The 144,179-nt window shown below is 43.0% G+C and overlaps 1 long non-coding RNA gene across 1 annotated transcript; it reads left to right on the forward strand.

The window, feature by feature from the left end:
- The first annotated feature begins 42,466 nt into the window (after nt 1-42,466).
- Nucleotides 42,467-118,752, forward strand: LOC310713527. The gene is made up of 2 exons (XR_014529307.1): nt 42,467-42,588; nt 118,573-118,752. It is a non-coding gene; the product is annotated as an uncharacterized lncRNA (long non-coding RNA).
- Nucleotides 118,753-144,179: the final 25,427 nt, after the last annotated feature.

Below are 144,179 nucleotides of genomic sequence, written 5' to 3' on the forward strand. Positions count from 1 at the left end.
CCAAACAGTGTCATGTGGCACCTTAAAAAAGTAACAGTTATATTGTGGCATAGGTTTTTGTGGACTATGGTCCATTTTATCCAATCTTCTATCCTCAGATGGCAGGTATGAGAGTGCCCCAAGATTCTTCCTCTATGTGTGCATTAAAAAGAAGAAGAAGAATAATTCTGATCTGTTTCTGGCTCTGATTCACTCTGTGTCTTCCCTAGGGATGGTGGGGAATCTAATTCAACTAACATTAAAACAACCCTGTCTAACTTGCATCTCCCCAAAAATATTCAAACTTTGAAATTTGCACTTCTCTGAATTTTGTAGTGCAGCTCTTCATCTGTTGGTATTAAAGGGTTAAGAAGCTCTAATCAAGACGCTCTAGTCACTGAGCAGCTGAAGGTCGTTAGGCTTCCAGGAATGTGAGTTTGTATAAATAGTCAACTCACTCCTGTGTTTGCCTTTTCCTTCCCCCTTCCCCTTTCTTTTGGGGCATGTTTGCTGTAATGTGTGATTCTTCACCAGGGTTTTTTGTTTTTGTGTAAATAAACCTTTTATTTGAGTTCCAAACCGCTTGCTCCAAGATTCCTTTATTGAAAAGATGCTGACTCTCCAGCCCTTCTTGAGCCGCTGTGCGAAAAGCTCTGCTGTAATGGGACATTGTGGCATCGGAAGCGCACTGGACATTTGATTAGCATTAAACTAATTAAAGTTTAATGGGACAGGTTATGGCTGTTTGTACGTCAAGAAGGAGATAAGGAGTGCAGTTCAGAGTGGTTTATGAAAGGACTGGAGCGAAGACAGAAGCGGTTGCCGACAACGAAAGCCTTCAAAGCAGCTTGAGTCCTGCAACGTGCCTAGGAAAAGTTTTAAAGAGGCACTGCGCAGTTTGTACTCGCTGGAAGACGTCTTATTCCTCGAGGAGCCACCTCAGCAGCTGGGAGACGGTCTACAGGTCTGTGAGTATCGTTCCTAAGCCCCAGGGAGGATGGCAGAGTCCCAGGAAAGTTTTACTGTCCCCTTTATGCGACTCAATGGGAAAAATTGGCAAGATTGGAAGGCTAGAGTGAGGGTTTGGTTGCAAGCAAAAGAGTTGTGGAGTTGTACTGAAGCACCGCCTTTACAGGCAGCTGCAGACGCGTCTGCAGAAGATAAAGCAGCAGCGGCAGCTTCACAGAAACGCGACAGGAAAGCCCAAGGTCTACTAGTTTTGGCAGTGGGACCAGAGCAAATGCCTTATGTTTCTGAGTTAAAGAACACGCATGAGGTCTGGACGGTTCTGCAGCGGCTAAATTCCAGAAACACTGCGGGGGCCAAGATCCATGCTACAAGATGTTTGTTTGATTTACATCTCCAACCGGGAGCGTGTGTGAAAGAACATATTGCCAAAATGGTGTCTGCCTTTAATCAACTAAGGCAGCTGGGCATTCCTTTCTCTATGGAGCAGCAGTCATACATATTGTTGTCTTCTCTTGATAAAAGCTATGAGACTCTAGCTTTAACTTTGGAAGCTATGCCTTCAACTGAATTAACCCTTGAATACATTTCTTCTCGACTTGCTGATGAACAGGATAAAAGGCAAAGAGAAAGAGGTTTGTCTTCAAAGGGGAGTTATGCTGTGCCTAAGAGTGGGGATGCTGAGTTTGAGAACACAGTAAATGCTTTTGCAGCTAGACACTGTTTTCGCTGTGGTTCCTCTTCCCATTTAATCAGGAATTGTACACGTGAACCTGGTCAAGACAGCACCAAGGCCGTTACCCCTAGTTACCAGACAAGGAGTTCCAGGGGACATCGAAGAAGAGGAGGAGGTCGTGGCTACTCCCACAGCACACAGCACATGGCTTCAGCAATGGCGTTGATGCAAGGGCGTGGCCAAGGCAGCAATCTACGCTGGTTGATCGACAGTGGTGCATCTCACCACCTGGTGGCGCCATCTAGTGTCCGTTTGCAGAATTGCAGACATTTGCAAACCCTTAAAGTTGTGACAATGGCAGATTCAACTAAACGTTCCTTAGAGACCGTAGGCACAGTGTTTTTGAAGTGTTTGCAAACAGAAATTGATGCCTACGTGCTAAAGGGAATGAAGGGGTGTATTTTGTCTGTGTCAGAACTTGATAGAAATGGGTTTAAAACTGTGTTTGAAAATGGGGTTTGCACTATTTCAAAGAATAACGTATCTCTTTTGCAGGTGGAATGCAGAGATGGGTTATATTATTTTGAGACAAGTCCAGATGAAGTTGAACAGGTTCATGCTGGTTGTGTGAACTCGCCTACCCACAATTCTTGTGTTCATTTATGGCATCGCCGTTTGGGACATATTAATTTTCAGTATGTTAAAAGACAACCTGAATTATCAGAAGGGTGCAAATTGAACAAATGTACTAAGTATTTGGATTGTACTGCATGCAAAAGGGCGAAGGTTCATAGATGCAGCTATCCCAGTTCAAATAGGAAATCTGACAAAGTATTCCAACTTGTGCATATGGACCTATGTGGCCCAATGCCTGTTGCTAGCATGGGAGGTTCGAGGTATGCACTGTGTCTTTCAGATGACAAAACAAAGGTTACATGGTTTTTTCCTCTCAAAACAAAAGCAGATACTGCAGAAACAGTTAAAAATTGGGTTCATGCAGTAGAACTTGAATTCGGTACTAGAGTTCTTGCTTTTCAGACAGACAGAGGGTCAGAATTTACCGGGTCTGTGTTGCAGAATTTCTTTAAGAAAAAGGGAATTAAGCATCGTCTGTCTACACCTTATTCCCCCCAAGAAGGAGGCGTGGCCGAACGTAAAAACAGGGTTCTGCAAGAGTTGGCAAACTCTATGTTGTTTGATGCTAAACTTCCTCAAAGTTACTGGGCGGAAGCCTGGAAGACGGCTACTCATGTTCTGAACCGAGTATATAATTCAGTAATTGATACTACGCCATATTTTGCTTTATATGGGAAGAAGCCCAAAGTTAATTACTTTCGGGTGTTTGGATCTCAAGCCTATGTACTTATCCCAAAAGCGTTAAGGAAAAAGGGAGGTCCAAGGGCTAGGAAACTCATCTTTTGTGGGTACGAACCACACGCCAAATCTTGGAGGTTTGTGAACCCAGAAGGGGATACTACAAGAGTGGTCCTCAGTAGGAGCGCTGAATTTTGTGAGCAATCCGGATGGACTCACTTACATGCTAACCCTGACATTTTGAGAGATGATTTAGGCATTTATGCTGAGAATGAAAGTCCAGAGGGTGTTGAGCCAGAAGGGGGTGGTGCACATGGTTCAGATGCAGATTCTGACCAGGCACAAGGTTCTTCTCCTAAGGTAGAAAAGCCAGAATCTAAGAGTGTTCCAACATCGCCAGTCAGTAGGCCTAGCAGACAGCAAAAGCGAAGCAGGTCGCCTGCAACACCAAGCCCAAGGGAGGTATCAAAACGGAGGTCTTTATCCCTAGGGGCACGTCCAGACATAAAGTCTGAGACAGATTCTGACAGCCAATGGTCAGAGGGGGCACAAGAGGAGCAATTGCGCAGGTCAAAACGTGCCACAAAGGGCAAGCCACCAGAGCGTTTTAAGGTGACAAGTGTATACATAAATATGGCACAGTGTGAGCCAGATAGCTATGTAGAGGTACAACAGCTTCCAAGCTCAGAAGCCGTAAAGTGGCAGGAAGCAATGGAAAAAGAGATGGCTTCAATGAAGTCTCTCGGTGTGTTTACAAGTACAGAGCTTCCAAAAGGCCAACAAGCTGTAGGTTGTCGATGGGTATATCGTTTAAAGCCCACAACTACTGAGGAGTTGCAATATAAAGCCCGACTAGTTGCAAAAGGGTTTTCGCAGCGCAAAGGAGTTCACTATTCTCAAATCTATGCCCCTACTTCAAGATCGGAGTCATTAAGAATGCTTTTAGCCTCTTCAGCTAAGAAGGGAAATAAGCTGTTTCATTTTGATGTCAATGTGGCTTATTTAAATGCAGACTTACAGGAGGAAGTCTATATGACGCCACCACCAGGTTTTGAAGGAGACAAGCCAAACCAGGTCTGGCGCCTACACAAATCCATTTATGGGTTGAAACAGTCCGCCCGTAATTGGAATTCCTGCTTAAACGATGCTCTAGAGAGCATGGGGTTCAGAAAGAGCGCAGCAGATGCGTGTCTTTATCTAAAAGGCTCGGGATGTGAACAAGAAGCAGTCTTGATATTTGTTGACGATTTATTATACAGTGGAAAGGACGATAAACTTGCACAACAATTTGCCACAAAGCTTGGAGAAAAGGTTTCAGATAAAATCACTAGGCAATGTATCTGTTTATCTAGGAGTTAAAATTCAGCAAGATGAAGATGGGAACTATTGGCTCAGCCAAGAAGCTAAGATCCAGCAGTTGCTGGAAAGGTTTAAAATGGACAACTGTGCTGGTGTTAAAACCCCAATGGAGTTAAGTTACACAAAGGATGCTCAAACTGAGCAACAGGCAGAGTTCTGTAATCCCGGGGTTTACCAGTCAGCGATAGGCAGTCTACTCCACATTGCACAGTGGACTCGGCCCGATATAACATATGCTGTCAACATGCTGTGTAGACAAGCTGAAAAACCATCAATGCATGCTTGGCAAGGAGTAAAAAGAGTTTTAAGATATCTCCAAGCTACCAAAAGGTTTCGCTTAAAACTATCAGCAGAGGGCAGCACACAACTTGAATGTTGGGCCAACAGCAGTTGGGCTGATGCTGGACCAGATAGAAAATCAGTGTCAGGAATGGCGATAAAATTTGGAAATGCACTAATTGGTTGGAGATCAAGAAAACAATCACTTATAGCTTTAAGTTCAACTGAATCTGAGTTCAATGCATTATCAGATGTATGTAGAGAACTGGAATTTTATAAGCAACTGGTACAAGAATTGTTTGGAGAATGTTCCCTACCTATCAGAGTGTGGGAAGACAATCAACCTTGTATTAAACTAGCTAAATCAGGTCAATTCAAGGCACACACAAAACACTTGGATATCCGTTATCAAAATGTATGCCAAAGTGTAAAACAAGGTTTAATTGAACTAAAGTATTGTCCAAGCCAAGAAAATCTCGCAGACGGTTTTACAAAAGCTTTGAGTCCGCAGTCTCATAAATGTTTCTGTTCAGGTTTAAATTTGAATTAAGGTTGGTACAGCTCAGTGTTACGAGCGAGAGGGGGTGTTGGTATTAAAGGGTTAAGAAGCTCTAATCAAGACGCTCTAGTCACTGAGCAGCTGAAGGTCGTTAGGCTTCCAGGAATGTGAGTTTGTATAAATAGTCAACTCACTCCTGTGTTTGCCTTTTCCTTCCCCCTTCCCCTTTCTTTTGGGGCATGTTTGCTGTAATGTGTGATTCTTCACCAGGGTTTTTTGTTTTTGTGTAAATAAACCTTTTATTTGAGTTCCAAACCGCTTGCTCCAAGATTCCTTTATTGAAAAGATGCTGACTCTCCAGCCCTTCTTGAGCCGCTGTGCGAAAAGCTCTGCTGTAATGGGACATTGTGGCATCGGAAGCGCACTGGACATTTGATTAGCATTAAACTAATTAAAGTTTAATGGGACACATCCAAGAAATGTGTGCAAATGTGCATATGCTAGGGGAAAGTGTGAATAAAAGTGAAAATATTAATGCAAATAACACAGAGAAATGAATCATATTAAGGAATACTTTTTTGAAAAAAAATATGTATAATAGGCAAAACAACATAGTTAGGAGAAATTAAAATTAAAATGCTTATCAATTTTCCTGAAGACTTTTTTTTTTAAAGCAAACTGAGGTAAAAGTGCAGAGAACTGAATTTAAGATGGAGAAAACGAGAAACTGGGAGAAACCAAAATGGACAGATCCACCCATCCCTAGCTCTCTCTTTGCTTTGATCTGTGCTCTGCCTTCTGAGCAGATCTGTAGAAAACAAAGCTCTGTATTCCCCAGCACTATAATGTGGAATCTAAAAAGGACTGTGGCTTCCCACCCCCTTTTCGCAGAAGCAGATGAAATTTCCAGGCACAGGGCCCCATCCAGAGTAGATTAAGGATGCCAAATTGTTGGCAGATATATCTAGGAGGTTTTATGTAGGGTGTTTTAAAAGTCTGGCTTTAAAAAAAAGAAGAAGAAGAAGAAAGGAAAAGTCTATAACTTTTTGATTTTCTGCCATGATTGGATGCAAGTTGCTGGCATGGCAATCTCTTCTGATGGGGTGAAGCCACCCAAGTTTCAGAATGATAGCTGCAGTGATTTTTCTGCAAAAAGGGGGGGGGGGAGAGGGGAATACAACACGAATGATTAGCTGGTGATGGAATAAAATAATGTCTCCTCAGGACAGACAGGGGTGTGGACAGTGTTACTCCCCCCAAAAATAATAATAAGAACTCTGTTACCTGTAAGGGTCATTGTTGGAGACTAGGATTCTTTCCACCACCCCAACAAATTTTTAGGGACCCATCCTCTTCTCCCTGGGATGGTGAGAACTCCTCCTCTCTCACCTGCTCTCTGTCTCACACACACACACACACACACACACACACACAGAGTAGTAGTAGATAAGCTTTCCTGAACTAGCCAGAGGCCATGACAAAACTATACAGACGCTGTCAAAGAAATATCTGTAAATCTATATATCTCTATATATGCGCACACATACAGAGAGAGAGAGAGAGAGAGAGCAAGGATCATTAGATGGAAGGGGGGATAGAGGCAGAACCAATGCACACTCCTAGTTATGTGATACAGTGGTACCTCGGGTTACATACGCTTCAGCTTACAGTCGCTTCAGGTTACAGATTTGCTAACCCAGAAATAGTGCTTCAGGTTAAGAACTTTGCTTCAGGATCAGGGGCGCCGACTTATAAAAAATATTGGGGGAGCCCGCGAAAGCTCATGAATAATGAATAAGCTCATGAATATGCAGATAAAGTGGCGCCGCCTCCTCGTGAGCGAATAGGGGAGAGCGTGCTGCGCCTATTAATCAGCTCCAAAGGAAATTGGGTGGAGCTTTTGCTCGGGAGGGAGGGCAGGAAGCATGCAGCCCGACCCTGTGCATTTTGGGCTGGGGGAGGGGTGGCGGTGGCGCTCTGCTGGAGGGGCGCCCGAGATTATTGGGGGGCAGAGCCCCCCCAAACGAATTTTTGAGGGGGCTCGGGCCCCCTCAGGCCCCATGGAGTCGGCGCCTATGTTCAGGATGAGAACAGAAATTGTGCTCCGGCAACGCGGCAGCAGTAGGAGGCCCCATTAGCTAAAGTGGTGCTTCAGGTTAAGAACAGTTTCAGATTAAGAACAGACCTCCGGAACGAATTAAGTACTTAACCTGAGGTACCACTGTATATGTATCTGGTTGGCCACTGTGGCATGATTCTTTCTCTGAGAAGAGGGATCTTGTGAACAGACAAGGGCACACCTCTTTTTATCTGGGGATACCTGAAGAGTCCAATATTAATTTATGTGGGCTTTTAAATTCAATTCTTGTCACTTCTATAGAAATTTGCAGGCATGTGAAGTTGATAGGATGATCCTCACCACCAGGAGAGTTATCTTATTTGCTATGATTTTTCTACTTTAGGGCAGAAGATTACAACAAAAATTATAATGGAGCTTGCAGCTACCTTTATATGGCCAGAATAAGCACATGGCTGGAACAATGGGAGAATTAGCTGTGCTCCTTAATTTCAATTTTGCCCAGAACCAGTTTGAAGAAACCAATATTGAGCTGTAGAACCAGCAGAACAGTATTGGATTTCTCTCGTACCTGCGGACATATAGAAAATTTGTCTGTCTCATCACTACTTAACCTACAGCCATTTTCCTTCCAGGATTAAGAAGCCTGGCTTCCAAGCTGGTTTGAGGCCCAGAATCTCTTGTTTCAGAAATTAAGCTATCTATATGAGTTTCTTTCAGTGCTTTCTAAAATACTAGAAACCTTGTTTTTTTTAAAAAAAGAAAGGGCTTTAAAAAAAGTTTACTGTGTTTTTTTCTGGAAGACAAACACTCAGGGTTTTTTTGGGGGGTGATTAAAAGCTGTCTTGCAGATCTTTATTCAGTGTTGCCATCTCTCAGTTTAAATATAGATGGTGGAATTTAAACAGATACCATCGAGTATAAGTTAGAAGCATCTATGTATGACGGTGGTTAACTTTTATAGCACAGAACTGTTTTCTACAACATAATGATAATTCTTTATTGGTTCCTTAATTTTTTAGGCGTTGTTGCTTGTAGCAGTTCTTTAAGGGGAGGTAAAATAGTTCAGGAATGTTTCAGCACTGAATCTTGGATGTGTGTCAGACTTCCAGCAATCACTTCTAAGTGTGATGAGGTGAAAGGTGGGAGGAGGTGGGGAAAGTAGAGAGATTTTTTCTGGCAGTTCCTGAGAGTGCTGGAGTGAAATCTGGAATATGTCATTAGCTGCTTCTTTAAAAATGTGCAGTATAAAACCCTCTCCTCAGCCTCACTACTTTTAAGAAGCTGATTTTGCCTTCCATTTTATTAAGGCATCTTGTCATGGCTTTCACTTTAGTAACCCAATCACCCCTGCCAGCATTTGCCAATGTTTTCGGCTTCAAATTTCACCAGCCCCCAACCTGCCTTCAAACATCTGAAGAGCACTAGGTTGGCAAAGGCTGATATATGGTGCATAAAAATGCCAGAAAGTAAAGTTAGCAAAAACATAAATAGTCACAGGCTGGCACCAACCTTGTCATTGTTTCAGCATGAGGCAAAGACATTTTGGATTTCCTGAGTGTCAGGGAACTGACATCAGAGCGAGAGGCAAAGGGAAGGCTCCCAGATGATGCTGGTGAAGGACCCAGCAGCAGGGGGAGAAACAGCTCGGTGGAGGGGGAAGCCAATCAGCGCAACACCAGGGATAAAGGGGGGCAGACGGGGGAATTGGAGAGAGGGCTCCAGGACTCTTCACTGGACATCAGTGAGGAGAGCCCAGGTCCTCCGCTACCCACACCTTCCCTGCGCAGAAGACTCCTGTGCAGTGAGAGGAGGAGGAGACTGGGTGTCAAACAACTTTTATGTTGGAAGAGGTTCAAGAAACGCCCACTGACGGATTCTGCCAGTGACTGAGGCAGCCCCTATGAGAAGGGGCTGTGCAGTCAGAAAGGTTTAACAAGGCAAATTAACCGAGAAAGGCACCAGTTTACGCATGAGTAACTCATACCTATTACACTGGGCATGTGAGCATCACCATTGATATGGTACTGTTAAATCTGCTTTTAATGATGCTTGTGATTTTATTATTGTATTCTTCACTTTGGCTGTAAATTGGTTTGGGCCTTTTTTTAAAGGGGGAAGCAATGTATAATTTGAGCAAATATAATTTAGAAACAAAATCTCTGAGAGGGGAAACATTAGACTTCAGTTTGTTTCCACGTGGATGGGTAGAGCCACCAGATCTCGTCTCTCTTGTCTCTTGCAAGCCACCATTGTCCCCTGTGGAATGACATGTCCAAATCCTTCTACCAGGGCTTTTTCAGCTGTGGCTCCGATCTGGTGGAACGCTCTGTCACAAGAGACTAGGGCCCTGCGGGACTTGACATCTTTCTGCAGAGCCTGCAAGACAGAGCTGTTCCACCAGGCCTTTGGCCAGGGCACAGCCTGACTCCCTCCTTTGGCAATCTTCACAGAACTCTAGCCCAATGGTTACCATCAATTTGATTTGAATTAATTTTATAATGAAATGATTTTAGAATGTTGTATTATTTTATTGTTGTTAGCCGCCCTGAGCCCAGCTTTGGCTGGGGAGGGCGGGATATAAAACGTTTTATTATTTATTATTATTACCAGTAAGAGGATGCATGATTTTATTCTAGAAGTTTACTCCTCTGTCCTCCTTCCCTAGACTGCTTGATCAGGCTCCTCCCAGTATGGCTCCACACCAGTGGCGTAGCGTGGGGGGTGCAGGGGGGGCCGGCCGCACCGGGCGCAACATCTGGGGGTTAGGGTTAGGGGGCGCAAATCCACGGGTTAGGGGGCGCAAATTGCTTGCCTTGCCCCGGGTGCTGACAAACCACGCTACGCCACTGCTCCACACTGCTTCCTCACTGCAGGGATGTGCAGCTATTGGGAAGTTCATTTTGTTGGTGGTGTCTTAAAGGCAACTTCAACCTTCTGCTCCTTTGGCTGGAATGGTGCGGACAGTGTCATGTGAACCATATCAGTCACTGGCTAACTACACATCCAAACAATAAACACAATCCACTTGGGATGCTATGCTTCTTCAAAGAGCAATTATCCTCATCTGAAAAAGCGATGCTGTAAAAATACCTTGATTTATTTTCCCTCTGAGACTTCCTTATCATCTTTGCTCCATTTCAGATATCTTTCTTTTTTTCTCTTCAAATCCCCAGAAAGACAGTTCAGCATCTTATCTCAAAATCCAGCAAAATTCTTTGCACACTGTCTCCAGCTATGAGGATCCTGAGTTTCTAACATAGATACTGTTTTGTCTGATCCTTCTTGTGGCGAGATATGTCATCTTGATTTCCATGGCATTTCTGAGTGCAGCAAATCTCTTCATTTACAAACAAATCCAGAGACAGACATCAGATGGATGTCATGTGAAATGTAGATACTGAAATATTTTTACACAAAAGTTTTAGCTGTGCTTCAACAGTAGTAGGTCAGAAATAGGGATGGAGAAGAATTTTTACTAAGTTCACATTTAAAGGGAAATTTACTTAATTCTCACTTTCTAAAACACCATGTGAACCAAATGCCATCCATCAAAATTCATACTTCACAAATTTTGCAGTGCAGTTCTCCATCCAAGTGATGCATACAACAATTCATGTACAGTGGTACCTCGGGTTAAGAACTTAATTCGTTCCAGAGGTCTGTTCTTAACCTGAAACTGTTCTTTACCTGAGGTACCATTTTAGCTAATGGAGCCTCCCGCTGCCGCCGTGCCGCTGCCATGCGATTTCTGTTCTCACCCTGAAGCAAAGTTCTTAACCCAAGGTACTATTTCTGGGTTAGCGGAGTCTGTAACCTGAAGCGTCTGTAAACTGAAGCATCTGTAAACTGAGGTACCACTGTACTAAGTTAATGTCAATGCATATATTAGTGAAAATAATACACAAAATACAAAAATACACAAAAATACATGATATTAGGGGGAAATTGTGCTTTTTATGTTAAGCAAAATTGCATTTGAAAATGTGTGTATTAGGAGAAATTTGCACTGATGAATTTTCATGCAGACTTTTTAAAAAATCACAAAATGGTGTAGGAATGCAGAAAACTGAATTTAAGATTAGAAAAATGAGAAACTGAGAGAAAATGAAAATGAAAAATTTTACCCATCCCTACTCAGAGATCATCCTGGTTTTGATTGCTAATAAATTTTAAATAATATATCTACAAAGCTCTAACTAGATGACCAGATGCACATTTAAATCCACATTTAAAATCTACACAAAAGCACTGGGAGTGATCATAATTTCAGAATGAAGTATCATTCATATGCTGTTGACACTCGGCACTATGTTTTGTCTACTAAACATCTGGATGCTACTATCTTCATTTTCTGTGATCTGGTGGGTGAGGATTAATGATTAAAAGTGAAAGTTTTACTTGAAATATTCACACATAACATTCTTGAATCTGAAGAAATAGAGTTGATTTACCATTTTTATAACATGCACCTCTGCTTACACAGGGGGAAGAGCTTCATATGCAGAATGTCCCAGGTAGATCTCAGGCTAGGATGACATGGAGAAGCTGCTGCCAGTCTATGTAGACAATAATGAAGTCTTGTGGACAAATACATCTGCTGAAGTAGATGGAGCAATGATTCCTATGTTCCCTATGGAACACTTTTCTATCCTGATGTTTCCTCTTTTGCTCCACTTTTTTAAAATGAACATTTGATTTGGCTAGTGTAAGAACAAGAATAGCAGGCTTTCCAATGAGACAACATGATTTGGCGGTGAAATGGGAATTTCACTTGTGAATATGAGAGTATTTGCATTAGGGCAATATTTGTCGTACAATACTAATTAAAATTGCAGTTGTTAACTGTAGTGAGTTAGGTTTTAGAATCCTAAGCTGTGGTCCAGGATCCCTGTTCACAATTTGGGGGCCCTGTGTGCATGCATTCGTTGCCTGCCCCCTTCACTCAGATGTCACTCAGGTGTCAGTTACACAGCTATTGGGTTTGTGGGTGTAGACACCAAACATATCACTGTGCAGGAAGTGTGGCTAGTGTTGAGAATTCAATTCCTTCCATGTGGCAGATATGTGGGATTGTTACATGTCACATGTCTGTTTACATTCCAGCACTGATTATTGGAGTCTTGTGAGCGGAAAGGGAGAGACGCTGTTTCCGCTCTCTATAGCTATTGTTTTTTGCAGTTCTCTCTCTGAGGAAGAAAGACAGAGAGAGAAGCCATGTTTTCTTTGTTGTGTTACATTTGATTTTGTGCACAATAAATTAGGCTTAGATGTTACTCCTCAAGGCTGAGCTTCTACTAGTCATGTGCTCATGTCCTTGGATATGGGTCACATCAGCGTTATGGGAGACCGGAGTGATGAATCCCAGGCGACGCTGCATTGGGGAGGAGGCACTGGCCTCCGTTTTATCACCCAACAGCTAGTGGGTGTGATCCTAATTCTCCCCACTCTGGTCATGAACCCTCCTAGCATCATGGTGTAGCTTGGGGCACACTTTTGCATCATCATCTGCTAAGGAGTAAATTGTTGCTTTCCAAGTACAGAATCTCCCTTGCTAGACAGTGGCATCAGTTTATTTCGTCAATCAGTAATCCATGTGTTTGACTGCTTCAATAACTGCATGTCATTTCTCAATGACTTTAAAGAGATCATTGTCCAGGCTATCTCTGATAACCAATTGTTTGGGAAATAACTGGGGTTCCATATTAAACAGCAATCTGCAGGCTTCCTTTGAAACCTCAATTAAAGAGGAGTAATCACACACACACACAAAAGCAGCAGCAGCAGCAACCCACCACCCTAAATATGATAAATGGTAATGTTTTACTTGAGGTGTCTCAGGGCTGATATATCGGTTTTAACTTTTTTGCTTTCTAAAGCGGTAAAGAAAGTGCAGTGTTCAAACGCTTGTGTCTGTGTTGGGGAATAATGGTGTCCCGTTTTGATGAATCCTCTGTCTCTTCTCTTATCTTACTGTCTGAACTCTGAATGTTATCTAACATAACTTTTTTTATAATGCCTGTTCTTTGGAGTACAGCATTACAATGAAGCCGGTGGTGCTGAGTGAAGTTAATCTTCACTCAGACTTGAATTCCAGCTTGCCTAGCCTTTTCTAAGGAGCCAAAGTAACTTGGGACATTTTGACCCGCAGGCATTTTAAGGCTTAGGGAGTCAAAGAAAGTGAGGTTTGGTGGCAAACAGACACACCGAGCTAGGCATTCTTATTCTTATTTTAGTAACTGGTGATCAGAGACTTAACTGCCTCTGAAAACAAGGGTGCAACATGGCCATCCTGGTTAGAGGTTTAGACTAGGAACTGAGAGACCAGTTTTCTAATCCTAACTCAGTCATGCAGCCCACTTGGGTGACCTCGAGCCAGTCTCTATCTCTCAGCCTATCCTATCTCACAGGATTGCTGTGTGGATAAACTGGAGGGGGAGAAGCATGTACACCACCTTGAGCTCCTTGGAAGAGCGATTTCATATACATGTAATAATCAGTCAATCTGCAGAGTGGCCGGACAGTTTATAAAGCAGTCTCAAGCCTTCTTCTGCTTTAACAGTCCCACGTGACTGTCATGCATGTTGACAAATTACTGTTCACTTACTACCGTTTATCACTATTGTCAGGGAACTCCCATTGGAGCTAGAGGCGGAGGGAAGGCTCCAGAGGGATGCAGGAGAGGGTCCCAGTAGGGAGAGAGGCAGCCCATCTGCTGGGGAAGGAAATCAGCGTAACGCCAGTGGAGAAGGGGGGCAGATGGGGGGATCGGAGAGGAGGCTCCAAGACTCCTCGCCGGAGACCAGCGGAGAGAGTACGGGTACTCCGCTGCCCACACCCTCCCTGCGCAGAACACTTCCGCGCAGGGAGAGTAGGAGGAGACTTGGCGTCAAACAACTTTTATGCTGGAAAAGGTTCAAGAAACGCCCACTGACAGATTCTGCCAGCGACTGAGACAGTCACGATGCTGGAGGCTGTTCAGTCAGAAAGGGTTTAACCAGGTAACCTTGCCAGCAGTGGAGGCAACTTACGCACGAGCAACCCCTAAATCCATTACAACTACATATGGGATTTATAAACTCTTTCATGGCCTATCCTAAGTTACTTCGACTACACAAGCAATTGGAGGAGGCAAATGAGGTAGATATGGAGAACCAAGGTGGTTCACAGTTCAACAAAGTATCACAATGCGGACATGTGAAAACTGCAGACATTTCTAGACAGGGGGAAGCCCAGGGGACCTGCACAACTGATGACTCGCCAAGCCAAGCATGGCCTACCGGGTATCCAAGTTAGGCTTCCTAATACAAATGTGCTCTTTTTTCCACTTGCTCAATTGGACTGGATAAACAAGCAGGCAATCCATGGTGTCAGCCTACCATGGATGACTGATGGGCTGAGCTTGGCTTAGTGGACCACCAGTTTGAAAGACCTGCTGCTGCTCTCTCCTCCCTTGGGTCTGCTACATCATACAACAATGTGCAATGACTCTTCCACCACCACATGCCTCACTTGCTGTTGTCATGGCTCTCTTTTCAAAAGGATTGTCTGCTTTGCTTCCTTCCTGCCTGCCTGCCTATGGCTTTTCCCCATTAGAGGAACCCAGCACCGTGGCTCTGAAAACAGATGCCAAAACACACACACACACACAAAGCCTTTGCTGTGTGTCATTGCCTTTGCTTTGTCTCTTCCTGCCCTTTCCCTCTCACTAACCTACCCTATGCTTTTGTGTCCATTCTCTAAATAAACCAGACAGACAGAGACATGTACCAACACCCGGGCTGCTCAAAATAAACTGCTGCTGCAAGCATCATTAGGTGCTACATTTCATGTCATGAAATAACAGTTCGGATGTGTTGCCGTTGCTTCCTGCAATAAATCCTCTGAAAAGAAGCAATGACTTTGCAGCATTCTTTTGACCCTCACTGATTCATATCCTAGTGCTGGAGTTCCTACTGTCTGCCCCCATCCCACCCTTCACCCTAATTTAACTACAGAGGATAAGAGCTGCACACACAAAGGCCTGGGCTGTGTGAGTCAGAGAGCGCAAGTGAATTTCCCCACTAAAGGCTGTAGCTGATTCATTCCATGTCTCCCAAGTTGACTGCAGAGATGAGAGTGGTTCTCCATGCATAATGTATCGATTTTGTATAAATGTCCAAGTCCTGAGAATTGTATAAATGTATAAATTTAAGAATGAAAGGATGAATTTCAGGCATACTGTGTGGCATATTATATAAAAAGTCTTCAAAAAAGACCTTATTTAAAACCTTCTCATTGTAAGCAGGCATGCAGCTAGAAGTTGAGTCCTGCGCAGCACAGAAAGGAATTCAGATCTTGCTCCCACAGAATGCACTACATGGGCTGGGTAAAGAGGAACGGAATTAAATAAAATAGAAAGCTTTTTTTGCAAATTTCACAGCATATCAATATAAAGTCCAAAAATTCTCCAAAGCAAACTCAAACAAGTGGCATGCAGTCAGTGGACCGGACGAACTAGGCTAGTCACCTAAATGTTCCCCTGGTGCTTCTTTCCCAAACCCCGGGAAGCTTCTGCCCATCTTAGGGATGGAGGTGCGATGCTCTAACAGGTCCAAAAGCCCTCCCACCACCTTCCCAAAGCCCTCCCAGCTTTCAGAAGGAGGTAGGAGGGCTCCAGCATCTTCTCAGAGTCCTGGCACCTCCTTCCCCAAATCCCAGAAGCTTCTGTCCAGCTTAGAGAGGGAGGCGCAATTCTCACACATGTGATGTCAGGATGTTGCGAAGTCACACATACACTGTCACCCCACCCACCCCCAATCTCCCTCGCAAGCTAGGGCTTCTGGTCCTAACTGTTTCCATATGAAAAATTTCACTGCACGCCAGTGACTCAGATCTTTTGTGCATGTAGAGACCAGCTTGTAAAAGAGCTGGGAGCTGTATCGTCAATCTCAATCCTTCCCCAAGTTCCAAAAACCAGAATCGGACATTTAGTTGAACATTTTGAGTGTGTGTGTGTGTAGGGATCTAGTATTCTTCACAGTAGTGTGGGGCAGGTCTACAAGGCAATCCTCTCTACACTGGGATGGGTAGTGCCACACCATAGTCAGGGACAGGCATGCACATTGAAGCAAGAAAGGAATTTCCCTGCTGGTTTGCCCATTCAACACTGACTTCACTGATGCCCCTCCCCAGCCCAGCTTGGGTAAGCTGCAGCAATGCAAGTATCAGGAAGGCAGCTCCGCTCTACCATAGATGCTTGTCCTTGTTTGGTTGAAGGCTGCTGCTTAGGGTAATTCAATTTTACTAGATATCTCCTCTTTTGCTATGAGTTGATTTGGGCTAGGCATCTTATTGTTAGGTCTTTTGAAATCAACAGTTGAACGAACGGCTCAACGTGGATAGCGGGTAGTATCTACCTAAACAGTCATGCCAGAGCAGCAACTTGTAACTTCCACATCTTCTCCCTGCATGGCCCTGTGCTCCCCTAAATCTGCAGTGAAAGGTTGGAGGAATCCCTGGAACAGATTTAGAGGTGTTTCAGTGGCAGGGCAGCTACACCACATAGCTAAAAAGTCATTGTGCTAGCATAATTGTTTAGCTGGATATGAGGTAGATTTATGGGAGCACAAGCAGTTTGGTTGCACTGGGTTGCTCAGGGGTGCCACAGAAGAGGCCACAATTCTTCTTTAGAGTGGTATGAGAGATGCAAATGTTTGCATCACACTGAGCACCACTGAAATTTGAGACCCCAACATCCACAACTGGCTGGATACAGCCCATACCATTGACATTGTTGGTACTGGACATTGTAATTTTACTGTCATTATGTTTATGTTTAAAACATAATAGGTTAATTGACAGTGTGATAATGGGCATTGTTAATTAATCCATTATGTTTTATGCCCAAACTTTTAATCAATCGTTAACTGTCCAATTGTCAATATTATATTGCAGTGGTATTATAATTCTTACTACGTATTGTGGCCATTGTGCTGTTATTTTGTTTATTTTCTGTGAACCACTTTGATCAGAAAGTCTCTGTGGCAAATGCAGTCTAATAAACAGACAAACTATGGCTTCCGTTTTATTGTGTTAACTCAGGAGACTTAGATTCTCTATTTTGATACCTCCAAATCAGCTTCTCTTTTCACTTTCCGATCAAAGCATCTATGAAAAGCAAACAGTCAGAAGAATGAGAAATGCCTAATGTAAAAGGATTATATTCCCAAACAAATACAAGCAATGGACATCATTCAAAAAGAGATGTTCAGATCTCTTGTCACCAGGTTAAACTTCTATTGAAGGATGTTGACCTCTTGTTGCTAGGGATTTTCCTTCCGCTTCAGTAGCTTTGAATTGCTAATTAATAATCCACTTAAGCTGGTTATATGTCAGAATACTCCGCTCTAATTTTTTTCTGTGCTTTTGATGCTCCTCAATTCACATTCATAGTTTTACATCATAATTTAATGCTGCCAAAGATACAATCAGAAACAGAAGTGGAAATGCTAACAAATCTGGTGTTATTTCTATTACAGCTAGGAACTGTTTCGTTCTATGTTTTAAAAAAATAAATTGCCGAAGGTTGAAATGAGTTGGTTTTGAGAACCTGAGAAAACATCTAACATTGTAACACATTACTGAAACCTGCTCTCAGAAGAATTCTATATTATCTTTGAATTTAAATCTTATTTTTTAAAAATGTGTTGTGAAATCCTAATAAGCATCATATCAAAGCCCTCTATTGCATGAACTGAATGATCTTATATTATAGGATGCACCTATAGCCAGCCACCTGTTATTTCTTTCTGGATCATATGTAAATATTTGGATGCATAGTACATTAGGTCAGTATATCCTCCTCCTCATCAAACCTTTTGTTGGCATCACATACAAACATCCAAAACAAATCAATACAGAATTACCACTTCCTCAGTGGCACAAAACATTTGTTAAAAGAAAGGAGGCAGAGCAGTCTATCGTCACATCTCTTGGTCTCCAGGGAGATCAGACGTCTTGAGTGTATTTCGACAACAAACAACCAAATAGAGATATTGGAAGCTGCCCAGAGTGGCTGGGGAAACCCAGCCAGATGGGCGGGGTATAAATAATAAATTATTATTATTATTATTATTATTATTATTATTATTATTATTATTATTATTAAGCCACTAACTTGGTGAGCTCCTGATCATTCCCCAGTAATAGAAAATGTATGTAGGTCAGAATATTGTGCTCCATACACTGGTATGGGTGTAAAAATTGTGTGTGTGCTTAAAAATTCATTCTGATAAGAGATTCCTTGGAACAGATGTGGGGAAGCATTAGCTCTCCAGATGTTGCTGAACTACAGCTCTTAACATACTTGGCCATTGACCATGCTTGCTGGGGCTGATGTGAGTTGTAGTTCAACAACTTCTGGAGGGTCAAAGGTTATCCACACCTGCTTTACAATAGGAAAGGCAACTTGTGCAGAAGGATAGTTGTGAGGGTGGTAAAGAAGTTCTGATCTAATGTCCTTCTGTCTTTTCCTTTTCCAGATGTATATTCACATTACATTTGCCCTTAAAAGGTGCAAAACTCATGAAGGAAATGCTTTCCTTGTACTAATTAAGTTTTACTTTCTGGTGTTTTAATATGCAACGTGCACAAGGTTTGGGGTATTAACAGATGAAAGCTCAGAGCAACAAGAAGTAAAACAGCAAATTACAAGCATGTACATATATTCCAGCAAAGGTGGGAGGAACTAAGACTAAGTCACTAGCCAAAGGTAACGCAGCATCAATAAAAATGGCTACAAAATCCCTCATCATGTTTCCATTGCAGTTATTGCATGATAGATGTGGTTGTAGAAACCCTAGAAAGAGTGGATTCTGGAATGATGTGCCAGAAGATATTCATTACACACACAGCTAAACTTCCCTTACTGTGGAAAACAACCTCCACAATTAAAAGCACAAAAAGAAAGGTGTAAAAAGAAGCCAGAACTCTCCAGAACAAAGTTCTGGCACCTCTCGGGTGGGCACTATCGTCATTATGAGAGAACAAGGGAGGCGTTCATTGTGAGTTCCGGCAACTCTTTTTCTAGAAAAATAGCACTGCGTGATAATAGGAACCATAATGTATCACTATTCATTTGGGAAATAGTCTTTTCTGAATGGTTGCAGCATAGTGAATCAGCAATCTGCTTTCTTGCTAGGGTGGTCAAAAATACAGCAGATGAAAGTTCACCTAGGTCTAGGTGTTGGGCTTGGCATCCTACAATTTAGTCAGTTTCAAAACCCATGCAAAAGAGAACAATGTGCTGCGCAGGATCAACCATTTGAAAACAGCTGGAGCATTTTTTTCTCTCTCTCTTCTGTTCCTAATGATGTTGCTGCATGCAGCTTGAAATTTTTTTCTTCTTCCTTTCTTAGAAGCTTCAGGATTAATTTGCTATCAAAACAGACAAGCATTCGCACACTGAATAATGATCTTTCTTAAATTCATAATTTATTATGTTCTGTGATGTCATGAATTAAATAAATATGATTTCTGAGTAGATGCATCCTTTCAGAGCATAGCAATTAGACCCCGCATGACTTTGCTCCTTAGCAGGCATGGCAAGAGGTCATGTAGCCCGTCAAGAAATGAGCCGGGCTTCGCAAAAGCTGACTGGTCAAGCATATTAAAGCTAAGAGAAATCTCCTGGGAGAAATGGCTGGATTTGTAAACGTAATGCAATGGCTGTATGAAATGAAATGGAACAATATTGCTAGAGATGTTATTGTGGTTAAAAGCTTTGGGCTAAATCCAAAAGTCAGTTTTCAATCAATACTTTTCATTCAGGCAAAAACTCTTTGTAGTCCATGAAAGATTTGTCTTCATAAAGACAGGATTAAAAAATATATATTAAAAGGGTGGAGTCAGGGATAGCTTGGAGGCAGCATATGTTCAGATCATACTGCAAGGACATATAGAGAGAGACACTATCTTAGTGGCTGCTCCACAGTTGTGAAAATGGAAATTCACAAAATCCTGAGCTGAAGCTTTTTCCCCAGCCTGTCTTGTTTCGACAAACTCAGAGCGGGTGAAATTAAGCTACAACTTTATTGTTTCTAGCTCTCAGCTTGTTGAGGTTGAGCTAGGGATGTGCCAAACCGTCATTTTATTTCCACAGATATTTCTGCCTCCTTGCATGCTGGCATTGCAGGGCTGGGAAAGTTACCAGCAAAAGCAGCAGTGTGGTTTTCACAATGTAGATTCAATTCAGTGTTGTGCTTTGCAAATTTATTGATTATTATGGTAATAGGCTTCTTTGCACATCATATTCTCTATTGAAAGCACAAAACGCCCTCTCAGCAGTGTAATGCGCATCCAATTACTTGTGTGGTATAACTGCAACTAGTGCATCATGTTGATAGTCCATCACTGTGCGCTCTCTCTCTCTCACTGTGTGTGTGTGTGTGTGTGTGTGTGTGTGAGTGAGAGAGAGAATCTGATGATAAAACATTCTCAATCTTGCTGCTTCATGACACCACTTATCAACAACATAAAATACTATTTTCGCACTAGGAGTGGAAGATCACAAATATTTACACTAACCCTCGGCTGAGCACTTGGGATAACATGGGCAAGACCACAGTTGAAATAAATGAATCATCTCAAAAATGATACATTTAAGTTAAGAAATGCACCATACTGGCTATCAGATAAAGACCTTCTCCCTTGGAAATATAACTGAATGAGATTTGGAAAAAAACAAAAATTGTCCTTTGTAATATATGTCTGCTCCAACTATGCATCTCTTAATTTTTGGACTGGTTTAATGTGTTACAATGGCATTATGGGTATCCAGTTAGGCTTCTTCAGTGCATTTCTATTGGGTGGGGAGATCAATTCCATCCCAGAATGGCCTGGAATGACACTATGTCTGGGACAGTCTCAGAAAAATGACAGGTCACAGCTGGCAGCTATCCAGAAGAGCCATCACTAGAGGCAGAAGTAAAAAATATTGTTTTTAGAAAATAAAAATAAAGACTTAACATTGTTGATGCCACCAAGGATACCCCCCCCCAAGTCTGTTAAGAAATCCTGCCACTGAAAAATCGCTGGCAATTCATCACCCACAATAAATTATGCAGAATTTGTCAGAAAGAACAATCAAAGAGAATAAACCAGTTGATGCAAGCACTGTGCCCCACCTAGGGATGTTGGGGAATTCCAACAAAACAAGAAAGTGGAGTGGAAATTTCCAATTTCCACTTATTCATCCCATGTCCAGAAATGAAATCAATCCAGCAAATACAATCAGTGTTCACTGTTGTTTTTCCACCTGTTGCACTGTGCTTTCTTTGCGCTGAAATGAATGAGGTGGAATATTGTAACGGCAATGTATTTCATGTAATTAGTTACGTAAATTCCATAAGTTACATAATTTCTCTGCAGTTGTAAAATGAATGGCATGGTTTTTGACAGAAGATGAACTGCAGTGGAATGGGAACAGTGCTGCATGCAGAATGGAGAAAAATGCCTTCTTATATCGCTTCCCGTTTCCTACCCCACCACAATGGCCAGATACCTTTCTGCCTGAACATAGGGGCAGCATGGCATTCATTTATATATTCTGCACATGCACATTCTTCCTTTCCTTTCTTTGCACATCTTCCAACACCTTTTAAAGAAAATAACTAAAAGCTTCTGCTACTTGAACAAAAAAGTAATGCTAACTTAAAATACTTTTCCCCCAATGAAGGATGATGAAGTCCTTTTGAAGTACTTCTTTGGGAATGTAAATTGCATGCTGCTCTCAGATCTTTATGAAAGAAAAAAATTCTCATAAATTTGAAATTTGAATTCATTTAACTGCCAAAAGCCTTTTAGTTTAGATATTTGATAATTTCTCAAACTTTGGTTCCTAAAAACAGAATTCATTCATACATTATACGTCTTTCTTTCTCTCTGTCTGTCTGTCTCTCCATATATATTTTTGGTCAAAAACAGGATATTGTTCTGGAGACTGAAGTAAGCAATGGAAGAAATCCTGGCCCATGCTGGTCAGAAGTTTCATCAGCAAAATGTAAATTGAATATGCTGAGGTAGCCAGATGACCTATATTATCATCTCTCTCTGGTCTAAGAAACACATATAGAGAAGAAGTTTCCAAATTCCCACAAGCTTTATTTAGATGGTCCATGGTGCATGTGTAAAAGTACGATTAAGACTCATACAACAATTTTCTTCCATGGGAAGAAACGTTTGGGAACTACTGCTACAGAACATACTATTGGCTGTTACCTAGATTCTACCTGTTTCCTGTGTATTTGACTCAACCGTTTGCTTTGCAGCCCTCTGAGAGCCAGTGTGGTGTAGTGGTTAAGAGCGGTAGTCTCGTAATCTGGGGAACTGGGTTCGCGTCTCCGCTCCTCCACATGCAGCTGCTGGGTGACCTTGGGCTAGTCACACTTCTCTGAAGTCTCTCAGCCCCACTCACCTCACAGAGTGTTTGTTGTGGGGGAGGAAGGGAAAGGAGATTGTTAGCCGCTTTGAGACTCCTTAAAGGGAGTGAAAGGCGGGATATCAAATCCAAACTCTTCTTCTTCTTCTCTGTAGACATTCAAGATTTTTGCATATGAACATATGGGGAAATGGGAAAGGATCATACATGCTGGCTCTTCCCCCCCAAAAGCATCTGTTTGGTACTCTGTCAATCTGTGCAGGGGCCCTGTGCATGCACCAGGCCAGCCTTCCTCAGCCTTCCAGTGCCTACCAGATGTTTTGGAGTGCAAATCCCACCATACCTGACATTGGCCATACTGGATGGGACTGATAGATGCTGGAGTCCAGAACACCTGGAGAACAACAGGTTAGGGAAAGCTACACAATGCTCTGAATGCACTACCTGTAATCTGTGAGAATGGAAGATACAGTTTGCACACTGGAGTGATCCTTAGACAGTTGGGAACTTGAATGCATGAGGCTGTAGTCAGAAATGACAGGCCTGATGCTTATCCCTTCAGGACTTTTGTTGTTGTTGCCAAGTTCACTCCTTGGATTTGTGGCTTTGTTGGCATCTGCCAAGAGACAATCAAGTGTGCCTTCAGTAGTGTAGTCAAACAGCTGCATTAGCAGCACCAAAGTGACCTCCCTGGTGACCAAGCCTGGTCAGTGTGTGTGGAGGTCCTGGGCTGCTCAGACAACAAGACCCCTCTCCCCTCTCAGCCTCACTGATATGTACTAAATGAAAGCAGAGCAATACATTTGGCACCAGCTTAGTTGCAGGAGTTGCCAGAAGGAGGTGTATAAGGTGCCTTCTTGACTGTTGGACCCACTACTGGCCTCGTCCACTCAATCCTCCAGAGCCTGTCTTCACATGCAGAGGAAGCTCCTAACTCACTGAGGGTTTGAGACCCATTGGCTACCCTCACCTGGTTTAGTTGGCCAGTCAAAGATGTTCGCAGGGTGTTATCTAGGTAAAGGGACCCCTGACCATTAGGTCCAGTCGTGGCCGACTCTAGGGTTGCAGCGCTCATCTCGCTTTATTGGCCAAGGGAGCCGGCATACAGCTTCCAGGTCATGTGGCCAGCATGACTAAGCCACTTCTGGCGAACCAGAGCAGCGCACGGAAACGCCAGAGCGGTACCTATTTATCTACTTGCACTTTGACATGCTTTTGAACTGCTAGGTGGGCAGGAGCAGGGACCGAGCAGGGACCGTCCCGGGGATTCAAACTGCTGACCTTCTGATCGGCAAGTCCTAGGCTCTGTGGCCACCCGCGTCCCAGGGTGTTATCTACTTTGACAGAATTACTGGCTGTCTACCCTGGATAATGAATCCTGACATGGTTCTAAGTAGGCCTTTGTCCTTAATTATGGTAATCCTAATGTCTATTACTGACCTGAAGGTCCAATCTGTAGTCTCTCCAGATAGGGCTGGAAATAACCTCTTTCTGAAACCCTGAAGAGCTACTTCCAGTCAGTGTAGACAATACTGAGCCTGGTGGATCAATTGTCTGACTCATCACAAGACAACCTCCTATGTTCTTAATGGTTTGGTTTTCAGGTCAACCCCTCCTAGAAAAGAGAACTTTGAAGATGAATGGTTCTGTCCTTCTAATAGTCTGCCCATTTAACAAAAAAAATATTAGTAAAACATTACTGGTTTGTAACAGGAAAAATCCAGATTATTACCAACATTATTAGTCTAGGGCTGCATGTAGACCATACATTCCAAGCACATTGATTTCCCCCAAAGAAAGGTAGGCACTCTCGTGGAAGTTACTTCTCAGGACATCTTTCATCAGCATCCTTCCAGGTGGTTTTTGAAAATAATGCTTGGAAACATCTGTGTTGTAGATATTTATGCTATCACACCTTTCCTCCAAAAAGTGCATACACACATGTATTTAATTCTCACAACAACCCTCTAGAGTAGGTTTTGCTGTGAGAAAGTGGCTAGCCCATTACTACCCAGTGAGAAAGAAGCTTCTTCAAATATTTTAGTCTGACAAAAGCAGCCAAGGCTGTGGTTTTATTTGTGGTATGGGAATCGTTGCAGAGGAGATTGGATATGGAGACCTTTGAAATTTTATTTTGATAGCTGTAAACCAAATCCCAGCTCTCTGTTAGCTCTGTAGAATATAAGGGCTGCCATTTAGAAATATGTTGAATGCAAAGAAAATCTGAGAATGAGCAGCAGAGGCCCCTTTCCCATTCAGATCAGGATACTCCTTCAATCGTGTTATTCACAATGGTGTGATTTAAGAATTAAATGTCATCCCAGTTATTTATTCACTATTCTCAAATCCCTCCCTTTTCTGTGTATAAATTGGTGCTTCAACACTTTTTTATTCAGCAGCAGAATTATATTTATTAATATTTTGCCCTTTCAGTTTAAGGCTATAATTTAAACTGCAATTGCATAAGTCAGGGGCGATAAAACCTATGCCCAAGAGTTCAGGGAAGCCTTGTAAGGAAGTGATTCTTATCAAGTATGGCTTGAAATTATGTCTCTGTGAAATATGTAATAACAGGCAGTGGCTTCTGCGTTGAAAATCAGATAACAAGGGAGAGATCAGGACAGTTAAAAAAGCAGTGTGACATACTGCACTAAATATTCTACTGGAACCTAGGGTGGCCAATTACACATCACTATTTTTTTTAAAAAAGAACAAAAGAGGACACAGATTTGCATGTGTTAATTTATATCTATAGATGCAAATTAAGAAAGAATTGTGAGATTTATTTAAATAGCAATATTGCACAACAAATCTCACCATAGTGGGGAAGACTATGAACGGGCGAGCACCGCAACCCTAGAATTGTTCGCGACTGGACCTAACAGTCAGGGCTCCCTTTACAGGGAAGTGGCTGGCGCTGTGGGTTAAACCACAGAGCCTAGGGCTTGCCGATCAGAAGGTCGGTGATTCGAATCCCTGCGACGGGGTGAGCTCCCATTGTTCGGTCCCTTCTCTTGCCAACCTAGCAGTTCAAAAGCACAAAGTACAAGTAGATAAATAGGTACCGTTCCAGCGGGAAGGTAAACGGCGTTTCACTGTGCTGCTCAGGTTCGCCAGAAGTGGCTTAGTCATGCTGACCACATGACCCAGAAGCTGTATGCCGGCTCCCTCGGCCAGTAAAGCGAGATGAGCACCGCAACCCCAGAGTCGTCTGCGACTGGACCTAACGGTCAGGGGTACCCTTACCATTACCTTTACAATAAATCTCACCATAGTGGGGAAGTCTATGAACGGGTGACCTATGTCTGCTCTGCCTGCTGTTCAGATGCTAACTGTGGATGGACAATTTTAAAGGAGACCCTGGTCTCCATTCTTATGGCGCTTTATCTTTAAACCACACATGGATGAAGAGCCTTTCAAATAAATGACATCTTCAGACAGATGACTGTCCTCTGACAGCCCTTGACCATCCTACTTGGCACATGGCTATCCTACTTGGACCTGAAATACCTGGGTTGAAATCCATGCCCACCATAAGAACCTAAGAAGAGCCCAGGTTGAAGATGCATCTAGTCCAGTGTCCTGGTTCTCCTAGTGGCCAACCAGATGTTTATGAGAAGCATGCGGCCTCTGGAGATAAGAGCATAACCATCAGGGTTAGCAGGCTTATCCTCCATGAATTTGTCCATTCTTCTTTCAAAGCCAGCCAAGTCAGTGGCCATCCCTACATTTTGAGGAGCAAACTTCATAGTTTAATTCTGCACTTTGCAAATAAGTACAGCATGTACATGAAAGCATGTCTGTTCTGAATTTTCATTGGAAGTCCACAAGTTCTAGTGTAAAGAGAGAAGGAGAAAAAAATATTTTCACCTTATGCCATGAATCTGAGTGGGCTTTGACAAGTCACTTAACCTAGAATCATAGAATCATAGAGTTGGAAGAGACCACAAGGGCCATCGAGTCCAACCCCCTGCCAAGCAGGAAACACCATCAGAGCACTCCTGACATATGGTTGTCAAGCCTCTGCTTAAAGACCTCCAAAGAAGGAGACTCCACCACACTCCTTGGCAGCAAATTCCACTGTCAAACAGCTCTTACTGTCAGGAAGTTCTTCCTAATGTTTAGGTGGAATCTTCTTTCTTGTAGTTTGGATCCATTGCTCCGTGTCCGCTTCTCTGGAGCAGCAGAAAACAACCTTTCTCCCTCCTCTATGTGACATCCTTTTATATATTTGAACATGGCTATCATATCACCCCTTAACCTCCTCTTCTCCAGGCTAAACATGCCCAGATCCCTTAGCCGTTCCTCATAAGGCATTGTTTCCAGGCCTTTGACCATTTTGGTTGCCCTCCTCTGGACCTGTTCCAGTTTGTCAGTGTCCTTCTTGAACTGTGGTGCCCAGAACTGGACACAGTACTCCAGGTGAGGTTTGACCAGAGCAGAATACAGTGGCACTATTACTTCCCTTGATCTAGATGCTATACTCCTATTGATGCAGCCCAGAATTGCATTGGCTTTTTTAGCTACCGCGTCACACTGTTGGCTCATGTCAAGTTTGTGGTCAACCAAGACTCCTAGATCCTTTTCACATTTACTGCTCTCAAGCCAGGTGTCACCCATCTTGTATTTGTGCCTCTCATTTTTTTTACCCAAGGAGGGATGGAGGGATTCCATGAAGATAAATCCTCAGAGGGATTCCATGAAGATAAAATGGGAGCTCCTTCCTTGAATGTCCCTGGTAGCCTTACAGCTTTCATGATTCCAGATTATGTTGGTGACTACATTCAGCATGTTATAAAGTGGAGACATATGCTCTGTGGTTATTTACAAATGCTATCGGGACAAAAGGATTTTCCAATTTCTAGACATTCATTAAGTTCTCCAAACCTTCCCTTTGCTAACTATTCTTCTTGCAGACAAGGCAATCAGAATATCTGGATTTCTCAAACTAGAGAACCTCTCAATTTATAGGCTTCACATTAGCACCATAAATCTGCACATTTTGTGATATTGTTTTAGATTCTCCGAATATAGCATGATCCAAACATGTATGTTTTGAAGCTTTGTTCCAATAGGCTCCCCATGTAATTAGAGACATGAGAGACCCAAACTGGCAGGATCTGACCCATTTTCAAACACACGGCAGAACGAAAACAAAAACTGGTTGCATGCATCTTAACTTTGGTTTAATCTTTTAAATGTTCAGATACATTAACTGCAAACATTTTTTTCTATGCTATTTCCCTCACTATCCACAACCATAGATGGAGCCTGTTTCTTGGCAGTAGTTGCTCCACAAGTTTTTAAAATATAGTTCCATGTATTTTATTCTAAAAACAGACCATTAGCAATTCAAGTGGCTTCTCCCAGGTTAACTCCCATCTTGCACAGCATTTGAGCTGCAATCTGCACACTGTTCACTTCAAAATAAGGTCCTTGAAATGTTACTGAAGTCTACAATAATATTCAGGCTCAATTACAGAGGTCCCGCTCATAGTAAAATGGTTGATCTGAAGACAGAAACACCTCTTTGAGGTAAAGCTGTCTCATGTGTAGAATTCCCCCTCTAGTCATTCATAATTACCTCACATAAATCATACATTTAACATTTTGGCTTTGTGGTATTAATGGAAACATTTTGAGCTCTTCTGCAAGTTAGAACTTACGAATCTAACTCCAAATGATTAAGAAAATGAAACCATATTTCTCCTCCCACCTCAAGTTAAGAATCTTGATTGCTTTGAATAGCTTCCCATTGAAGCTAGGGAAACTCTACTCCAGCCTTGTAACCTGATGCAGTCAAGAACACAAAAAGAGCCCTTTCAACACAGATGAGTTTTTCTCTTTGTAGGGGACATACAACATCTATTCTCCACCAACATGTCTACATACCCTAATCCTCAATGTCAGCCACTGACAATGATGATAACACCTATTAGGTAGGATAACCCAGGAACATGGGTAGGCAAACTAAGGCCCGGGAGCCAGGGCCGGTCCAATTGCCTTCTAAATCCGGCCCGCGGATGGTCCGGGAATCAGCATGTTTTTATATGAGTAGAATGTGTGTTTTTATTTAAAATGCATCTCTGGGTTATTTGTGGGGCATAGGAATTGGTTCATTTCCCCCCCAAAAAATATAGTCCGCCCCCCCCCACAAGGTCTGAGGGACAGAGGGCCGGCCCCCTGCTGAAAAAGTTTGCTGACCCCTGCCTAGGAGGTACCCAGGGACACTTCAGCTAGCCATTCTTTATATTTTATCTGCATAACCAGTGGCACTACTCTTTCTGCCCCTGACTCACTCCCTGCCTGTCTTAGTGCAGACCTGACCTTTTATGGGCTGTGTGGTACACAGTGGCATCGCAAGGGGGGCAAGGGGCAGTGCACCCTGGGTGCCATGTCTGGAGGGGTGACAAGAAGGCACCCCACGGGGTGCTCGCCCCGCCACCCTGAGGCGCAGCGGCGTGAGCAGCCATCGCGCTGCCACAGCTGCATATAGAGGATCCTCCATTCGTGGCTGCAGCTGCGAGCAGAGGATCCCACCACCATCCGTACGACATTCGAGTGGTGCCAGCGGCAAACCGCTAAGCACAAAGCATGCACAGTGTTGCACGCATGCGCAGTATGTAGTGACACCGCCCGTGCGCTGTACATAGCGGTTTGCTGCCGGCGCTGACCGAGCACCATACGGACTGCGGTGAGATCCCTCCATCACTGCTACAGCCACAAGCGGAGGATCCCTCTGCTGCCGCTGCAGGTGCGAGCAGAGGATCCCACAACCATCTGTACAATGCTTGGGCGGCGGCAAACCGCTATGTACAATGGATGTGTGGTGTTGCACGCATGCGCTGTACGTAGCGACACCGCACATGCATCCTACATAGCGATGCCACGCATGCGTTGTATGTAGTGGCGCAACGCATGCGCAACCAGTGGTTTGCCCCTCCCTGGGTGTCAGTTAGCGTTCGTTCATCCCTGGTGGTACAGTCCATCCACATCCCCTAATAGATACCACCATGTGTTATCGGGGGGAAACCAGCACTTAAGAACATAGGAGGAGCCTTCCTGCATCAGACCAAAGGGCCATTTAGTCCAGTATCCTGTTCACACAGTGGCGAAACAGATGTTTCTGGGATGCCCACAAACAGGACGTCATTGCAGCTGCGCCCTGTCTACTTATGCTCCCCTGGCACTGCTATTCAGAGGCATACCACCACTGAGCCTAGAAGTAATATAAAGCCATTATGAGGACTAGTAGTCACTAATAACTTTATCCCCCTTGAACTTGTCTAACTCACTATCTACACTGGCAAATGCTCCATCTTGTTGCAATTAATTCTGTAGCTACACTTAGTGAAGTACTTCCTTTTTTCTTGTATGCTTTCTCTTCTAAACTAAAAAGGCCCTAATGTTGTAACCTTTCGTCTTTCTAGAGTTTCTCCACCCCCTTGATCATTTTGGATGCTCTTTTGTGGACCTTTTCTGCAGTAGCATTTGTTTGTTTATTTAAGGTGACCAGAACTGTTCACAGTATTCCAAGTGTGCTCACACCACAGATTTGCATTATGATTTTGGCACTTTTATTTTCAGTTCCATTCCTAATGATCCCAAGATGGCATTTGCCTTCTTCACAGCTGCAATATACTGAGCCGACATCTTTACAAGCTGCTCATTACAACCCCAAGATCTCATTCCAAGTCAATCGTTTTTAGTTCACACCCCATGAGCATATGCATGTGTGTGTGCACGTATGCGTGCGTGCGTGCGTGCGATTTTCTGTCCCAATGTACATCACTTTACACTAGCTTATATTGCATTGCATTTACCATTGTAAAACCCATACACACAGCTTTCAAATTCTTTTGTGGTTCCTCTCAATCCCTTCTTGTTTTAATCTCCCAAATATGTGGCTCTTCTTCTTCATTCTGAGATAGCATCCCTGCTATTCTCCCCATCACACCTTCTGAGCATATGCGTAATATGAAATCTGTTGTTAACGGAGCCAAATCACCTAAGAATCTGCTTTGGTAATGGCGCTTTAAATGTACTTCCATGTGTACTTGAAACTTAATAGAGCTGGGAATGTGGCCAGGTTTACACTTTATACGTTGGTCATTCTCCAGCCTGTGTTAACAGAAATCCACACTTCCTTTGCTGCAAGCATCCACTGCCAGAGGCATTAAGCCTCTTATTTGGGAATCACAAGCCCCATTTCTGTAAAAATAGAGCAGGAGAGGCATGTCAGATGTTGGAAAAATGTCTTTTCTTATGACTAGCCATATATCCTAGACTTTGTCATGGTACCTTTTAAACATTTAACCGGTAGTCTGAGCTGATGCAGAAATAATGTGCTGACTTCATTAAGAAAACTTTGAGGATTACCTGAGCCGGTGTCCAAGGGTGGGAACCAGGAAAGCCATGAACCATCATTTGGGAGGGGCAAATCCAGCCTGCAGGCTGTGGGTTAGCTACCTCTGAGTTAAACGTTACTTGAAATGTTAGTTATTACATTGGCAATGGTGGGGTAGATGGTTTAACCATTTTTAGTGCTGGTTATCAACTTTACTTTCCTGTTTGTATATTTTTCCAAAGCTGACTGAGTTCGTATAACACATTATAATCTCTGTGCGGACTTAAGGAAGTTGAAGGAGGCCAAATCTCTTCAGGAAGCGTGGAAGTTATTTAAAAACCTCTATAATAGAGGTTCAGATAAAATGTATGCTACAGGTCAGTAAGCGGATGAGGAAGCCTTAGAAAATGCCAGTGTGTTTAAATAGCAGTGTCAAGGAAACCATAAAAGGTGAGAAGATTTCCTTTTTTAAAAAGCGGAAGTGTTGCTCAAATGAGAAAATAAATGGAGCATTAGCTTGCACGGAGCAAATATAAATTGATGATAAAGCAAGCAAGGAAGGGATTTCAGAGGGAAAATCAAACAAGCACTTTAAATGCAACAGGAAACTATGCAGGCAAAAACTCTGGAGTGTAGAGGACTGTGCTGGGGAAGGATGCGGAAAGGTAAATGTATTCTGTAAGCAAATTGGGTGTCTTTGGGTGTCACTGTGGGAGATGTTGGGATGAGGTAAAAGGTAAAGGTAAAGGACCCCTTGGTGGTTAAATTTGACCGGCACTAAAGCGGCACTTATCTCCGCTTTAAGGCTGAGGGAGCTGGCGTTTGTCCACAGACAGCTTTTCAGGGTCATGTGGCCAGCATGACTAAACCACTTCTGATGCATGAAACAGCGTGATGAGTGCCAGAGCACATGGAAACACTGTTTACCTTCCTACCACAGCCTTAACTATTTATTCGCATTGGAACTGCTTTGGAACTGCTAGGTTGGCAGGAGCTGGGACAAAGCAACGGGAGCTCACCCTATTGGACGGATTTGAACTGTCAACCTTACGACTGGCAAGCCCAAGAGGCTCAGTGGTTTAGACCATGTTCCCTTACCTTGGGAGGAGACCCAAGTCTAAACCATTGTTTCTTGGAAGTGTAACTGAGGAGGTGTGTCAAAGAGAGTCCTACCAGTCGCAAAAGAGCTCTTACCCCTTCTCCTCCCCACCCTGACATTTTCATTGTATGCCAAGGTTGGGAATAAATCTTTTATTTTTTGCAGACATGTTGCCTTCCCCAACCACTTCAGATGTATCCACTTCAAATCCGGGCACTTCAGAGAGATTTAACCTGAGATTATGGAGCAGAGGGCTATCAGTGGCTAGTAGCCACAATGGCTATGCTCTGCCTCCTCGGTCAGAGGCAACATCACTTCTAAATGCCAGTCACTCAAAGCTACAGGATGATAGAGCACTCTTGTGCTCAGGTACTGCTTGTGAGTTTGCCACAGGCATCTGGTTGGTCACTGTGAGAACAGGATGCTGGACTAGTTACCGGTAAGTCATTGGGCCAATCCAGCAGCACTCTTCAGATGTTCTTATGAGTTCAGACAAGCCCTCTTCAGTTTGAGATTGGTACAAATTTGATGCACACCCCTAGTGACAACTGCCACTTTAAAGAAAGCAATTCAAAATGCAAATAGCATCACTACCCTGTCTTAGGTAGGTGCTTTCAACGTTGAGTTGATGTTTTTAAGGAGCTGCCTCCCAAACCTCTAGGCTGTATTTCCTGACTAATAAGTAACTAGCCCTGAGTCAGAATAAGAGGGATGGGGTCCTATTTTACAAAAGTATTGCCCTCTGCAAAGAGCCTTCATTTCAGTGATTTGTCAGGACAGGCACAATCATGGAGAAAAATGTCCACCACATTTAAACTGGCAGCTAGCATTTTAAAAAGAGCCGGCCTGGAGCACAACCTCCAATTCTGCTCGTCTTTTGGCAAACCGTTTGCCAAGAAAGGGAGAGGAGTAGGATTTCTGCTCCAGGTTCCTTACTTCAAAGTAATGCTTCTTTAAGTGATGCAATCTCTAGTGTGACCCTTGTTTCTCCCCCTGCTATTGGCAAACTATTTGCATTCAGACAACGGACTAATTCACTGTAGAAATCACCTTTTCTAGGGTATGAATAGCTATCATGGTGCCATCCAAGTGGTTTGGACTACAGGTGCCATCATTGCAGGCCATTGGCCATGTTGGCTAGGGTCAATGGGAGCCATAGTCCACAACATCTGATGGACACCACATTGGTGACCCATGTCCTGAAGAAAGGAAACATGAGAAGCTGCCCTGTTTGCAATAGCCTAGAGTGTAAAGTGCAGGGATAATCGTATTTGTCTTCACAATTGCACAAGGCCTGCAGTAGTCCTCTGGCTTTTGTGTTTTCAGCTTGACAGGATTGTTTTCCTAATTTGTTCAGCTGATTTTTCTTTCTTGTTTGTTTAAAAGGAGCACAGTCTGGATGCCTGAACTCTGATGTAAAGAGGATAAGGTCTTTGATGATTCAGGTCAATGGAAGATGTAGAGCCTATGAAGACCTCCCTGCGGAGCGACGTTGCCATTGGTTTAGATCTCATCATCACAAGTCGACACCTTTATTGCTCTGGAGCTTTTTCACAGATGTCAGCGACATTGTTCTCTTTGCTCTTGTTTTAAACGACTGCACTGTAAATAAATAAAAGAAGCTGGATTTTTTAAAATAGAAAACCTGTTAAGCTAAGTTTGTGGAAATTCTCAGTAAAGAGTGAAATATGTCACATGCCCTCTAACTCCTGCACATCATCTGCAAGTGCCTTTTCAACCATGTCAAAATGCCGACTTGTGACCGGATGTCAAAATAGATGGGGCAGACAGATGAGGGTTCCATCTTTAGATGTGCATTTCCTTCGTTTCATTACTTGCCGGCAGAGACTGATATTCTTTCAGTATGGTTTTTGCTGAGAGATATTATACAGATAAATCAGAGGGATATATAACCAATGGCTCTGTGGAAGCCTTACACCAGGATCATTTTTAGTTCAGCAGTGCAAAACCAAATTTAATTAATAGAGCTGAGTTTTTAACCGACTTGCTTTTTATAAGACTTATTAAAAGATAAAAGTGATGTATTGAGAGCCACTGCCTTTGAGTGCGTGCTGCAGCCTCATTTGCATAATAAAGGGGGTTTGGCACATGAGCTTCATAGTAATAATAAATGTGTATTAATGAAGACAATTATAGACACACGAAAATGTATGCCGCATAAAGGGAAGAATCTTGGTTATTAATGTTGACAAATCCAATACAGATGGCATTATGTATGTTAATATTATTATAAATCCTTATTGTTATGCACGGATGTATATTAAAGCTATCATTATGAATCATATTCTGTCAGCTCCCATGAGAAAAGGAAAGTACATGATGGCAATATGTAATGGCAAAATGCTATTGTCATGTTTATATTGATGTCAAGTTCAAATTGAAATTAGTTCTTAAAAGTTGTGACAGCCACATGGTTATCCATTTGAGTAATAATTAACATTCCACATAAATGACAGTAATAAATTAATATCGAGATAATTAGATTATGTAACTGTACTCATGCTCTGAAGTCATCTGATGTCAAAAGGAATTGAAAAGAAATTTTGGGGAGGCTGTCACACCTGGGAATGCGCACTAGATATGCTGAAATGTATACTGGAAATGTGATTCTCAAATCTCTCTAGAATAAAGCACAAGTCATCTTGGTTTGCCTTTTTGATATGTATTCTACTTGGCTATGATTGTCCTGATTCCAAGAGTCACTTTCAATTTACACCTGTTGTCCAGTGGTAACTCGGGTTACAAACACCTCAGGTTACAAACACTTCTGGTTACAGACTCCGCTAACCCAGAAGTAGTACCTCGGGTTAAGAACTTTACCTCAAGATGAGAACAGAAATTGTGCTGTAGCAACAGCAGGAGGCCCTATTAGCTAAAGTGGTACCTCAAGTTGAGAACTGTTTCAGGTTAAGAACGGACCTCCGGAACGAATCAAGTTCATAACCAGAGGTCCCACTGTACTCTAAAGATAACCGGTATCTATCAAAATACAGCTATCCATCATGGCCAAAGAGAGACAGAGAGACCTGCTCAGTATTTAATTTATGTACAAGCTGAGGTTTGCTAAGGAATGGTTTGAGACCTCCCTCACGGAACCATCTGTTCTAGTAGACCTGCCTTTGTGAAACTCTGTAAATTTTCATTTAACACATTTCTTATCAGATGAGTTAGTTTGAGGAATCAGTCAGTGGCTTGGGGACAGAGCTATGACAGTTACTCTATCACAGTTGCATGCTGGACCAAACCTGCAGCAACAGTGAAGCAAAACCCACACTAGGCTCTCAAGGACAAGGTTCCTGGCATCTCTGGCACTGACTCCAACTGCCAAAACTTAATTCAGGAGCCTTTCACCATCTTTGTACTCTCCATTGCAGGCCTGTATCTGGTTGCCAAATACGGAATGCTTTCTAACCTTTCAGGTTCCTGCTACCACATCCCAAAGAAGATCTCGCTTGCCATTCTGGATCTGCCAATTGCTTAAAAAATAAAGCCAAGATAGCATCATGCGAGAAGTGGGGAGGCCAAAATAAGCAGAGAACTTATTAAATAGGAAGAATATCTATGGGTCATATAATAGGTGACAAATGGTTATTATTGCAGGTCTTGGTGAGCTAGCCAAAAAAGAAAGAAAGAAAGAAAGAAAGAAAGAAAGAAAGAGAGAGAGAGAGAGAGAGAGAGAGAGAGAGAGAGAGAGAGAGAGAAAGGTAAGGTTGTCATCTTGAAAATCTCTTATCCTCAAACCTATGGGAAGCTGCAGCACCAAAACATTGGGGGAAAGCCCCACTGCACACATTTATACACCAAAAATACTGTGAAAGCCCCCAGTGTGTAGCAGATACTTTGGGATATGATCATGCTGTCCTTTTTACCACACTGTATGTCTTTTAAGCCAAGGGTGTGGCTGCTGCAAGTGTGGATTTTTGACTGACTTTTTGCAAGCTATGTGACATGCAACTGCCATGTGAGATGCAAAAATCTATGCATGCACACTTGAGCACATGACATCAGCACTCACATGACTTGTTCCACATGTGGCTGTACAGCTAAGGGTTGACCTGGGAACATCTACTGCCAGACACTGAAAAAGAACTGCAATGAAGAGGCTATTGATTAGCGCTGCTTACTCATATGCATTCGCCATTCAGGAGGATGAAGAGTGATACACCCTTTAGTGCATGTGTATATTATGCCAGGGTGACTGTGAGGAAAGGATAGTCCCATTCAAGGCAAGAGCACACATTGTTTTGTAGCCATGTCTGTGAAGCATCCTAGTGATATTCTTGCTTAACCTGACCCCATGGGAAATCTGGAGGGTGGCTATAAGCTGCCCCTTTGCCTTCTACTTGACTGGGGTGTTTGTGTTCCTGAACAATAATAACCATGCTGGTCCTTTGAATCATGTCCGTGTATAGCTAGTTGAGCCTAACTGGTATGGTTACTGGTGGGAGTAGGAAACAGCTCAGGATAGGTGATATATGTGTCTGATCCTTCTTTACCAGTATATCCACTGCTAACTGCAGGATTTGTGGTGGGTAGGGGATTTACACACCCTTTTCTCTTTCCTTTCCCACCAACCAACCACACCTACTGGGAGTAAGGTAGACCCTTCCCATGTAAGTACTTTGTTGCCAGACACCTCACCATATTGGAAGTACTTCAGGTTCTCTGGCTGATTTCTGGCTCTCACTGCAAGGCTATTTGGGAGGTGGGTTTCTGGCAGGAATGATGTCCTCACAGAGGTGAAATTTGAAGGACATGCTCCTGCAGCATGCCAGTTACTGGAATAAAAGGAGTAAGAGATAACAGAAGTGGATGCTTTATATATAGGCATTTGCCACTGGTATAAGAACACTCAGCATTAACCAATGAACACAAAGTTCAAACATTCCAACTGGCATGGAGTTATATCCAGAAATAGATTTTATCTACCTTTGACAGATACCCAAAGAGGCTTTCTTTCTTTCCGACACAGTTTGGCCACACTCATGTAGCTTGTTGTGCCATTGATTTGAGATGAGCATTATGTGTATGTGTTGAAGGAAATAAAATGAGGATAAAACAAACCTTTGACAATCTCTTTTTCTCCCCCCCCCCCTGCTCCTTTGGGAGCTGATCCTTGACCTTTTGAATGCTGTCTTTTGTAAAAAACCTGATAGGCAACTTGAAAAGGAACTAAAGTGCCAGTCATGGAGGCACAGAAGGTTAAATTCTGTTCAAAACCAAGTGGCACTGCTGGGTTGACTCACATGGATCTCCTTTGCTAAGCTATTCTTATTCCTTTCTCTCCACTGCCCTCCATACCTGGATGTTGGCAGACGTGTTGCCAAGAACATGTTCTAACTGCCCTTTAAAGAAAATAAAATGATTATCAACAGAAAAAAGTTAATGGGATTATGCCCTAGTCAGTCAAACCCAGCAATTAGTTTTAGCAAGATAAACAGTTCCACATAGCTTTCTTTAAACTGTTTTTACTGCTGTATTTATATTGCTGTAACCCTCCCTGGCACCTGGGAAAGGAAGTTAATAAATCTAATAATAATAATAGAATACCTGGGGATCAGATTCAAGGGAACATCAAAAAAAGTTCAGTCCCAACAGAAAGCCAGCGTTCGCCATGGTCTCAGATACTTCAGAGAGTAGGAAAGTCTGGAAATGAGACATGTCTGCATCCCTCATTCAGTGCTTCACAGCAGCCAGCATTTCAGATAAGAACAAGCTAAGACATACATGACAGAACTGGGGAGTGTGGAGAAATATCTCTTTTACTTACTATGGGAATGGGAAACTGTGGACCTCCAAATGTTGTTGGACTCTGTCAGCTCCAGCAAGCATGGCCAATGATCAGGGGTGATGGGAGCTGTAGTTCAACAAAATTTGAAGGATCACAAGCCCCAGCCATGGGAATCCTTAGCAAAAGGTGACCAGAAGGCCAGGAGTCTGTGATAAGGCCAAGAAGTGACCATCTGGGGTGAGCTGCATCCAAAATGAGAGGCATTGTACCTTCTGAATCCCATTTGCTGGCAACTGCAGAAGAGGAGAGTGTACTTGTGCACTGGTTGGCCACTGTGAGAACAGGAAGCTGGACTAGATGGGCCCTGGTCCAGCAGAATCTTCTTGTGTTCACTACAATGCGTTATCCTAGAGAACCTTTCACTTTTTCCCATATAAGTGGGAAGTCTTGATGCTTCATGATGATGGGAATCTTGTTAATAGTGCATTAAGAAGAAATGTTAAAATGAGGCAAATGCTGTTATCAATAGGGATTATTATAGTAATACTAATTCAGTGATGCTGACATTTTAGTGGCTGGACAACATTAAGTGTTTGAGAGAACCGGGGAAGGTAAATTACCTTCTGGTCCTATTATGTGATTTGTCAATACTGTCTCTCAACGATTAGCATTTAGTTTTCTTTAATTAAGGAAACCGATGTGGAGGACAGTTCTGAAAAAAAATAGATCACAAACACTGTTAAAAAGTTTGCAGATTACAGACAACTTTACCCTGCCCTCCTTGATCCATAAGTCTAAGCTTTGGACATTGTGTCTGTATTTAAGTGAGCACATAAACCCAGTGGTTCAAAGGACAGACATCTCTGCTTGCCAACCACCAGTTTTTCACTCTTATTATAATTATCACCACTCCCAGGGTCATGTGCAGCATTAATCTAAATTGCCTTGTCATTGGCAGCTAATGCAATCTGATTTGTATTGCTTGCAAGTTTATGCCCTTATCCTTATGGGTCTGCTGTACAGCTATCAAGAAAAGCTTTCCAGGAAAGCACATGCAGAAGCCAGCCCTCTGGACACTCTGTGCACCTCCTGAAAGGCAAGGAACCTGGATAACCTTAGATGATCAGATTGATTGCCCTCCCTGCATTTCCCATCAGTCATTTCTTACCCGATTATGCAGCCAGAGAGGGGTGGGGAGGGATGGAGAGAGATGCATTTATCATTCTGAAACATGAAGAAGAATAAAAAATCAGTTGAGTATCTGCCTGGGGCCACATAAGTCTCCAAGTTCTCTTTCTTGCCAATGTGCTGAAACATTGTTGCACCCAACAATGGAGGTCGGGGCAGACAATAGGAAACACGAGTAAGCAGTTTCACTCCTTACCTTCACGTTGTGGGTGTCACTGTGTTTACAAGGCTAAATGATAACATGGATAAACAGTGAATTCTGAACTCAGCAAGACAGCCAACTTCCCAAGGCAGCGGATATCTTCCTACTTGAATGGTAATTTCCTAACTTATTTAACTATCAGGAATTTGAGCTAACTGTGCTGTTCCGCCACCTGCTTCTTGTTGCTGGGTGTAATTCCCAGAAATGAAGTGACTGGGCTCTTCCTAGAACAAAGAAGCCATCTGTCAATCACCTTTCTTGCATTAGATGCATGAAAAGTGATCCTCAGGTATATATGCACATGGGTCTATAGAGCGGATTCCCCAACTTTGGGATATAGAGGGAAATGTAAACAGTGAGGTCAGATGGAAAGAAATGGGTGTTTGTGTGGAATACACCCTGTGACTATTCTGTTAACAGCTTAAATGTTTGCAAAATAAGCACAGTGGTTTTCTATCCCCCCCCAAAGGTGCTAATTACATTAGCAATGCTAGGATATCTGCGCTATCATCAATTACTGCTGTTGTGAATGGTCACTGTGCTTATTTTGCCCAGAGGAGAGAAATGAAGCCTATGTAATCATCCTAATAGAGCCAAAGGAAATACTTGTAACATTTAAAATGAACACAAGGTCACAAACCGCATCTTCACCACAGAATATAGAAGACACTGAGGGTGTCATTTTAAACTACTGCCAGCTGAAGCACAGTCCTTCCTTTTCCCCCATTTGTCATAAACCCATACATGGCCTTAACTTGCCCTCTGACTTAACAGGGTCCAACAATTACAGCATGGGAAAAAGAACATTTGCTGTTTAAATATGTTTAAGGAACAGTGACCTCCATCTCACAGGTTGGTCAATCATTTGATTTCATTGCAGGGTAATATATGGAACTGTCTTGTGCTGAGTTAAATCACTGGACCATCTAGCCTGGTACTGTCTATCAGTGACAGCTGGTAACATTTTGGACATGGTAGGGCTGTCATTTTTATCATTTTGTCACAATAGGACTTGTACAGCACTGATTTCAGAAAGTGTGTCATTACACATATGCATAGTGATGGCGCTTTGCGCATGTATGGACAGAGGAAGAGCTAGCACGTAAGAGGATCCAATTATGATTTTCTGACAAGATTGACTCCATACCTCTTATTTTGAAATTAAGCCCTGCCACATGACATAAGTTTTGGAATTCATATATTGCTTTATACCTACATATCCCAGGCTAAAAAACTAAACAAACACACATTGAAAAGGAGAAAAAAGCATGCTTCCAGATTTCCTCCCCAAAAAAACATATATTTAACTTTTTATTATCCAAAACACTTTTTTCTCTAAATTAAAAGAACAAAGAATTCTATGGAATTCACAGTCTAACAAACTAAAACACAATACATAAGAAATAAAAGCAGTGATTAAGATACAATTACAAATTGTGCTGCTTCTAGCACAATGCACAACAATTACTACAATAGGCGAAAGAACAAGAATTACGTACGTGATCCACCAGGACCCTCAGCAATTTTCAAGTGGTTGGTGGTGGTGGGAAGAGTTTGGGAACTGTTTCTATCATATATTTGTTAGTCTTTGAAATAAAGTGTACCCAAATAATTCTATGCAACTCAGTGGCTTCCTACATTGTGAATGCTTAGTTGGCCTAATGAAATCATCACTTTCCTTTTACTTGTTCTTTCTTCTTTGTTGCATGTGAATCACATGACTACCAGGACTTTAGCATTGCTTTGTAAGTAAGGACACCATTCACTGGAAAAGTAGCTCTTAGGTCTGACTCATTTCAGACCTAGTGCCAGAAGGATGTCTCGGCAGATTGCACCTGAGTGATCTGAAAGAGCTTGTGAACATAAATAAAGTTTCCAAAGCAGAATTATCATTCGCACCTAGATCACACATTTCTGCTTTCTGTGAGAGCATGGCTACTGGAGGAAATTTTAGGAAATCTTTAGAGGGAATGACTCTCGCATCGATATTTGAAATGGTTCACAGTTCACACCTATGTTTCTCTGCCCCACCCACCTGCCCTGAGAAATAGCTGGTTTGTAAATGCACACAAAAAGTTCAAAAGTGCAAGAGGATCGTGTTTTCAGCAAGCATTTGTTGTTTTTTTCCTTTGGATGCAAGGACAATGGAATCGAAACCCAGACAAATCTGTCTCTTTTGGCCATGAAATCCTAGTACCATGTTATGCTTCACTTCCTGCTTGTGGATATTTAAAAGGCACCGTTGCACAAAGCCATGGGCTTGGCAATAGCTAATCTCTTTAAAGGAGCAGATGGCCAGTGCCCAAATTACGTTTTTTTAAATTATTTTTCTGATCCCTGGAACAACTCATGTCTAAAGTTTGGTTATGAAAGGATCCAAATACCAATTTCCATTTGATGGTTACTCCTAAACTCTAACTGCCCCTTTTTGCTTTCAAGATTCTTTTAGCAATTGTGGTTTTAAGTGGGTCTTTTTTGTCAGATTACTCACCTACTGGGATATAGGATCTCAGCTATATAAGCAACAGGAAAAGGTGGAAGTGATGTTACTGTGTCCTGAGATGGTAGTGTTGACCATACTGCTTTGTAATGCAGGTGGAGATGTTTGTGTCTTGTTGATCTGTACAACTCCAGTATTTGTGTGTACAGGTGCAAACACTGCACACCCATGGAATGTAACATGTAAACACCCAAATGCTCATTCCTGACTTCCCAAACCCATAGGTTAGCAAGTCAGGATTGTTCACATCTGAACCTGCTCTGTAGGAAGATCAGATGCCGAGCCTTATACTGAGTCAGTCCAATGGCTTGTCTGTCACAGTACTACCAGCCCTGAGTGACAGATTTTCTCTGGAGCCTGCGACAGAAATGTTTCACAGCCCTACTACCTCAGAGGCTTGGGATTGAATTTGCAGCTTTTTAAACACAAGCTGGGGATTGAACTTGCAGCTTCCTATATTCAAAGCTGACTTGCTGCTGGGGCCCCTCCCCTGTGGAGCTCTGACCTCTCCCAGTCTCAGTGAAGAAATCCAGTTGGGAATCATTAATCCAAAAACAGCTCTGCTGTAAAACCCAGATACTTTGGGCTTAAACAGAAAAAAGAGTTCTAGGCAGAAGTGAGCTACTTTTATGAGTATGGGGGAAAGAGGGGGACAAGCAAGCCAAAAGAGTCAGAATCCTATGACTTTGGTGTAAAATGGAATTCAGTTTTAACATAGCAGCTGTTGGAATCCATGTGTGTGAAGGCATTTCATTATACAGAACAGTCGATAACATTCTTACGTATAAAATATTTCAACTGGCAGGGGGGGGGGAGCAAAATAGGAGACTTACATGGACCATCAAATCCTGCCAGTGAATTCCAGAACTGCTGAGAACAAAGCACACTTCATTGGGGACCTGCTGGTTGCTATCGTCAAGTGAGCCACTTACAGTAGGAATCTAAATAAATATATGGAACTCGGCCGTTCCTTTCTGTGAAATGTCTTGGCTGCAGTGTGTGGGGGTCAATTTCGGCAGTGTGCTCCTGCTACCTTGCTGTTTCAGTAATGCAAAGCAACTGTAAATCTGCCCTAATTGGGTCAATGGATGTTTTGCACCACTGGAGCAGCATAGAAAGGCCTGGGCATTCTCTCAATCCTGACCATACATCTACCACATCTTGACATGGTTCTTTTGGCTGCCAAGTATTTAAACAGATAAATTCCTACCTCCCCCCTCCCCCCCCCCCCGGGGTTGTTGCCTTTTTAAATAAAAATGTACAATGGGTTAGTAAAATAGCAGCCATTTCTGTTTCTTTCAGTGCTGAATACTCCTCTCCTCTTGGCATCAGACCCTTTTTCAAAGCTATACATACATACCTATTCGACTTGATTGAAACAAAACTGCTCAGCTTGAACTTTCGGTTTCAAAGCTCTGCCTTGAATGGTGCATTGCTAGAAGGTAACTGCTTTCACTTTTTAGAGCTGATGATGAATAAGCTGCACCATTGTTCACTTTCATTATAAACACACACACAAAAGACCACATAGAACAGAGAAACAGTCTATTTTCTAACATCAAACAATGTGACTCAGTACAAGATTGCCTAAATGTTTCACGAGGTATCAAAGCTAAAGTCAGCTTGTTAAGCTACTGATGGGTGAATAAAACATCATTTTCCTTTTCTAATTATCTGACAGGAGAGAGGTTTCTGGGCAATGTTTTCAGATGTATTTGTTATTTGCGGAACCATTTGTTTTCCTTTGGCTAGGTACTCATCAGGGGCACAGTCCAACAAGATGGTCCCCAATTTCAATGAACAGGAGATGCACGGTGTTCAATTCAATGGCATTTGCATAGACAACGTGCTGCAGGATTGCTCAGTTGCTCATTCTATTCACACAAAGAATAAGAAGAGACCTGCTGGATGAGACCAAAGGCTCATTTAGTGTATGGTTACCAGGTTTTTTTCAATGAATCCAGGATACCGGGGGCCTTTTTTTTTTTTTTTTGGAAGCTGAGTAGCAACAGGGAGTCATAGAATCATAGAATCATAGAGTTGGAAGAGACCACAAGGGCCATCGAGTCCAACCCCCTGCCAAGCAGGAAACAGTAGTCAGTAGTGGGGATGGTGAGGCAAAAGACCCTAGGCCCAAGCACACATTCATATTGTATGAAGGTGCAAAGCCCTTCTTTCACACCCTGTGAAACATAAATGTGCAGAGTTTCTTTTAAAATTGGGCAACGGCGCGCCACCCACCCATGATTCCTGAGCCTTCCCTGATCTCCTTCCCCTTTTGTTTTGACAAAACAGAGGAGGCTTGGGAGTCACGGGCGGGTGGCTGTTGCCCAGGAGGAGCCAATCTGGAAGTGCAGTTAGCTCTGGCTGGCTTCAGGTACTGCTTGCTGCTGTGGCACAGGTAAAATGGCGGGCACCATGGCAGTGAGCGGTGAGCGACTCCTGATGCCAGCCAGAGCCAACTGTGCTACCAGGCTGGCTCCAGGCTGCTGAGGCTGCCACTGCCACTTTTCCCGGGGACAGATTTGCAAATCTGGGGACATTTCGGAGACAGAATTTGTCCAGGGACAGATATGCAAATCCGGGGACTGTCCCCGGAAACCAGGGACGTCTGGTAACCTTAATCTAGTACAGCATCCAGTGACCCAACAGTTGTGCATGGGAAGCCCGTGAGCAGGAGACAAGTGTACCTGCATTCTCCCCACTTGTGATTCCTAGTAACTGCTCTTCAGAGGCAGGCTGCCTTTGATCCCCAAGGTAATAGACAGCCACCATCCCTAATAGTCACTGATAGCCTGATCCTTCATAAATTCACCTAAGCCCCATTTAAAGCCAGCCAATTGATGGCCATCATGGCATCTTGTAATTCTATAGTTTCCTTATGTAAAGGTAAAGGGACCCCTGACCATTAGGTCCCGTTGTGACTGACTCTGGGGTTGTGGCGCTCATCTCACTTTATTGGCCTTGGGAGCCAGTGTACAGTTTCCGGGTCATGTGGCCAGCATGACTAAGCCGCTTCTGGCAAACCGGAGCAGCGCACGAAAATGCCGTTTACCTTCCCACCGGAGTGATACCTATTTATCAACTTGCACTTTGTGCTTTCAAACTGCTAGGTGGGCAGGAGCAGGGACTGAGCAACAGGAGCTCACCCCGTCGCGGGGATTCAAACAGCTGACCTTCTGATCGGCAAGCCCTAGGCTCTGTGGTTTAACCCACAGCGCCACCCGTCTCCCTGAGGAACAGCATTGGGAGAAGGCAATTGCACCCATGTCCTGGACTGAGCTTTCAAAAGGCATCTGGTTGCTCACTGTAGGAACTAGGATGATGGTTTAGATAGGCCTTTGGTCTGACTCATCAGGCCTCTGTTTATGTTCTTCCCTATGAGATTTGCCTCATAAATGCACAGCGCCACCCGCGTCCCTTTATGCACTGTTTAAATACATATTTTCTTTTGTCTGTCCTGCTCTCCCAACACGCGCCCTCATTAGATGCCCCCTGGCTTCTAATACTATATAAGAGGGAGAAGAACTTCCCTATATCCACTTTCTCCACACCATACATAATGTTGGACACCACTCTCATATCCCCACTTGCCCATCTTTTTTCCTAAACTAAAATGTCACAAATGGTGCAACCTTTCCCCACAGAGGAGCTGTTCCAGTGCCATAATGATTTTGCATGCCCTTTTCTGAACCTTTTCCAGCACCACAGTATCCTTTTTAAGATGCAGTGGTCAGGCCTGTACACAATATGCCAAGCGCACACCATAATTTGTATAATGGCATTATTATATTGGCAGTTTTATTTTTAATCCCTTTCCTAATGGTTCCTAATATGGAATTCACCTTTTTCAAAGCTGCTGCACACTCAGTTGACATTTTCATTGAACCCATCATGACCCCAAGATTTCTTTTCTGGTCAGTCACTGCCTGTTCACACCCTGTAAATGTCCATGTTTAGATTTATTTATTTTTGTCCCAATGTGCATCACTCGGATTGCGTGCTTCACTTGCCAACACTGAATCTCATTTGCCATCTTGATGCCTATTCGCCCAATTGGGAAAGATCCTTTCATGGCTCCTGGCAATATCTTTTTGTTCTTACCACCCTGAACAATTTATCAGCAATCATGGCCACCTCACTACTCACCCCCTAGCTCCAGAGCATTTATGAATAAGCTAAATAGCACAGGCCCCAGTTCTGATCTTTGGGGGACTCCACTTCTTACATTCTTCTTTTGTGAGAACTGTCCATTTATTGTTATTATCCATTTCTTTCAACAGTTATTGTTCCATAAAAGGTGCCACCTTCTTATCTCATGACTAATTTTTAGTGCAACTGGTAAGTTTGGACCTGTCCATAGCTGTCAACTTTTTCCTTTACTTACGAGGAATCCTATTCAGAATACAGTGGTACCTCGGGTTACATACGCTTCAATGTTACGTATGCTTCAGGTTACAGACTCCATTAACCCAGAAACAGTACCTCTGGTTAAGAACTTTGCTTCAGGATGAGAACAGAAATTGTGCTCCGGCGGCACGGCGGTAGGCCCCATTAGCTAAAGTGGTGCTTCAGGTTAAGAACAGTTTCAGGTTAAGAACGGACCTCCAGAATGAATTAAGTACTTAACCTGAGGTACCACTGTAAGCAAATTTCCCTTAAAAAAGGGAAATGTTGACAGCTATGGACCTGTCTTGGCAAAAATCAGGTGAAGGCAATCATGTTTTGGTCTGCCATCTTGAATAAAAATGACACCCTGCATCAAAACATCAATGAAGTCTGTTGCCCCCACCTCATGAACCCTCATTTAATGTTTGGTGATGATATATTGAGAGGCAGCTAAAGCCATGCCCCAAAATGGGTGGTCACACCAAAGTCATCTAGATTCAAAATGGAACCTGGTACCCAAATGCCAAACATCCTTGCTTGTTGGTTCACATGATGGAAAAAGGCCTTGGTAACCCCTCCTTCCAAGGTAAGGAGTGTGACCTAGCTAAGCTTGGCAGGACAGCTTACTCTATGGTCTTAACCCCTTCATGCATTAATTAGTCTTAAGCATGTTGGCTATATGACGCTGATTTATCCCATGATCTCAAGAGGTAGCTGAACCTATAGAAAGGAAACGAACAAACCATTTCCCAAAATATATGGTAGATCCATACGTGTCTGACACCTGACATCATGTATGGTGTCAAATGTGGGGCAGGTGGCTGTGGTTTCAGGGGAACAGCCTCATGGGGCAAATTGGGTCCCATGCTAGGTCTAATTTGTCCCATGGGCTGGAGGTTACCTACACTAAAGCATCACATGCAAGCCCTGACCAGGTTAGAACAGCATTCAGAATCATTTCCCCCTCCTACCTGGGAAGAAGCTTGTGTAACTACTAAGTAGATGAGTTATTTTTTCCCCTATTTAAAAGGAAGAAAGATGGCATTCCTCTTTAATTCTCTGTCTTTTATGTTGTACAAATAACTAGCATTTATGGGTTACCATGCTATTCAGAAAGGCTTCGTCTTCTACCATTCAGCTCTCATGCAAGCCATCTATTCTTCCCACCCTTGCTTTGGCACACACTTCCCTTCTTAGAAACGGTTTCTTAAATAAAGCACAATCCCTGGCAGACTGTTCAGGAATGACTCTTGTGAGAAAGGCTATGTGAAAAGATAATGTGTGAGTGGAAGCGGTATCTTTGTGGTGAATTCATCAGCTGAAACAACTTGATTAAATGCAGATTTTTATCAAAGTAATCCAAGACCTTGTTCTTAAACATCTATTATTCCATTCCATCACAGATGTGTGCATAATGGCTCTATTTTTTCCCCCCAAGAAAGGTTACTCTATTCACAGCAAGATATATAGCTGAATACCCTTAATTAGGAGATGTGTCTTTTTTTAACGCCCACAATCACCTTTTCCACTCAGAGTGGGAATTGCCCTGTCTTGTAATGTGCGAATGACAGTCTAAAGAGAAGTTAACTTTAAACAAGGAGACAACGCAAATAAAATAAAATAAAAGTTCAGAAAAATAAAAGTTCTGGAGTCCCTTTTCTCCTAGTTTTCTATTGGCCCATGCCAATGTATAAATACTTTGAATCAAAATTTTAGATCTTCATTGATTATATGCTATCTTTGTTATGCCTCCCCCCGCCTTCCTTTTGTGTCCCTAAGTTCTAGGTTCTTAGATGTATGCATCACTTTACACACTGTAGCCACAACTACACTGCGGCCTGCAACACCTTATATCACTCCTTCATTCTCACCATTTCTCCCAGTGACTTCCTCTTTACAGTAACACACCACCACCCACTCCCCAGCCTTTCTGTTAGTTCCTTACAATTACCGTATTTTTTCGCTCTATAAGACGCACCAGACCACAAGACGCACCTAGTTTTTGGAGGAGGAAAACAAGAAAAAAAATATTCTGAATCTCAGAAGTCAGAACAGCAAGAGGGATCGCTGTGCAGTGAAAGCAGCAATCCCTCTTGCTGTTCTGGCTTCTGGGATAGCTGCGCAGCCTGCATTCGCTCCATAAGACGCACACACGTTTCCCCTTACTTTTTAGGAGGGAAAAAGTGAGTCTTATAGAGCAAAAAATATGGTACCTTTGTTGTGAGCCAAGAGGTTCTCCTTGTACACTTATACACTTACACACTTGGTCAGTAAGATGGGTGTCCAGCAGGGAGAAGTCTATCTGTTAAACCCATTCCCACCCTGTCCATCTCCTCTACTCTCCACCCTCTTCCTCTTCCAACTCCCCTCTACTCTCCACCCGCTTTCTCTTGACAAAAAATCCTAACACCTCCCCAATTGTCATGCTATGCTCCTTTCAACTCCTCTCTCCCACTTAGTATTTCCCACCCCAAGCAGTTTCCTTCCTCCTCTCCTCCAAAAACAAATTCCAAATGTGGTTCACCACAGAGCTGTATGAATGGCAGGCTTTATTATTTATTGTTAGATATGCCTAAAATGATGCGACGATCCCTGTGAGAAGAGCATTAAAATAACTATTTTTATGTATATGAGACCTACAATTCACCTAATACAGCTAGTGCAATTTTATATACAAAAGGCTCGGAAAAGATGAAGTGCAAAACTATAGATCTTGACTAGCTCAAACACTGCAAGAAGCAAATTATTTTGCTTTAAATTATCTGCCTGCTATGCTATACTATCTGGCAGGCAGAACTTTCATGTGAGTTTTTAAATAAGAGAATCTGCTTCCCTTTATCTCAGACTATTATCTGTGGTGTATCTAGGGCACTAGTGACAATGGCAGATAAGCTTTACAGTAGTTACACTGAATTTATCAAACAAGACAAAGCCAATGACTAGGGCTGCAATTTTTTTCCACGCTAAATTGCTCTTTTCACCGTAGAATCTTGCATAATTCACAGGACATTGTCCAAATCATAGAAACTTCACATCCCAATGTAAAATATTTATTGTGACGGGGGAAAGGGTTTCTGACAATGTGAAAGGAATTTGTGACAGCTGTCAACAAGGCAGAACATATGATGTGTCAGACCTGCGAAAAGAATATTATTATTTTAAAAAGATAATGTGTTGTAACAAAGATGCTCCCTTCAACTCCTCTGATAAGCCCCCTCACCTGTGCGCTTTTTAAGGGGTATGCTGAGACAAATACAATACCTACATATAAATTTGCTGAACACAACTAAGAGTCTGAGTTACAGCTGGCTATAAACACTCAATAGACTATCACTTTGCAGATGACATAGTGAAAGCATGGGGTGGAGTGCTGAAATGAAAATGCATTTGGATATCTGAAGAGAGCCTAGGCAAATTCATTGGATGATCTGAAGGGTGTGCTGATCACCTGGCTTGTGGGAGTAGCTGGGTGTAGGGATGCCAAAAAAGAATGTCAAAAATGCCAGATTGATCAGCTCTAGTGCTTTATTAAAGAAAGGTGCAGTTTTACAGCAAATCACCTTGCTAGGTCTCCCAGCCTTTACAGCCACAGAATAGACACTGCAGTGAGGAGATGGCTTGCCCACATCCAAGCAAACATTCATACATTATTTTTTACACAAAGCAGCATGCGTCGCTTTGGCCAGGACTTCCCATCACTTCACCTGACCTATGAGGACATAGGTGGCAAGTACCCAAACTTGCAGATAGTTCCCCTTTCTGGGCTCAGAACCCAGCACCCTAAGCTAAGGATAACATCAAAGGTAGCTAATTAGTTTATATCAAAGCGAGTGAATATAAACATATATGAGCTCATTGCTTCCTACCAATTAATTGTGGGGTTATCTTGACTACCAAGACGGTGTCTGCTGAGCTTCCAGAACAGTTCACCTTTGGTTCAACACAACGGGGGACAGTAGCAGTGTATGTGATGGAGTAGAGCCAACACTGGCATCACTGAGGTTTATCTGGATGGGGCAGGGTGGCAGCAAGATTGTGGCTGCATGGGGGCACTGGAGTGAGTGTTAGGTTGGCTCAACCAGCGCACCTGCACAGCCCCCAATTCGCCACCCTGGCCCACCCCAGCCCTATCCAAGTAAGCTGATGTTGAGAGGACAGCTCTGCCCCAACACATGGATCACTCCAGTCCTGGAGAGGGAACATCACACAACTCAAATATGTTCTTGTAGCTTTGGGTGCCATTCTTTTCTCTCAAAAATGTTTACTTATATTGAGCAGAAAGCAGTCTTTGAATCAGACTGAGAAAGGCCCTCAGGGTCTCAGATTCTCCATCATCTAAGACTTTCTAGCAGCCTTAAAGTAGTGGGACATGGCGAGCTGGTTTCATAATGTAATGTTAAGACAAACTAATTAATAATGCAAACCAATGCATATTTACCTGTAGATAAACTGTGAGTCTAGTCCCCCATCCACAATATACAAACACTGAACATTTGAAAAGCTCTTATGTCAATTGAGCAAAAATGTTTATATATCTAGACCTAAATCTCTTCAGCATCTGAGTGATTTACCCATGCTGAAGATATACATTCTGAGTGGAAAGCTTGGCTCTTTCTCTGTCCCTAGCTATAAGCGTGAAAAGAGTATTCTATAAGACTGAAGCCCAGCATATTCCTAAGAGCAGAAGAAAAGCCCTGCTGGATCAAGTCGAAAGCCCATATGGTCCAGCATCTTCTCATATTTGGCCAACCAGATGCCAGTGAGAAGCCTCAACCATGACCTGAGTACAAAGGGGAAGCAATTCCCTGATTGTAAAAGGGAAACATCTAAATATAGCAAAGGAAGTGGCTATGAAGGTTACTGACACCTTCTTTATAGAACTCCAGGAATTACTGTTGAATCTAAAATGCAGATTTTAGGTCTACCCTGACGTCACATCTGCTTTCAGCAACGACCACATGTAACACATTGTTCCCCATAAGGAAACTCCAATGTGTGAGCTCCTGCTCATGTGTAGGTGCTTCCTGCAGTTGGGACACCACCAGCACAACCAGGTGTCCCAGCTGTATAGTACTTCTGCACAGGAACAGGAGATCACATAATCAGGTCTCCATACAGCAGCCAGGTGCAATATGCAGTTGTTGCAAGGAGACGGCATTATGTGGGCAGCCATCTTTTTCTCCATGCATTTCCTCAGGAAGAGTTTGAACGGGGGTAGAGCCTCGCATGTACACTGGTGGCCTCCATCCAGTGCTCTCCTGCACTCCCACTCAACACCACTTCAGCCCCACCCAGGTAAACAGAAGTGATGCCAGTGTTAGGAGGGCAGCTCTGCAACCCCATTGCACCACATGCACAGCTACAGTCAGGTGTGCTCAGTCTGGACCCAAATATAGGGGCATAACACTTGATGCTCAGTATAACTTGCGGCTAACTTGACAAAAGGACCACAGCTTTCCACCTCCGTAGCTAGAATCCAAAGGTGCCAGACAAAGCTTCAAAGCGACGTGATATTTTGGAAGGTTATTTTCTCACACTTTGGGGATTAATTTGGAGCAAGAGAATTCCAGGCGCATGTTGTTCATGCAATAGCATTTAGAAAGGGCCAGAGAAACTCTCAATTGCATCAAAATTGGTCAAAGTACAGTCAGCTACCTTGTGAGCTTTTATCTGCCTCGGGTAATGTCAGGCTGATCGACTGCTGTGTGCATTTTGTAGCCTTGATTGCTGCTGGGAGAAAACTTTGCAGAAGTTCAAAACAAAACTTTTTTTATTTTTTAAAAAATAAGGAAAAGAACAAAAGCTTAAAACAAAAACCTTAACATTTTAAAGTGGGGGCAGATTCTGATTTTATGAGGTGGAAACGGGAAAATTTGAGTTTAAGAAGATCCTGTACAATTTTATAGCTGGAAGCTCTGATTCGTATCCAATAGTGGCTTACCTATCAAGTCATGTTAGGGCATCTCTTTTTATGTCATTCTTTGCTATACATGTAAGCCCCTAGCTACTCCAAAAAGCTGCTCTAGAGGATGGGGAGACCCTTCAGAACAGAATGGGCGTTGCTCAGCTAAAGCTCTTTTTGCCAGGGCAAAGACACTCTATGTACCTATGTACAGTGGTACCTCGGGTTACATACACTTCAGGTTACATACGCTTCAGGATACAGACTCCGCTAACCCAGAAATAGTACCTCGGGTTAAGAACTTTGCTTCAGGATGAGAACAGAAATCGTGCTCTGGCGGCGCAGCAGCAGCAGGAGGCCCCATTAGCTAAAGTGGTGCTTCAGGTTAAGAACAATTTCAGGTTAAGAACGACCTCTGGAACAAATTAAGTACTTAACCCGAGGTACCACTGTAGAGCTCTTCCAGCTCAGGGGGAGCCCCGATTGGGCTAAAGGGCATGGCCACAGCACACAGTGTTGGTGGTGTGACTAGGCCACGCAACCTCATGGAAACCTCCACACATTCTTTCAAAACATGGGGTGATCCTCCAAACTTCTCCATTAATTTCAGAACACTCAGGTTTGGGATGGGGTTGCAAAAAGCAGATGTGACGTAATTAGAAAGAGAACCACCGTCACTGGTTATGTATGCCATTCACAAGACTTTGAGATAATTACTGCCACTCTGCAGCTGACTGGAACTAATGACTGGCACAGATGATACCTGCCCCAGCAGTAGCCCATCCCTGGAGACGCCATTCATAATGGCTTCCCTTTCAGTTGATGAGGCAGTGCTGTGTGCCAGATTACTTAGGATTCAATTCTTGCTATACAGATATGTTTGCCATTCCCCCATTCCAAAGCAGTGTTTTTAATTAACTTGCTGAAAGTTGGTGCTAATGAAAATTGACAGGGAGAGAGATTTATTCCAGACACAGGATGGGTACGTTGAGTTCTAATCTCAACTCTGATATTGACTTCATTTCAACTCATTTAGCCCAAGGTGGATAAAAATCACTTGGGTTTCTTGGTTAATTGATTTTTGAAGAAAAATTAATCAGATTTTTAAAAATTGCTTAACTTCAGTTATAGTGTGTCTTGCAAGTAACTTCTTTTAAATGCATATCTCAGTGTGATATAAAGAAAACATATTCAAGTCTACATGCCTGACCTCTTCAACTGAAACCATGAGGCTCTATCTAAAGCATGTCTCAATCCACACATAGTCCCAAGCCATGATTAAGGAAACTTAACTACTGTTTCCCCTTCATGGATCACTGCTTTGTTGTGGTGAAGAGGCTTGAATAACTCAGAGAAGCTATGAGCTATGCTGTGCAGGGCCACCCAAGACGGACAGGTCATAGTGGAGAGTTTTGACCAAATGTGATCCACCTAGAGAAGGAACTGGCAAACCACTTCAGTATTTTGCCAAGAGAACTCCATGGACATAAAAAAGGAGAAGCTTTGAGAAGGCATGCTCTGGTTCATAGGGTCATGGAGAGTCGAACATGACTAAGACGACTAAACAACAACAGCAACAAACTACTGTTTGGTGCAGAAGTGACTATTCCAGTGGGGTATTTCCATACTATCACCCTCCTGAAAGTGGCATTGCTGTTGCTTACCAGGATAATGAGGGGGCAGAACGGGGTATGGTGAAGTTGAGACTGTGTGGATGCCCTGGCAGGGCCAATCCAGCACTATTCCCAGTGCATCCACATAGTCCTGGTCTCACCACCATTCTGCTCCTCCACAGTCCCACTAAGCTGGCTAGACCTACCATGCCAGCCACTTCTGTTTGGTGAGATTCTGAACTGATAAACCATGACATGATCAGCCAGCAAATCGTAATTGAAAATCAAGGTTTGAAATGCATCTGCAAGCCATGGTTTGTACTAACTATGGCTCCATCTGTGCTATACCTGTAAAGCAGTATCATATCACTTTCAACAGTCATGGTTTTCCCCACAGTATCCTGGTAAGTGTAGTTTTAGGGTGCTAAGAGCTGTTAGGAGACACACACCCTCATAGGGCTATATTTCTAGAGTTCCCTGGGAAAGCCTTTCCTACTCCCAGGAGGAAAGGGGTTGTGAGCGGGAGACGATTCCTGCGTCATGCAGGGGGCGCTCCACCCCCTGCTTCAACTCCAGGGCTGGCGCCACGCCCCTTCCCATTTGGCACCCAATAGGGAAGCTCGACAGGGGCTTGGCTTGCTGCTCAAATGCAGCCGCGCCAGCCATCTCTACCATTGCACACAAATTTTCCCCACCATTGCACACACATTTTCTTCGAGTCACCCACCCTCCACTCCCTTTAGTTTAGCTGTTCCTGAGACTTTGCTATGGACCTCTGGTTGGTCGCCCTGTTTAACCAGGGGGCCTGGTAGGAGTTTTTTCCAATTGGCTAAATTGGCCCGGCCTCTTGGTTTTTTTCGCGTACCTCGTAGCAACCGTCACAACTTTCGTGGTATTTGGCGGTTAGGCACTGGAAAGTGTTGTTGGTGTTTCAGGGGGCAAGGTGTGGCCATCGCCTTCCCCGACAATTTTGGGTATTCCGCTAAAGGAATCCGGCGGGCGTGGATCCTGTCTGATGCCCGTGTGGCGGGGGGCCATGGCACGACCCTTGGTGACATCAGGAAGAGAGCCTATAGTTGGATTAGCATCAACAGGCTTCCCCTACTGGTGGTTAACCCCTCCTCAGACTCACCCCTCTATGAGTGGGTGGAGTCTAATCTTCCGTGGTCCAATGCCTAAGCCAATACCTTCTCACATGCTGTAATCAATAAAGTTGTGGCCTTTAGCTTACCCATTAACCTTACATTCTGTTTCCATGTGTCTTTATTCCCCAAGCGGGGATCGGGTCCTCGAATCACAATAGGGATTGATGGTTAAATGTATAATGTAGGTGGGGCCTGCAATTTGGCAGAATGAGTGACATCTATTAATATCAGATCTTGCTCCTTCTTTAGAGACTGGAGTGCTGAGTAATCAGAAAATCAAAACACAACAACAGTTCTAAATCATAGCTTACATGATTGTTTGGAAGGTCAAAAGTGATTGTTTGGAAGGTCAAAACTAAACTATGGTTAGGCATGAGTGATGGGTTTAGCATTGGGTCTGAATTATACTACTAAGCTAAAGACTGCTTGACTTTGTAAAAGCATGTAAAGAAACAAAAATGTATGGTTCCTTGATGAGCATTATCACACAGTAGAGTGTTTTTTGTTTTTTATTGACAATGAATTATTACATTTATTATCAGCATCCATATTAATATTTAGCAAACATTGCCTCCAGTTCCTCCAGCATCTTCCCTTCCTCATCCTTGGTGATTCCCAATCCATGTTTGAAATGCGCTTCTTTTTTATTTGAGATTCATGACTACTCAAAAGTCTCATTGAGGCCAACAGGTATGTGGGTATAGACTTCAATCTAAGATTATCATCAATTTGTTTTTAATGTTTGATTTTATTGGTATTTTAATGACTATTTTATATTGTCTTATGCAAACTACTTAGAGGTTTCTGTCACTGAAGCAGTTATATGAATCTTCTAAAATAATAAATCAATGAATCATATCTATAGCACTTTGTGACTGTCAGCAAATGCTTTCAAGAAATTTTCTCACTAACAAGAATTTTGTGAAGTAGGTTGTTGATTCCAAACTAAAACCAGAAATGAGTGAAACTTGATTGCTGTTACCTGGATCGTCAGTGCCAGATTTATGTATAAGCTAAACAAGCTGTAGTTTAGGGCCCCACTCTCTTGGGGGGCCCAAAAAAATTAAAGAAAAAAAACCTGGATGTACATTTCCAAAATATAAGATAAAAAACAAAATACAACCTACATACAGCAACAGTGTTTTGTGTTGTGTAGGCTCCTATGATGTAAGTAATGGGCATATATAGCATATACTCAACACACACAAAAGCGGCAATTTGTTGTTGACAAAGGACAGCTGGACATAGAAAGGGCCTCATTACCTTCAGTAGCTTAGGGCCTCATCAAACCTAAATCCAGCCCTGTGGATAGTTTATCACTGAACAAAGAACTGAAACTAAGACTTGCACATCCCCATGGTATTATTATATAATACACTGCATCCACTTACAGCTGTTGCCCAAAATATTTGAGGAAGAACAATATCAGTCATTTCAACCATCTCAAAAGTGGCCAAGAACCTACATAAAACATCCAAATCCATGAGACAGTCAAAAGAAAAATGTGACATGAAAGAAGCAGGTTATACATCCAACTTTTTTGTCCAAATAGTATTTGAGGAAAGATGCAGAGTTGTCTGGACAACCTCATGATTCATCTCCATTGCCATCTCTTAGAGAAATGAGCCATCTTGGCTCATTAACTCATAAACGATCCCATTTTATACAATTGTGATGACCCACTGACCTGTAGCCTAGCCACTCAGATAAAGACACAATGTAGTGATGACAGATGATTTTAATCCCATTTTCTGCTTGCTTGACAGGATTTATGTAAGTATTCCTGCCCTGTTTTCCATGCTATATTTAAAGCAATTAATATTTCAATCCATCCAATAAGCCTGCGTACTAAAGCACACCAGGTTTTCATATGTCCATATATTGTCAGGTAGCCAAAGATAGATACATAACTGAAAGGTGTGTAGGCAGTCTCATGTTCTCCTGAATCTTTGTGTGCAAAAATGTTGAATTAATATCCCACTATTCTGAATATGTATTTCTCAGAGTTCCAAATCAGGGATGCTGGTGTGTTTAGGTATTTGGGGTGTGGGAGAAAAGAGTGGGGAAATATGTGGTATAGCAGCTAGATTGCTGAACTATGATCTGGGAGACGAGTTCGTCTCTGCACTCAACCATTAAGCCCACTGGGTGACCTGGGACCAGGGACCGTCTCTCAGCATAACCATCTTCACAGGATTGCAATAAGAATAAAAAGAAAAGTTTGTGTGTATAGCACCATGTTCTCCTTGGAGAAAACGTGGGATATAAATGTAATAACAAATTAAAGATGAATCAATATGTGGTTCCTTGCTTTAGGGGCCTTCAGGTAAAAAAAAAAGTATATAAATAAACCATAACATAATGCATACCAACTTACCCAGACGTAAGTCCCCTTGAATTCAGTAGGACTTACCTCTGAGTGACATGTATAGGATTGGACTTTTGTGGACTAGGTTTCTGCAGGGCTAGATTAACCATTAAGCAAAATAAGCACGTGCTTAGGGCATCAAGGGAAGAGGAGCACCACATAAATATTTCATTGGCGGATTTTTAACATTAATGATCACAAAATAGCTCAGCTGAGTATTCATTTCCTCAATTGAAGTATGTTTAAAAATTCCCATCTGAACAACTATGCAACAAGGCAGGCTGGATTCCTTACCTCTACAAAGTATGGAAGCAGATGTGTTACATAAGATTAGTTTTGAGGATCTGATCAAAGACTTTGCAATTAGAAAAAGTAGAAGTTTTTTTCAAATACATATAAATAAAGTGGAAGTATTCAAAAATAAACATTATTAATCTTACTGTAGGCTTTGTCTCATTTCAGGGGGGAAATCATTTTGCAGTTTATTATTTCTCATATTCTGAATTAGATATATATGGGGGCACCAACATATTTTACACGCTTAGGGCCTCTAAAGTTCTTAATTCGGCCCTGGCTTTATGTATAGGATTATGCTTTTGTGGACTGACCACATAGGGTGTTATCCTCTGCACAGCTGGCACAAACACAAAGTCACACATGGGGAGGAGAGAGAGAGAGAGAGAGAGAGAGAGAGAGAGAGAGAGAGAGAGAAGGGCTAAAAGGTCAGGAAATGCAGGACTATGTGACACTTCTATGCAAATAAATAAATATATACAAGGTAAGTACAGTAACTATTCACAACACAGTAATGGGAGATAACCCAATCTTCCTAGGTAAGGAAGGAGATAAAGTGTTAATTAAATCTTTATGCGCCCCCTCGCCCAGCTTGTCCGGAGTTTTGGGCTGGGTTGCCATCAGTATGCTGATGACACCCAACTCTATCTGTTGATGGATGGCCATCCTGACTCGGCCCCAGACACGCTGACCAGATGTCTGGAAGCGGTGGCTGGATGGTTACGTGGGAGCCGGTTGAAGTTAAATCCTTCGAAGACAGAGGTCCTCTGGCTGGGGCGGGACGATATGGGATCGAGGGGGCAACTCCCATCTCTTGCGGGGGTGCAATTAGTGCCAGCACCGTCCGTTAAGAGTTTGGGTGTAATCTTCGATACCTCCCTCTCTATGGAGTCGCAGATTACAGCTATAACAAAGGCGGCATTTTTTCATCTCCGCCAAGCTAAGCAGTTGGCCCCTTATCTCTCTCGTCCTGACCTAGCCACTGTGATCCATGCGACGGTCACCTCCAGACTGGATTATTGTAACTCGCTCTACGTGGGGCTGCCCTTGAGACTGACCCAGAAACTCCAGCGGGTGCAGAATGCCGCGGCGAGACTCCTTATGGGGTCTTCGCTGCGAGAGCACATTCATCCGGTATTATACCAGCTGCACTGGCTCCCGGTGGAGTACAGGATCAGGTTTAAGGTGCTGGTTTTAACCTTTAAAGCCCTATACGGCCTAGGACCCTCGTACCTACGGGACCGCCTCTCCTGGTATGCCCCACAGAGAAACCTACGGTCTGCAAATAATAACATCCTCAAGGTCCCAGGCCTCAGAGAGGTTAGGCTGGCCTCAACTAGAGCCAGGGCCTTCTCGGCTGCGGCTCCAAACTGGTGGAATGCTCTGTCACAAGAGACTAGGGCCCTGCGGGACCTGACATCTTTCCGCAGGGCCTGCAAGACAGAGTTGTTCCGCCAGGCTTTTGGTCAGAGCGCAGCCTGACTCCCTCCTCTGGCAACCTGCACAGAATTTTGTTTAATCGGTTGCCATCAATTTGATTTTAACTAATTTTTATAATGAAATATTTTTAGAATGTGTTATTATTTGATTGTTTATTTGATTGTTGTTAGCCGCCCTGAGCCCGGCTTTGGCTGGGGAGGGCGGGATATAAATCAAAATTATTATTATTATTATTATTATTATTATTATTATTATTATTATTATTAAATGCAATTAGCCACTTCCTGATTAACAATGGGCTTGGAGGTAAGTGGTGAAGAAGTTTCATAAACTTGTTTGTTCTTCTTTCAGTGGAGTCTAATAGCACCTTGGATGAGTAGCGTCCAGCATTTAAATACACAAATGGCATCAGGTACCAGAAAAGTATGTAATTATAAAGGTAAAGGGACCCCTGACCTTTAGGTACAGTCGCAAATGACTCTGGGGTTGTGGTGCTCATCTTGCAACTGCAAAATCTGAATCACTGCAGATCCTTATTCTTCTACAAGGAAATACTTCCACATCTAACAACCACCAGTGTTGATTCTTCTTTGTGTAACTAGCTAAGACCATTGCACTATAAATTCCAACTGGAGCAAAAAAAAAATTCTTCTGCTGCTTGAAGTTCATCAGACATTTTCAACTCTTCAGATGCAATTATTTTCCAATGAACAAATTACATGGATTTGGTATCCTACCACATTTTCTAGAGTAAATTTGCATAAAGAATGTGCTAGGCTTTGTGCATTTCTGCATTGGTGCTGTTGGATAAAAATGGAAACTGCTGAATTAAAGTGGACACATTATACATTATATTTTGAACTAATAAACTGGTTCTCAGATACAAAATACACACCAAGGGTACTGGTAATAAATATGTAACCTGTACCCAACTAGGCATTTTAAGCGGCTTGCAGAATTCTGAAAAGCACAATAAAAAAATCAAACCACATTACATATTAAAAATTAAAAAGTGAATAGACGCAACAGCAAAGCATAATAAAAAGCATAATAAAAAACAGCAAAAAAACTAAAAACCAGTGGGGACAGGGGCTGTCACTGAACTACAACTTTCAGCATCCTTGATTATTCATAGAATCATAGAATTGCAGAGTTGGGGAGACCTTAAGGGTCATCTAGTCCCACTCCCTGCAATGCCAGAATCTCAGCTAAAGCTGTAGTCAGGTCTGAAGGGTTCCCCAGACCTGGCCAAAGGGAAAAGGAAAGCCTTAGCAAAGAGACTGACCCTTAGTTTATTAACTCACTGCTTAGTAATTGGCTGCTTTATTTCTGACCCCAATTACAAAAATTTGTTGGAACCTATTGTGCTTCTGGTAAAATAATTGAGGGTGCAGCTGGGTCCATAGCCTTTCTCCGTGAGTGAATGAGTGAGTAAATAAAATGGAAAGGAGATGGAAGTTCTTCTCTAGCTCAGATTGCAATCTAAGCAGGAAAAGAACTATGGGGTTGGAGGTGAGCACTGGTGAAACAGCAGGGGGACTTAAGGGGTTAATTCTGAGCATTACCCAGACATGGCACCACTACTGCAGCAAAGGGCCTGCCCCAAACATTCAAATGCAGATCATCCACCTGCACTTTCTCTGTCATTTTAAAAAAACAACCCACAAAAACCTTTACTCAGCAGTATTATCTGAAACTTTCCAATGCTTGGAATTAAGGAACATATTCCACTGAGGTCAGTAATAGGATTGTGTGTTTTTTTAAGACTAAGTGAGGTCTCCTTGCATAGTACACTCATGTATAACTTTTGATTCTTGCCTCCCCAAAATAAATACAATTTTGAGCAAGAAAGAATTAGTGCCCAACACACATGAGTGTATTCACCCCCGATGAATCCTGCAATTTATAGACATGGACATCATTCATCAATGATGCTCTTTGCTTGTATTTTATAGTCAGGAATCAGTTCCTGCCTGCTGAATGTAACCCATGAAGCAGCCTTAAGTGTGACATGTAATTTAGTGCAATTTATCAAACAGAGTTTGGCTGACAGTCAATTACCACCACACCGAGTTTGCCTCATAAACGGAGACTAGATCTTACATAGGTTTGATTTCTAGAATTAAACCCTTGCAGCTATAGTCAGGAAGATTTCTCAAGTTTTGAGACTATTTGAGGGAGATTTGTTTGCTAGAGTTTTTATGTTTTTGACCTGCTGAATCCAAATTTGTCTGTATCTAAGCAACACACTTTAGTTTTGACCCTGAAACCAAGGATGACAGCAGCCAAGATGGTTGATGCCAATTGTTTTTCATCATAACTATGCCCTTACAGCTAAAAGTTTAACCATTTTTGATGAAATTTTGAGTGCAAGCTAATATTGGCCCTAACATTTATCCCAAACTTTGTAGAAGCCTAGCTTAAAGATTTACAAAATGGTAGCCAACTGCATTTTATTTTTGGCAGTAATGCAAAATAATTGTTAAAACAACTATTCTTGTCATTGAATTTTAAATGATGCATCATTTTGAATATAAACCAGCCGTTTTTGACACTGCAAGGCTAAGGAAATGGAAATTTAAACATACAAAATAGCTTCCAATACTGCCACATCTGAAATATATGTGCCATTTAGTGATCAGAACAACTATTAAGGATTTTAAACAACAGAAATAATTGTTGATATTACCTTACAACAACACTTCTCGTTATTTGTATACCTGCTTTTATACATTGTATTAATCTTTTTGTTGTTCAGCCCAACATCTTTATATTTCCATGGCCTTTTGACAGAATCTAAACCAGCCAGAGGAAAAACTGGAATGCACATAAAGTGGGGGCCAAAATGGTGAAGACTGTACCTCACAAGAATATAATAAAAGCCTGATGGTTCAGGCCAGCAGCCCATCTAGTCCAATATCCTGTTCTCACACTGGCCAGATGCCTATGGGAAACCAATGGGGACACAAGTGTATCAGACACAGAGCACTGGTTTTTCCTTCAATAATACATGTCATTCTAAACATATGAATGCAGTGCATTCCCATTGTGGACAAGCTGACTCTCCACTTTGGGGCTGTGGGACTCATAGGTCAGGGAGCTCCTTATACTACCACCAAAAATAGTGTCCCTAGAAACAGTATTTGCACATATCATAGCATATGTGCAAATATCTGCTACAATCCTGTGCAGAATTATGTTCAAATACGACCCACCAGACAGATGCTTATATCTCAGTGAACATGAATAGGACTGGGCTGAATTTTATATAAGGATTGGCCCTGTGGCATGCACAGCCCTGTCTTGCCCTGGGGACTCAGAAGGAATAGCTGGGAAAGCTGCTGCCTTGGCTGCTGCCCATGCCTCACCGTACCTAATAGCAGGGCCATCCCCAATTTTCCACATATATATAATCTTGCAGTACAAGAATCTAATAAGCACATTTTTCTCATTGCCATTTTTAAAAACAACTGAATCATTCCAGCAATCGTTTCCCAGTTACAAAATGTACCTCATTATTTTAAACTGATAAATAATCAAGTTTGCACATAGTCAATGCGGGATTTTAAATTGCTCATGAAATGAATTAAATCAAGTGCATTATTATTTTTAATAAGGGAACTGTTGAAAGCTGTTCACTTTACTAAGGTCTCTCCTTTATTAAATTCTGTTTTGTTTTTCATTGGAAGGCAAAGAAATCTGCCCTGAACTTTACAGTTATAGATGGTACCCTTCCCTCTCATTACTGGGGATGATGAGCAATTTTCAATCCTTGAAAACAAGAAGAATCAATATAAAGCTCCAGTAAACAGAAAGCCGCTTTGTAGGCACTTTGTAGGCTATGCTGGTGTTTTTGTCTTCATTTCAGTGGATGGAAATCTTGTACATAACTTGTTTTATTTATTTATTTGATGCAGCAATGGCTGATGCCCATGCAGGAGTGGTAGAATAGAAGCCAAGGAGACAGACAAGGAGTCAGTGAATCCGCAGCCAATGACAGGCTGAGCCAATTCATTCTGGTTTTGCCCCCATCTGCCTCCCTATTGAGTTCTGCAATGGAGGGGAAGCAGACAGCCAGTGCCATACCCTGAACTGGTTGTATGAAAGCAGGCAGGTGGGGGATGGCTGAGGGCAGGCTAAGGTTGGTGGGACAGCACCCCATTCATCATAATGGACCAGACTGCACTGATTTAATGGATTAAAAAACAACAGCACCCAGAACTTTCAGGATCAATTATCCTCCCAAGGTGGTCGGCAAATCAATATAATGATTACACAAAAACAATAAAATATCAAAATAACATAGCAAATAAGTAAATCGGACAAATAAAATGGATTAAAAATTTGGCAACAGTGAAAACATTAAAATAGAAGCACTGGATAAAATAAACACACACCATCAGTCATCCCAAAGTGGAAAAAAATTCTTAAAGCCCTGGAGGCCAACAAGGAAGAGACCAAACATGTTTTAAGCTTTAAATTATTAGATGATAGATAATAGATTACATAATTTAAAAATTTAACTTCTTTATATATGCTTCATTGATGTATTTATTGTGATCCACAATGGATGCTTCTATTTAGTTTCTGATCTGACTCATGAAGGCACTTTTAATAGAATGAAGCGATGGCATTTTTTACAGGCAAATAGCACCATGGCATCTTAGAGATGAAATGGTTTGTGAGGGTTATATACACAAAACCCTTGCATTATAATGGGGGCAAGGAAAATCAAATAAATGGCAAATACAACGTACAAAATATGGATTGACGTTCTTTCTAATAGCCAATATATGAAGACAATGTCTCACTAAACCCTGCATTTTTTGCTTCCCTGCTCTAAATGCAATATGATTTGTAAGGTTTCCTATGAGCACAGCGTCCAAACATACCAGGATTTTAAATTTGTTTCTCAGTGATAGTCAGTGCTTATATTTGCAGAGGACCCGAGAAAGAATGGATTTCTGCTTATGTAAGTCTTCTTGGAAGTTCAGTGGAGCTTACTCCCAGGTAATTGCATATAGGATTATAGCCTCTGTGCTATATACTCAAGTTCTGCCAACTAAGGCATAGAGCACTTGACTAAAGCCCCACTGAATGACAGTAACACCTAATGCACAGCCACTATGACAGATATACCAGTGGGACATCTCAGGTTTGCTCGCGAAGAATGTGTCCAGGATACAGGAACACAAGAAACACCTTTACACTGACCATTGGAACAGCCTCACATTGGGCAAAGGATTCCTGCCATGCAGGAGTTTGGACTAGAGGACCCTGGTGGTCTCTTCCAGCTCTACAATCCTATGAATGGGTGCGTGTATGTGTCTGAGTTAGACTATGAATGTAGTCTATCTGATTCAGTATTATCTATTCACACTAGCAAAAGCTCTCCAGGATTTCAGACAGGGGTCACTCTCAGCCCTACATGCAGCTGCCGAGAAGTGAACCTGGGACCTTTCATATGCAAAGCATGTCTCCCCTATGACACAGCCCCTCCCAATAAGATAGGAAGACCTAGCCCCAATAGGGCATAGCAGGCCCAAGTATCATTTCCCCTGTTAGCTGTATCAAAAATAACTTGAGTGGGCCTAAAATAATAATATTTTTTTACAAAGCAATAAGTTCAGGTAATGGATGCATTTGTTTTCAAACAATTGGGTTTAGGGGAGAATGGAGCAAAGTTTCTCTGTCCTCTAGCACATCATCCATGGAGAATATTAACATCTTTAGAGCCCTTGGTTTAATCTCCAGCATTTTAATTGCCTCAAAGACTGAGGTCAGCTGTGTGCATCAACAAAGAGCCATTTCTTTGGTGTTACAGGTTTGCGCTTGAGAGGTAACACTTTGTAGAACTCTAGTCAATGCCTAGTCAGAGGCAGGAGGGGGGGAGAGGAGCATCAAAGCTGGGAAATTCATCTCACCACCAGGTTTATGCAATAAACACGTGCTATAAATTAAAGCAACAAAGCCCAGAATCTAATGCTTCCATTGGACAATAGAGGCTGGTTGCTGGTTGCATCAGAGCTTGGCTGCTGGGCTTACTGTTTCAAGCCCCATGGTGCATTTTTAAAGAAGTGAATGTACAAGTAATACAATCCTATGTTTATTTGGAAATAACTCCTCCTGTATTGCAATAGAATTAACTCCTACAATGCTCAATTGCAGAGAAACCAATGGGAGATGTTCCATGGCTTTCAAGTGTGTCCATGCTCTAAAATGACCTTTACAGACATCTTGCTAAGATTATAGGAACAGAAATGTGCCCATGCTCTTATTATGCTGTCTGTGCAGTCTGCCTGTTTTCCCTGCTCCCCATTCTCAGAGTTCCCCATTCTGAGCTCTAAGTTTGCATGGATCACATGATACTGAGAGATATAGCCCATGCCCTGCCATCTGATCTCCTTATGTATAGGTTTGTATACTGATGGTTGCACGCTGTGATTAGTTACACTATACACATCCTATCAGTCCTGGTATTATAGATGGGGGTGGTTGACCCTGGGATGCCTTTTAAAAAATATAACTTATCTCCATTTAAAGGCAATGGGTTGGAAAGTTTTGCCCCAGACACTAGGCTTGAATCTCTAGTGTCATTGGGGGTGTGGCTGCTTTCTGAAGGAGCATAGATTACGATTTCACTGTGCTACCCATATCCAGCCCATGATTCCTCCACAAGCATATATTCACTGGTGTAACAGCTTCCCCCACTGCTCAGGCCACACGCCTCGTTGACCCTGCTCTGTACCTTCCTTGAATGCTTTTGCCTGGAAGGAATGTCTTCTTGAACTGTAACCATGCTTCTTCCTTGCCTGGGGAATGAAGAAGTGTGGGTGGAACTTGTATAGAAACACCTGTCTTTGGCATGAGTGGAATGTAGACTACCATACAAAGGTAAGATTCACATCCACTGGTCCACCCACTTTTGTCTCTCGCATGTCCATGGGAAGTTGCCCTTGACTCTAGAAAGTTATTCACCCTTGATCTACTCCAGCTGGCAACAGCTTTCCAAGGGCTCAGGCAGTAGTCTTTCCCATCACCTCTCCTTTGTAGCTGGAGATGCCAGGGATTGAATTTGAAGCCTCTGCCATGCAAAATATGATGTTGTACTACCACTGAGATATGGCCCCTCCTGTTGCTGAAAGAGACTAAGCAGAAGGAGAAAGCTGTGTGTTTACTCTGGTACCAAGAAAGAAGATACTTGCTGGCTCATGCTAAAAAGAGTAGGGTGGCTGTCAGAAAAGCTGAGTAATTATTGACAATAAAGGTTCCCAATTTGTACCCTATCATCTCTGACAATGTGCACAGTTTAGAAATGATGGCAGGACATGAAAGAGTGGGTTGTCGTCAAAGAGCTCTGCAGTCTAAAAGGTCTAGGAAGTGCTGAATTAGGTCCTGGGTTGTTCTGTTTCAAAAAGGTGTTTCTTGGCTGGTGGATCAGCTTATGGGAGTTGGGTGTGGAAAGGAAAAGGGAAGGGTTGCAGCATTTGAGGTGAAGACACAAAATGGAGGATGTGGCTTATGTGAGGCCCAGCGGGACTCCCTTTTGCTTAGTCTACTTTCACAACAGCATGTTTCCTGCTCAGTAGGCAAAAACCAAAATAGAACAAAAACAAAACTGAGCTAAAGAACTTGATAGCTGTGCACTTTGAAACAACAGCTTCCTCCAATGATACACAGCATTGTAAACAAAGTTCTAAAGCTCCCGTAGCAAAACACCGCTGACATATAGCTATATATAATCCTGCCCATAAAATCATTCATGTGCTATTGTGCAAAGCAGTGGGCTCCTCAGCAGCTGCCTGTTTAGCAAGCTTGATGAAGAACATTCAGTATGAAAATATGGGAGGGGGACATTTAACATTGTTGAAAAGTAATTAAAAATATATTTCACCATATGCTCCTCTGCCTTTACTTCACTTCAAGAAAACAAATGCCTAGAGCATTTATTGTACCCCATCATTTTTTAAAGAGGACTAATGTTCCCACTTGGCATGGAAGACACACAGATAAAATAATCAGACCTGAAATGAATTGTGTGAAATTCATTTATCTGCATTCAAGAAGCTTCTTCTCTGCAGTCAATAAATGCAAACGGCCTCCTGTGCTCCTAAAATGTGTGGCTCCCAAAACAAGAAAGTTGGCTGCTAGTACCTTAAACAGAACCATCAATAAAGGGCAGTATATTGTTATGTTTATTACAGAATTGCAATAGTCAGTCTTAGTAACTGTGTAATATTAATAAGATCCCAAAGCTGCTGTGGTTTACCTAGCACATACACAGAAGAAACAACACAGTTAAAGAAAAACAACATAAAACTAAGATCTTTTGAAGCACATCTGAAAATGTAACAATTGTTTCATTGCTAATGTAGCTTATTTGTGTTTATATCTACCCTGCACACTCCTCCCAAGGGCCATGTATTTATTTATTTGCTTATTTGAAATATTCATAAACTACACTTTCACATAAAATGTCACAAGACGGTGTACAGACTAAAAATACACTATTACAATAAAAAGATCAAATACATCAGTAAGAGCTGGTTGGGAAAGGACCCCAGGTTTGAAATGCCTGTTGGAATATCAGAGTTTTTAAAAGGAATCTATAAACAAGCAAGGGTGTCATCTGCCAAACATTTATTGGAACGGAGTTCCACTGGGCAGCACCCACACACATGAAAGCCTTGGCCAGCTAAACTTCAGCAGCATTAGCGACCACCAGCAGAGTCCCTTTAGAAGACCTCAGTGACTGAGGAGGAGCATGAAGAATCAGGTGGTCTTTTAGGTATCTTGGGCTCAAGTTACTTAGAGTTTTGTGAATTAAACCTGGCTTGGTAACAGATTGGTAACCAGTTACTTTAGTTCAGTGAGTGAAAGTTGGGAGTCCTCAATAGAGAATTCTCATATTCTTTTCTAAACATTGTTTCCCACAATTCTTTGGGGGTAGCCGTGAAACTATACCAAAAAAGAACTGCAGTACAAATCATCTCCCGGAGCTCCATGTCTGAAGAGAAACTTGGCATCCAGGTTTTGAATAGATAAAAATGACTTTTTCAAAACACAAAGGGATTGAAGCAATTAAAAAAAGCTCAGTATTGTATAAGAAGCATTTTAAACAACAACAACAACAACAACAACTGTCCAAATAATGGTTGATGTGATTGTCTGGAAGAGCATGTGCTATACTAACATAAAGGTAGCCTGATGGAAATAACATCATCAATTGATACTGACAACAACAGCTGTAATTAGTGGGAATCATATATAAACACAGCTGGAGAAGAACATTCATGCTGTGTGTGAGAGGACACCATAATTTATGTAATGATCTCATTTAAATATGAGGCTTTCACCAAGCTTTTGATGGCTGCTCCCAATTATGAGCCAAGACCTCAGATTGCAGGACCTGGCTTGGTGCCATCCAGCTTTGGGGATGGGGGGTGCCTCATGATGAATGCAGCAAGCTCTGGATTCCTTGATAACGGAAAGGTGATAGCACTGCCCAACACTTTGTCTTCTTGTTTTCATCTGTAGTGAATATAAGAATCTGATAACAGCAAATACAGACTTTACATGGAAAGAGCCATTTTTGTGAGGTTTTTTATTGTTGTTATGTGTGTGGCTATGTTGAAAATATAGGTGTCAGATACCACCTATGCTGCATCTTCATAAAATTTTCTCTTAACGTGTAGCATGCTGTGAACCTTATATTTACTTTCCACAGTTGTTCCCATAATATAAAATCAATAGTGTGTCCAACGTCCCTGGCCCAACTTATCATCGAAGACTTTACTGTTTCTTCCATTGTCTCCCACTCAAGTAAAAAATTATACATTTTTAATAATATTTTGACCTTGGATCCTAATAACACCTTTTCAAACTGTGAGTTCTGTTCCGCAAATCTGTAATTTTTGTCTAGCTTAAATGTTGTCTTCAACTGGTAGTACTTGATCTTTTTCTCTCTCCATACTCTTTCAATTTGTAATCCTCCCCAGTAACAGCTGTCTTTTCTAGCTGCACCAAGGGACCACTTTACAGACGTTCGTAGGAGTGAGAATTCCAAAGTAGACCACATCTTATTCACACATTAATCCAGAAGTTGTAGCTCTCACATATTGACCTCATCCCAATCATCCTCAAGCATTTTGCTAAGAGACAAGGTCCATAGTCTACCTCCACTGCTGGAGACAGTGCCCTTCTCAACACCAGTTGCTGGAAACCTCAGAAGGTGAGGGTACTCTACTGCTCAGGTCCTGCTCACAGTCTTCCCAAGGGCATCTAGTCTGCTGGTCTGGTTGGGCCCTTGGCCAGATCCAGCAGGGCTCTTATATTCTTAGTATCCATTAAGATAGTCTGTTGCCCTCAGGTGTGGTGACAGACACTGCCCAGTAATCAGTGTTGAAAAAAGATTCACCTGCCAATCAGGTTGGATTCTATATGTGGTATTTAGGGGAGTAGGCACCATCTTGTCCTTAATTCCTACCAGCAAATGTATTGAGCTGTCTCTGGCCTAGGCATGTGTGAATAAACTTCCTGACATCTATAGACTTTGCTGTAACCTTCCTTCCCCACCCCAGCAACTGCCTATCAATGATAGTAAAAGGAATAACATGCAGGGATCTAGAGAAATCTCTCAATCACATCTGACATTCATTTGTTCATTTTTAAATGGACATATAATTCTTTTACGTGCAAGTTGTTAGAAGATTAATTGATGCTTGTGGAGAGATTTGAAATCCTCTAAGTGCTGTAAGACAAGATCTAACAGATTTTATTCCCATTATCCATTTGTTAATCAGGGCACCCCTTGAGAGTCTTCTAAAGTCAGCCCGTTCCTCAAGACACTCATTATATGGGGCTGGAGGTGGCCATGAAGATCAAGAGAGGAGAGAAAGTGAATTTTAGTTTGTGAAAGACAAATGACAAAAGGAAAACTTTTGGAATATGTGTGCACAGTGAGAAGTCATGTTTAAATTGTGATGAAATTATTGGAGAAAGCAGAAAGGCATTTAGGCATTTGCTATATTCTATATGGAAATTATTCAGTTTATTTTAATGATAATAGGTTGGGGTAACTGCATTCACAAGAGTTAGCTGTCACTCCCAAATGGAAAAGACACAGTTCCAAGAGAAAAATAATATTCATCTACGCTGCTCCTTTTGTGGATTCTTTTATTTTCCTTTTAACTGTATTTAAATATTCCTCCTATAAACAGACTAGGACATGGGAGTCCAGGGTTCAGGCCCCTGCTCAGCCATGAAGCTCACTGAGTGTCCTTGGGCCAGCCACAGTCTCTCTCAGCCTAAGATATTTCACAGGGTTGTTGTGGAGATAAAATAAGGAGGGGGGGGACCCTGTATGCCACCTTGAACTCCTTGGAGGAAAGCTGGGATAGATATGTGATAAATAAATAAATATCTGCTATTTAACCTTTTGTGAATGCTATCAGACTCCTGGCCTCCAAACTGAAAACTAATGATTTGTTTATATTACAATATTACTCCATCAAGGATTATTCCCCAAATCTTTTAAAATGTAAGACTGTATTACTGATTTTGACCAAAAAAAATCCATCTTAAGCTAGCATTTTCTGTTTATTAGTGGCCAGTCAGATCAGTACCGGATTTATGTATAGGCTAAGTAGGCTGAAGCCTATGGCCTCTAAATCTAGGGGGCCTCACCAGCCCCAGTGGGCAGTCTCCCCTCTCCCAAAATTGCAAACCCGTGACTTCATGTGAGGGCAGGGCAACGCAGGCCTCTTAATCTATGGGGCCTCACCAGTCTGCCCTCTCCCCAGTGTTGCACTCTCCCCTCTCCCTAAATTGCAAACCCAATACTTCATGTGAGGGCAGTGGCGTCGCAACAGGGGGACAGGGGGGATGGTGTCCTCCTGGTTCCATGCCTGTGGGAGTGACAAGAAGGTGCCCCACCGCGGTGGCGCGAGCAGCCATCATGCCGCCACAGCCACATGTGGAGGACCCTCCGTTCGCAGCTGCAGCCGTGAGCAGAGGATCCCGGCGCTGGCAGCAAAGTGCTATGTACAGCGCATGTGCCATGTCACTACATATGGTGCATGCGCCGTACGTAGCAATGCCACATATATGTGCTATGTAGTGATGAAATAAGTATTTAATTGCCTCCCCAAGGGCCCCCCTCCTGACCCTGACTCTCTTATGACAGTGACACCCCGCCCCGGGTGTCATGACACCTTCATTCACTCCTGTGTGAGGGCAGGACAATTCGGGCCTCTAAGTCTAGGGGGCCTAGCCAGCCTGCCCACTCCCCAGTGCCGCAGTCTCCCCTCTCCCAACACTGGAAATCCAAGACTTCATGCAACTCAGGCCCAGCAACTATTATACTAAGGGCTAGCCAGTGGGGCCCAATTTGAAGCAGTGGAGTGCAACTTGATTTTTTATTTTATTTTTTTGTAGGGCCTCAGATCACAGCCAAAGTCTGCTGCTTTAGGAGCGGCCTGCAGGGCCCAATTTGGCCCAATTGCTCCAATTGCCTTAAGGTCAGCCCTGATTAGACTGTGCAGCGGTTGAACTTGACAAGCCCTGCACCTTCTAGGTCCCTGGTGTCACTATTCTGAGTACAGACTCAAGGACTTGTTATGGAAATAAAGGGGAGGCACTTATTGGAAATCAGTTTTGTCACCTCTTCCCCCCCAAACCCCATGAGCCCAGCCACCTTTTATTCACAGTCGCATAAGCACTACACTACAGCATGGCCATAAACTTGTAGCTTCAACCACTGAAATATACACCCAATATATAGCAATGGATATTTATGTTACTGCTTTATGAATGAACACTGTGTTTTATGAATGGACGGTTCAAATCCCGTGATGGGGTGAGCTCCCATTGCTCTGTCCTAGCTCCTGCCAACCTAGCGGTTCAAAAGCATGCCAGTGCAAGTAGATAAATAGATACTGCTGCGGCGGGAAGGTAAACTGTGTTTTCATGCGCTCTGGTTTCTGCCACGGTGTTCTGTTGCACCAGAAGTGGTTTAGTCATGCCGGCCACATGACCCAGAAAGCTGTCTGTGGACAAACGCTGGTTCCCTCAGCCTGAAAGCAAGATGAGTGCCACAACCCCATAGTCGCCTTTGACTGGACTTAACCATCCAGGAATCCTTTACCTTTACTTACCAAGTTTCCAGTGAAACTACCTAAGCATGGTAATGAGTTGTGAAATGTTTAACTAACTGATAATGGTTGAATCCAACTCACTTCCCCTTAGATAACCAATGAAAGACACACCAAAACAAAGTCATCAGTTTCTGCTCATCCTTAGAGTAAACTGAAGTAGGAGTAAACTGTGATAGCAGCTAACATGAGTCATACACCAATAAACCTATTCTCTAATCCACAAAAGCTTTCAAGAGTATTATACAGCACTGTTTTGAGGAGAAAGGACAACATTAGAATACTTTAAAAGACATTCTACTTTGTCTACCAGACCGAATATTGGGAAGTGCTGATCTCATGTTACAGGAATTCCAGAGCGATGGTGGTGCGGGGGTGGAGTCCTATGTGATTTATCCTTTGTTCTTGTCGTATCTTTTCAGTTTCTTTGACTGCACACCATTTCCCACAAAGAGCTCACTTCCAAAGCATTACAAAAAATGCAACAACCTGAACTCCACATGCTGCAACAAGATTCGCCTCTGACTCATGGTTTTCTTTGGAAACTCTTGAAGTATTAAGAGATATCCGTAAGAAAAGCATAGACCAGACATTTAAAATTCCAGCTAGAAATACAAAGCGATAGACGTGAGCAAATGTTCCAAGAAGCCAGTTTTATCTTGGAGATTTTCAGTGCTGAAAGCATCTTGCAGGCTTCATGGACTCCTCCAAGGCCTTGCTCAGGAACTAGTGTCCCTGGAGCCATACTGAAAAGAGAGTGAGTGATGGGGAGCCAGTAATTCCAACCTTCATTTTGTAACACTGCCTGCCACTAAGGGCTCATCCAAACTTACATTTGCTCCATGTTTCTAGGCACAAGTCTGGGCTTTTCAGGTCCATGTCTGAGCATTGTTTGTTTGTTTGTTTGTTGTCCTGGCTCATTCCCCAGAAAACCTATGTTTTACCACTGAATCAGAGCAAATGACAATTGGGATTTCTGCAGATTGCTGTTAGCGCCAATTCAGAAGTAAAACATGGGTTTTCCTGGAGAAAGTGCCAGGACAAAAACAAAACAGAACTTGGAAAGCCGGGACCTGAGCCTAGAAACATGGAGCAAAGGTAAATGAGCACCATGCGCTCCCAGCCTTGAGAGCTGAAAACACATTGAATAAATGGACTTTTCATTTCCATTTAGGCCCTTTATTCCATTTCCCCAGCGTTTCCTCAGCAGTTAATTTCTGCATAATATTTTAGCTTTCACACAGCATAAATTCACTTTTGGAAATATAGCAGAATATAGTGCAAGATTAGCACTCATTTCCATGTGATTTGCAAACTGATTTTTCCTAAGTAAGTAATGCAGAAATGAGTGCTAAACTTGTGCTATATTCTGCCATATTTCTGGCAATGGCTTTTATGTCATGTGAAAGCTCAAATATAAGGTGGGAATTAACAGGGAAACATTGTGAAGATGGAATGAAGGGCTGTCTGCAGCCTTAGTTGCAAAAGGTAATGTTTAAATCGGTCAGGCACAATGTACTCCTGAATTCTCTGGCAAGCTGCATTATTTGGTCAGCATCGCATTGCCTACAGCACAGGGACTTCATGATGCCTTGGTCTGGTTTAAATACCTACTGCTGTTTGTGATCTGAGTGCTACTTAAGGAGTTGCATTAAACTGAGTCAAACCATTATTAGTCCACCCAACTCAGTATTTTCTGCAGTGACTGGCAGTGTCTAACCAGGATTTCAGACTGGATCTCTCCCTGCCCCACCAGGAGACACCAGGGCTTGAACTTGGGAACTTCTGCATGCAAAGTAGATGCTGTGTCACTGAGATACGGCCCATTCCCAAGGGTCTTCCCTTGAAAGTCATTGTTTCAGAACAACTAGGATGCCTCTTTTGAAAAACCGTGCACTAATTAAGTAGTGCCTGTGTTGATGGACATTGAAATGTAATGCTAAAATACCCTTCTAAGAACTGCTGAAATGAAATGTTAACACACAGTTGATCTTTTTGACAGCTAAAGTGAGTGGTAAAGTGTGAGCTGAGAAGTCCCTGGTTCAAATTCCCCCTCTCAAGCCATTTCTGAACCTCAAATTCAGAATGTGGGGACAATGTAATATTAACTTTACAAATTTGTTGCAAAAGTTGATATTGTGTATATTAGGTATATTAACATAGCTCTGATGCAGCGGTTTGAATGTTCTACGTTCACTGCAACTGCTATAGCAGAGTGCTTAAATCGGAGTCTACATGACCAACAAAGTTTATGGAATCGCCACAGGGTCTATGAACTCTGCGCAGGTTGCTTTCCATGTTCAGAAAAGGGAAGGGGAAAGAATCTGCCTTTTCCAAGAATACTCTTTGAGCCACAGTGCTGAGTCAGAAGCACAAGTAGCTGCATGTTGGTGATCCCTAACAGACATAAAATGGCAATAGTGATGCTTCAACCACTTTCTGAATGAAGAGAATGCAAGCTTTGACTCACACAGAACTCTTACCCAGGCAGAGCATTACATTAGCACTAAATATTTATTTTTAATTTGGATTTAGTCCCCCCCCTCTGAAATTTCCAGTTAAGTCCTAATCCACACCCTTTGCTGTTTACACCCAGGTGTCTGCATTAGCATCTTAACACCATGGAATCATCCTTAAAAACTCATTCTATTTTTTGGCAGTATACAAGCTTTTGACTCCCTTCTACTTAGCATGATTGCATTTGAGATACTTCAAAGAGAGCTTTTGAACTGTGATAGTGTCAAGAGTCTTTGTTATCATTTCAAAGGACATCCCCACTTTGTAGGGCCTAGGTAAACATCCTTTCTTTGAGGCAAACCTTTCAGCATGCAGATTGACTCCTTTCATTGCAAACTCTTGTTCCTTTACCATCCACCCCCTTCTGACTGATGGTGCTTCTAACTGAGTACACACATTTTATAACAAAGTCAGTGCACATGTTTTAATATGCAATTGCCATAATAGCACATCATTGTCCAGTTTGTATGTCATGAGAGACTATATGCACTGTTGTGGTTTGTGTTTCCCCCCGCTCCACTAGCGCATGTATAAAACAAACCATGATCTCTGACTTAACATTATATGATCAGAAAGCCAAGAAACAGCTTTGGGTACAGACCATGATTTGTTGGGAGTGAAACAAGCCATGAGCTCTGGTTCAGATGTAATGCTGAGCCAGGATTGTGATTTAATTCTTGTGTGTGTAGTGGTTAGGAGTTAAACTGCCCAGAGAGGCAGGAGTACAGGAAACCATTAGCTACAGTTTACCATGACATGTGAATGAGGCTATTCAATAAAAAGCAGAAAAGCAGCACAAGGATCCCATGTTATATGCCAAGAATTATCTACTTTTATTAATACTGATTGAGGTGACCAAACCATGGATGCTTTTGTGGCAGGGGAAGATAAATGAGCCATCACAACAGGCTGAGTTTAAATGGCAGTGGAGAGGGAGGAGTTGAAAAAATGTGGGGAGTTTTTAAAAGGTGAGTATGATGATGTGGATTGAGATGAAAAGGTAAAGCTGGCACATTGGCATATGGGGTAGTATTCTGCTAAATTTTACTCATAGTAGATCCACTAAAATGACTAGGCCTAACTGAAGTCATTTCAGTGAGTCTATGATGAATAAAACCTAGTAGGATACCACTCCTCCTTCACAGATCACTGCCTTGTTGTGGTGAAGGGGCTTGAATAACTCAGAGAAGCTATGAGCTATGCTGTGCAGGGACACCCAAGACGGACAGGTCATAGTGGAGAATTTTGACTAAACACGATCCACCTGGAGCAGGAACCGTCAAGCCACTCCAGTATCCCTGCCAAGAAAACTCCATGGACAGTGTTCCTGAAGGTACTAACATGAGTTTGACCAAACTGCGGGAGGCAATGGAAGACAGGAGTGCCTGGTGTGCTCTGGTCCATGGGGTCACGAAGTCAGACACGATTAAATCACTAAACAACAACAAGATACCACTCATGTTTCTCCTCCCCTCCCCTGCATCTTTATAATGCTTTTGACAATGATTGATCAATTTGAGGCACATAAAACTGGCAAGCATGGTTGTGTGTTAACTCATTCAGCAAGAGCAAAGAAACAAGAAATCTATTTTTTAAGAAAGAGGGGTGTTGTTGCCCCATGCTTTCCATTTATTTCCCTTCAAGCATCTGATCAGAGTTCAATCAAATACAGATGTGTGTGCTTGTGCTTATATATTTCTGTCTATGATTCGACTATATAGTTAACACATCCCAATGCTCTCACTGAGCTTTTCTTTTCCCTTAGGCAGTTTTACTCTAATCGCCCCATAAGCTTTCTCATGATATGCTCAGAAATGTAGTCAACGAGTTTCCTTTTTCCTTTAATTAGTGATCTTGTTATAATGCTATGTGGTGATCTTCCTTTTTGTTGCCTTTATTTTAAACGTAATTTCAATTTAGTTTTCTTTCTTTTTTAAGGGTTAAGCAATGTGAGGGCTTGCTTGTTGTAAAAATAGGCATTCTCTTTCTTACACTGATGCGGGGACCACAAGCTCTGTTCATAAAAGCATGTGAGCTTCAGTTCAGCTAACCACCCTTCAACGCCCGAACACCTTTGGACTGTAAAACAATTTTACACACCTCACAGATTCTCTGGTCACAGTTATGAAGCTGTGTATGAAGTATGAAGAACAGAGTGAGCTATAGGCCTAAGCACCTGAAGCAACCTCTTCTTGTACAGTAAGGTAAAGGGACCCCTGACTATTAGGTCCAGTCGTGGCCGACTCTGGGGTTGCGACGCTCATCTCGCTTTATTTTCCGAGGGAGCCGGCGTACAGCTTCCGGGTCATGTGGCCAGCATGACTAAGCCACTTTTGGCGGACCAGAGCAGCGCACGGAAACGCCATTTACCTTCCCACCGGAGTGGTACCTATTTATCTACTTGCACTTTGATGTGCTTTCGAACTACTAGGTGGGCAGAAGCACGGACCAAGCAACGGGAGCTCACCCCGTCATGGGGATTTGAACCGCCGACCTTCTGATCAGCAAGTCCTAGGCTCTGTGGTTTAACCCACAGCGCCACCCGCATCCCTCTTGTACAGTACGGATGCATTATTTCCATTATAAAAAACTGTGATCTACAATGCAGTTAGGCTAGAATAGTATTTAGATTCAAATGAGTTTGGGCACTTTCAGTCAGTAGGGCTAAAAAATTACATCCTATTTAAATAATTCTAAAACATTTTTTAAACTCCCCTCCTTCAGTTAAGGATATTTCACTTCAGTAGGCACTTTATTCGTTCTGGAACACATTGGCTAAGGAAGAGTGGTAATCAGACACCATAATTGGAGGTGAGGGAACAAATCCTACGTCTTGTGTGAGCTCTCCCCCACTTAATTGAAAGTCATGTTTTTCACCTTGATAACATGTGACGTTCCTAGCTGGATGATGCTTTGAGTGTTCCAAGCTGTATGGTACTTTGATCATCCTGTACCAAAGCATAAGTGAGCTCACATTGGTTCACATTATTTTGTGAACTTGTGCATCTGTCATCCTCATTATCTGAATGTACAGCTTGCGCCATTGGATGGCTGATTAAAAGAATTTGTTACGCACATGATACAGTGATCAGCCGTTCCTGCTCATATCCCTAAATAACAGTGTGTTCTAATAAGTTGATAAGAATGCTTTAGTCAAGGCCAGAGAGCTCTGTGTTCTTTTTAGAACCTCTCAACAGTAGTCTGAGTTTTATGAATCATTTTTGAAAGGCTTTCTTTTGGCAAAGACATCTGGGGCACCCACCAGATTTTGGCTTAACTGCCTTCCACATTTATTTATACACTTGCTTTCATAACATAATAATGAGTCCGTGTTGCCTTATCCATACATGGCTGATAAGTCACAACCAGGAGACCCCCTTCTGACTCCTCAAGCCAACTTGGTGACGTCCAGATGTTGTTCTTGAAAGTACTGGGACAAGAACCATAATTTCCAGAAGCCATTGGGACAGTCGTGGCATTCAAGCAGTTTAATACTGTAGGGTAGATATGTTCAATAGAAGATAGTGATTAATTTGCCCAACTTGTATTGCCCAACTTTGAAATTTTAATGATTACTAGTAAAATCAACTGTTTCTGCTAGATATATCCTTCCTGTTGCTCATTATAAGAGGCTTTGCTGTTGACATAAGATAAGGTGGTTCCTGCCAATCTCCCAGAAGACCTAAAATAAAAAGTGAATTCTTGTAGTTTGGACAGCTGCCTGCTTTCATATGATTTCAGCACAGCAAAGGGAGAGAGATCTCTCTATGCCTAAAGAGACAAATCACTTTCTTTCAGCTGCTCCCCACTCTCGCCTTCATTGGTAGAAATGACATGGCACTGCATCACTAGCCTCCTTTCTCTCATTGGCTGCCCTCGCAATTATGGCTGATTATCCTTGACCTGCACTTAATGGAGGATAGCCAGCCCAGAGCAGAGGTTAGATAGGCTGTTTTGACATCTCTTTTCCCACTAAAAACACTTTTGTCAGTGTCCATATATTTTGTCAAGGTACATATTCTCTTACAGATGAAAGACCTTGCTTGTATTAGGAAAGCAATTCTTTCCTCATAGACATCTTGCCAGTAAATCTATTATCGCCTCTAACTGACTTCGCTCTGAGCCTACTTTCTCTTTGATGGGCAAAAACAGAGATTAAAGGGGGAAGGAACAATGATTAGCTGGGGAAGGAATGTGCTTCATTAATGAAGAAAAATGACTCAACCCTCTTTGGAAGCACACATGCAGATCTTGTTTTATGTAAAGTCCAGGGTGGGTGGGGGCTCACCCTTCTATTTAACAGGGAGACAGGTAGGCTCAGAATTGAGAGGGTCTAGAAAATGAACTCCCAGTATGGAATTCTCACTGCCCTCACTGCAAGCCAAGGCCAAACCCTTCTCCAGAATACAAACCCAACTCATCTAAGTCCACCACTAACCTGATCTCCTCATCATTCCCTCTGCCTTTCCAAATAAAGGTACTCCTGTGAAGGGATGACAACCAGAAACGTGGGCAGGAAACGGTTTGTAGAACTCAGGCTACAAATGCACAGATGCTTTTGCTGTTTGGATGGGCTTTGCTATTTCCTGGGCTTCCCAACTCATACAGCAGTTGGAGGGGACCATACAGGTCATCTAGTCCAACTGTCTGCAGTGCAGGAACCCTTTTGCATAACAACAACAACAACAACAAATTTTATTTATACACCACCCTCCCCATCCAAACATAACAGGAGGGGGGAAACCAATTTAAAATACAGGTTAAAAAGCAATTTAAAATGCAGCCTCATTTTAGAAGAAGTCCATAGGTCAAAACCATAAGGGGAGGGAAACATAAGGGTCAGACTGAGTCCAAACCAAAGGCCAGGCGGAACAGCTCTGTCTTGCAGGCCCTGCGGAAAGATGTCAAGTCCTGCAGGGCCCTAGTCTCTTGTGACAGAGCAGTCCCCCAAGTCAGGGCCAGTACTGAAAAGGCCCTGGCCCTAGTTGAGACCAATCTAACCACCTTGTGACTTGGGACCTCCAAAGTGTTGTCATTTGTGGACCTTAAGGTCCTCAGGAGAGACAGCCCGTAGGTATGTGGGCCCTAGGCCACGTAGGGAGCCAGTGCAGTTGGTAAATCACTGGATGAATGTGATCCCACGGCTCGAACCCACAGCCCTGAGATTAGAAGTCTCATGCTCTACCCACTGAACTCATACCTTTGTTTTCTACACTAGGCTATTTTTGAGAGATACTTTGCTCTGTGCTTTCTGTGTTGGGATCTTAATTTGTGTAGTGGGGCAAGCCTGAATCCAGAAAGGCACCAGCAGTGAGCAACAACTGGGCTGCTGGTGGGTGTGAAGTACATGCATGCACACACACACATTCACACATATGTACTCAGTGCTCTCTTTTTTGTAAAAGATGAGGTTCCGCTACTCTACTTGCTAAAAGTGTCAGCACAAAATGGCTGCTGTGGGTGGCAAAAAAAGAGATGGTGGTACTCACTGAAAAAGCACTGCTTGTACTCATGGTTAGCCTTCTGCTGCCTACATGGCATTGTCCCCAAGTCCCCAGAATGTGGGGGCAAGAGCAGCTTGGCCTGATATAAAACCTTTGAGTGCCTCAAGCAGGACAGGGGTTTCAGCACACATTCGGCCTCAGTCCCTCCATCTGCAATATGGGAGACAGTAATACTGCTTTTTCTTATGGGTTTATTAGAGAACTTTACAGCCGGATAATGCATGTGAAGTGTTTTGAACACCTGAATGCACTAGACAAGTATTACGTATTATTATTGCTGTTGATTCCACCCATAAAGATGAAATAAATGATACAGATGCCTTTGCACGTTAAAATGTGGGCTTCCAAAGCAATTTGCAGCTGTTCTTGTGATTCACCTAAATGATTCAGAAGTATTTTAAATGTACTCTTTCATTGCCACTTTTTTACTGTTGTTCATAAGCACTCTACTTACACGTTCCTTTCATTCCTTATTATTTTTCCAGATGAAGATGTGCCTGGAGCATTTTATGCACTGATAGAATTTCTCCTCCTTTTCTTTTGCTTTGCTATTTTTTTTTTCAGAAAGAAAAACAGACAAGTTGATAAACTGGGTTATATAAGGACAATGCAGATGCACATTTCTATAGAAATAAATGGGAACCAACTGCCTGAAAGACTTTGAGTTCTTTCAGCTGCAAAACAACCACAGTTTTGAGGTGCAAAGGGTCAAGTTTTGACTGCAACTCTTCTGTTTGCTTCCTCCTTGGGCTTCTTCCACAGTAGTTATTGTGGTGTGCCATTGCCAGGCTGTGTTCACTCCATTTTTTGAGCTTCCAAAGGACACCATCATGTAGTGATTGTTGTCCTGCACTTTCTGTTGATTTCTCTGAATGAACTTTTCATCACTATTCTTCCTTGTTTTCATGGACCAGGGGTTGACATGGGCATTGTCATGTCCGGAAAGTGAATCTCTCAACACACTTTCATTATAACCTTTGTGGTGGGAACTCTTTTATGGCCTCATTTATTTATTTTAACTAGTATTAAAAAAGAAAACAAAAAACCTTTTCCAGCTATAAAATTATTTAATAAAAGGGGATAGTGCTATAACACCATAGTTCTATAATGTTAATAGTGCGTAAAATGGTGCTGACTAGAAAAGGTTCCCTCTCCCCATCACTTTTATTTTTAATGAAGTATTATAGTGTTTCAGCACTAAAACACCATACTTCAAAATTTTACATTATGGCATTATGAAGTTATAGCCCAGTGCCACTCCATTTTTAGAAAAAGTATAGCTGGAAAGCATTTTATCACTAATTAAAAGATCAATTTAACAAAACAGGGACATAAAATGGCACCCACCACAAGGCTTAGTGGGAATGTACGCTGAGCTTCAAACTGTGCCACCCAGAGCAGCTACGGTATGTTACCCCCACTGATGTGAACAGAACAAAAGCACAATACCCTCAATAGTGTGGAAATGCAGCGGCAGTGCTCCTTGTAGCTTAGAATGGAAGAAGAGCAATTATTGATAAGCATTTGAACTTCCCCTCTGGAAGCAGGTTTGATTGTCTCAACACTGGGAATATATATATATTTAATGTCCAAATTAAGACAGGTTTTCCTATGAGCTCTTAATTTCAGAGTTCAGCTTTTTTTAATTACGGTAAATTCCTGGCAGTTCAATAGAAGATATAGCTGAATCATGGGATGCGGGGGGCGCTGTGGTCTAAACGCTAAACCAATGAGCCTCTTGGGCTTGCCAATTAGAAGGTCAGCAGTTCAAATCCATGCGATGGGGTGAGCTCCCATTGCTCTGTCCCGGCTTCTGCCAACGTATCAGTTTGAAAGCATACCAGCGCGAGTAAATACCGGTAGGTACTGCTGTGCCAGGAAAGTAAACAGCGTTTCCATGTGCTCTGGCATTCATCATGCTCTTCCATGCACCAGATGTGGTTTAGTCATGCTGGCCACATGACCCAGAAAGCTGCCTGTCGACATCGCCAGCTCCCTTGGTCGGAAGCAAGTTGAGCCCCGCATTCCATAGTCACCTTTGACTGGACTTAACCGTCCAGGGGTCCTTTACCTTTACCTTTTTACCTATAGCTGAATCATCAGCATGATCACTGAGAGATAACCCTACAGAGTTCTGGAGGGCTTACTTCTAGGTAATCTGGAGCCTTCAGCATAAATGTGTGGTGATTTGCACACACACACCCCAAATTAGCACTTATGGAGAGAAATCAAGGGCTACTGTGAATAGTTTCCTAAATGATCAGCTCAGTGTGTTACACCCAAAATAGGCAAAACTCTAGGAACAAGGGGGATCAAAAATAATATAGGAAACATGGTAATGCCTTTATAAAATAATTGGTACACCTGCCCGTTCAGTACTGTTAACAGCTGTGTTCACATTTCAAAAAGATATAGTAGAGAAAAGCTATGGATTTTTGGTTCTCTAAGATGTGGCATGAAAAAGATCAGCTCTCCTCTTCCATTAAAAAAAAAAAAAAGACAAGTTCTTATTTTGTGCAAAGTTTTGCCTTAATTGTAAAATCGTAGTGAGATTGTGACCATTATCATTAGCAGAAAATAGTGGCAGGATTTGAAGCTCTCCAGAACTCTTCATCAGGCAAGATGCTACATAAAGTATGTATGAAGAAATGAGTGTGTGTGTTCGCATGCGTGATTCTCCTCTTCTCCCCACTCCCTGCCCCTGTTTTGTATAACATCTTTCCTGATAAAAGAGTTCTGGAAAGCTTGAAAGCTCCCACTATTTTGTAACATTTTGGTTGGTCCTAATAAAAGTATTGTCCAACTGTGGCATTTTCTCTCTCTGATGGACCAGTACAACTACTTTCACTTTTTATGTTCCATTACTTTGTTGGGTTATTCACATTTCCATCATTTTTTGTGCATTCCAAATAATTTTTCTCTGCTTCTTTCTCACCACTGCAAATACTTTCACATTTTCTTTGGCGCTCTCCCTAACATGGACATCATTAATTACAGGAGCAATACCATGAATATGCTGCATTAGATTATTTCAGAGAGGAACTTCAAGCTTTATTTTGCTTGCAGTCCATTAGCTAAAACAGAATAATAGAACTGGGCTGTTAATTGTGTGTTGATTCATGAAGCATTTCTCCTGGAAGGATACACTGAATCTGGAACAAATTTAAAGAACAATCTCCAAAACTAGCCTGGGCATGGAGAAGCACAGTTGACTGGCAATATGAGCTATCTTGGAATTGGCTGTGTATCCTGTCTTTGGAGGGTTGCACACTCAAGTTCATGGCTTGGGGTAGTGTTGCATGCAGGGCTGCTCCTGAATGAACAAGTTGGATGGGCCTGATCCACACCTTATTCACAGCCAGACTGAATTTTTGCAACATGCTTTATGGGAGCTGTCTTTGAAGAGTTCTTGAAAATTTCAACTCAATGATTTGAATGGACATGAACCACACAAATAATATGCCAGTTTTTGAATCAATAACAACATTCATTTGGCTTCTGGCCCCTAAATGATCTGCGTTGAGAATATGTTAAGGCAGGGCTGAGGAGCCTTTGTCCCTCCAGATGTTGATGGACTACAAAATCCAACGGCATGGTCCATGGTCAGGAATGCTAGGAAGTGTAGACCAACAACATCTGAGGGCTATAGGTTTCCCATCACTGCCTTAAGGCACATGCATATACTTTTAGGCTTTTTAAAGGCATTCTTATGAAGCCCTGCTCCAGATTCCTCCACTGGGTATGGTGTGGAATGGCACAAAAACTCTGGAGGGGAACTCTGTTCAAGATGAGACTGACTGCCCTCCATAGCCAGCAAATGAGTTTAGGTCTGTAAGATTCCTGGCTGAGTTTCTACTGATTTTTTTTCTTCAGGGACGGGGAGGTAATGCTCTTTGATTTTCGTCACAGTGGCTGAATATGATGGATAAATTGTATTTATTTTTGCTCCACTGTTTCTAATGTTTCCCTTTCAGTTGATTTGGTATTTCTTTTTTATGGCATGCTTATATATTTGAATTGGTTGCCAGCTACCTTGTCGGTTTTTGGGGGACAAAAGACAGGATGGTAATCTTTTAAGTTTCAAACAATACATAAATATACTCACAGATGAAGATGGATTGTGGAATGGTCCAAAACTGGACACCTGCATAACGTGTGGAGGCAGAATTGGTTTATTTGTAGTTGTTTGAGTTTCATAGCTCAGTGGTAGAGAACATGCTTTGTTTACATAAGGTCTCAAGTTTGATCCCTGTGTGTGACATCCAGCTTTATACTAGAATTGCCACTTGGTTGTTATTTGAAGTGCCATCCTTTATTTCAAAACCTCACAGAATTAAAGCAGTTTGCTTTCCAGACACTGTCCCTGATCATATATTACTCGACCGATGGAGTTGTCGTTGGGAGCCAAAACGTGTGAAGACCTAGCAACATGATGGTTTGAGTGAAGGGCAGCCTACATGATTCAGACTAAGGGCTGAGCTTGTGCTGGAGAACATATTAATATTATTATTAGTTCTCTTTTGTTGTTTTTGTCATATGAAACACTGCTGGAAGGCTTGGCCCAAGACATTTTGCTGCCTGAGGCAGGATGGCATCTCCTCCATCCACAGAAGCTTGCCTGATTTAAGTTGAACTTTACTTTAACCCTGACAATGGGGCAGTTTCCTCCACCATACAGCTTAGGGAATGCAGGACAGGTTGCTGACACACAACTCTATCCTCCAACGTAAAAGAATGGTTGAGGAGCTTAAGAGGAGGCTACTAATGGAGGCTGCTACTGTTATCTCCACAACATCTGCCACATGAGGCAGCCATCTCACTCTGCCTAATGGTATAGGCGGATCAGTCTGCAGGACACACGTGATTTGCCTCCTTGATGGCAGCTAGATTGTCAAGGTTTGATACAAACCAGTATACACTTAGTCTTACTCAAAGTCCTATTATAAAACTAAGGATCATTATTACCCTGTACAGTGTGAGTGAGGAGAAGAAAAACAAGAATAAAGGCAGCTTAGTACTGTACATCACTTGATGAGTGGTAGCATTACAAATCTAGCTGTGAAGAGCCAATATTGTGAGTCAGTGCCTTAGGGGAACACTGCTGCTTCCATGGTATTATGTGTTCTGACCAGTAGAGATTGGATTCAGAAGATCCAGTAGGAAGACTAAGCAGAGAACCATTTTAATAGCATATAATTATGACATGTTGAGGCTTAGCCTTAGGCAGGATTCAAAGGGGTCATTTCCCCCCTTCTCTATTTGGAGAAATCTGAAGTATTTTTTAAAAGCAGAAGCCCAGAATCCATGACTGTAAGAGCAATTTAGCATTGGCAAAAATCCTTGTCCAGGAGCAAGAGATCTTGGATCACCTCCAAGGAGGGCATGTGATGTCTAGAGCTTTGAGTCTTGTGTCTATCTGCAACCTGTATTAATATAAGAGATACATGGCTGTGTGTACTAATAAATCTGAAATTGAATTTTCTTTTTGGAGACGGTGGATTATTAATTCCCATAGTCAATTACTATGGAATTATGGAACATATGCCAAGGCATACATTCAGAATCCGCTCATTGCATTTTCAGGTCTCACACCAACGTTCCCTCATCTTGCTTGCATAGCTGCCTGAATTGTTAACAAAATACTACATGTCTGACACATAACTAATAGTTACTCTTAGTTGTTTCTGTATCATGGTAGTTGTTGGGGTGAGTAGTCCAAATGCAGGCAGAATGGGTCTGAGACAACATGGCTCATTGGACAAAAACAAAGTAACTTCTGGATCATGCTATGATTTGACTCCAAAGCAAAACAAGTCCTATGTATTTTAGTATACTACACAAAATATTGAAACAGCACTAGAATGGGAAACTCTTCACACATCCTCCTAGACTCTGGAACCTTCTGTCAAGGGAAACACTGCTACACCACCACCAGAATGCATAACAATGAAAACCTTATTGAAAATTTAGCAGAGGCCTTCTTCTAGGTTATCCAGCCCATGATATTCCTTCTATAACTGAGCTCTTAGTCCTTAGCTCCCGAAGGACTATTGATCTCCTTAATAATACCTCACATCTAGAAGTACCCTCCCACTTGCCATTCATTGCAAGACTCTAGTCTTTATCATATACTATTATTTTTTTTCAAATTTCTTAACATGTGAGGCACAGTTTGCCCACCTAGATATAATTGTTGCCGCTCCTGTGCCTCCTCATAATTTTTTTCCTGGTGCCACCACTGCATATAGGTACGCTGGACTCCTTCCTTGCCTCTTCCCTCTTTAATTGTCTTAGCCCATCCTTGCCTATACAAAATATCATGACTTCTTTTCTTCAGTTGTTTGTGCTGATTCTGAGATGCAAAGGTACTTTCCTCCACCCTTGTAGCATGGTGGGGGGGACCACCATGTCCCTTGAGAAAGCTGCATTAGAAACAAATGTGGTGGAGAATGATCTGGGAAATTTGTCTCAAACTCAAACCTGATCATCCACACCATCACTCATCTGTAGGCATTTTTGGCCACATCTTGATACATGCCTTCAAGGTGTAAGCTTCAAAAAGCTTCAAAAACAGTCTTACTCCAAAGTTCAGGCTTCTTGGCACTCCAGAATCATATCCTAAGGAGCCTTTCCTCATGAGGCATTTCCTTATACAAAGCAGGCCTCCTGGAGATGCTGTGAATGGCATCCTATCAACTCAGAAAGGCTGCCTCCGTTGTGGTGATGTTTTCACACCACAGCCAGAAGGCAGGAAGAAACAACTACGGTATGTGCTATGAAACCTAATTGAGAATATAAGAAAGACACCTTGATGCCCTAACAAAGGCATAAGAACATCTTGTGAGAAAAGTCTAGACACCTTTCAGAACTTCCCTGGAAAAATAGTTCAAGGACCTCATTTATAGTCATCATATTTATGTTTTATTCCATCATGATTTTAGAAGAGGATTGTTCGGAGGGAGCATGTGGACTCATATATCTGTGAAATTGTCATTTTTGGTATTTTGCTGAGATTGGGCTAAGGTGCCAAGGTGTCTCATTATTTAGTCAATCTTTTGGCACATGAAAGAGTAAAAGTGGGCACAGAGCACACTATACAGTTTTTACCATTGTGAATCAGGAAACAGCCAGGACTCCAGGGGTCTCTGTGGAAACCTCTGCTACCCTGAGATGCTTTACGTGTTTAGAAAGCTCTGGGTAATTCAAAAATTATACCTACAATGGTTAATTTGAGGGAGGAAAATGAGGAAATTACATTCAGCTGTGTGCCACATCAAACTCAAATGGGATTATAAGCAGCATAAAACTCTGAGGCAGCAGCTTGTGTTGCCTAGAGATGAAATTGTTTCAGAGTGGCTTTGGGGTAGAAAAGCCTACTCGTGCCCCCTCCGTGGCTTATTGTGAAGCAACATGTTTCTCTCCTCTGTGTGGCTCTAGGTGCGAGTGCCACAGTAGAATGCCAAACTGTAAAAGCTCCAGATGGAATTTCAATTGCAGTGAACTCAATAACAAACCTTTCAGTGACTTCATGACACCAGAGTATCACCAGGCCATTGTAATGGGAGAGGCTGCCCCCTTGATAGGGTTTCCATGGCACAAGTTCTCATTCAACAGCAGTAGCCTAATAACTGTGCAGACATGATGGGGGATGGGGAAGCCTCATTGTGAACAGGAGGAAACCTGTCTATTCTTGAAAGACAGTGTATTGCTGTGTGGGAATGAATAGTCTTCCATGGTTCTCTTAGGATTTTAATTTTCTTCATAGATATATGAAGAATACACTGCATATCTATCTATATCTTCTATCTATCTATCATCTATCTATCTATCATCTATCTATCTATCTATCTATCTATCTATCTATCTATCTATCTATCTCTATCTATCTATATCTATATCTATCTATCTATCTATCTATCTATCTATATGAGATAGAGTAATGTACAGTATATTATCATGTAATTTATTTATTTTTATTATTATATTTTCATTGTTTCATTGTAAGCTGCTTTGAATATTTTTAGGAGGAATATGGAGTATAAATATAATAAAATATGCCTGAATGCTCATGGGAACTAAAATGTCAAAGCAAAACTACTCCAAGTGTAAGCGGGTGGCCAATTTTTTACTCATTACCAGTGATGTCATGGGAACTATTTAAGAGATACTCATGACAGTCATGCACATATCTGTTGCTCTTGTGCTGGCTGCATTGCTGGGAACTATTTATTTATATAGGGGTGCATCTACTATGGGTTCTTTGCCAGGACTCTGCCTGAGACATTTTGCTGCGTGAGACAGAGCACCAAATGGCAAACCTCTCCAAGCCAATGTGCACAGTCCTCAAGGCTGGAAAAGTTATTTTGTGCCTCACCTCCTCTGTGGCAGTAAAAAATACAAAAGCCAATGCAGTTGGCTGTCATTTCATGAATCCCAAAATCGGCTGCCTCGCTCTGTTTAGTGCTAACTTTTCTCCCTTTGCCACATTAATTGCTACAAAGCAAACAAAAAACTGGCTGTCCCGGAAATCATGATGGGACAGAGAGAAATGAATGTGTGTACATTCGCAGTGACAGTTCTACAATACTGCCTCCAGGTTTCTGGCAAATTATTGTTAGTAAACAGCCTCATGGGTAAACCACACAGTACATGCTGATAGATTTACTGCACACCCCTCAATGTTTTTGCTACTGAAAAGCAGCCTCGGGAGGCTGCAGTTTTGAGTGGAGAAGGGAGAGGAGATTAACCTGTTCCAGATGATCAGTGTTCCACTCAAAATTGCCTCTCACGCTGCTTTCTCCCCACAGAGTGACAGTGGGTACCCATCTCCTTTCCCCTGAGCTGAAAACAGAGGGAAATGGTCAACAGGTAAAGGATTATGCACCCCACCCTCTTGCTGCTCTGACATTTAAAGCGCTTGCTTTCTTGGTCTACTTTTCATAAAATAAAAACAATAATGGGACTTTGTTCCACTTTTTTGTATATAGTCCAAACAATGAAACTGTCAACATATAGGAAATCTATGAATTTAATCATCAAACTACTTCCTCCAATGCTGTCTACATAATAATTGTAATTTTGAATTCTCCATCTTGGCTGCCTAAGGTGCTACAAGATTCTGTTGTTCTTGTGGTTTGCTAGGAGCACAGTACACCACTCTCTATTGTCCATTCTGATATCCAATACTTGAACTTTTAGCCATTCCAAAATATTAGGAGGGATGCCTCAAGCATCCTGTTTAGCAAATATCCATAGAAAGCAGCTTACTGATTTTAGACCTTTGGAGCACACATATTTTACCAGTGCTTCTATGCTACAAACATTGCTGGTTCTTTTGTGTGTGTTTTTAAAATTCTGAACTAGAAATGTCCATGTATGGCATTGAATTTAGTTCTTGTAAACTTGGTAGGCAGGAACATACTATCCCACACATTTTTAAGGAATGTGTAATTCACACTTTGCAAGATGAATTATTTGTATTTGTCAACATGATTGCCTTTAGGTGGGAGGGAACTATGTGCTACTATCTACATTGTTTCCTGGAGATCTTCTTAGCATTTTCTGGTGGAACAATAGGAAATCAAAGGGTGCAAAGACATTTCCCTAAGCACTGTTGACTTAGTCTACTCCTTAATTTCCTAACTTGTTTGCAGCAGAAAACAGCAGGAAGAGAAGGAAGGGAAACAGTATCTTCTTTAGATCCTTGAAAGGACAGTTCCTTATAAAAGATAACAAGTTTGTTTCCGTTAATCAGCAAGATATTCTGTGTTTATTAGTAGTTGTGTTTTGTCTTACATACAACAGATACTGTCTGCATCAATCAGAGTTCCCTTGCTGTGCACGATATTAATTTGTCAGGCTACTCGCATTTTTCTTTGTATGTCAGTCATCTAGACCATGACTGTAAGGAGAGCTTTATGAGATGATTTAGCAGCTGAAATTAGCTTGCTGAAAAAGCAGGAATGAAATGTTCCATACAACCACAGGTGGGCATTTGTTTGTGGATACCAAACAACTGATTGTTCAAAGCTCAAATTGTTTCAATACATGTGAGAATTATATGAACATCATACAGCCCAAGCCCTACCCAAAGGAAAGCTCCTCTGCAAAATGACTCTCATTCACAGCACACAATATTTCCATCTATATATAATTCATGCAACTGTGTCCAGCAATGACTCCAGAGCAAAATATACGCCTCCCACACTAGAGGCTTGGCCACAGTTAAAAGGGAGAGCTTTGCTTCTTAATCAGGTTAAATGGCTCAACTTAATGGCTGAACCAAACCACATGTGGCAGGGGTAGCTAACATGGTAACCTCCAGATGTTTTTGAACTCCCAACTCCCATCAGCACCAGGCAGCACAGACAATCATCAGGGATGAAAGAAGTTGCAGTTCACAACATCTGGAGGACACCATGTTGGCTGTCTCTGACATATGGAGTGGGGTGAAAAGGGAGTATCTTAACTGCAACTGATAAGGGCCTCTTCACATGCTACAAACATCCACATAGAAGAGCCATTAATACACAATATCCTGGAATACTGCTCTGATGTCCAGGGTAGACTCTGGTTGCCAGGTGAATTCACATTAGGTAGCCACAGCAGTCTGTAGTTTCCCAGCATCACACACATGTAGAAACAGCAACAAAAATGCAAGTTCATCCAACACAATTTGCACAGTAATTTCTACACACTAGCTGATTTTTTAACATATGAAGCAGCCCTATAATTCAGGCAAAATCTTAACCAAGCAGTAATTAGATTGACTTTAACTCCATATCCAAGGCTGCAGGCCAAACCATTCCAAGATCCAGTGCTGTTTTCCCAGAAAAATAGGTGCCACTTCTCAACATAAAGTTGTTACAGAGAGCGCTGCACTTTTTAACAACAAAAAAGGATGTGTCAGTACTGCATACCCTTAAGCAAAGGTAAGGTAAAGGTACCCCTGCCCGTACGGGCCAGTCGTGTCTGACTCTAGGGTTGTGCGCCCATCTCACTTAAGAGGCCGGGGGCCAGCGCTGTCCGGAGACACTTCCGGGTCCCGTGGCCAGCGTGATGAAGCTGCTCTGGTGAGCCGGCACCAGTGCAGCACACAGAAACGCCGTTTACCTTCCCACTAGAAAGCGGTACCTATTTATCTACTTGCACTTTTTAGGGTGCTTTCGAACTGCTAGGTGGGCAGGAGCTGGGACCGCAGATGGGAGCTCACCCCGCCGCGGGGATTCGAACCGCCGACCAAGCGATCGGCAAGCCCTAGGCGCTGAGGATTTACCCACAGCGCCACCCACGTCCAACCCTTAAGTACCTCCTGAAAAAGGCACTGCCAAGATCTACTTTCTAATGCTTTTTCATCTTCTTCTGCAAGCTTGTATTGATGCTGTTCTGATTATGTCATCAAAAGTACCACAAAGTATATATTTATTTGTTGAGATTTCCTAGTTAAAAGTTATTAGCAGTAAGATAAAGATAAGCACTGCAAGAGCTGATTGACATAACAGCTTTGTACCAGACAAGCCAATTAACATTTGATTAGCTTTGCAAATCTGCTAGAACTTACAAATAAAGTGGAAGGAGATGGAAAAGAATGTGTGAGATGTGTGAGATGTGTGTGTGTGTGTGTGTGTGTGTGTGTGTGAGAGAGAGAGAGAGAGAGAGAGAGAGAGAGAGAGAGAGAGAGAGAGAGACTGATGTTCTGTTTCCATGAGACACCAAAGACTTTGAGTGGAGTTGACTTCCTCTTATGTAACTGTTTGTGCAGACTGTGATTCTATGCAGCAGAGATGGCCTGTGGCCTTCAAGATGTTGTTGGAGTCCAAATCCCATCAGCCCTAGCCAGCATAGCCAATGGCCAGGGGTTATAGAAGTCACAGTGCAGCAACATATAGAGGGCTATAGCTCCTTCACCTCTGCTCTACATAGCTGCTAGGGGTCAAGTCATTTTTCACTGGACCACTTTCCTTACCACAGAAGAAGAAAAAGAAGAACATGCTTCTCCAAAAAGCCCCCAAAAATATTCTCGCTAGAAGGAGTTCCTGAAACTCAAGAAAGACCAATCCAGTAAACTTTAAAGCCAGCTTTAATTTCTGATCAGAGCAATCCCTCCTGCCATGTTTTGTGCTGCAGATTTCAGACAAAGCTTGCTCTCAGTTTAAGAAAGCAGTCCTGCTGAGCACACTTACAAGAGCGTAGGTGCCACTGAACACAGATGGACTTCATTCTGAGCAAACGTGCCAAGGACTGGGCTGCCAATCTTTGTTTTGAAGCAAAGCTTATTTATTTTGACAAAATTATATCCATTCCCCCCAACCCTTAAAAAGAAAACCCAGATGGACAGACTGCTCCTTCTGCTTGAAGGATGATCATGTGGGATTTACAGTTTAATTGTAAGGACTTGCGGCACATCCAGCGGATAAGTGACAGAGGCGAAAGTCTTGCTGGCAGCTTGGGAGAAGTGCTGTAATGAGGCAAAACTCCCAACCCGATCTAATTTAGAGCCAAGCGGTGCTTCAGGAATGTGCAATAATTAATCTTTTTATTTATCCACTGTGAACAAAGGAAATTAAGGGCGAGAGGAATAAGATTAAAATGGGCAGACGTGTATTTCCTCTTAAGGACCCTTGTAGTTGCGTTCCTGACAGCTAAGGTTCAGAAAGACAGGACCAGATGCGAAGGAGGAGAAATCTTTACTTCTCTTTTGCAGAGCCGGGCAAGATGATCCTCAGTCTAATTGCAGAGCAAATGTCCTCTGAGCTGAATAAATGTCTGATGCACACATACTTCAGGGGACAATGGAAACAGCCTCAGATTGACTGGAGGCCTTGTAGTTACCTCCCTACGGGGGAAATGCTGTTTTTATCACTGGCACAGACTAAGACTCATTTGCCTTGGACATAACCAGACTCCTACTCCAAAGCAGGAAGAATGTGTTGTGGCTCAATCAGTCTCACACCATACACATCTGACCTGGAAATGTTTGCTATGTACCTCCTCCAACCTTTTGCTACCTGTAAGCACCTATCTCATCTTGTCCAGCATGATCACCCCACTTGTGTTGTTTTCTGATAGCATTCATGGGGAGGCATGTTCTGATAGGTCAGATACATTGGTGATTGACCAGAGCTGCCTCTTCTCAGCCCACCAATTACAGCTGTGTAAGGAGTTGGGCTACCTGTGAAAACCTGGGAAGATGACAGGCAGGTGGGGTCTTCAGGAGACTTAGGAGATGGAAGAGAACAGAACATCTAGAACAGGCATCCCCAACCTTTGGCCCTCCAGATGCTTTGAACTACAGTTCCCATCATCCCTGACCACTGGTCCTGTTAGCTAGGGATCATGGCAGTTGTAGGCCAAAACATCTGGAGGGCTGCAGGTTGGGGATGCCTGATCTAGAACAATGAAACTGTTGTAGGAAAGGGGGTTTCTCATGTGATTCTCTCCACCCACTCCCAGCAGAAGTCTGGGAAAGGGACAAAGGTAGAGGTGGATACAGGACTCTTTAATTGCATTTCCCTTTTTGTTCTTAGGGTGAGCAGAACACCAACCCCATGGCAGAGGAGCCTTTCCTGCCAGAATAACTGTGGACAATTAAATTATCTGCTGCTCCAAAAGGCACATCTGCATGACCTTGTCCAAGCCCTTGCTAAAGCAACAGGAATAGTTGCAGATATGCAGCCTCGAGAGCTGATGACATCTATGTAGCAGCAATACTTACAGAAAATGCTTTTTCTCACACCAGCTCCCCCCCCCCAGCTGTTTCTTATTCCCATCAGCTTTTGCAAGGAAGTGTCCAGTTTTTTTCATATGCATTTACTAGAAGTGCTCAGTGATGGTGATTCCCCTAACAATTACCATGACTTTCTTCCGCGCATGCCCTGTCTGGATCTGGTTTCATCCCCAAATGCTTTTTGTGGATTTATGTTATGTTTGTTCCCTGTTCCCTTCATCTTGGCATCTTGACAACATATTGGTAAATTCCCTATTACTGTACACAACAATTAAAACCATTTTGATGAATTTGAGGCACCAGCAATGTATTCTACGCAGCATCGAATTTAAAAATTATAGGGGAAAACTGAGCATATACAGGGTATAGGTCAGTCATGAATAAAGCCTTTGTCTCACAGAATAGGTCTAATTGACATTTCAAATGACAGTAGCAAACGTTGCCCTCCCTTTCTATGGCAGCATGTTCTGTGGTGTGTGCAGAGCTCTCTTTAAGCAGCCACTGAAATATAATATTAATAGCAGAGGGCACTGTGTGATAATTACTGATATAATAATTATATATTGGGAAACAAACAACTGCATTTAAGTTGTATATATCTTGGGGAATCCCCCCCCCCATTTTGGTAATAATTAACACTATATGTTATGATTAAATTATGGTTGACAGATTTGCTTATAGTGTGTCTTTGCACCTTCTCAGATGAACTCAAAGAGTAATTGGTGGGCCAGACATCCATCTTCCCACTCCACCACTGAGTTCAGTTTCAAGAGGCCTAAAGGACAAATGTTCACATGTTCAGGAAAGCAATGATCTTCTGAAACCATTGGCCTTTTGGAACTTAATTGCTACTTCTGAGCCTAAAAATTATACACTGGAATCTTTAGAAAGGTGTAAATTACATACTTGCTTCATCTCTTCTTCTCCTTCTTCTTCTCCTCCTCCTCCTCCTCCTCCTCCTCCTCCTCCTCCTCCTCCTCCTCCTTCTTCTTCTTCTCCTCCTCCTCCTCCTCCTCCTCTTCCTCCTCCTCCACCACCACCTCCTTCTCCTTCTCCTTCTTCCTTCTCCTCCTCTACAACAACATTGCCAGAGCTTTCTCAAAATCCTGAGATGTGTGCTGCTAACCACCCTTCATCTTGTCCCATTCCCAAGAACTCTCACTGTTTCTCTCTCTACAATAGTCCTCCTCTTGATTAGTCCTCCTCTGTTCCCATCAGCTTCTTAATAACAGTTCTCCTGCTGTAGCTTTTCCTTCCATGCCTATCTTCCCATCGACACATTGTCAATGTTAGATTTAAGCAATACAGAAGCAGTGACTAGCCAGGGGTAGAGAGAGGATGAGATGGGGGGGGGGTGGAATCCTGACAGAATATGGCAGGTCATGAACAGAACTTAGTGTGTCTGGTGATAGGATGGATAGCCCCAAATCTTCACTATGCTGGATTTTCATGCCATGATGCCTGCCCAAATATGTATGAAATATGTATGAAAACTATAAGGCTGAAAATATATGCTGCACTTTTATAACACATCCTAATTGAAATTAATGAACATACAAAATTAATGAACACCTTCACCCAATACCTGGAAGTAAACCCCATTGATTGAATGGGACTTACTTCCGAACTGATCAATAGTGTATATAGATGGTTCAGTTCTTCCTGAAGCTCCTAGAAACAATATATGATTGTGATGATGATAATGTTAATGACAACAGATGACATGGTAACATATTCCTAGTAAATAAAACAGAGTAGTCTGAGCAGTTGCATAGGATTAATGTTGCATTCTTAAAAATAAGATAAAAAAGTGTTCATTCATGAGTCAGATCTTAGATGATCCCCTTTGCTGCATACACAGCAATATTTCATCTGAATGGGTCTTCCTTGTAATTTTATTGTGATCCATCTCTTGAACTGAAACTGGGCTCCAGAATATTTGTTTTATAAGAATGTGATTGTTCATTCAGATGAAACATCTGTATGACTCTGCTCCCATGGAAATAGGTCCAGAAACCATAGTGAAGTGTTATATCAGAAGTGGCACACATAATTTTGTTCTCGTTATTTGTTGCAAATGGCAACTGAAATGTTTTAGATTAAATCCTTGGACAAAGATCGTTATACTCTGACACACAGCTACATTTGTTAAATTTAGAGCATGGATTCCTCTCAGGGTATGTAAGCTGTCCTCTGGGAATGCTCAATACAAGCTTGCGCTCTCTATTTTTGGAAATAATTAAACTATAGTGTAAGGAGTTATTAGACTAAATGGCGATGTAAGCCCCAAAAGCAAAATAGTTGACATTCCAATATTATGCTCTTGGTACAGTGTCACACATTATTTCTTTCAGCTCCATTAAAAATGAAATTAGATTCAATGGAAATCTAAAAGGTAGGCCTTTGTGATGTATTAAGCAAAGGTATTTGGGTAGATTAGGAAATAAGTACTGTTTACAATTGGCTGTTTAAAAGTGTAAATCCTTACTGGCACATTGATTTTCAAAGTAAAACTGTTCAGTACTTAAAGCATAGCTCAAGCTTATCATCAGAATCAACAGTTATAAAACTGAATTTTGAATCTAATGGCGTATATAATATGAAATCTGGTTTGCTGCCGACCTTAATAGAGAACAAATGAAATACAAAAAACATAGGGAAAGAAGCTACTGCTCTGACGTTAGCTACTGGGAAACTAAGTTTGCCGCTCATTGTATATCTTTCTTTAAATAAATGCTTTGCGCAACTCCCTATCCGTTGCAGCTCCTTCTCAAGGTGTTGTAAAAACCGAGAAACTGAACAACCCTAAAGCATATTTATACAGATTAAATGGTTTCTAATACTCCAAAGAGCACTTAATCTGCATGAATGTTCTTCATGTAGCTACGTGCCTCTAAAACTTGAATAAGAAGCCACAGCACTTTTGAAAGTATGCAGTATATTTTTACTTTAGCAAATCAACCAAGGGGGGGGGGACCAAAGAAATATTAATTGGCTTGCCAAACAGTTCAAGATCCAGCTATTCAGAGGAACACCACCTTTGCCCTTTGCTCTCCATCTACCCTTGATGGACAAAGCTTTTAGGAAGCTTCAGTTCTCCCATCTTTACCTGCCAAGTCTTTAGAGGAGCTAAGCTTGGAGACGTTTCTAGGAAGTGGTTCATAAATGAAATAAGGAATGCCACAGCAGCCACTGCTTCATTGGGGATCTTGGGTTGGTCTGAGAATTAATGGTATGTTTTAGAAGAAAAGGGGTGATCTGGAATGGGCTGAGCAGCAGCAGCAGCCTGCAATGCAGACTGACAACAGAATTCTGCAGAAACCAGATAATTTTGAATACTTGGGCACAAAGGGTGATATTCCACGTTAGTCATGATCAGGAGTACGGCCCATTGAAATAAGGGATCACCCACACTTCTGCTTGTCCCATACCAAGAAAGCTTGCATCTGAGCAGCTTACTGCTTGTCCTGTGATTTCTATGTATGGGTCCATAGAATCATAGAATCATAGAGTTGGAAGAGACCACAAGGGCCATCGAGTCCAACCCCCTGCCAAGCAGGAAACACCATCAGAGCACTCCTGACATATGGTTGTCAAGCCTCTGCTTAAAGACCTCCAAAGTAGGAGACTCCACCACACTCCTTGGCAGCAAATTCCACTGTCAAACAGCTCTTACTGTCAGGAAGTTCTTCCTAATGTTTAGGTGGAATCTTCTTTCTTGTCGTTTGGATCCATTGCTCCGTGTCCGCTTCTCTGGAGCAGCAGAAAACAACCTTTCTCCCTCCTCTATGTAACATCCTTTTATATATTTGAACATGGCTATCATATCACCCCTTAACCTCCTCTTCTCCAGGCTAAACATGCCCAGCTCCCTTAGCCGTTCCTCATAAGGCATCGTTTCCAGGCCTTTGACCATTTTGGTTGCCCTCCTCTGGACACATTCCAGTTTGTCAGTGTCCTTATTGAATTGTGGTGCCCAGAACTGGACACAGTACTCCGGGTGAGGTCTGACCAGAGCAGAATACAGTGGCACTATTACTTCCCTTGATCTAGATGCTATACTCCTATTGATGCAGCCCAGAATTGCATTGGCTTTTTTAGCTGCCGCGTCACACTGTTGGCTCATGTCAAGTTTGTGGTCAACCAAGACTCCTAGATCCTTTTCACATGTACTGCTCTCAAGCCAGGTGTCACCCATCTTGTATTTGTGCCTCTCATTTTTTTTGCCCAAGTGCAATACTTTACATTTCTCCTTGTTAAAATTATTTGTTTTTGCCCAGTTCTCTAATCTGTCAAGGTCATTTTGAAGTGTGATCCTGTCCTCTGGGGTGTTAGCCACCCCTCCCAGTTTGGTGTCATCTGCAAATTTGATCAGGGTCGAAGTGGCTTTGCTCTTGGCCTGCCGCTTTCCCCTGAAAAAAACCACTCTTCGGTGATAAATCAGAACAAACAGCAATTCACAGAAAACCCAATTGCCATTTTCTCTGATTCAGTGCTAAACTGCAGGTTTTCTTGGGTGGGGCAAAGCAGCTGGGTCAAACAGAAGTGTGGCTGGGCCCTAAATGGACTTGAGTTGCTTTTATGTAAAAGCCAAGACAGATGTGATGTGGAAGATCAGTCACTCAATCTAATGTAAGAAAAAGGCTAGGGAAGGGGGTGTTTAATCCTTCACCAATGTCATGTCTCCAACTAAAATTGCCACCCACCTTGAAGCTATTATTAGCCTTGCTGGAGGGCAGGGGAGATAGGTACCATATCATTTCTGATTTTTATTTTTTACTCATGGGGCCAAATGGCAGCTTTTGAGAGAACAATAGTAATGGGAGGGGCATAAAGACTTAAACACACTCTTTCCTAGCATCACTCTCCAGAGCCAACTGGATTTCCTTCCCCACTGATGCTTTTAATATCGGAAGGTCCCATCACATATCTTCTATGTCACATATCCAATGTACAACATTGGGAACAAAAATATATTCCAGGAGCATCACCCTCAGTATTCCCACCTTTCCCTCCAAGTAGCTCAAAGTGGTCACATGGTTCTCCCTCTACTCATTTTATCCTCATAACAGCCCCATGAAGAGGGTTAGGATGAGAGAGAGTGACTGGTCAAAGTTCACCCAGTGAGGTCATGGCTGAATGGGGACTAGAACTCCAGCCTGACAGGTCTTAGCCTAACATTCTGACTGCTACACCACTCCGTTTCATCACCGGGTCTACATGGAGCACATCTGCTTCTGTGTTACCTCCCAGCAACCCATCTTTATTGATTGTCAGTGTAGCTTACACAGAGAAATAAGATATGATAGCTGGCTACCTCTTATCAGCCAACTGTGGACATAGTAAATTAGACATGCCATTTAAGTACCATGTATTTTTTCTTCTTCCAACATTCAAAAGCAGTATTGGCAGAATGCAAAGGTGAACAGAAGAATAGGGAAGAGGCTGTACAGACTTTCCTCCTATAGTTGTTTCCCCCCTCAAAAGTGTCCTCCAAGATGCTGTAGTTGGCCTGAGGCGAAAAACAGAACACCAAAGCAGATTTCAGATGATTTTGGACAGGGAAATGACCAGAGGGAGAAAGCACCTGTCTCCATCACCATTCTTCCATGCAAACTCACAGCCACCCAACACTGATATTGGAAGAAAGACATACACAAATTACAGGACAATTCTGGTTTTTCCCTGAGTTTATATGCTAACTGTGCATTCAATATTATTAGTCCAATATTAGTATTATTAGTATCAATATTACTCATCCTTTACCCTAACGTCCCAGGGCAGATTACAACAATAAAACAGTTTAAAACAATTCTCAATCACAAGAATAAGATTGGTCCTAAAAATGTACCCCACAAGTGTTAAAAGTCAGGGTAAAGAGGTTGCTCTTCAGAATTCAGTGGAAGCTGTATAAAGGGTGGACCAGTTTGTTCACAAGCTTATTTAGCTCAGCCAAAAGACTAGAAAGAGGGGTTCGTCTTACAATGCTTTTACTGGTGTCTGAATGAATGGGTCTCATGAATCAATAATTTAACAGAGCTGGGGCAGGCGGCGGCGGTGCCAGAGAATGGAAGATACAGCAAACATTTCACCACTTCTTTGCTGCTAACAGTCTGCAAAGCCAGGGAGGAAATAAAGCGGGGGAGAATAAAGTGCATAATACCAGTGTTTAAGAGTGAGATTGGATGTATGCAAACTCTCTATAGGTGATTCGTGTTGCTATGGCAGAAGCACTTGAAAGCCTAATGAAATACGGCAGAATCCATTCTGCAGATCTGCATGCAAAATTCAAAATCAGCTAAAATACAAACAAAGCTCACAGTAGCTCTGCTGTGCCTCTGCAAGCTTAAGGGTGTGTGGAAACTTGATGTACGGAACAAGTGGCAAATATTGAATACAAAGTACTTTTCCAGTAGTTGGATCCCAGAGCTGAATAAATCTCTCCAGTAAGCAGTGCCCAAGGCTTAAACAGCATCTGAAATGAAAAAGATACATCTGTCAACTGGTATGTAGAACAGGAGGTAAACGACTTGCCTAAATGAGTGTAAACATGAGCAGTCCAATGCAGAGGAAGCTAAAAATTAGGTAAAGAGAAATTCTGAAGACACCAGAAGAGATGAAAGTTAACAACGATCTGAAGAAGACACTTGTCCCCATTTTTGTTTCTTACTTTATATTGTTTCGTTTTTAATAGTTCATTTAGTAGGCAAAAGTGGAAATACAGCGCACTCCTTTCGTAAAGGTAAAGGTAAAGGACCCCTGGACCGTTAAGTTCAGTCAAAGGCGACTATGGGGTTGCAATGCTCATCTTGCTTCAGGCCAAGGGAGCTGGCGTTTGTCCACAGTACTAGCCACTGGGAGGAAACAAGATTCATCATCATCATCATAATAATAATAATAATAATAATAATAATAACAACAACAACAACAACAACAATAACAATAACAATAACAATAACAATAACAATAACAATAACAATAATTTATTTATACCCCGCCCATCTGGCTGGGTTTCCCCAGCCACTCTGGGTGGCTTCCAACAAAATATTAAAATACAGTGGTCTGTTAAACATCAAAAGATGTTTTGCATTGATAATCATGCCTAGCACATTGTACCTTTGCAGCTTAATTCAGTGCAGTTAGCCAGTGATCTATGTTTTTAGTTATATGAGGGTTTTATTGTATACATAATTATTGTAAGCTTACTTTTTTTAAAAAAGAGAAATTACAGTATACAGTGGTACCTCGGGTTAAGTACTTAATTCGTTGCGGAGGTCCATTCTTAACCTGAAACTGTTCTTAACCTGAAGCACCACTTTAGCTAATGGGGCCTCCTGCTGCTGCTGTGCCGCCGCTGCACAATTTCTGTTCTCATCCTGAAGCAAAGATAGCGGAGTCTGTAACCTGAAGCGTATGCAATCTGAAGCGTATGTAACCCGAGGTACCCATTTCCCATTTCAATAGCCAGCCAAACAAACAAACAAACAAACAAACCACAGCTACCACCCAACCCCAATATGATAGAATGCTCTTTGAGTGCTACTGCTTGCCTGGAGTCTTTAGTATAACCGATATGGGTGGGGGGGGTTGTTTTGTGAGTGCTTTGGGGACCCATTAAACCCATAGCTTCTCAGACTCACACCCAGAGTGTGTCTGCTGACCACGTATTACTTTTAGCTTGCAGGCTACAATGTGTTTTTCACCATACTTGGCTGCAGTTTCAAACATTTCTTCTGCTTTACCTTCTGGTGACAATTTGGGCATGTGCCAAATTGTCTCTAACAGGTGGTATACGTGCCTAAAGATATAATATAGTAATAGGTAATAGATATAACTGGAATGGTTATACCGAAAGAATACATAAATCTGTTTACATACACAACAACAGCTATACAGACATTGATAGCCTAACAGTGGAAAGAAGAACAAGTCCCAACTAAAGAAGATTGGCAACTTAAATTAATGGAATATGATGAAATGGCTAAATTAACTGGAAGACTAAGAAATCAAGAAGACAACAAATATATATTAAAAAATGGAAAATGTTTATTGCATATATACAAAAGCATTGTAAAGAAGTTAATACAATAGCAGGTTTTTTTTAAAAAAAACTTGCAATATTAAGGACAATGTTCAAAATTGGAAATAATTAAGGATAAGGAAATTATAGACATGTACAATACAAGATGGGACACGGGTGGCGCTGTGGTCTAAACCACAGAGCCTCTGGCTTGCCGGTCAGAAGGTTGGTGGTTCGAATCCCTGCGACGGGGTGAGCTCCCATTGCTTGTTCCCTGCTCCTGCCAACCTAGCAGTTCAAAAGCATCTCAAAGTGCAAGTAGATAAATAGGTACCGCTCCAGGGGGAAGGTAAACAGTGTTTCTGGCTCCTCTGGTTCGCCAGAAGCGGCTTAGTCATGCTGGCCACATGACCCAGAAGCTGTCTGCGGACAAAACGCTGGCTCCCTCAGCCAGTAAAGCGAGATGAGCACCGCAACCCCAGAGTCATCCGCGACTGGACTTAACTATCATGGGTCCCATTACCTTTACCTTTACCTTTACAATACAAGATAAGATAAAAGAACCAGGGGAGGGAATGGAGGGAAGTTAAGGGATCTGAGTAATTCCAAAATATGGATTTAATAAGGTGTGAAAATGTTTTATTTTCTATTTTTTTAATTGTATTTGTTTGCTATGGTGCATATGATGAAAATGTTTAAATGTGAAAATTAATTTAAAAAATTAATAAAGAAATAATACAGTGGACCTTTTGTCACTCAGTAGGCTGCCTGCTGTAAATGCAAACCTCAAAATACAACTGTCATTGCCTGCCCTCTTAACTGCTGTGGCTGCATGCAGCACTATGGTTAACAACCTGTCTCTCAATTCATGGACACTGACCACCTTACCAGTTTCTTGTTGAGCCTCATGTCATCGTTCTTACTATTCTTTTGCTGTCAGTTATTGGCATTCAACATCAGCAATCTGTGTTTTCTGAGCCTGTGGTGCATGAAAATGAATCAATCGGCATTTGACTGTATTCTTTTTGTATCATAGTCACTTGTTATACTACCCTATTGAAGGTGTTCTGCTCCAGATCCTCTCCATGTGCCCTGATCTCTTGTTTGTGTTTGGTTTTTGTATGAGCCGCTACAAAAGTATCACAGTTTCCACCCTGTCAGTTTGAACTCAGAAAAGGAATATTAGATTAACTGTTGAGATGTTGCAAGGGATAGAGCAGTGCAGTCGTACTGTCTGCTACCATTTTTACCACTGCTACCTCATCTTTCCCCTGTGCAGGTTTGGAGGACGGGGGGTGCGGTGGGTGCGGGCCGTCCCGGGTGTCCCGGGTGAGGGGAGGTGACAAAATGCTGGGTGGCACTCACCGCGGGGCCTGCAGCATCCCGGGGCTATGCGTCTCTCCTGGGAGAGATGCGTGGTTTTGACGCATGCAGGCTCCGAGCTGAGCAAACGGTCCACCCACTGTCTCCCCCCAGTTGTAGGGCGGCTGAGTGGGAGGAGGCAGGCAGACTCCGGAGGCTCCGTGGTGTGCCCCACCCCTAGGGGCAGTGCGTGGTGCCCCAGGTGCCGGAACGGCTTCCTCCGCTGCTGCCCCTGTGCCCACAAGGTGCTCCAGCAACTCAACAGAACATCATTTCTTACCAATGAGGAGACTGGAATTACAAGTTGCATCACACCAACCAGAAAGTGACACTGTTCATGTCTATTTTTATACCCTGGCCTTGAGATGTATATTTTCAATACTCACTCCAGTTGTGATTTTAATTTGCTATGAAGTTTTTAACATTGTATTTTACATTGCTGAGAGCTACTCTGGGATCTTGTGGCAAAGTTGTTGTTGTTGTTGTTGTTGTTGTTGTTGTTGTTGTTGTTACTATTATTACTATTATTACTATTATTATTTCAGTCTGCATTGTATTTCTGCTTGTAAGAGGTACAGGATACACATTTAAGGCATGAACAACACCTACTAAATTATTAAAATAATACGTAATAGATTATTCATAATGGAATTCCAGGAGAAACCTAAATCCAGTTCACAGCTGTCTCCAGCGTTGTGCATGTTTTGGCAGGACGTCGACTCCACAGAGTCATTATACAGCAGCCCATGCTCATGTGAGAAGCAGAGTTGAGCACCAAGGCCCACTGTTGTGTTTTGCTGAAACTTGATGGAGGCATCACAGATTCAGATCTGTACAAAACCACAAAGCTTCATAGGCAATGTTACTGTCCTCTATCACGGTTCAGTAGAATCAGCAAGGTTTGACTCTGAGTAGACATAACCAGGATTCCCTGGGTAGGTGGAGAAGATAGAATTAAACTAGGTTATGTTGCCTACTCAGGATATAATACATCCCTCAACCTGGTAGTCCTTAGGTTGATATTGAAAAGAAACCTTAATGAGGAATGATTTCTAGTGTACCACTGTCATTTTCTTGTCACGCTGGACTCATTTTCCTAACACAATTGCCTGATTCAGGAAAGATGACTTTTCTCAACTTTGAGGAAATAAAAAGTATGTGCCACAAACTCCCTGGGCATATTAAAGCCAGGATTCTTGACAGTTATTTTCCCAAGGTTCTGCCACTTGACCTTCTACTTCCTGTAGAGACGAAACCTTATGGGAATCTTCCACTTTGACCCAAAGTTTAATCTTTTCTGCCTGCTCCTCTTGTGCCCTTTCCAGCAGATGCTTATGTGTTATCTGTTGAACAGAGTCGGAAAGGTTGCTAACCAGCTTTCACCTTATCGTCGGTGTTATGTAGTGTAGTTTCCCCCTGGGCCAACAGGGGGATACTGTATATAGTTTTCACTCAGGTCTGTAGATAGTTTTCACTCAGGTCCGCGGCAGTTATTTTAGGCGGGAACTCTGGGCTGTGGTGGTTACAATGTTGACAGCCGGCTGCCTATAAATACAGGCCGGCTGAGCTGTTCTCAGCCAGTTCTATTTCAGCTTACCACAATAAAGAGCTACTTGGAAAAATCGCTGTGCCGGCTGCTATGTCAACCCACGACTTAACTCTGGCGACGAGGATGGGATGGATGGACATCAGAGCACAGCCAGATGCGGCCAGCCTCTGAACTGAGCTGAATCACTGAGCTGAATCACAGAGCGAAATCACTGAGCAAAATCACTGGGCAGCAGAACCCATTCAGAGCTGACTGTTCTGGCTAGAGCACTGTGTTCCATCCATCGCCCTTCACGCCGGCATCGGAATCATGGCTTCACTTGTGCCTCTACCACCGTTTGCGCCAGCCTCTGAATCATGGGACTCCTACCTCGCTCGGTTCGACTGCTACCTCCAAGCCAACGAGCTGACAGCAGTATCAAAGGATCGGAAGCGGGGCCTATTCCTCAGCCTCTGTGGGCCTGAAGTGTTTGAGACGGCCCGAGCGTTGGTTGCGCCTGAAGCAGTCCAGGCAACACCATGGGACACAATCCAAGAGAAGCTCCGCAACCACTACGCACGAAAGCCGTCCAAGATTGCTGCCCGCCATGCGTTCTACCACCGGAACCATGCAGAGGGGGAGTCAATCAACAACTACACCACCGCCCTGCGACAGGCTGCAATGCACTGTGAGTTCCGAGACTTAGACGATGCCCTGATGGATCGAATCGTCTGCGGGGTCCGGGACATCCATCTGCAACGGCGCCTCCTAGCCAAGCCAGACCTCACGCTACAGAAAGCCATTGAGGAGGCTGTGGCCTCAGAAGCCCAGGAGATCCGCAAGTCCAGCAGCCCGCGTCTTGCTAGGGAGCCAGTTCCGGTGCATCATGAAGAGGCCAGCAGTGAGGAGGCATCCTCCAGTGAAGACGATGATGTGCACCAGACAAAGCGGGAGCGCAGGAAGTTCCAACAGAAGTCCAAGGGCCAACCGGAATGTGCTGGCTGCGGAGGCAACCATTCCCGTGCCAAGTGTCGATTCAGAGACGCCATCTGTAGGAAGTGTTCCAGAAGGGGCCACATCGCTAAGGTCTGCCGATCGGCTCCGTCTGACACACCCCCTTCATCGACTCGCAAGTCCAAGTCTTCACTCCAGTCTGCCAAGGAAAGTTGTTTCGCTCTCACCAACTGCCGCTGCCCGTCTGGAACCACGATTGGCCAAACCGACTCGACTACGCGACGCAAGCTGAACGTCACGGTGCTCATTGAAGGAGCTCCATGTGACATGGAGATCGACACCGGGTCTGCCCTGTCCATCGTGTCATGGAGCACCATCAAAAGACTGGTACCCAGAGTGTCCAAAAGGCAACTCGACTCTCACCGCGTACACCTGAGAGACTACCAGGGAAACGACATTCCCGTGGTAGGCGTTGGCCGGTTCCGGATCGCCTTCAAGGATTTTTCGGGCCTGCTCCGGTTGGTGGTGGTCGAAGGTCAGCGGCCAAGCCTTCTAGGGCTAGACTGGTTTGATGCCCTCGGCCTGGAAGTCACCGGCATCAACTGCATCTCTAACGCAGAGACTGAGGGTCTGGTCAAAGACTTTGCCGAGGTTTTTGACGGCACCTTGGGCCAATATACAGGTACGCCCATCTCCTTTAGCCTTGATCCACAAGTCGCCCCATCAAGCTAAAGCCACGCCGGGTTCCCTTTGCTCTCAAGGCTAAGGTGGACGAACAACTGGACAAACTGATCGCCCAAGGAGTTTTGGAGCCGGTTGACCACGCAAAGTGGGAAACCCCCATCGTCACGCCTGTCAAGCCAGATGGGTCGGTGAGAATCTGCGCTGACTACAAGTGCACGATCAACAAGGCACTTCAGCAGCATGCTTATCCGGTTCCTGTTGTCCAACACCTGCTGCATTCCCTGGGTGAGGGTAAGGTCTTCGCTAAGCTGGACCTTGCCCAAGCCTATCAACAACTGCCAGTCGATGATGCCACTGCTGAAGCCCAGACGATCGTCACCCACCGGGGGGCATTCCGTTGCCGCCGGTTGCAGTTCGGGGTGAGTGTGGCTCCTGGCATCTTCCAAAGCCTTATGGAGCGTCTCCTGCAAGGGCTTCCGGGCGTGGTACCATATTTTGATGACGTCTTGGTGTCTGCAGACTCACACCAGCAGCTGTTCGAGCGCCTACGTGCCGTGCTGACCAGGTTCCAGGAGGCCGGGCTCAAGGTAAAGAGGGAGAAGTGCCAGATCGCCGTTCCACAGGTAGAGTTCCTGGGCTATCTTATCGATGCCTCCGGTCTTCATCCAACCACATCCAAGATCCGCGCTATCCAGCAGGCCCCCACCCCAAAGAACAAAACGGAGTTGCAGGCATTCCTGGGGCTGCTGAACTTTTATAACATGTTCCTGCCCCACAAAGCCACAGTGGCTGAGCCTCTTCACCGACTCCTTAGCACTAAGACGCCTTGGGCCTGGGGTCATCGGGAGACGGCGGCCTTCAACGCGGTCAAGGCTCTCCTTTCTTCAGACAGTGTGCTGGTACAGTACAGTGAATCCAGGCCGCTGGTCCTTGCCTGCGACGCCTCACCTTTTGGCATCGGTGCTGTCCTTAGTCACCGTTTTCCAGATGGAAGAGAAGCACCGCTCGCCTACTTTTCCAGGACACTATCTCCGACGGAACGGAATTACAGCCAGCTCGACAAGGAGGCATTGGCACTTGTGGCTGGAGTGAAGAGGTTCCATGAATACCTCTATGGCAGGACTTTTGACCTCATCACTGACCACAAGCCTCTCCTGGGCCTCCTCGCCGGTGATCGTCCAACTCCACCGGTCCTCTCACCACGCATGCTGCGATGGACTGTTTTCCTGGCTGCCTACCACTACCGGCTCATCCATCGCCCGGGAAAATCGATGGGCCATGCCGACGCCCTCAGCCGTTGCCCTCTTCCAGCATTTGTGGAAGACCCGGCTCCAGCTTCATCGCTCCTTCTGATTGAGGATCTTCCGGCAGCGCCTGTATCGGCTGCCACTGTGGCCTCCGCATCTGCCCAGGATCGCACCATCAGCCGGGTGCTCAACTGGGTGTGGAGGGGGTGGCCACAAGGGCCTTTTGCATCGGAGTTCCAGCCCTTCGCAACCAGACAACATGAACTCTCAGCTCATCGCGGCTGTCTGCTGTGGGGAGACCGCGTCGTGATTCCCCAGGGACTCCGTCAGCGCGTCCTGGAGGCTCTGCACGTTGGCCACCCGGGAATTGTCAAAATGAAGGCGTTGGCTCGGTGTTACGTCTGGTGGCCTAATATGGACGATGCCATCACTGCCTGGGTGTCCGCCTGTCAAGCGTGCCAGGAGTCGAGGCCTGCACCACCGGCAGCTAAGGGACACACCTGGGAGACGCCAAAGACACCCTGGTCGAGGGTGCACATCGATCTGGCTGGTCCCTTTCACGGCCGGACCTTTATGGTAGTGGTGGACGCCTATTCCAAATGGCTGGAGGTCGCCCTGATGCCCTCCACCACTACCGAAGCTGTCATCCGGGTGCTGCGAGGCCTGTTTGCAACGCATGGGTGTCCTGATGTCCTTGTCTCTGACAACGGACCGCAGTTCACGTCAGGCACGTTTGAGCGGTATCTTTTGGGACTGGGCATCCGCCATGCCCTAACGGCACCCTTTCATCCATCCAGCAACGGGCAAGCGGAAAGAATGGTGCGCTCGACAAAAGAGGCACTGGCGCGCCTGGACCGGGGAGACTGGCATGAGCGGGTCGCCGAATACTTGTTCGTGCAACACATCACCCCTCATGCGGCCACAGGGAGGAGTCCTGCTGAACTGCTTATGGGCCGCCGCCTCAGGTCACCGCTCGACCGGCTACACCCAGACTTTGCCGTGGCTGAACCCCCAGGCTGTGCCAATGCACCACGGTCATTTGTCCCAGGAAACCAGGTCTTTGCCCGGAACTATGTGGGGGACATCCCTTGGGTGCCAGCCACAGTAGTGGGAGTCACTGGACCTCGCTCGTACCAGGTGGCACTCGAAGACGGACGCTTGTGGCGACGGCACATAGACCAGCTTAGGCGCAGGGTTGGGGACTTGGACACTACCGAGGTGCCCCCAACTGCGCTTGCGGCTCCAGAAGAGACACGTACAGATGGCGAGGCCCCACCTACACCTTCCTCGCAAACTGCCAGCGTGGAGCCGAACCAAGCCGTTTCAGAACAGACTCAGACCACTCCACTTGCGGAGGCTCCACCCACAGCAGCGGATCCAGGGGAGTTGGTTCCAACGCCACCTAGGGTCGCACCACAGCCTCAGCGAGAACTGTGTGGCCCTCCGGACTTGGCTACCAGTCCCCGGCGGTCTGGCAGAGTTTCCAAGCGCCCAACGTATTTAAAGGACTATGTTGTTGGACAGGTATCACTGTTGGTCTAAGTATGGGAAATGTAACCGATATGCTTTTGTGCCTAATTGAACCATTACGCGTAGTGCTGTATATAAGGAAACCATTACGATTGTAACTAACGCCTTATCTCGGTGGGGAGGGGTGTTATGTAGTGTAGTTTCCCCCTGGGCCAACAGGGGGATACTGTATATAGTTTTCACTCAGGTCTGTAGATAGTTTTCACTCAGGTCCGCGGCAGTTATTTTAGGCGGGAACTCTGGGCTGTGGTGGTTACAATGTTGACAGCCGGCTGCCTATAAATACAGGCCGGCTGAGCTGTTCGCAGTCAGTTCTATTTCAGCTTACCACAATAAAGAGCTACTTGGAAAAATCGCTGTGCCGGCTGCTATGTCAACCCACGACTTAACAGTCATACCAACAATTCATTGATTCTGAGGTCTCAAAGGAATGTTGAGATCATCTAGTTTGACCTTCCATACACACGGAGCATTCAAGTCTCTCCCAGCTATTACTCTATCAAGTGCACTCACTTGTCGGGTGAATGCTTTTCCTTTACAGTGGTATTCAGCCTCTGTCTGCCTCAGTGGAAGGAGCTGGGTGGGATGGCCGTCAGCAACTTTCCAAGTTCAGCTCAACAATTCTGTCATTCATCATTTCCGTACACAAAAGCTGAGGGCACAATTCAGCCCTTGTGTAAGCTTTGTACAAGCTCTTCTACAGCCCAACACTAAATATGTTTACTTAGAAGCAAATCCCATTGAGTTCAGAATGGCTGATTTCCCAGAAAGTATTATCAGGATTGCAGTGAGACTTAACAGTTCTTAACCTGGACTGGTTCCAGTGAGATATTTCAAATTGGTATGCAAGTTGATTATTAAAAGAGAGCAAAGGTTCAGCTCAGTCTCTGTTGACTGCCATCAGCTATAAACTAGTGTCTGATTATGGTAGATGACCCTCTCAAGACAGAATATAAAGTAAGACGTGAAGCAGTTTTGGCCACCGCTTCCTGACAAACTAGTCTTTGAGGAAACCACTGCCCCTTGAGACTGGTACATTAAATAACTCTTCCCTGCACTGTGAATGATATCATCGGTTGCTAGTTTTGTGCACAGTTAAGAGTTGCTACCTTTGCAATGCAGCCCACGTTTTCTTTTAATACTCATGAACGAAAGTGTATTGTTATTCAAACAGTAAAAAAAGGGGGGAAATTAAAGACTGTTCCAGCAGTAGCCATTGTGTGAGAGAGCTTTTACAAACTGTTTTCTTAATGTCAATAGCACGCATATATCAAGGACATCTCCCATTAAAAGCTCTACAGGGGTCAGATGCTTACAGCATTAGGTTTCCTAACTTTGGGAAATGCATGCAGGGAAATGGCTATAAATGTGTGTCTTTATTATGTTAGAAAGGCATTGGATGTATGAGATATGTCATTCTTGCAGTTCACATGCCTTGCGCTCATATATGACCCCTCCAACATCACAAAGATGCATTTGTTTGCATTCGCCTTTTTCCTGGCATCACCCAAGCATGCGTTTTCAAAATGTCAGTAAGGAAGTATAAAATTGGAAGCATTCAGCACTGTAAAGGAATTGAAAACGTTTGTAACTGCAAATGTGGGCCTCCTTTTTGATATCTGTAAGCTGTAACTGCATGTAAGAACTCTGGTCCATGTCTCCAGTGTGATTCATTCCTTCATGAGACGATACAGAATTTTGAGCATGAATTGTAACATTTACTCGATTTCCCCCTCTACAAAAAGAACAGCTAGAAAATAAAACTGGTCAGAAATTATTCTCGCCCTTTTGTTACTCCACTGTTTTCTGTAGTTCTGTACAGCCCTGTGGTTGGACAACAAATGGTTCCCGATGTAAATTTGATATTCCCCATTGCATTTCCCCTGTTGCTTGAGATCAGGCATGCCACATGACACCCTTTCCATTTCCTAACTCGATGCATTAACTCAACCTGGCTGGCACAAAATATTCAGACTGTGCTTCTGAAGCCCACTTTTCATAAACGTTATATAGCACCCAAATTGGTTGGCATGAATATTCAGGGAGGCAAATACAAATTGCGAAAGGGGTGGGAACATGACTGGAGCAAACTCATTTAAAAACATGAGCCATGACTTGCATTTTCCCAGTATTCTTCTGGCTACATATAAAATAAGTTTTATGTGAGAATTTCTTGCCAGAAATATCTTTCTCGATAGGGTATGCTTTCCAGAATATATATCAAGTCCACGTCTGAAACTATGAAGCGGTGTGTGGGGGGGGGGGTGTTTACAAGAAAATGAAGCCAGTCATATTCTTGGCATCATTTGACTCTGCTGTGCTATCAAGTTTGGCTTCGAATGCGTTGGAAGTCTTGGTTATAGTTCCTCCTCGGTCAAAGTTATACAGATGGGAGGGAAGGGAGAAGCCCATGAACAGGTGGTGGCTGTAACAGAACCAGCAGGTGGTCCTTGAACAATCAGCTTCATCAAAAGTATCGGACACCAGAACCAGAAAGCACAAAACCCAGCATCCTAGAAACATCTTGCAATCTTGGATTCTGGCAGCCAGACAAGAAGCCCCCAAGGAACCTGCTGTTGGCTTCCACCAAGCCTTGACCAGATGGATACTGGAATCAACAGGGGAAACCCACATAACCTGAAGGTGTTGCTGTGTAATGCCAGGTCAATGGTGAATAAAACCACTGCCATCCACGACCTGATTGTGGATGGAGGATTTGACCTGGCTTGTGTGACAGAGACCTGGTTGAATGAGACAGATGGGCCCGTTCTTGCTGCCGCTTGCCCACCAGGTTTCTCTTACGCACAGCAACCCAGGTCATGTGGGCGGGGAGGGGGGGTTGCAGTGATTTTTAGGAAGTCATTAGTCTGCACCAGGCGTCCTACTGGGAAGACCCAGTTTTCTGAGTGCATGTTCTGGAAGTTGGGCAATAGGGGCAGTACAGGATTCCTTTTGGTGTACCGACCTCCCCGCTGCACCAAGGATTCCCTGTCCGAGCTGCTTCAGGTCGTGGCGGATGTTCTCCTGGAGACACCTAGTTTGGTTGTCCTAGGGGATTTTAACATCCACGCCGACACGACCTTACAAGGGGCCGCTCGGGACTTCGTGGAAAGCATGGCCTCCATGGGGCTGTCCCTGAATAAGTTGGGCCCAACTCATAGTCATGGACATGCCTTAGACCTGGTATTCACCTCTAGCGACGTGGGTGATCTGACACTAAGTAAAAATGAAACCAAAGAAGTGCCATGGTCAGATCACTTCCTGGTGCAACTGGACTTCTCCGCGACCCTTCCCCTCTGCAGGGAGGTGGGACCAATTCGGATGGTCCGCCCCCGCCACTTAATGGATCCAAATGGTTTCCAGAGAGTGGTAGGGGATGCTTTATCCCATGTTGATGGCCTTTCAGCTGATTCCCTGGTGGCCCGCTGGAATGCGGAGTTAACCAGGGCTATCGACTGTCTGGCTCCGAAGCGCCCTCTCCGATTGCATGGAGCCCGGACAGCCCCGTGGTTTTCTTCGGAGCTGAGGGCGATGAAACAATCGCTGAGACGGCTAGAGCGTCGGTGGCAGAAAACTCACTCCGAATCTGACCGGACACAGGTTAGAGCTCAACGTCGAGCCTACCAAGTGGCGATAGCGACAGCGAAGAAGACTTTCTTCGCCGCCTCTATTGCATCTGCAGAAAATAGTAGCAGGAGACTCTTTCAGGTGGTCCGCAATTTAACGGAACCGCCTTTACCATTGGGGCCTTGTAAAGACCCCAAGATCTCCTGCAACGATTTTGCAAAGTTTTTTGCAGATAAAATCACTCATATTCGGAAGGAGCTAGACACCACCGTGGGAGCAGGGCTGGGGCGGGAGAGTGCTAGAGCCCTGTCTGGTCAAGTTGCATGGAATCAATTTCAATCCGTTACCCCCGAGGATGTGGACAGGCTGCTTGGACGAGTGAAACCAACCACCTGTCTCCTTGATCCTTGCCCATCCTGGCTTATAAAAGCTAGCCGGGAAGGGCTGGGCGATGGGCTCTGCGGGGTGGTGAATGCTTCCCTCTGTGAGGGAACATTCCCAGATCCGCTGAAAGAGGCGGTCATTAAACCGCTTCTTAAAAAACCATCTTTAGACCCGGCCAGTATGGCCAACTATCGCCCAGTCTCAAATCTTCCATTCTTGGGCAAGGTGATTGAGCGTGTGGTTGCTGAACAACTCCAGGCACGCCTGGAGGATGCGGACCATTTGGATCCCTTCCAATCAGGGTTCAGGCCTCATCATGGGACTGAAACTGCCTTGGTCGCACTGGTTGATGATCTCCGGCGAGCTAGGGACAAAGGTGAGAGTTGTTTCCTAGTTCTGCTGGATCTCTCAGCGGCCTTTGATACAATCGACCATAACATCCTTCTGGACCGTCTAGAGGGGTTGGGAGCTGGGGGCACTGTTATACAGTGGTTTCGCTCCTTTCTCCTGGGCCGTGTTCAGAAAGTGGTGGTGGGGGATGAGTGTTCAGACCCTTGGGCCCTCACTTGTGGGGTGCCTCAGGGTTCCGTCCTCTCCCCCATGCTTTTTAACATCTATATGAAGCCGCTGGGAGAGATCATCAGGGGGTTTGGACTGGGTGTCCATCAATATGCAGATGATACCCAGCTCTACCTTTCTTTCAAATCAGAACCAGTGAAGGCGGTGAAGGTCCTGTGTGAGTGCCTGGAGGCGGTTGGAGGATGGATGGCGGCTAATGGATTGAAGTTGAATCCTGACAAGACAGAAGTACTGTTTTTGGGGGACAGGGGGCGGGCTGGTGTGGAGGACTCCCTGGTCCTGAATGGGGTAACTGTGCCCCTGAAGGACCAGGTGCGTAGCCTGGGAGTCATTTTGGACTCACAGCTGTCCATGGAGGCACAGGTCAATTCTGTATCCAGGGCAGCTGTCTACCAACTCCACCTGGTACGCAGGCTGAGACCCTACCTGCCCGCTGACTGTCTGGCCAGAGTGGTGCATGCTCTAGTTATCTCCCGCTTGGACTACTGCAATGCGCTCTACGTGGGGCTACCTTTGAAGGTGACTCGGAAACTACAACTAATCCAGAATGCGGCAGCTAGACTGGTGACTGGGGGCGGCCGCCGAGACCACATAACACCGGTCTTGAAAGACCTACATTGGCTCCCAGTACGTTTCCGAGCACAATTCAAAGTGTTGGTGTTGACCTTTAAAGCCCTAAACGGCTTCGGCCCAGTATACCTGAAGGAGCGTCTCCACCCCCATCGTTCTGCCCGGACACTGAGGTCCAGCGCCGAGGGCCTTCTGGCGGTTCCCTCATTGCGAGAAGCGAAGCTACAGGGAACCAGGCAGAGGGCCTTTTCGGTGGTGGCGCCCGCCCTGTGGAACGCCCTCCCATCGGATGTCAAGGTGATGGACAACTACCTGACATTCAGAAAACATCTTAAGGCGGCCCTATTCAGGGAAGCTTTTAATGTATGATATTTTAGTGTTTTTTGGTTTCTGTGGAAGCCGCCCAGAGTGGCTGGGGAAACCCAGCCAGATGGGCGGGGTACAAATAATAAATTATTATTATTATTATTATTATTAAAACTGGCCAGAGTTCTGCCATCGTTTTTGCTTTGCCAAAGTGGAACTGAAAGACAAATTATCCAAAACCATCCACAAGCTCAGCATGAAACAAAGCTCTTCAGGGAAAGATACTGCTAGACTTGTCACCTCTATCAGGGCTGATTCTCACAACCATTTCAGCCAACAGCAGCCATGAGGAAATGTACTCCCACGTGTCTTTAGCAGGCATCAGCATTTATCATCCACCACCCCTTTCACTGGTTCCAGGTTTTTTGGAGTACCTTGTGGAACCATGCCAAGTCCTCAATATTTGTTCACATTTGCCCACAAATAAGTCTCATTGAGCTTAATGACTCGTGAAAGTAAAATGTTTTGAATCAGGCTACCTGTGTGAGCAGTAGCTGGCAGTAGCAGGCCAGAGGTGGAATTCAACTAATGGTGGTAGATGCACATGCTGCAATGATCCTGAGAATTTGCCCTCAGAGCATTGGGGGGGGGGTGGAATCCTTGGCGCCTGTCCCTTTTTCATTTGCAGGTATTAATTAAAATATAAGTGGATTTCAGAAAGCCCATTTAAAATACAATGGGGTAAAAAGCACTGCCCCGCCCCGCATCCCCCCCCAAAACCCTGCCAGAAACCAAAACAAAGCCGTGACAATTTCCTGTTGTTTCTCAAGGTGGGGGGAGAGAAATTTTTCACAAGTGCTGAGGGTTGTTGCTGCTTCCCTATTGAGTCTCATGAGGAGGTATGGCTGGAAGGAAGCCTGTGGGGTAAATATTGCACTGCTGACCAAACTTTGTGAAGAGCAACATGATGCGATATGACCAGGTATTGGGGCTTTTTTGTTTAGAGAAAACGCGAGAAAGAGGGGACATGAAATAAGTGTATACAATTACGTATGGTACACAGAGAAAGTAGACTGAGAGACGTTTGTCTCCCTCTTTCATACTAGGACTTAGGGGCATCCAATGGAGCTGATTATTGGAAGATTTAGAGTAGGCAAAAGAAAGTACTTCCTCACACAGTGCATAGTCAAATTGTGGAGTTTCCTCCCAGAAGAGGAAGTGGTAGTCACCAACCTGGAAGGCTTGAAAAGAGGATTAATCAGATTTGTGGAGGATAAGGCTAAGTATGGCTACTAGGCATGGTGGCAATGTTCTCTCTCCACTCTCAGAAGCCGTTTCTGGGAATCACAGCTGGGGAGAGCACTGTTGTGCTCAGGTTTTGCTTGTAAACTTTCCACAGGCATCTGGTTGAGCACTGTGAGAACAGGATGCTGGACAAATGGGCATTATGTTCTTACATTCTTATCATTCCCAAAGTGCTCCTTCCAGCTGGGAAGCTGTGCTGAGAGCCTTGCACATGAGTTGTGTGGCGCTTTTGTTTAAAGTTTCGAAACCAAGGTGGTGGTGGTGGGGGGAATCCCTTGGCCACTTTGGATGGTTAAGTGTAGTGAGGGCAATTCTCCCTTCCCAAATACAGTATGGGGAAAATATATTTCAGGAAGAGTTTCTTTTACTCTCACACACTGAAGAAATGGCTGAAAAATAAAAAATAAAATAAAAAATCTGTAGCACATTTTTAATTTAAAAGCGTCAAGGGGAGTGTTTGCATGGTTATAAAAGAAAAGGAAATAAGTGCTATCTTATTTGTTTATGATAAGCTAGGGAAAGGTTATGCATGCAATGCCAACATTTAGACTTAGGGCCAAATGATACATGATATTATATGCCACAAATTCTAAAAGAATGCACCTGTGTGTGGTGGCAGTGAGACAAGTGTGGCAGGTGTGGACTTTCGTTTCATAACCAAAGGGTGTAGTGGCTTGAATCCTGGGCCTAGGTGTTCAAACGACTATAGTACTTCAGAGGCGGATTTAGGGGAGACAGCATAACTGGTTTGGTTCCACTGGCATGGAGCCTCGGGGGTGCCACAACTATGATGTAGAATGGAAAGCAAGAAGTGGGGGTTGGGTGTGCCAAAATCTGGCATCCCACAAGGAGCTGCTGAAATGTGAGACCCCAAGGTCCACCACTGAGCACTTTAGGGTTGCCATACATCCCGAATTTCCTGGACATATCCAGAATACTGCAGTCGGAAGCAATGTCCGGGCGGAAATCTCTGTAATGTCCAAGAAAATCTGAACGTATAGCAACCCATGTTGGAAGTGTAGATTTTGGATCAACAACTTTTCTGACTTGAATTTCACTGTTTGAAACATGGCAACCCTAACTTCGTGCCCCACTTATTTCTGTTTGCAGTTTGAAAGGGAGATGCCTTCCCCACCAACTCTTCCATCTCATACCTTCCCAAGCACCCACCTCACTGATATGTCCTGATCAGCGTGCGGAGGACACAGTTACCACAGTACTTCTTCATTCTACTCAGGCCATGTCAAGGGTGGGGAACCTGTGACCCTCTAGGCATTGTTGGACTCCACTCTCATGAACCCCACCCAGCTTAATGGCCAGGGGGGATGGAAAATGTAGTCCAGCAAATACTGAGAGTGTCACAGGTTAAGGATGACATTAATTTTCTTAGGGGAAAATATCAGATACTTAAAGAGAGAGAGAAAAAACACTCTTGACAATTAGCACGTTTCTTGCTAAATAACAGCAGCATTGAAATGTTATTTCAAATTGGAATCAGGTGACATTTTTTAATAGTCCCTTCAGTCTGTAATTCAGAATGCATCTCCTCCCAAGTATTGATGTGTCACGAGCCGAGTTATTGATTTCCCTTAACAATTTATTTCAGCCATCTGGTGTCTTTCATACAGGTCTACTCTTGTAGATTCATAAGACAAGCTGAATTAATGAGACATTCTATTAAAAATAATAATAACATAACAACAATGTGTATCATATATGTTTATATTAAATAAAAACTGATAAGCTTTCCCCAGAAAATATCCATTGCAAACTTTATTTTGCCTAAAGCGGCATTCCCCAATCTGGTGCCCTCTAAATGCTCCCAACAGTCCCAGCCACCATAGACAAAAGTCAGCCATGATGGGAGCTGGAGTTCAGCAGCATGTGGAGGACCACAGGTAAGGGAAGGCTGGTCTAACTGAATGCCCTCACTTCTCAGCGATTCAATTCAGACATCCAATAAAACAAGAAATCGTATCAAAGTTTTGAATCATATCAAAGTTCTGTCTCTTCCAGCATTCTCTCCCACAGTGGTGAGGCAGATGGCCTTGGAAGTTGACTTCACAAAGGAGCAAAGGAGGAGGATGCTCACAGCAACTGTTAGGGCGGAAGGTAGGGAGGTCAGTAGCAGATGCAGCAAGAGTGGAGCCAACTAATTCTGGATGAGGCAGAGGAGGAGGCTGACAGCCAGAGCCAGGTTCATACAGTGTTTTGTGTGGTGGTTGTTTTTTTGGTTGCTGCATCACACTTAACTGATACTAAGTTTGTGGTCTACTGAGACCCTTAGATTCTCTTAACACGTACTACTGGCAAGCCAGGCATTCTCTATCTTATACTTGTGTTGCTGTTTTTTCCTGTGTACAGTAAGTGAAGAACCTTACATTTGTCCCTATTGATATTCATTTTGTTAGTTTGGGCCAGTTCTCCAACATGCTAAGGTCATCTTGAATCCCGATTCTGTCTTCTGCAGCACTAACTACCCCTCTCAGTTTGGTGCCTTCTGCAAATTTGATGAACATCTCAATTCCTTCACCCAAGTCATTTATAAAGACACTGAACAACAATGGGTCCACAACAGAACCCTGCAGCACCCCACTTGTCACTTTTTTTCAGGTTGATGAGGAACCATTAGTGAGTACTCTTGGGTTTGGTCCATCAACCAGCTACAAATCCACCTAACAGTTACGTCATCCAGCCCACATCTTACCTGCTCCTCTGAAATACTATTATGGGGGACTTTGTCAAAGTCTTGTTGAAATCATGATACACTATATTCACAGCATTCCCCTGATCCACCAAGCTTGTAACCAACCATTTAATTATCTGTTCTAGGACCTTTCCGGATATTGATGTCAAGATGGGGAAAACATTTGCCTGCCTCCAGTCTGCAGAGAACTCACATGTTCTTCAAGAATTGACCATGGATGGGAAAGCTCAGTAATGAAATGACAAGAGGACAGAAAAAGATCCCCCCCCCCCCGAAGATACTAATAATAAAATCTGGAAATGTGATACTCTGTGGGAGTCTGGTGAACAAACCCCATTACACCTAATGGAAGGCTCACAGAATGTTCTTCAGTTGCTCATTTGCAATACATTGTCCTCTACTGCCCAATTTGAAACAGAGGGGAAATCATTCACAGAGCAAACACTTGAGCAGCTTTCATTGTCACTGCTAGTACTGTATATTTAGTTCAAGAAATTGGGTCAATGTGCTTTTTTTATTTTACCCCTATTCTGCTGACCCAACAGGAATGCTGGCAAATTACCAGGCCTGCTGGGTCCCAATCCTGACTTCCCTGCAAATTTACAGCACAAGCACTCAAGTACAAACACGCACATAAACAAAATGGAGTGTGCGGATGGCTCAGCTGACACAGCCACAGGCAGGAGAGATAGCTGGTGCTGCTGCCTGTTATCCACACAACTAGCCAGACTGTAGATTTTGTTATTTTATATTTCACACTGCTGGCCAAGTCAATCAGCCGTTGCAATCAGTGCTGATGCTTCAGGGTAAAGGGAACGGAGAGGAGAGGGAGAAACAAAGCTGGAACAGCTGAAGCTCTGCCTGATGCTGTGAATACACGCAGAGCAACAGTATAAGTCAAGCCTGCCAGCAGCAAGATCAACTAATCAATCCCTGGAACCCCCTCTCTCTCTCTCTCTCTCTCTCATTTTATTTTGTGTGAGTACCAGATTGTGGCCACTAAAATTAGTCATTTGCAGAGGGGAATGCACCATGAAATGGATTAGCTCACAAAAGAGACTTGCTGCAGAACACTCCATCATCTTGTTATATGTCGGGTGGGGTGTTGAGGTGGGAATGGGAGAATGAGGCAACAGGCTAGACTGCTGGGCTGGTGGCTCCTCACATACTAAGAGCCCTCTTTCTACATTTGCATGGATATTTGTGGTTACATAAAACCACCATGTCTTACTATGGATGAGAGAGAAGAAATCGCATACCTGTTTTGTGGTAGGGAGATAATATGCACAGAGAGGGAGTTAGAAGAAGAAGAAGTGAGACCCAGTTGGCTGCTTCATATTACAATCAAATTAAACCAAATGCCACTTGGCACCCTCAGAGCAATCAGGGAAGATAATAGCATTTTTTTTAAATGGAGAAAAACCTCTTTTCTCTCCTAGATGAGTCAGTTTCCCCAAAATGGAGTTTTATAACTAAGATGATGTCAGATTTAATGGCATTTAAATGAAGGACAGCAAGAGATCCAAAGGGCTAAAGATTTCACCCAAATACAGGGCAATTGCTCTGGACTGTGCAGCTGATTATGCCAAGGGGGGGGGTATTGGCATGGGCATTATCAATAAATACCCCAAGAGGGACTTTCAGGGTGGGGAGGGAATCGCATGGCCTGACAGGTCAAGAGGGAGCATATGCCCCAGGCAGCAGGATAGAGGGGCAGCAAAACAACAAACATCCTGCCCTGATGATAATGTAGCATGGGAGAAGGAGGAGAGAGGCATGCCCCAGCAGACATGCTGTGGTTCTTTATGTTCTGGCCAGGTTCTGCTTATTAGGAGAGGGCGTGGAAAGGCCCACCTCATTGCCCACACTGGGAAGAGGAAGACAAGAAGCTACAGCAAGATCTGAACTTGCAGGCTTCCTGCTCTCGGTGGCAACAGCATGGTGTTGGGGAGGGTGATGATGAGAAATTCTTTCCCTCCTTTAGTGGTGTCCTGATGCCACCACCACCATTGAGAGAAGGAAGACTGCCTGGGGTACAAAGGGGAAGAAGACTTTCTTCTTCTTTTTTTAATAAAATTTTTATTGGTTTTACAACGTTTTAAAAAGACAAACAAACAATGAAAATGACAAACAAACACGCATAGTTTCGTACATATTTTCTTATAAACCTCTTTTCTTGGACTTCCCCATACCCCCCCTCTCTGCATCCCAATGTCCATACCTCAACTAGCAACTCCCAATTATTGCTTTCAAATCTCTGTCAACTTAGTCCTTTTCTATCTTCTAACCATATACCCCTGTACCCCCTTGTTTCTGAAAACCACGACATTTTTAACATTCATTAAGTTTATAATAGTCCTTCAGATAACTTTTAAGTTTTCTCCAGTCTTCTTCCACCGTCTCTTTTCGTTGGTCACGGATTCTGCCTGTCATCTCAGCCAATGTCATATAGTCCATCACTTTCATCTGCCATTCTTCCAGAGTGGGTAAATCTTGTGTCTTCCAATACTTTGCGATGAGTATTCTTGCCGCTGTTGTAGCATACATAAAAAAAGTTCTATCCTTCTTTGTCACCAATTGGCCGACAATGCCCAGAAGAAAGGCCTCTGGCTTTTTGGGAAAGGTACATTTAAGTACCTTTTTCATTTCATTATAGATCATTTCCCAGAAGGCCTTAATCTTCGGGCAAGTCCACCAAAGGTGATAAAAGGTACCTTCAGTCTCTTTACACTTCCAACATTTATTATCAGGCAAATGATAAATTTTTGCCAGCTTGACTGGGGTCATGTACCACCTGTATACCATTTTCATAATGTTTTCCTTTAAGGCATTACATGCCGTAAATTTAATACCGGTGTTCCATAACCATTCCCAGTCAGCTGACATGATGTTATGTCCAACATCCTGAGCCCACTTAATCATAGCAGATTTTACTGTTTCATCCTGTGTGTTCCATTTCAACAGCAAGTTATACATTCTAGATAAAATCTTAGTATTGGGTTCTAACAGTTCAGTTTCTAATTTTGATTTTTCCACCTGGAAACCAATTTTCCTGTCCTGTTTAAAAAATTCCATTATTTGACGATATTGAAACCAGTTTCCAACTTTATGCTTCAATTTCTCCTGACTTTGTAGTCTGAACTTGTCTCCATCCTGTTCTAAGATTTCCCAATACTTCGGCCATCCGGCCTCCGTATTGAGTCTCTTCACTGCTTTGGCCTCCACTGGTGACACCCATCTAGGGGTTTTATTTTCCAATAGATCTTTGTATCTTATCCAAACATTAATCAATGCTTTCCTAACAATGTGATTTTTAAAAGCGCTGTTTACTTTATCATACCAAAGATATGCATGCCAACCAAAAGCATTGTTAAAACCTTCCAGATCCAAGATATCAGTGTTCTCGAGGAGCATCCATTCTTTCAGCCAGCAGAAAGCTGCTGCCTCGTAGTACAATTTTAAGTCCGGCAGGGCAAAACCCCCTCTTTCTTTGGCATCTGTTAATATTTTGAATTTAATTCTGGGCTTTTTGCCCTGCCAGACAAATTTCGAAATATCTTTCTGCCACCTCTTGAAACATTCCATCTTGTCAAGAATCTGCAAGGTCTGAAACAGAAAAAGCATTCTAGGCAACACATTCATTTTAATCACAGCGATTCGGCCTAGCATTGACAGTTTCAAATTTGACCATATTTCTAGATCTTTTTTAATTTCTGACCAACATTTTTCATAATTGTCCTTGTACAAATTCAGATTTTTAGATGTTAAATAAACCCCTAGGTATTTCACCTTCAAGGGGAAGAAGACTTTCTCCCTGCCACTGCAATGAGAAGGAAGTCTGTGGAGGTTTGGGGCATCTTGCGCATTTGAAAAAGATCAGACCAGGCAAATGCATATTATGAAGCCAGCATGACTGGCTCTTCTAACATGGAGTGCAGAAATGCCCTTGGAGAAAACTAACAACAGGAAGTGTCTGCCTCTTCCTGCAGCAATTGCTGTGCTTTCCTCGTTGTGTTCTATAGTGCTCGGGATAGACCCCTGAAATCTGCCATCTGGGCAACTCAAAGCAGATCCCCTAAATTCACTTAATCTGTGATTTTGCTTAAAACGAAACCAAATGTCTTCTTATGGCTTTCACCAGAGAAGTATTATAATCAGGGTCACAGTGGAAACCATCAAACAAGAGTGATTATGAGATGAGAGCAGGATGCTTGGAAAAGTAAAAAAAGATTGGGTAGGATTGGGGACATATTAACAGATAAAGAGGTGTTACCGAATAAAACCCACGCATAGGATTCCTGACCTATTTATGCCAATTTGATTAAGGAGGTGAGAAGTAACTAGCACAGGAGGAAGAAAATAGCGAACAACTGATTGTCGAGGGGCAGGTGTTGATACTAGTCTGTTTCTCAAGTGGTACATGTTCAGTGGAACATGGAACTATTTTTAAAATGCATTTTTCTCCTAGGAGTCATTTCAAAAGACTGATAGCTATGCCACACCATTTTCTAGAATCACACTGAATAAAGCGTTGGCAACTGGAAGCAACCAAAGTGCTAAAGGAGGCAGGGGTGAGTGCTTTCAGCTCAGCACCTTCTGCATAAGGTCACAAAATCCTGCGATGCCTTCAGCATTGCAGCCAGCCATGAAGGGGAACATTGTGTGACTCACCTGCCAGGGGCCAAGCAAATAGTGAAAACTGAAGAAGGATCCACCTCAATCAGTGTTTGTTCTTGCAGCACAACACAGGGGTCACCTGAAAGGTGTCATGAGGTGGCTCTATGCTCACAGAATAAACAGGTGATCTGTGGGGTGAAAATAGATTTTATGGACTGCCAGACACTCTTGACTCTGTAGCTTGTGCTGCAGCTGTATTTGCATCTCTGAGGCACATCAGGAACAATTCAAATGGTATCAGCAGTATTTTAAGAACATAAGAAGAGCCCTGCTGGATCAGACGAGACCTGAGCTGATATTTCTCAGACGACGTTTTTCTCATAAAAATTCTGAAATATCCCCTTTCTCTTCCTCTTAGAAAAGGAGAGCCATTCCACAGAATTTTCTCTCCATATTCTCCACCCAAATGTGTGTGTGTGCGTGCGCGCGCACACGAGCTGCCAAGGCAATGCCTAGAGCATTGTGGAGGATGCAAAATGCAGACCAGGCTGCCAACACAGATGCATCCCCACAAAGAAGAGCTTTAGGAAGAAAGAAAGAGACAGTGCTATTGCTAGTACTAATAGCGATCCCCACCCACAAGACACATTTGCTATATTTCTCATCCAACACTATGGAAAAATTGGTGGGGAATATTGAGAGGTCTTGTGCACACAGCTCCAGAACAGACCAGGGGCCTATATAACCCAGCATCCTCTTTCCTAAAGTGGCCAGTCATATTGTTCCTTTTCTTTTGCAGGTGGAGTTAGTCTGTCATGTTTAACATGCTTGAGGAAATTTAGGGTGCTCTCAGACTATATTTCAGGAGGAATTCAAGTGTGTACCATAAATTTAGATTTGTAAAGGTGGGTTAAAGCACTCTGTCTTTCTGATGCAACAAATCCACTTTTTATTTTAAAAATGTCTTATTGTGAAGCAAAACATAGGGAAATGTGCTGAAAAGTGTGGGGGTGAATGTATGATTAACATGAAGATGTCAGGACTGGCTGGATGACAAAGAATGGAGGGAGGAACCAGCCCCGGGATGACACAGAGGAAGAAGACTTAGACCCAGGATATTGGTGGTGGGACACTGAGGACAGTTCTGAGGAGGAGGCAAGCTGGAAGGTGATAGAAGTAGGAGGCTTGAGTAAACCCAGGGAGTTAAAAGAAGGAAGCCGTTCCAGGACACAGTGGGATGCCAAGGGTCTCGGTTTGAGTGCAGACTCTGACAGAGAGGAGCCAGCTGCTGCCTCAGTTTCACAGCAACTGGCTAGTTAGTTTACAGTGAGCTCCTCTCCCCAGTGACACCAAGATCATGAAGAGCTTTGCACGTTTCTGAGCAACAGACCAGCCCAGCCCAGACAGGGGTCCCTCTTCCCTGCCATAGTTTACATCTGCTTGGGAGGAGTCCAGAGGCAGAGGACTAGAAGGAGGAGCCCGATGACAGTTCCAGCAGCGTCTTCAACTAGGGCAGTTGAGCCTAGGTGAACTCTGCTGTGTTTTCCTTTTCTGAATAAAAAAGCTGACTTCACATTGGGTCTCAAGTCTTCAAGCCGACCTGTGGATGATCCTGCCTGCCCGACAGCCCTGAAAAAAGACATATAAACACACCACAAGCAAATTGGGATGAGTGCTCATTGATGCATCAGTGGACCACAAACAATTCAGAACAAATGTTCAATGGAGACATGTCAAAGCCTAACCTCTGTGTATGCTTTGTGCCATAAAATCTGGATGGATGTTCAATAAACCGGGTCATCCAGAGCACAGAATCTGAATCTACAACAGATTAATGCAATTTTGAGCCCTCTAATTTGTCCTTAATTTCATAGTTTAGTTCACATAATACATATTCTGGAAGCATAAAACTAGAGAGCTCATGTTTGCCTCTTCTTTCTCATTCTTATAAGTCAATGATGAGAAACCTGTGACCCTACAGATGTTGTTGGACTGGAGCTCCCATCATCCCTGACCTTTGGGCATGTTGTGAGGCAAATGTGAGTTGATATGCAACATCATCTGGAGGTTCCCCATCCATGTTGTAAATCAATACAAAGTTGAAGTCTCATTACATCATGTGTTACGACTGATTAGGAGGGGAAGAATAACCTTTCTGACTCCCAATAAAAGACAAACAAATTGGCCTTTACCATTACCTATGTTCAGGTGTTCATGTTTTTAAGATACTCAGAAGCTCTGTTCGTGATCCTATACCCTAAATAACTCTAAACCAGGGTTATTGCTTGCAGAGAGGTTTCTAAGCATGCCAAATCACACTCACTTAAATACTCACTTCAGAACTTTGTGCTAATCGTGCAAAGATTTAAGCTTAAATTCTAAGCAGCCACCTATCGATTTTGGAGGCAGAACTTGCATGTGTGTCCCTGTCCTGTCCAGAGTACAAAACATCTCAAATTGGAGGAAGCAGAGAGATATACTATTCTGGTTGTGTTAAGCAATTAAAGGTGTTAGTAGGCAGTCAACCATTTTGCTTTATTGTTAATTAAATTATTATTGAGACTATTTTGAATCTGAGGATATTTTATAATACTTCAATAATAAGTTGGCGCATTCCAGGTTACCCATGTGAGTCTGAAGAAGAAAGAATGCAAAATGCTGTAGCATCTTAATGGTGTAGGGATGAACCCCTAAGTTTGCTTATTCAGAAGTAAATCCCACTGAATTTGGTGGGGTTTGCCCTCTTAGTAGGTATTTTTAAAGATTGCAACATAATTGTTGCGTCTGCTTTCATAGACCCAGAGCCATTTTCGTAAGATACCAGATGACCGTGGATAATATACTTGATGGCTATTTAATCAGGATAGCACGGTCTCTGAGCTAAACATTTATCTACCATTGATTTTGGAAAGTTGTTGGTCTGCTTACTATTTTAAGACATCATAACCAAATTTTGCATGATGGTTCCTGAGATCAGGGAGCAAGTTTCCTTCTAACTTTGGAGAATAGGCCAAATGGAAAGAAGGAGAATTGGCACATGAACTCCAGGTCTCTCTGCTCCATTACATCTTTCTCAAGAGAATCAAAGTGACTAAAGTCAAAGAAAGCATGAGCAAAACTTCAGGTTTCAAATTATTGTGTGCTTATCATTAACAAACAGTGGGCTGTTCAAATCACAGTTATCTAGCAAGGAATCAACACAGTGCTACGAAATGTGACCAGAATTATAATTTTTAGCTGTAATGTGCCATAGGTCACTTTAATTCCAAACAGAGCTTATATTTAATAATCATGCTTAATTTGATACTTTCAGAGAAAGGAGACTCAAAGTGTCCAAGGGAAGCAGCTCTTTACATTCTGTCAATTACAACTGTAAGTAGGAATTTCCAAAAATAGAGCTACCCAAAGGTGATGAGATTTTTGTGGTGAGTGCAAAGATTCTTATTATAGCTATGACTTTGCACAGGATGGAGCTGTATTACATCTTTACAGTGAAACTAAGCCTGCTCCAGAGGAGCCCTCCTTTATGGCTGTCTGAGCTTCCTTAACATTTACCGTATGAAACTACTGTAAGCATGGGTGCAATTTTACATATATTTTAATATATACAGTGGTACCTCGCAAGACGAATGCCTCGCAAGACAAAAAACTCGCTAGACGAAAGGTTTTTCCGTTTTCGATTTGCCTCGCAAGACGAATTTCCCTATGGGCTTGCTTCGCAAGACGAAAACGTCTCGCGACTTTTTTTTCTTTGTCTAAAAACAAAGACATGTTTTGTTTATAAAGTTAATTTATTTTCCCTTAAATTTTTGAACTGCTCTTTACAGTATGTGTGACTTTAAAGAGCAGTTAATAAACTGTTGTTGTACCAAATTTGGCTTTGTTTGGACTTTTTTTGACCATAGGAACGCATTAATTGATTTTCAATGCATTCCTATGGGATTTCGTGATTCGCAAGACGAAAAATTCGCTAGACGACAAAAATTGTGGAACGAATTAATTTCGTCTTGCGGGGCACCACTGTATTTTACAGAAGTTTTGTTTTGTTTTTCAGAATGAGGTCACATCAACGTGTCTCTGAAATCCACTAGAAACAGAATTCAGATTAAATGTGGTGGTTCCCAACTTTCAGAATCTTACTCTTCAAATTCTGATCGCCTTCACCAAATCTGCCATAAGTTTTGAACAAGTGCAGAGGAGATCAGGAAATGGTCACTGTTTTCATTCTTGCAGTGAGCAATACATAGTGTTATGGGGTCTTGTGTGACCCATCGTGACCTTCTACTCTTACGCACCATCCCTACACTGTAGCTCTGAAATGCACACTGAGTTATAAGGTTTAGTTCAGAAATAATGCCACAATCATGGCTTTGTGCCTTATGAATGACTTGGAAGACACTTTGGCCTCCAGCACTCCCTTCTCTTCTTGCAGCATGTTGTCATTTCTTCCGTGCCTTCTTGGTTTGTAGCATAGTTTTCTGTTACATCCAAACTCACCAACAACAGCTTTGCACCTGCCCTACATACAGGGATTGCAAACCAGGATCAGACACTGTTTTACCATCCAATATCTTCTGGACAACAAGTCCAATGATATCACAGCAGCCATGGCAAAGTTTCTTCCAGTAGTCATACGCATCAAAGATCAACATACCCATGACTAAACAAATAACACTTCGGTCTCCCTTCCTTGGGGGGTTGTCTGTATGAATCTGTATTTTATTCTGAAGCCATGTTATGGGTCGTTGGACCGCAATAAAGATTAGAAATTGTTTTGCAATCCTTATTGGCAAGGTGACTGTAAACCATAGCTTGCCCATTTTGCTATAAGGCAAACTATGGTTTGTCACAGAGAAGGAACGGCAGGAGGGCATAGTAGTGCATAAGATGAGGAAAGAAAGAATGGAGGGAACATAAGAGACTTCTTCCAGATTAATTGATGTAGCATCAAACTTTATTTTCACTATGCTAATGTGGTAGACTTTTTACCAGAATATGTTGCAAGTTGTAGTGCAAGACATTTGGGTGTTTTGTTTTCCATTTTTAAAGCAGCAGCAGAAAGTTATATATAGTGTGTGCCACCCATTATTCTTGATGGACCTCAGGTAATCAATCCTGTCAAGCATTAAATTTCTAGGATCCCCCCCCCCCAATGGGTTTGAGTGTCAAATGCAAATATAATACTGAAGGCAATGTTAATAGAGCCCTAATGTTCTGACTTAAATCCACAGAAGTCAAGAAAAGTAGAATTATGGCCCCCAAAGCAGCTTTAACTTTGGCCTTCTGCAGGTATGCATTACAATAGAAAATTGCAGCTTTCAGAGAATGATCACATCACACTGGATAATGGGTCTTATTATTTGATTTATTTCACAAACGTAGGCTAACTGTGTGAGTTATGTGAAATGTAATGCATCGCATTCTTAATACACAAAGTTATCTTCCTCTAGAGGTTTGGGACAGAAATATGAGACACATTTGAAAGGAACAGTGAAAAACTGTGAAGTCTGAGGTTTATGGTAAGTCCCAAGTGCAGTGTTCTTCAAGAGTTAGTCAATGTAGTGAAACAGCTTTTGCCTGAAAAAGCTTTCCCCCCCCCAGAGCACACACATTAAAAAAGAAACCCAGTAAACCAAGAACATTATAAATAATAATAATAATAATAATAATAATTTATTATTTATACTCCACCCATCTGGCTGGGTTTCCCCAGTCACTCTGGGCAGCTTTCAACAAAGATTAAAAATACAATAAAACATCATTCATTTAAAACTTCCCAAAACAGGGATGCCTTCAGATGTCATCTAAACGTCCAACAGTGGTTTATCTCTTTAACATCTGATGGGAGGGCGTTCCACAGGGCAGGCGCCACTAAGGCATTATTTGGCCTATCAGCATCATTTAGACACACCCAAACTTGTAAATATGGTTTAAATACCTTGCACCATGACACCCCTCACCTCCCCCCCGCCCCCTCCCTGTCAGCAGCAGCGACTCACCTGCTGGGATGTGAGATAAGCATCTCCAATCCCACCATGCAATTCACTGCTGGGTGTTAGCAAGTGGTGCTCATAACATTTTTCCTATAGGAACAAATCATGTTCCTTTTCTCATATTTTTTTCTTCGAGAGTTTGAGTTGCTTATCCCTTGGAGACATCATGAAGCTGGAACGCAAAAAGTGGAATACTCATTTTCTGCCTTGAGGAAGAGGCTTCTCTCTGCGCTCGCTGCTTCACCCATTGCTTCTCAGTCTTTAATAAAGGACAACCTAGTTTATGTTAGCTTTGAATTTCTTTATGAACAGAGGCCCTTTCCTCTAAGAAAGACCCATAGCTTCTTGTACACACCAGACCCTTTGTTATTAATTATTGCTGCCTTTGAATAGACTTCCAGTCTATGCTTTTACTTTCATTTCCAAAAATTGCTTCAGGAAAGTTTAGAAATGTCATCTATGTAAAGTGACCTCACAATGTCCGGATTGACATGGCGCTTTCAGCTCTACGTTGCAAACAAAAGTGTAAGAGGATTATTGAAAACTGAATAACAGGGGCATTAACATTTAATTGTTACCATAAATGTGTTGTTTCATCTTTTTCCCTCTCTTTTAAAAATAGGCTGTTGAGCAAATGAGCTTTGTGTATGGGTTGTCCCCCCCCCCTTCCTCTGGTGTGGTTGCATGGATGAATCAGAAAGTGTTCACTTTCAATTTACCAAAGCCTGTGTCATCCAAACCGACCAACTGTTCAAGTCCATCCCACACCTAATTGTCAAGTCTTTATTGACAAAAGAAGCACTTACAAGAGGACAGTCCAACGTGTAGCCCAAGGGTCTTTTTTGGTGGCCCTCAGCAACATTTGACAACCCCACCCTCCAGCCCTCATGCTGCCTCCCGAAAGCTGAGTAAGTGAGGCACTGGGCTTTGAGAAGGAGACATAAGGGCTCTGATAGGCTCCTAGAGTCCTCCTTCTTCTTTCCCAAAGCTTAGTTAGAGTAATCCAAGCTTTGGGAAGGAGATGGCAGGGCTCTAGGATCCTGCCAGAGCCTTGCACATCCTTCTCAATGCCCAGAGCCTTGCTTAGTTGGCTTTGGGAAGGCCAAGATTTACTGCATGGATAAGTGCTAATGTGAGCATAGCATATATTCCTGCATTGGCCATGCCAATGGACTCCAATGGTCATATTTAAATGTAAAATGATGCACTTCTAGTGAGATCTCGGGATAACAACTGATATGAGCAGAGGATTATTATTATTATTTTTATTTTTTGTAGCTTGAATAAGTAGCATCCCATTTCTCCCAATAATCTAACTAGTGGGTGGGGGGGGGGACCCACACCAAAACATGAATTGGAGAAACTCTGCCAAGTTCAGTTCTAGGGAACAATAGGTTGAGTATTCCAAATGCAGCTCACATATACATAAACACTGAAATCCTTCAGAAAGCAATACTGATCCTTTTCTATTTGATAGGCTTATTGGCATTTGTTGCAAACAAGCTTTATTAAAATACAGAGCATTATTCTTACTTTTGTAGAGGCTTCTGCTGCTGTTTCAGCAGTGGTGGACTGAATCTGTTACTAGAAAATTGTCACTAGCGCCAATACTGTGGTTAGAGGAATTGGATACTAACTTTTTAAAATACTTTTTTATTGATCTGACTTTATCACATGTAATGTTGCAGTGGCGCTTATTAAGCAGGCGAGATCCATTTCTAGCTGTACGCAGGGAATTAAATGCCCAATTCCTATTAACGCTAATCAGAGTTGTGTGCCTAATTCCCTGCACGCTGTTCTGAAAGTGTACCCTCCTAATTGCCTAATAGGCTGTAATATGGAAGCAGATTGACTAGCTTTGTATTTTTTTTACATTTTGTAAATATAATAGGGAAACGGTTGATGCAACATAAAGAGCAGGCTTGTCAATTCATTTACTTTCAGAACAGAACAGTCACTGGGGCCTCATTGTGGCAACTATTTGCTGTTGTTATGTGACATTTGGAAAGCCAGAGTATTTTAACATATGGAATGGCACAGTGCGGAGAGGCCATGCTTTGCATAACAAGGCTTCCTGTGATGGAAACAATGGAATGGCACATTTTGAGAAAAATTACAAAGATATCAAGAGAAGCACCAAATTATGCCTGCGCCCCTCTCCAAAAAGACACTAGCTGCATCATTCAGACATAAACTCTTACCTTGCAATTCCCCCCCCATCCCCGCAAAAAAAATCCAGCCACTTTGAAGCAGTCTGCTTCCCCTTAATAATGCATTATAGAACTGGTCTTAGAATGATCCTAATGTTTGGTCTATTGGGAGGCCATGGGCTCTATGCACTTTACAGGCTCAAAACACAGCTAGATCATTGTTTTTTCTCAATTTGGATTGAATTCGGTTCCAGGGGTGTGGGGAGGTGCAATGCATAAAAATGCAGTATTTCCTAAGAATAACATGACAGATATGTGTACCACTTCCCGAACCAGCAGTGTGAGCACACTGGAACCAGAATAAACGGGCTGTATATGTGTGTACACAGTCCATGCCTCCAAATATAAGTCTTATACATTCTTCCCACTTAGTTGTGATGATGTCTCCCTAAACGGGCAGCACACTGGGAAAAGGAGGCAATAGGTTTTCTGCCACCATTCCCCTCTAAAGCTCAGGGTCTGCATCTTGCTCATGGCCTTACCATCGGAATACTAGCAGAGAGCCATTGCCTGCATCAGGGCTTTCCTCTTCAGCTGAGATCCTGGTTGCTCTATCGTTGTGCCCTCTGTTCTGATGGTGCCGCTTAATGTCAGGTCAGTCCATTATAAGAACATACTCAGCTATGACTCTATTGTGGATGAGAGAGCTGATCCGGTGTGTATTGCAGAGAGCTAGGTGTGGGAGTGGGGACTGACCTAGCTGTGTCCACCTGGGTACTTGGTACAGGGCTCAGTACAGATTGGGCGGTTGGAAGAATCTTTAGAAATATAATTGATGCACAGGAAGCTGAGGTAGTACTCCAGAAACCTGTTAAAGGGCAAGAAACTACAAGAAGGAAGCAGCTGCAGGGAATAACTCATGGCTTCAGTTGTCTCTACACAAATGCACAGAGTATGGGAAACAAACAAGATGAACTGGCGCTTATAATACAGAATGGCAAATATGACGTGGTAGGCATTACTGAAACCTGCTGGGATGAGACTCATGGCTGTTTTGAGGGGTATAACCTGTTCAAAAGGAATAGACCAAACAGGAAGGGAGGAGGAGTAGCATTGTATATAAAGAATGTGGACACTTGTGAAGAAATCCATGACCTGCAGCATGAAAAGCAGATTGAGATGGGAGTCTCTAAAAGGAGAAATATGCCCAAATGCAGACAATGCCAACAAGAAAGAATAGTGGGAGGCATGAAAGGAGACCGGTGTGGCTATATAAGGAGCTTACAGATGAGCTGAAAGTTAAGAAGGGCATGTATAAGAACTGGAAGAAAGGGGAAATCACAAAGGAGTAGCCACGAGCAGCCAACAGTTATAGGGGGAAAGTCAGGCTGCCTAAAACTCAGAATGAGCTCAGGCTCGCAAGAGAGGTTAAAAATAATTTTTTTAAAAGGTTTCTTTGGCTATGTCCAAAATAAGAGGAAGAACAAGAAAGTGGTAGGTCCTCTGTGTGGGGAAGACAGAGAAATGCTATTGGGTGACAGAGAAAAGGCAGCACTACTCAGCACCTACTTTGCCTTTGTCTTCACCGAAAAGGAAAGTGATGCCCAACCTGGTGATAACAGAATAAATTATGTAAGGAGGGAGCTGCAGCCAAGATATGAAAAGAGGTAGTAAGGGAACACCTAGCTACTTTTAAATGAATTCAAATCTCCACAGCCTAATGAGCTGCATCCAAAAGTACTAAAGGAGCTTGCAGATGTAATTTCAGAGCCTTTGTCTATTATCTCTGAGAATAAGGTACTTGGAGAACAGGTGATGTCCCTACAGACTGGAGGTGAGCAAATGTTGTCCCCACCTTCCAAAGGGGGGGGGGAGGAAGACCCAGGTAACTAACAACCAGTGAGCTTGACAGCAATACCAGGGAGGGTCCTAGAATAGATAATTCAACAGTCGGTCTGTGAGCATTTAGAAAATGATACTATGATTACTAAGACCCAGCATGGGTTTCTCAAAAATAAGTCATGCCAGACCAATCTGATTTCTTTTGTGTGTTTTTATGGAATTACAAATTTGGTGGAGCAGGGAAATGCTGTGGACATAGTGTATCTTGATTTCAGTAAGGCTTTTGACCAAGTCCCCCATTATATTCTCACAAGGAAGCTGGTAAAATGTGGGTTGAACAAGGTAACTGTTAGGTGGATTTGTAGCTGGTTGACTGACCAAACTCAAAGAGTACTCATTAATTGTTTCTCGTCATCCTGGAAAAAGTGACAAGTGGGGTGCCACGGGGTACTGTCATGGACCTGTTGTTGTTCAATGTCATTATATGACTTGGATGAAGGAATTGAGGGGATGGTCATCAAATTTGCAGATGACACCAAACTGGGAGGGGTAGTTAGTGCTGCAGAAGACAGAATCGGGATTCAAGATGACCTTAACATGTTGGAAAACTGGTCGCAAGCCAACAAAATGAATTTCAGTGGGTACAAATGTAAGGTTCTGCACTTAGACAATAAGAAGCAGATGCACAAATATAGGATGGGAGGACACCTGGCTTATTAGCAGTACAGGTGAAAAGGATCTAGGGGTCACTGTTAACATGAGTCAACAGTGTGATGCAGGATTAAAAAGGGCTAATGCTGTTCTAGGTTGCATCAACAGAGGTTTAGTGTCCAGATCAAGGGAAGTAATAGTACCACTCTATTCTACCTTAGTCAGACCACACTTGGAATACTGTGTTCAATTATGGGCACCACAATTTAAGAAGGATGTTGACAAGCTGGAACATGTGCAGAGGACGGCAATCAAGATGATCAAGGGTCTGGCAACTAAGCCTTATGAGGAGCACTTGAAGGAGTTGGGTATATTTAGCTTGGAAAAGAGGAGACTGAGAGGAGATATGATAGCCATCTTTAAATATCTTAAGTGGTGTCACGTGGAGAAGGGAGCATGCTTGTTTTCTCCGCTCTGGAGGATAGAACTTGAACCAATGGCTTCAAGTTGCAAGAAAGGAGATTCCAATTACACATTTGGAAAAACTTTTTGGCAGTAGGAGCTGTTCAGCAGTGGAACAGACTCCCATAAGAGGTGGTGGAGTCTCCTTCCTTGGAAGTTTTTAAGCAGATGTTGGATGGCCATCTGCCATGGATGCTTTAGCTGATAACCCTTGGGGTACCTTCCAACTTTTAAGATTCTTCGAAATGTGTTCTCTGTCTCCAAGAAACTTCTTTGCACCAGGGAGAGCAATGTGAGCCTATAACGTACATTTGGCCAACGTTGGTATTGCTGTACTGGCCACCTTGCCACCCAACAGATTCTATTATATGGAGGAAAATTCCACCATGTAAATTCCCCACGAACAGTCCAGGCACAGGACCTGGTGAGACTCAGGATCTGTGTGTAGAACCAGTGACCTAGCCAGAAAGTCCATATGTTCCTTAAGAATAACCCTATATCCTCTAAAATATTCTGAGTGGAAGGGAATGAACAGCATCAAAAATGTTGCTTCTGATAAGAGAGATACAGTGGTACCTTGGGTTAAGAACTTAATTCGTTCTGGAGGTCCATTCTTAACCTGAAACTGTTCTTAACCTGAGGTACCACTTTAACTAATGGGGCCTCCCGCTGCCGCCGCGCTGCCACTGCATGATTTTTGTTCTCATCCTGAAGCAAAGTTCTTAACCTGAGGTACTATTTCTGGGTTAGCGGAGTCTGTAACCTGAAGTGTCTGTAACCTGAGGTACCACTGTATTTGATTTCCTTCTCCGTGCAAATGTTTGCAGGGGCCACAGAGCCTTCTGATCCTGACTTGCAATATTTCTTCAGATCAAATGGTAGCTGTTAAAATCCTTGCCAAAGCTTGACACTGCTATTTATGACCTGTAAATCTTCACTGCACCAACAATACCAAATCGCTCCAGTGAGATTCTGTGCACTGTACTACTCAGTATGAGTAAAGCTTCTGGAATGTGGCCTTCTGTGCCTGAAACTGATTCAGAATGGATGCATTCAGATTGTGCTTTATGAGTGCATGCAAATCAAAGAAAGATATTTGCATGACAGTACGTCTGTGGGTACCTTACTGTTCCTTGCTGTTTTATGCTCACAGTTCATCATCACAGGTTATAATTAGAGCAATGCTACCCAGTGATATTATTATTCCTTATTAATCTGTGGCATAGAATTACTTTTGCTTATATCCTTTAAAATGGCAGTACCATTATCACACACGAAGATCTGCAAGGTAATACAGATGCTTTAAAATGAGAGTTTAGCAACAAATTCAGTAAGAGTGGCTAAGTATATATCAGCAACTCTGCTTCTTTTATTTCTGTGCATTCCTTTCTACCCTTGTTCTTACAGAAAAAAGGCAACAAATTAATTTGCTGTGTATATTAGAAAAACTATCCTACACAAAATCTCAAAGCAGAGCAATATTCTGTTTTCATTGAATGGGGAAAAGACATGGTGTTGGATAAAATACTAATCTCGTAAAACTGTGTCATTTGGATGACTCCATTTTCTTTTGAGCCTATGGCCTAGCTGAACTGAAAAGGCCTTTGCCTACCATTTACAGTATAGAATAAGTTGCTTTCAGGTACTGTATGTAACGGATGTTAGTTCCAGAACACTGAAAAGAACAAATTGTTAGAATCCATGGTGACTGCTGTATGCATGAAAAGAGAATTGGCTTAACGTGGCAATTGTGCTTAATCTTGCATAGCTTTGTAGAAAGATGAAAGAGGATATTGGGAGACATTTAATGAATAGGAAAATTAGTCAAAGCCTTAATAATGAAAGACACTGAAGAAATGATTGTATGTAACCACATGCTATAATGATGAGGGCAGATCTGAACAGCTAAAGGAATCTGATTGGTTCAAGATGATGACATTGGGCTGCCACCGCTAAGATTGATTAGCGAATAGAAATCACGTTTAATCAGATAATGTATAACAAACATTGTTTTGGGTGTGGCCCTTTGCAGCCTCCTTATTTTTTATACTGTTCTGGGGTGTCCTGGTTTTTACCTTTTGAAAGTGTGAGACATATCTCCAGTCTAGGAACCCAACAGTGGTTAACACAGGCAAGCATACAAGATGTATGCAACATTCTTTATTTATTTTCTTTAACAAAATTCCTACATTGCTTCATTGTAGTAAAACCTCTAAGTCATTTTAGAGGTTATCCTTCTGTGTATTATCACCTGAAGGAGAGCCGGAAACCAACCAGAAACGCATGAAGTAGCCACACACACCCTGCATTGGGTCACTGCCAGATGTCCCTATTTTCACGGCAGAAATGTTGAAGGGTATGGAGGCATCCAACCCCCAAGCCACTTGGAGGCAATCCTGCATAGGAAAGTTTTTTTTTAATGTTTTATGTTTTATTATGTTTTTATATATGTTGGAAGCTGCCCAGAGTGCTGGGGCAACCCAATAAGATGTGTAGGGTATAAATAGTAAAATTATCATTATGAAATGGGACGTCACTATTTTCATCGGAGACATGTTGGAGGGTATGCCGTACCAGTAAGCACCATCACAAAAGCCTTGTTTCTAGCAAGTGGCAGTCCCACCTCCTGGACCTCCCTGCCCGCCTGTGGAACAACACTTAGACCATGGGTAGGCAAACTAAGGCCCAGGGGGCCAGATCTGGCCCAATCACCTTCTAAATCAGGTCCGCGGACAGTCCGAGAATCAGCTTGTTTTTACATGAGTAGAATGTGTCCTTTTATTTAAAATGCATCTCTGGGTTATTTGTGGGGCCTGCCTGGTGTTTTTACATGAGTAGAATGTGTGCTTTTATTTAAAATGCATCTCTGGGTTATTTGTGGGGCATAGGAATTCGTTCCTCCCCCGCCCTCAAATATAGTCCAGCCCCCTCAAATATAGTCCAGCCCCCCACAAGGTCTGAGGGACAGTGGACTGGCCCCCTGCTGAAAAAATTTGCTGACCCCTAACTTAGACCATTCCCTAAAGCCCATCATCTGGCCTTTGACCAGCAGTAGGACTGCAGACTTAATTTATTCTGTAATTTAATCATAGTTATTACTGCTGCAGTTCCACTACCAGGGAGAGGGAGAGGTGTTTCTCTTCCACTGAGTAACTAGATGGGCCTTGGGTATTTGGCACCTTAACTTGGGGGGGGGGGGGAGGCAAGGGAATCATTTGCTTCTCTGCCTCAGGCAGCAAAATATCTTGGTACTGCCTTGTTGTTAGCTTGCTTCTAGGGAGCAAGCGGAGCACTCTGAGACTTTAGTGATAGGAGATGCACATTTATTGGGATTCCAAGATTCCATCAACAGGATTCCTGCATCATTAGCGGATTCACAAACCTGAGCCACTTCTACCACATAGCCTCACGGCCCAAATCACTTCATGTGTATCTTGTTTATTTGGCTGCTTCATTTCCAATCTGTGAGAGTATCACACTAAAAATAAATAAATAAACACCATTCCGCTGCTTCATCCCTCTATCTGAGATTTCCTCATTAGCAACTGTAAACGCCAGTCAGTCAAACTTCTCCCAGATGCTTCTTAGCATCAGTTAAGTCGCATAATATTAATACCACAGATGTCTGCTGCGTCTCTATGGGATTTTTGTAAAGAGAAAATGTTATTAAAGGAGATAGTGTGGCTTTTCCTGCATTTGTTCTGATACTGCTTGTTAGACACGAAGTATTTCTCCAAGTCTTGTCAATCAAATATATCTGTCTGGGACCAGACTTTTTACTTTTTAAAAAAAGGCACATTGTAAATGTTTGGTGCCTAAGAACAGCAATTGGATGGCTCAGGGGATTTGTAATGAGCTATAGAGGGCTTAGTGTCTACATCATTAGTTCAAATTCAGCCCTTGTTGGTACAGTATTGACTGGGGAATTTTTATTTTATTTTATCTTATTTTTTTGCCAACCAAATCACCTATAGGAAATGAGCTGGCATTTTCACCCTAATAACCGTCCAAAAAAGCCCTTCTCATTTTTAGCCATAATTGGGTGCCTTACTTGAAAGATGAGGAGTAGGAGTGAGCTGGGAGCTGGGCCATCAGTAGGGAGAAAGGCCAGATGGCACGATGGAATGACATCAATTTTGTCAAATACAGATGCACATATTGTTATTATTTTTTTTTTAAAAAAAAACACCTACTCTGAGGCCTTCCAAACCTTTTGCATATGGGTAGTGTATCAAAGAAATCATTTGGAAAGTTCAATGTAAAAATAACAGTTAACTAATCAGAAAATGCACTAGAGGCCTGCAGCCAGAGATTTGGTTGTTATTATCAAAACAATGTGCAGCAATGCTCACCTTTCTTGTTTCTACAGTGTCCAGTCAACTTTCCTTCCCTTCTTGGTTCATTATCTTTCCCAGTTTCCTTTACCTGGGGTTTCCCCCTCAGGTGTTCATTCCCAACCTCATTCTTCCTGTTGGCTTTTTGCAGTATGGTAGCGCTGCAGAGAGCTTGCTGGGGAGACCATGCATTAAAAAGGGACTCAAAAATAACTTAAAGGTTTTAATAAGAAAAACAAAAACTCCATTAACACTAAATATATTAACAAACAAACATGACCCAACCACCAACCCATCCCCCAGGGTAATGGGAGAGCTAGATGCTGCTCCTTATATACTACACCCAGATGCTGACACACCTTAATCAAATACAACTCAGCAGCACCTGCTATGTTACACAGCTGTAAAGCTGGGTCTCGTCATCTTGCTCTGGCCCTTGCTCTGGCCCCTTAAAGACATACACATGGAGTGGAACAATGATGAACCTTTACATTTAAAGAAACCATTCAACACTTCCATACACCTGCATAGTTACAGACAACCTGACCTTCCCCTTCCTGGCTAGCCCTAAGCCTATTGCCATCTCAGGCCCCTTCCCAGTACTTCCCATTTCCCCTAGGGTCTTTTGCTTATCCTGTCCTTCTCTAGGGCCCCAGCAGCACAGGCGCTAAGTTGCACCCAACATTGTAGGGGCTGCATGTGTGCATGATGTCAAGCGCATTGTGTGTATGTGACAACTAATGCATTGGGAGAGGCCAAACAGGCCTCCTCATGATGCAACATTCACGTGCTAGGCTGAGCTGGTTGGCCCAGGGTGACTTCCTGCCAGACCGTGTTAGGAGATGCCACATGGCCCAAAATGGCGTCCTGCCAGGCTTCTTCTGACCCCCCAAGATTTTTTTTGGGGGGGGGTAGAGCTGAGCCTCCTCCTAGAGGACATTGGGGGGTTGTAGAAGCCTCAGCCCCATAGAGTTGATGTGCCTGACGGAGTATGGAAGCACCACAGACAATGGTATCCAGGGTTGAGCTGCCTTTTTACTATAAGGCAACTCAACACAATGGCTGCTGGAGGCCCTTCCGACAGTTCAGTAAAAGGCAGGAAGCTAAAAAGTCATTCACTGCAAGAGGCTTCATCACTGCTACCATTGGAAAAGGAAAAGAAACCCTAAATCAATTACCATGTGGATAGAAGGCAACATGAAATATTGTGCCTTGCTGCTATGTACCCTGCATATATTTCAGTGGGGTTTAGAGTGGTATTTCTACAAGGTCTCCACTGAAACGGGAGCTGAACATCACTGAATTGCAAACTTAGAGCATCATTTCATGAGCCTCGACCATGCACCAAATTGTTTCCTAAAGAGGGAGCACGTATAAATTGTGAACAAATATAGGTAATGCTGTGTGCGCGCACACAGACACACGATTTGGCCATTCATTCGGTTTTCAGCTAAAACCAACAGTTAATCATTATTGTGTGCTCAAGGGCAATTCTATTCATGCACGTCTAGGCGATTGAAACCCATGACTAAGAAATTAAATTGGCCTAAAATTAATCATACACAGCAGCAATGATTTGATTCATCCAGATTAGTTACTAAAATTCCTCTAGAGGGTTGGATTAGCAGGAGAAATATTCTTTCTGCTGAAGGTGCAGGGGACTAGAACTGCTGCAGATTTAACCTGGAAGCAGGAACCTCTTTTCAGCCTTTTTATTTTCCCTTGCCTTTCCAGGCAAAATTGTAACAGAAGGAGGGCATAATATCATTGTCAAACTCATTGTAGGTTGAAAAGAAGGATATGCTTGTAATGTTTTGGAGCAGGGGAAAATACAAGATAACATTCAGCTATATATTCTTCTTGACAATAACGAAATGCAATTAATTTTACAATTAATCTGGAATGTATGTGTGTTAAGTAATACAATTAGTCTGTAGTGTGTGTGTGTGTGTGTGTGCGCGCGCGCATGCACCCGCTGATTGGGAATGGGTCATCAGGATTTTCCAGCCCTATCCAAAGATGGCAGAGCTGAACCTGTGACTTTATGTGTGCAAAACACATGCTTTACCACTTAAATACAGCATGTACACACATCCCTGCAGGGTTCAACAGAATAGTTTTAATATACTGATTTTTGCATGAGTAATTCTTGGCTCCTTGGTGGGACATCAGCCCCTGTAAATGGCAGCTTGTATGAAGCCTCTGCATTGGTCAGGCCTTGTACACACTAGGAACTTGGCCTTCTGCCTTTGCCAGAGAAATTCAGCTGAATCCATTGACCTGAGAGACCTTGATCTGGACAATACCTCCTTCGAATCAAATTTGGGTACCTTGCCAGAAAAACCGACTGAGCCTGCCATACGGAGTTTGAGATGCCCCCAAGCTGCACACACATACAATGAAATAATGGAAGATTCCTCCATTGTGTGGAATCTCATCTCATTTCTTTGTGTGCTGTATTTGTCTCAGCATTCCTGCCGAGACACAACAGGCACATGTAATCTGCATTTTCTGGAAACAACAAAAGACCTTTTTGTTTTTACAAGCTTTCCTGACTGGATTAATAGGTCTCTGTCATGGGTGTCCGTTTTGTATGGTTTTTAAAATTCATCTTCTGCTATTTTTGCACTGTTTTAAACTATTTTTATTATGTTGTACATTGCCTTGAGATACATATGTGGAAGGCAACTGGTAATCAACATCATCATACATGCATGCATACATTAGTATGCACATAGAACCCTTGGGAGCATAGGAGCTGCCTTATGCAAGGTTAAGGCTGTGAGTGACTTTCTGCATGAGGAGCACATGTTGTACCACTGAGTTTCAGTCCAGATCCCTCAACAAAATGGTCCCAATACATGGATTGCTGGCTGTTGCCTGAGTCAGTTCTTGGAAGCTTGGTGAGGTATCAGAAGTTACAGTAAATAGAAACATTACCCAGTCCTTTTTTATTGGAGCAAATACTGTTGCTATAGGAATATATATGACTGTACAGCACTCAGCCGGTGCTAGACAAGTAATGACATGATGATTATGACTCCATGACATTGAACTGAATCAGTGATAGCAGCCTCCTTCATTCTGTTTTAACAATTTTTGCTAAATGTTATGCATTTACATCTGTATCTTGTAATTAGGCTTCCGAGTAACTTCATCATTCGAGGCTCGTCTGCCATCCGAATGTTTTATAATGTCTCTTCTAATCAACTATCACTCAGCTGCCCCACTGAGCTACTTAATAAGACCAGCCAAAGCTCTCAGTATTTTTAAGATTTGGGTCACCAAGCTGAGAGCACTAATGCAGATAAGCAAAATATTTCTCTACCTAGTGGAAGAATGATCGCATATGATACTGCAAAAAGACCCACTGCAGTCATTTTGGGTGATCAGCTTTGCCTTATAAAGTGGTAGCTCCACACATACACACCAAAAGAAAAAGACATCAGTACATCCTAGAACACAACAGGGATCTCTTATTTCAAAACACCATCAGTTTTTTTTTGTGTGTGTGTGTGTGTGTTTTGCAGAGATTTTGTGCTTGTTCCAGACCACCTGTTGATTTCAACAATGAGTGGGCTCTGAGATCTCCTTAGGCTGTTGTGCCGCATTATTCCCGACAGCTACTACTGACAACCTTAAGTGAATCACCCAGAAGACAGTCTTCTGCTGCAAGAAGGAAATGCTGCATTTCCCAGTTTCCGAAAGCAAGGAAGCGCTCTGGCCAGGAACATGATTACCTTGACTTAAAGCTTTCAATTGTATATATGCAATGTCACCAGAACTCCAGTGAAATCAGATTCACAAATGGAGCTCAGCAGTAGCAAGAGACTACATCTAAATAATCTGGAACAACTTGCATAAGAGCTCCAATTGCATAACGGCAAATGGGGAAATGGCACATCTGAGTGCTAATATACTCTTGTGGGCTTTTTAAATGTGCCATTTTCTCATTTGTAGCACATTGCATAGGAAATCCATGTAAGCCTCTGCAAACCCAATCTGTTAGTTTAAGATGTAAGAGTGACATTGGCACAGGATATATGAGCAAAGCCAGGACAAATGAATATTCTAATTTATGACAACAGTAGCCCTCTTCAAGTATTATAATCCCTCATGCAAATAGCATCATGTGAGGAAAAGTAGGGTCAAGTGTGCTTAGCTCCATCCCTCTGTCACCATCGTTGTCATCTGTCATGACCTTACTACCTTGGAACCTTATAGTGCTTGGCAGAGGACTTTGATGAGGACTTGGTCCAGGCTACTTCCTCTGAGGGAGAATCACTAGTATCTTACATTGGGCCTCCTGTTTGGAGGACACAGCCCTGAGTGAATTATCTGAAGCAGACACTTCTGGTACCTCTGTCTCTACAAATTTTCAACTCACTTCTGGTACCTCTGTCTCTACAAATTTTCAAAACCCAAAGAGAGAAGAAGAAGAAGAAGAGGAGGAGGAGGAGGAGGAGGAGGAGGAAGGTAAGGACCCTGTAAGCAGCCAGCTAGCTCCTCCAGAAAGGCAGTGCCTACCACATACTAAGGCCACAGCCACACCATACATTTAAAGCACTATGATACCACATTAGACAGTCACGGCTTCCCCTAGAGAATGTTAGGACCTGTAGTTTGCTAATGGTGCTGAGCATTATTAGGAGAGCGCTATTCCCCTAACAGTTCCCAGGGTAGTTTATCAATCCCTCTTCATGAGAAACTCTGGGAATTGCTGCTTTGTGGGGTGAAAAGGGTCTCTCAGAATTCTTAACAAACTATAGGTCCCAGAATGATTTGAGGGAAGCCATCACTGTTTAAAGTGATATCATAGTGTTTTAAATGTATGGTTGAATGTAGTCTAGGCCAGGTCAACCTACTCAAGCCTTCAGGTGACTATAGCTCGCTGCAGAGAAAACATATCTGTAAGTGCTTTAGCAGGTTCCCTTGGAGCTGTCCAAGGCTTTGTATGATTCACTCTTGACTTGGATTCTCAGCACTGCCTGCTTTCCCCATGAACCTCACCCTTCCACAGAACTGGAGGGTGAACTTCTGAAGTAGCAACCTCTTCTGCTTGTGGAGACTCTCTTTGAAATTTAGAACCTTGATCCATCAATTCATGGAAGATAAAGGCGGGGTTGGCACTTAGTGTGTTTGTCCTAACTTTTCTCCTGCTCCCACAATGCAGGTTTCATGAGCTATTATAATGCCTAAAGAGGGCAAGTGGAGCAGAGGAGACAGCAATTATTTTTAAGAAGGAGCCCTGAGGTGGATATGCAAGCAAATGATCTCTAGAGTGTGAATAAAAGTGTTTGCAGTTTAATGAAACACCATCTTTTTAAAAACAAACAATAAAACCCACATTAAAATGTGGTTCTAACTAAAATATGCCATAGTTGGCTCCATGGACTATAACTCCTGTATTGAAATGTTTTTTCAATTGGGATTATAAGATTGAACTCATACACTATTCATAGGCCGAGACTCTGAAAACAGGCAGTGAAAGGAATTCAAGACTTTGGTTACAAAACTCCCTAAAGCTGCACATCCAGCATGAATACGTTCGCTGTACCTTACACAAAGCTTAGCATCACTTATCTGCTGGAAGAAAAACCCTTTTGAAACACCTGGAAAGTAAAGAAGAAGAAAAAGGTACAAACTTAAAAGTCACCAATGATGTGCTTTGTGTGGGGGAATT

The sequence above is a fragment of the Podarcis liolepis genome, assembly GCF_965112155.1.
Source record: "Podarcis liolepis genome assembly, chromosome: 8".
NCBI classification, from domain to species: Eukaryota; Metazoa; Chordata; class Lepidosauria; order Squamata; family Lacertidae; genus Podarcis; species Podarcis liolepis.